At 54.3% G+C, this 103,895-nt stretch overlaps 1 protein-coding gene across 11 annotated transcripts; it reads right to left on the reverse strand.

Moving 5' to 3' along the window:
- Positions 1-952: 952 nt before the first annotated feature.
- On the reverse strand, positions 953-91,079 carry CCDC33 (coiled-coil domain containing 33). 11 transcript variants are annotated; one of them, XM_042988402.1, is made up of 21 exons: positions 90,654-91,079; positions 85,271-85,434; positions 71,454-71,587; positions 67,183-67,292; positions 65,500-65,616; positions 62,215-62,306; positions 61,247-61,367; positions 55,115-55,244; positions 54,352-54,485; positions 53,329-53,400; positions 41,683-41,871; positions 5,539-5,704; positions 5,194-5,282; positions 4,896-5,027; positions 4,710-4,800; positions 3,590-3,882; positions 3,133-3,231; positions 2,475-2,561; positions 2,006-2,119; positions 1,787-1,851; positions 1,075-1,159 (listed from the first exon to the last, which is right to left on the reverse strand). In XM_042988402.1, exons 1-20 carry the CDS (start codon positions 90,672-90,674, stop codon positions 1,816-1,818), a joined length of 2,391 nt encoding a protein of 796 aa, XP_042844336.1. In that variant the 5' UTR covers positions 90,675-91,079; the 3' UTR covers positions 1,075-1,159; positions 1,787-1,815. The 11 variants fall into 11 exon arrangements, with proteins under 11 accessions (XP_042844338.1, XP_015394154.2, XP_042844335.1 ...); XM_042988404.1 differs by lacking the exon at positions 1,787-1,851 and having other exon boundaries at positions 953-1,159; positions 90,728-91,079; XM_015538668.2 differs by lacking the exon at positions 1,787-1,851 and having other exon boundaries at positions 953-1,159; positions 3,590-3,756.
- Positions 91,080-103,895: the final 12,816 nt, after the last annotated feature.

Genomic DNA, 103,895 nt, shown 5'->3' on the forward strand with positions numbered 1-103,895 from the left:
GACTTCCTGACACTGGTCCCGGTTTTGGCCTCCTTACCCTCTCTGAGTTCTATAACTCCTGACCAGGTGCCTGGTCCCTCCTGGCCCTCTGCTAGCCAAGTCTAAGTTCTGCAGGCAGACAGGGGAGCTAGTCCCACCCAGGACAGTGGCCTTGCTGCCCTGGTCTCTTCTACCAGCATCTGCGGGTTCTGAGTCCACTTTTGGAGCCTTTCTACTTTTCCCTACCGTAGAATCATCTTTCTTGTTGGCTTTCTCTCTCTTTCTTGCTTCCTTTCACTTCTCGGGGCCCCAGTTGTCTTTGACTCAGAAACGGTAGGGCTGGAAAGGGCACTACCATCAAAGAAGTCAAGCTCTGCATGGGACAGATGGGGAAATGGAAGCCCAGAGAGGTTGCTTGAGTCACTCAAGGTCACACAGCATGTTTATAACTAGAATCCGGGCCTTCCGACTCTCAGCAGAGGGTTCCTTCCCCTAGCCCCATCTGCTTTCCTGTCCCTGGCTATATATGGACACAACATTGCCCACTCAGCCTGGCCCTGGTTAATGGACTATTTCACACTAACATGTAACTGATTGCCACAGTCAGGCTTTAAGTCTTTCCCTTCCCAAGAAACTGATCAATCGAACTTGAAAGAAGGGATTTCAGATATGAGATGTTTAGGGGCAAGTGGAAAGTCCCAGCCTCCCTCACATCTTCCAACAGAGCTGGCCTCAGGTGGCCTCATTTCTTCTGGAGTTCTGGAAGGGGCTTGTCTCCCTGGCTCCTGCTTTGGAAGGCCTCTTCTCCCCCTCCCTCTTGGGTCCACTATGGCCTTTGGCTCTCCCAAAATGGTAGCTTCTGGGACAGGCAGGAGGCTATAAGGCTGCAGCAGAGGGACCGGGCCCAGAGTGGGGTCTGGAAGGAGGAAGCTGGGCCCCCTAGGCTGCCCTACCCCAGAAAAGAGACGAATGCTCACGGACTTACAGCATTTAATGGAGTCATTTGGGGGGAGTGGAATGAGACTCCCCAGCACACAGGGAGGCCTGCTCTGGCACTCAGGTCTGCTAAGACTCAGGTCTTCTGGGAGTTTGAGGGTTTGTTGAGCTTGGTCTCTGAGCTGGGCGTCAAGGGGTCCAGCTTTGAGGGCCGCCTGCTGTCCTTGGAGAGGGCCGAGTAGTGCTGTGGTGTGCAGAGCAAAGTGAGGTGAGCACGCCCCTGCCGCTGGGGGCGGGGGATGGCCCATTAGAGTGCATCTTGGCAAGCCATGCCTCAGAGGATCCAAAACATAGTGCGCCAAGACTTCGCAAAGGTTCCCACAGCTGTTTAACCACAGCAAGTCAAACCCGATTTCTCCAAGAGCCCCCAGGTCTCAGCAGGTGACTTTGCCAAGGTAGCCCTGTGTTCTCTGTCAGTGTCCCGCCCCCACGCCCCAACCTCCCATCCTCTTCCGGCCTTTCTGGGAGCCTGGAGATGTTCAGAACACTGATGGCTCAAGGGCAGGAGCCTTCAGGGGTGTTGCTCTGGGGGACCTGGGAGCCTGGGGCTGAGCCTGAAGGGCAGTTGTGAACAGGCCCATGTGCGCTCAGGACGCCGCCAGTGTTTCTCTCTGGCAACGTTGCTCCCCTCCCCGGCAGGGGTGCGGCACTGCAGTTGCCCGAGAAGGTGAGCTCCTGGGAGGACCTCCGGTGCTAAGGGGCTGGGTGGGGGCCGCAGCTACTCTGCCCATGCTAAAGGACAGCCAGTGCCAGAGCAGTCCAGAAACGCCTGGACACCCCCTACCCACGGCCATCACCCCTTGATTCTCACCACCACCCGTGGGGCATCTCAGCGATGCCTTAGGCAGGTGGGACATCGAGACCAGGCGAGGGCTTCTGGTGGTAACAGAGCAGAAACTGAGACTTCCAGTGGGTAGCTGGTCCCCCTGCGTAGTTCTTCTCAAGGCCGGGTGACTCGGGATTGGGGCGGGGAGTGGCTGCCAGCCCCACTGCCTGACCCCCAAGGAGCTTGTCCGGAGGACTCACTCACAGGCAGGTCAGTGATGATGGAGTTTGAGGGTTGCCCCAAGCCGTACTCTTGCTCCTGCAGCCTTGTGGCCAAGTCCTGCTTCTCTCGTCCCCAGCGTCGAGCCGAGTCCTCTAACTGTGGACACGGAGAGGGACAGATGGGGAACTGCTGGGCAGCAGGGCCCATCCCTGCGATCCAGGACATCCAGAGCCTGAGCCTCCTCTCTGGGCAGTGAGCAAAACCCTGGGCAACGTGGACCTGCTACCTTCCGGAAACAGCAGGCGTGGCAGGGTGGCGGGGGAGGGGTCTAAGACACAGAAGGACCTTCTCTGAGTTCCAACAACATACTGAGCCCTGACCCTCAGTCCACACTGATCCTTGACTCTGGTCATAGACTGAGCCACAACCTTGGTCACTCTTTGACCCTGACCCTGGTCATAGGCTGAGAGGTGAACCCGCCTAGCCTGACTGACGCCTGCACCTCACCCACCTGGCTTTCCAGGGATAGGATCCGGCTCTGAGCTCGTTCCAGCTTGGCCAGAAGGTTGAACTTGTCTGAAGCATTGCCAAGGAGATCCTGTGGGCAAAGCAGAAACGCACACATGGCTCCAGCTGGGGATGGCGGCCGTGTGGGCTCAGGAGGCCATGAGATACTGAGGGAGAAACCAGCCAGGTCTGAGTTCCAAACTCATCTGCCTGATTCAGAGCCTGAGACCCAGGGCCAAACCCTCGTCTCAAAGTTGACCCGATACGGTGTGTGCTTTTTTTCACGGCTGTTCTCCCCAAAGATTTTGGTTACATGGAGTTTCCGGACATCCATCTCTAAACGTAAAATGCACTAGGTGGCGCCTGTCGGTGCCCAGAAAGGAATCTTGAACGGGGAATCTTGTAAAGTGAAGCATCTGTGAAGCAAGGGTTCCCTTATCCCCCCCGCACTTCACCTGGATGTCCGTGCATCGGGTGCGCTTTCAAACAGAACTCACCTCCCGCAAGTCCTGGGATGAAGAGAAAAACTCTCCTGTGTCCCCTGGCCACCCCTTGCTGGAATTCCAAATGTCTCGTCTTTGGGTTTGCATGAGGCAGGGGCACCTGCCGCAGCCTTGGAGACGGAATGGGGCTGGGGCATTTCTGGGGCCGGGGGCACCCACCTGTGCGGGCAGGGTCTCTGTGCCCTTGGAGTGGCCTGGGCCATCTGTCTCCTGCAGTCTCTCTGCCAGGTCTCCTGCTCCCAACTCCCCGGGGTCCACCTGGGATGGGGGAAAAGGGCTCTCCAAGGCTGTACCAATTCCAGGAAACGCTCCGGGACGGAGCTCAGAGAGGCTTGTGTGGAGTCCGAGGGCAGGCCAGCAAAAGGGGTCAGGAATCAAAGGTCAAGGGCCATTTGGGGCTGCTAAATGAGGGCAAAAGTGGCGCCTTCAGACCCATGTGTGTCCCTGGGAGCAAAGGGGCAGGCCTGAGAGCTGGCGCTCCAGGAGACCCCAGGCACGTTGGAGTCCCTGGGAAGCCCAGCTCCTGGTCTCCGTCTTCAACTTGGATTGCGCTGTGAGTGATCGCCGAGCATCTGTTGGGGCAGGCCCAGGCCAAGCCTGTGCCGGCAGCTCTTACCGGCAGGGCCTGCTGCTGCAGGATGATGGGGGCCGACTGGTGGCGGTTCTTATCCAGCTCTGCACGCAGCCTGGAGTTTTCTGCCAGCAGCGCGGAGTACAGGTCGACGGGCAGGTTCTCTCTTGCGGGCCCCGGGGGAAGGCCAGGGGCTGAGAGCACAGGGAAGGCTGCAGACGTGGCCACAGATGTTCGTGAGCTGGGCTCTCCTGCCCTCGTGTCCCCTGCCTGATCCGCCCCGGCATTTTGCTCCATTCTGTCCTTCCTCTGTTCCCAAGCACTCACCGGCTCCCTGCCCGGTAGAATCAGATCCACACGCCTCAGGCCCTCCTTGTGGGCTCTTTATAACCTGACCGCAGTGTTCTCCATAACCACTCCCCCGCTATTTGTCCTGGGTCTATTTTAGCTTTTCACCACTCTCTTTCCTCCCTTCTCTGCTCCTGGCATTGTCACTCCCTGGCCCTCTGCCCTCCCTGGGTTGTCTTCCCTCTTCTCCCACTCTGGGATGACCTCAGGGTTCCTGAAAGGCAGTCTCATCTTTCTTTCTTTTCCAAAGGCCTTCTGGAATGCACCGCCCGACATCCCCATGCAGTGAAGGCTGAGCACAGGGCTGGGCACGCAGGGGTCCCCGGTGAGGCTGTACAGATGGCTCAGGGAACTCCTCTGCCTGGGCCGGGCTGATATAGGGTGAGCTGGCTGTCCCCTGCCCGCCAGAGCCCTGTCAGATTGGCAGTCCTGGGTGGCTTTGGTTAACATCAACGGAGAGAACAAACAAGTATTGTTCGTTTTGTAGGAGCAGACTCTTTGAAGACATGGGGAGAGGAGGAAGTAATCTGGAGGGTTCTGGCAGCCCCTCTTCTTGGGCAGCCCCTGTCTGCTCACCCCAGTCTGCAGTGCCTCCCCTCTGTGGGTCCGAGCACGTCCATCTCTAACCTGGCTCACACACTGCCCTGATGTGTCCTGAGGGGCTCCCTGGCAGGAGAAGGGAGCCCAGTGGACCTTTGGGAGCCCTCTCCTCACTGCCTGCGTCAGTAGGGGGGTAGCATCCTTTGTCCCAGTTCTGCTCCGGAAGCGGATGCTCCAGGAAGGCAGGGCCTCCGGGGGGACGGGGCAAAAGACTCACCCACGCTGGGCTTTCCCTGCAGCCTGGTGAGCAGGGGCTCCTTCCGGTCCCGCAGCTTGTCCTCCAGCACCCGCTCCATCTTCTCGATCACCTGGAGGGCCGGGCACAAAGGCTGGGCTGGCCGGGGGGCTCCGCACCTTCTGCTCTGTGGCTGGCGCCTGATGGGCCGGCCCCTCTGACACCTGCCTTCTGCTGGTGCCGCACAGTCTCCTCCAGCAGTTTGGTCTTCCGCAGCTTGTCCTGGTACCGCTTCAGCAGCGCGGCCTGTGGCTGCTGAGCCTGGTGCAGGAGGAGTAGCTCCTTCTCTCGATCGTTCTTCTGGTGGTGGGGGAGGGCAGGGGGTGCCTGGGGTTACTGCTGGCCCCTCTGCTGAGTCTCCAGCTGCACCGCCCCCTTCCTTCCACACCCCTCTCCCTTCTGCTCGCGGGTACTTCTCTGGACACCCCCCAGCTCCCTTCCCCTCTGTCCCCCAGCCTCAGCTCACTCGAATCAGCTCATTCTGCAAATGCTGCACTTTGTCCCACAGCTTCTTCACGTCCAGCTCACTCAGCAGCAGTTTCTGCTTCATGGACACTGTGGGGGGGTGTTGGGGGAGCTGGCTCAGGGAGGGCGCATCTCCTGGCTCAGCACAGCTGGGGACGGGGCGGGGGTGGGGTCTCTCAGTCCTGGGGCTCGAGACAGGGCCGGAGTCCCCCATCCCGGAGAGAGGACCCGGCCAGTGTCCAGGAGCAGGTGCACCTGGGAAAGGCTCCCCGCCACCCTGACCCACAATTTAGAGCCTGGGCTCAGGCGGGCAGCTGGATGCTCTCGGTGGCCCGGACACCCTCACCCAGATTCTGGCTCTTGTTGGTGTCGTTCTGCTCCTCTTTCACCTCCCCCTGGGTTAGCTGGCTCCTCAGCGTGTGGTTCTCTGCCTCCAGGATGCTGATCTGCTTCCGCAGCGACAGGATGTCCTCTGCCATCTTCTGCATGGCCCGCCGGTAGTTGTTCACCTCCTGTGGATTCCAGGGCTCAGAAGTGGGTCCCAGCTCACACGTGCGCCCACACTTGGAAGTCAGCAGGTCCCCGTCAAGGCCGACAAACAGAGTGAACCCCAAGTGGTGCCCTTGAGCCTGAGCAACTCCTTCTAGGGGTGGTTATGATTTGGTCTCCACCCTTCCTGGCCATGGGAGAGCGGTCACTCCAACCGTCTCTCCCAGTGACGCCACCGAGGAGGGACCCCGGGCTCGCACACCAGGTGAGGAAGCCCAGTGAGGCAGAGACTCGAAAGCACCCGGGGCTGGGTTTCTAGGGCCTGGCTAAATCCAAGCCACTTCTCTGCCTTCTCCCTTTCCCTTTTCCCCCTTTCTAACCCCTGTCCTTACTCATGTCACTGAGGAAGGACCCAGGGAAGAACCTTCAGAAATCCCATTGAATGCTACTCGGCAGCTGAGCCCAGGCCCCAGCACCCCCACCAGCCCGGGGGCGGGGGCAGGAAGAGACCTACGGTAGGCCCAGGAGACCCGGATAAAGACTCAGGGTCAGGGTTGGGATCCAGCTACAAAGTCTTAGGTAATGAGGTGGGGCCAGGATGCTGGGCTCCGTTTTTAGGTGAGGAGTAATGATAATCCTAATATCAGATGCTCGCCGAGAATCGACAGTGTTCCAGGTTAGGCCCCCTCCCCCCCAATTTAGTTCTCACACGGAGCCTCACGTCGGGCCTGTTAGCATCCTCATTTTACTGATGAGGAGACCAAGGCCCAGAGAGGTGCAGAACTCGCTCTGTCACAAAAGTAATGAGTGGCAGAGAAAGGCTCTGAAACCCAGGCCAGCTGCCACTTGAGTCCGTGTTCCCAAGAGCTGTTGCAATCCTGCCAGATGCCCCCAGGCATGGACACCACACAGGACATTGAGAAGCAATCAAAGCATCTTCTTAATAAGGATGATGAGTATAATCTCAGTTTGGGAAAAGAATTAATGTCTGCCCTTATGTATGCATAGGAGGTTAATGGGCTTTATTCATGGCATTTGTTTTATACTAAAAAATTCCCTCTTGTTGTTTGTAAAAAGTTTGTAAAAGGGGATTTCTTAAATATAAATATAAAAGGGGGACCCGAAAGGTGAGGCCAGGAAAGTGCATTGAGGGAGAGGAGGTAGGCGGAGGGAGGTGAAGCCGGTGGGGGTTTCTAAGCCCTGGTGGCCTGTGACCTTCCTGAGGCTGTGGAGGCCTCGATGTGAGAGTTGGGTCTCCTAGGCCCATCCAGGCTCCCAAGTTTCCAGGAAGCAGAGCCTTGCCCTGAACTCGCACCTGGGCCCCGTGCCGACGGGGGATGTGGCCTCGCTCCAAGCCGCTGCCTCCAACCTGCTGCATGTGGGCCACTGGCTCCTTGGAGAAGGGTTCCCAGACAGCAGGGACTCACGAGACACCATTTGTCACCTGCCACCGTCCAGCCTTCTGGCCGGGCTCCCTCTGACTGGTGCCAGCCCTGAGTCCGTCTCCCCAGCACCCGCCCCAGTTGAGTTCCAGGCCTTGGCTCCTCTAGGTCTGCCCATCTGGTGTCCTTGGGCAGCGTTGTGAACTAAGAGACTCGGCCTGGAGACCGCACACACGCAGGGCTTTGCGGCCAGGCCTCGGTCAGAAGCCCAGCGTGGCCCCTGACTCACTAGGCGAGCCCAGACAGACCCCTGCACCTCTCTCAGCCGCAGATTCCTCGCACAGTCTAAGCACGGGGTTGCTGCAAAGCTCAGGGCAGCATGTGCAGCAGGCAGCATATGGCCCTGCCCAGGACAGGTGTCTCACCCCATTTCTGTTCAGTGGTTGCTTTGATGGACAGGTCAGACCCCTTCCTCTAACTCTTTGCTGCTCTCCCCCTGGGCTCCCTTGCCCGCCCTTCTGCTGTGCCCTACATCTTCCATTTATGGCAGACCCATGACTGACAGGGGTTTGGGAGGCCCAGGAGACTCTCAGGAGGAAGCACATGTTATTGTAGAAAAGGAAATTCGTCTCTCTTCTCCTTCCCCTGCCTGGTTCAGGCTCTCGTTATGTCTGCTCTGAATAATTACAGCGGTATCCAAATGGGTGTCTTTGCTTATCGGGTTAAATCTCTTAGAGGAACACACACACACAGAAAGAAAACACGTTCTAGGATGCTCACTGAGTTCAGTCTATAGTCTTGTACTAGGACACAGTCTCTGGCTACAGGCGGTACTTATAAAGAATGACCTAGGTTCAATTGTTTTGACACAGAGAGATGTCTACAGAATATTGTTAAGTTAAAAAAGCATGTGGCAAATTAATACGATCCCATCCAAAATTGGTACGTATGCGTGCGTGCATAGAGGTACAGAAGCACAGTGCTTATATAAGAAACTGCTACGGGGGCGCCTGGGTGGCTCAGTCGGTTAAGCGTCCGACTTCAGCTCAGGTCACGATCTCGCGGTCCGTGAGTTCGAGCCCCGCGTCAGGCTCTGTGCTAACCGCTCAGAGCCTGGAGCCTGCTTCCGATTCTGTGTTTCCCTCTCTCTCTGACCCACCCCCGTTCATGCTCTGTCTCTCTCTGTTTCAAAAATAAATAAACTTAAAAAAAAAATTAAAAAGATAAAAATAAAAAAATAAAAAAGAAACTGCTGCATTTGGGAAAGGAAAGAAATACTTGTTTCATCTCTAATTTTATATTTCTTTTTCTGTTTCATTTGAGAGAGAGCGTGTGTGAGTGGGGGAGAGGGGCAGAGGGAGAGAGAGAGAGAGAAAGAGAGAGAGAGAGAGAGAGAGAATCTTAAGCAGGCTCCACCCTCAGTGCAGAGGCAGATGCAGGGCTCTGTCTCATGACCCTGGAATCATGACCTGAGCCGAAATCAAGAGTCGGACGTTAAACCAACTGAGCCACCCAGGCGCCCCTCTAATTTTCTTTCTTTTAAAAAAATGTTTGTTTAGTTTTGAAGGAGAAAGAGAGCACGGAAGAGGGGCACAGAGAGAGGGGAAGAGAGTTTCTGAAGTGGGCTCTGTACCATCAGCAGAGAGTCCGATGTGGGGCTTGAACTCACGAACCGTGAGATCATGATCTGAGCTGAAGTTAGATGCTTAACCAGCTGAGCCCCTTAGGTGCCTTAATTTTATATTTCTAATAAAAATGTATCCATATATTATCCATCTAATCAAAAATAATTTAAACATAAACACATCGAGGGTCATACCATGTTCATGGATTGAAAGATGCAGTATTTAAAGAATTAGTTCTTCCCTAAATTGGTTTATAGATTCGGCGCACTCCCAATCAAAATCATAACTGTGTGTGTGTGTGTGTGTGTGTGCAGAAATAGACAAGCTGATTCTATAATATGCGAGAAATAAAAAGGACAAGTATAGCTAAAATACTTTCATATTTTTGAAGAGGAACAGTAAGGAAGATTTGCTTTATCAGCTATCAAGACTTATGATAAAGCTATAGTAATTAAGACAAGGTAACATTGGTGCAAAGATTGATAAGTAGGCCATAGAGGCAGAATAGAGAGCCCTGAAACAGAACCACATGTATATGGAGTTCTAATTCATAACTGAGATGGCATCAGAGGGCTGCAGGGAAAGGACCGTCATTGTAATAAATGGTCCTGGGTCAATCTGATATCTACACAGAAAAGTAGAAACCTGGCTTCCATCACAAATCATAATTAAAAATAAATTCCAGATAGGGGCACCTGGGTGCCTGGGTGGCTCAGTCGGCTGACCAACTTTGGCTCCGGTCATGATCTCACCGTTCGTGAGTTCGAGCCCCATATTGGGCTCACTGTTGTCAGCACACAGCCCACTTCAGATCCTCTGTCTTCATCTCTATCTCCCCCTCCCCCACTCATGCTCGCTCTCTCTCCCAAAAAATAAACATTAAAAAAATTCCAGATAGACTGAGATCTAAGTATAAAGATAAAACAGTAAGACTAAAAGACAAAGCTAAGAATCTTTATGAACTTGGGGGAGGGTAAGGTTTTGAAAAACAGGACACAAGCACAAACCAGAACGGAAAGGATTGATAAAATTGGTACATTTAAATTAAGAGCGTCTATTCAAGAAAAGACATCACAAAGGGAGGGAGTGGGCAGGACAAGTAGAAGATATATACAACATGCACGACAGACTATGGGCTCATATTCAGATATAAAAATAACTCTTACAAATTAATAAGAAAAAAGACCACCTAAGAGAATAGACAAGAGATTTGAACTGGCACTTGAGAGGATAAGTCAATAAGCACGCGAATTGATACCTACCCTCATTAGTCATTTAAAACCCCACAACGAGGGCGCCTGGGTGGCTCAGTCTTGAGCGTCCAACTCTTAATCTTGGCTCAAGTCATGATCTCATGGTTTGTGGGATCAAGCCCAGAGTCAGGCTCTGTGCTGACAGTGCGGACCCTGCTTAGGATTCTCTCTCTCTCTCTCTCTCTCTCTCTCTTTCAAAATAAATGGATGAACTTAAAAATTAAAAAAAAAAACACGAGATATTACTATACACCCACTAGAATAACCAAAACCAAAACAAAACAATCCCGACTACGTCAAACGTCGATAAGGGTGTGGAAGAAGCGGAACGCTTATTCGGTGCTGGGGGGGATCTGAAGTGTCACCGTCACTTTGGAGAGCTGCCTGCACACTGGACACTATTCAGATTGAACGTAGGCATAGCCCATGCAGTTACCCTCCTGGGTACATACCCAACACAAACGCGAGTGTGGATGCATCAACCAGCGGTCGTGAGAACATTCGTAGCAGCATTATTTGTATGAACCCCGAATGGAAGTCGCACAAATGCCCATCACAGTAGAATGGGGACATAGTCATACAGTGGAATATAGACGGCGATAAAAATCAGTGGGTGCCACCACATGAAGCCACAGGGAGGAACCTCTCACACATAATCTCAAGCAAAAGGAGCCGGACACAAAGTACCTACCCTGTGATTCCATAGAGGTTTGGTTCAAAACCAGGCAAACTTAAGCCCTGGGATTAAAAGTCAGGGTCTGAGATCTGTACAGGGAGATGGGGGAGTATGGGGGAGTTTTTGGGGGTGCTGGCAGTACTATACCTCTTGACCTGTGGGACACGTGGGGCTTACACACGCAAGTCCACTTGGTGACAAACCACTGCAGTCGAACACATTTCTGTCTTGTGCCTTTGTCTGAATGTGTGTGTCTCACACACAGAAGTTAAAAACATTTAATGAATTAAAAAATAAATGAATCTCGGCTCAAGTTTAAGCACACAAAGCCTCCGCGTCACCGTTCTCCTCTGGGGACCCTCCCAGCCGTCAGCAGTAATGGGTTCTTCTGGGCCCCGAGTTTTGGATGCTCCCGGGGGGCCCTGCGCCCAAGGCCTCATGGCGACCTCTTCCTGCTGCGAGGCCCTCTCCAGCCCTACCCTGGGGGGCTGACGGATTCTGCTCTGCCTCTGCAGGGCCCCCTGAGGACGGGCAGGCACAAGCGCTGGTCCTCGCTGAGGGCTTACACGATGCCGCGGAAGCTCCTGTGAGGCTGGGGTTGCTTCAGGGCCGTATCCAACATCATCCGGCTTGCGGATATGGATCTATAGCACTGGAGCCCAGGCATCACTCAAAGAACTGTGCTCTTTGCACCCCCTTGACTGAGGAAGGCTGGGAGCTTCACCCGGAGGGAAGAAGAAAGAAGAGTCCCGGCTTGATGCGGAGCTGAGTCTGTCTATAGAAACTGAGTGGCACTGGTGGGGGAGGAGCCAGTGTCCATATGACGTCCCAAGGCCCCATTCTGCCCTTTGTTCCTAAGGCTAAGGCTGCCTCGGGTGGCGGGGAGGGGGGGGGGAGGGCGAGAAGAGGGGGTTCCCCCATCTGCTCCTCAGGGAGCCAGACACACGCTCAGGCCTCCCTGTGTCAGGAGAGGTGGGCTTGTGCCTCATGTCACAGTCCCCACCTACAGCTGGCCAGGTCTGTGAGAAAACAGCAGATTTGAATGAGCCTGCCTGATTCCATCGCTGGCTTTCCAGCTTCTCCTTCTGATGGGCCCTGCCCAAGGTAGGGGTTGGGGGACAGGGGCTCGGGGCAGGGAAGAGCTCTGCAGGATGCTGGAACCCTGGGCGGGCCAGTCTGTGTGTGTGTGGATGGAGGGCCGAGATCGTCATGGCCGGCGGTGGTCCTGAGTAAGCTCCTGAGGTTTGGACCAGCTTCCTCCCAGCTCGTGTCAACTCAGATGGCAAGTCTGAGGCCCTTTACAGGCGCGCTGAGCCACCCTCCCCTCCAGCACATGCTCTATGTCTCTCTCACACCTGCATTCATGCTGAACCTCCATTCCCACACTTGACCTTTTTACAGTCCACTGGGCGGTTTTTAATTGCATGCATGTGAGTGTGTGGGTGTGTCCATGTACGCACGTGTGGTGGGGGGAGTCCCAGGGGGAGGGGGAGGGTCGCCCATGGGTACAGTCGCCCCTGTTCTCATTCAGGGCCTCACTCATTCTAAGACCCCACTGTTCTCCAATTCAACAGTCCTGGGGATGAGCGAAGCTCTCTTTCTAACACTCCTTCCTCTTGACAGAGGAAGAAAGCTGAGGCTCAGAACAAGGGGAAAAGAGGCAGAGGGACAGCATGGCTCCTGATGAAAGGTGTCCTTGCCTCAGTCAGATGGCCCCTTCTGGAGGGAGGGCCACGAGTCCTTTGGGACTTGTTCCCTTGGAGAATAGTCCTATGGACCTTCCACAGGCCCCATGCCTCGCCTCCCAGCCTGGCTGCTCTCTGAGAACGAGGCCTCCCCAGGGGAATGGAGAGGAACCCTGGTTTACCCCCCTCAGCCTCTGCCCTGGCCAGTGCCCTCCATCCATGGGACCCGGAGGGGTAGCTCCCTGGAGGCCTGCCCTCCCTCCTCAGCTTCAGCCACCTCCACAGCTGAGCAGTGACCTTGGGCAGTAAAGCTGGGCTGGGAAGCCGCAGCCTGCAGGCGGGCAGCTCTGACCTCTCCCCACAGCCTGGGCTAGGCTGTCCGCTCAGGGTCATGCTCTGCGTCACAGCCCGGCCTTGAGAACACTTGGGACACCGTGCCCCAGATTCCTGTTGTGGTTCTGCCTCTCTGTCTGCTCCCTCCTTCCTCCCCAGTTCCCAGCCTGCTCTGGGGGTGGTGGACAGGATGACAGCCTCTTCCCTGTCCCCTTTCTGGGCTAGCACATCTTCTGGGGACACTGAGCCTATCTGTGCCTGACCCTGAGTGCACCCTGTCCACCCGCTGGTCCCCCACAGGACCCTGGCTCTCAGAGTCTGTTGAGGAGCAAGGCATTAGGTAGCCCCAGATTCAAATAATCCCTCTGCCGCTCAGTAAGGAGGCCAGCCGTGCTCTGAGCCTCAGTGTCCTCATCTGTGGAATGGGAAAATAGTCCTAACTCAAGGGATGGCTGTGTGGTGAGTGGGTGCAAGGAGGGCCGGCTCGGACCCTGGCACACAGGATGATGCTAACTCCTGTCTCAGTACCACCTTCTAATTTTTTTAATGTTTATTTTTGAGAGCAAGAGAGCGAGAGAGTGAGATTGAGCAGGGAAGGGGCAGAGAGAGAGAGAGGGAGACACAGAATCCGAAGTAGGCGCCAGGCTCTGAGCTGTCAGCACAGAGCCTGAACTGAGAGATCATGACCTGAGCCGCGGTCGGTGCTTAACCAACTGAGCCACCCAGGCGCCCCTCACCTTCCGAGTGCTTTTAAAAAACTATTCTTGGGCTGCAAGAGTGGCTCAGTCGGTTAAGCGTCTGACTCTTGATTTCGGCTCAGGTCATGATCTCACGGTTTTGTGAGTTCGAGCCCTGCATCAGGCTCTGTGCTGGTGGTGCAGAGCTGGCTTGGGATTCTCTCTGTCCCCTCTCCCTCTCTGCCCCTACCCTGCTTGCTCTCTCTCTCTCAAAATAAATAAATAAATTTAATTTAAAAAAATAAAAAATTATTCTTATAATAGCCCTGGGTATCTGGCACGGAAGGTATGATTATCTGACTACTCCCATTTTATAGAAACTGAGGCCCAGCCCCTTCTGCACGCTCCTTATTGTTAATTAAAAAGAAAGGGTGGTGGTTATATCTCACAAAAGCCTGAAGAGGGCAATGTTTACCACTCAGCCCCCCTTAAGAAGTTCTTATGGTGGAATCTGAGGTATCTCATCCACGCGGGAGTGTTCAAATATACCAACTATGTTGACCAGAAATGCCCTTCGACCTTCACTGTACAGATGGGGAAATGCCCAAGGTCACAGAGACTCAGTTATAAAGTCTAGGCTGGAAGCAGCTCAATAAACTAGCAGTCGGCCAACACTTGCTGAGCACCACTGTGTGCCAGGTCTGTCCCATGCTGGGGCCGGGGAGCACAGAGGACCCCTGAGTGTCCCTCCCTGCCTGCAGTGGTCTCCTGTCTACACAGAGAGGAGAGGGCAGGAAGTGCCTGTGACAGAGGGGAGCTCAGAGGAGGCTCTGAACCCTGGCTGGGGAGCTGGGGAGGCTTCCTGGAGGAGCTGATAATCTGAGTTGACTCTTGAGGATGAGGAGGTGTTACCTGGGGGTGGGGAGGGCTCTCTGGGCAGAGGAGACACTGTGGCAAAGGCAGGGAGGTGAGTGTGCGATGAGGAACAAAGCAGGGGGATTTCTGGAAGGCAGAGTGCAGGGAGATGAGTGTAGGGGTATGGCTGGAGAGGCAGCAGGGCAGACAGAAGAGGATCTTGAAGGATCGGCTCAGGGGCTTGGACTTGTCTTATAGGGCCACTGAAGGGCCTAAGCTGCAGGACAGGGGTGTGTGTGCGTGTGTGTGGTGTGTGTGCACGCGTGTGCACGTGTGCGTATGTGTGTGAGACAAGACTTCTGGGGCTGCCCAGCCCAGAGGGAATGCAGGCCAGGTGCAGTGAGCCAGGCAACAAGGGATGGGACCCATGCCAGCGGAGGCAGTAGGCGTGGATGAGGGCTGGAGCTGCAGGAGAGAGGAGGAGGAGGAAGCGAGGAAGGAGGAGGAGGAGGAGGAGGAGGTGGAGTCTGGGGTCTTGGGGGACAGGGCAGAGGTGTATGCACCCAGTGGGGAGAAGGAGGTGCTGGCCTGGAGAGGGGTGAGGCATGTTGGGTGTGAGGTGGTCGCAGGCAGTTGGTGGTGGTCAAGCTTGGGGAGCATCTTGGCTGCAGACGGTGTGGGGAGGGCGGCCCACGGAGGTCTAAGTGAAGCCTTGGAAGGAAGGGGATTTTCCAGGGGTAAGGAAAGTATAGAATGAGGAGGAGGGCTCTGGGACAATTGCCTCTGGGAGGAGGCAGCGGCGAGTGCCAGGGCGAGTGCCAATTCAGGGCGAGTGCCAGAAAGGTGGGAGAAAAACTGGCCGAGCCAAAGCCACAGAGCTTCAGAAAAGTGGGTCTTCTTTGGGTAATGATGCATTGGGTAAGACAGACTCTCCCCCTGCCCCCCTGCAGAGAACCTAAACACCTGGATACTAAGAAAAAACTACCTTCTTCAAAGCATGAAAGGGTGGGCAAGACACTGAGGACTTATGGGACAGAGATAAGGGACCCAGGAAGACTGCACAGTGAAAAAGAGGGGCCATAGTGACAAGCAACCTCACTCATGAATCTTGCACACAAAGTTGGGCAAAAACCGGACAAAAACTGACGTGCACAGTGTGATGCCCTTTAGAGAAAGTTAAAAACATGGACTATTAGGACATAGGGACTGGGGAGGCACACTTGGGTGGTGACAGGATAAAGCAGCAAAGCCAGACAGCAAGTTGGCACAGTGGTCATGTCTAGGGAAGGAGGGGCACCAGGGGCTTCTGGGCGCTGGCAGTGTTCTATTTCTTGACCTGGGTGGTGGTTTCAGGGGCATTTGCTTTAAAAGAATTTGGTTGTGTTTTCTTTCTATTAAAAAAATGCTTATTTATCTGTCTTGGTCGGGGGGTGGGGGGAGAGGGGCAGAGAGGAGGGAGAGAGAGGATCCCAAGCAGGCTCTGCCACTGTCAGCGCAAAGCCGGATGTGGGGCTCGAACCCACAAACTGTGAGATCATGACCTGAACCTAACTCAGATGCTCAACCGACTGAGCCACCCAGGCGCCCCTGGTTGTATTTTATTTTTATGTTCAATGCGACCCAAGTGGGTTACATTTAATAATTTAAAAGGTTTTGGAAAAAAACGTGAGAAGGCCCAATAGTTTCCAAATCTGCAGAGGGAACCCCTGGGTGTGTGGCCCCTGGTGACCTTGGCCAGTGCTCTGAATGCCAGAGTGCAGGGGGTGGGGGGAGCGGGATAGTGAGGTTGAGAAGGGAGGGGGGTGGGGGACACTGGGTGGAGGGGCACGGGGTGGGGTGGGAGAGAGAGATGAGATAGGCAGGGAGGGGTGGATGGGGAGCAGGGGCTGGAGCAGGGGGTCGGAGCAGGGAGGGGCTTCACTCTCCAAGGGGAAGGAAGAAGCCTGAGGCCACCGCAGGCAGGTGTGGACAGGTGTCTGGATCAGAGGCAGTGTGGGTGGGAGGGCTCTGCAGCGGGTGGCGTGGGTGCAGAGGGTGGGTGGTGAGCCTGAACCAGTGCGATGGGTTTGCTGGGCCCAGCACACCCCCTTCCCTCCTTCGCTCTTCCCTGGGGGGCCATCTAACCTCTGGGTGGCCAGGCCCTGAGAACACACCGCTGGCAGGCCCAGGCTACATGCCATGTGGTTTGCCTTTACCGCCGGTAGAGGGCAGCCGCCTCCCACAGATGCTCCGCCTTCGGGCTGCGGTGGGAATGAGGCTGGCCTGAGCAGGCCCCATAGCTCATGGGGGAAGGAGGGAGATGCATACCGGGCCGTCTTGTCCAGCCCCACACATGTCCCTCCTCTAAGAGGTCCTGCCCAGGAACTCCTATCTCGGAAGTTCTGATGAATGTCCTCTGCCAAAAATCACCCATAGAGGCCAGAGAGGGGCAGTGACTTGCCCAAGGTAACACAGCAAATCCCAAACCTCACCTGGGGCCCCTGTCTTGAGCCAGCCCCCGGGCAAATAATGGGGCTAAGTGGGGAGTGGAGCAGCTTGGGACAAGAGCCACCTCCAAGCAGAAGGGACCACATCGAAGTGACCCCATCTGAATAACCCCCATCCAAAGTAACACCTGCACCGTGTTGGACACTTGAAGCTGAGCCTTGTGCAGAAGGAACAGTTGTGAGGGACCCGGATGCGGTTTAGAAAGTGTACCAAACACGCGCACACACGCACACACCAACTAAACCTTCACAGACGAGACAGGATTCTTCTCCCCACCTAGGAAGCCACACTATGGACACCAGGCCCGGACAGGACCTACAGGGGTCACGGGGCCTGATAACTGAAGATCCCCCCTTGAATGCCTACCACTGGCCAGTCGTCTAATTTGAACAAGGAGCCTCCAGGGGAGGTATTTGCATTCCCAGGTCCCTGAGGAGGAAGCTGGGGCCCAGGGTGGCGGGGTGGGAGGGCTGTGGGACTTGTTCAAAGTTGCCCCACTGATAGGAGCAGAGCCGCAGTCGACCTGGGTCCCCTGCGCGTTGCTGAAGGACTGTTCCGCAGGCCCAGGGAGCCTGGGATGGTAAATCGGGGCTATGGTCTCCACTCTGCCCTTGACCTTCTCCCCTCCCCAGGGACTGGGGCTATTTGTCCTAGGCCAGGTGTCTTCTGGGGGAAGGGAGGTGTGCACATCACCCAGGCCTGTCTGATTCCCTTCAAGCTTGTGAGGTGCTCTGAGGGCCCACCCGGGCTGCTTTTCTGAGTCAGAGATAGAAAGATTCCCACCCTCTCGCCCTGCCTCCTCGCCCCCCTCCTCCCTGCCCCAGGCCACCAGGCCTATTTCCTGCTGTCCCTGTACCCCGCTACACAAGGCTGAGGGGGGCCAGTTGTATTCCTTCAGGACAGCCCTCTGCCAATAATGAAATCAGCCAATAATGTAGTGTTTCTATCCCCCAACCCTGGGATTTCCTCTGCTCAGAGGGGCATCTCCTGGTGGCACCCCCCTCCTACTGTCCTGGCACACTGGTCTGATCTCCGTAGCCTCCTCCTGCAGGCAGGCCTCCTACTTCTCCACTTCTTTGGGCCTCAAAACGCAACCTTCCTCTCTGGTAGATGAAAGACGGCTGAACTACTGCTCTCGGTGAGAGGTGGCGGCTAACCACCCTCCCCTGGAAACTGGACCAGTCTTAGAGAATTGCAGAGGCACACCGTGAGCTTCTGGAACTTCCTCGCAGCTGCTGCCTCCCTCCTGGAATGTTTGCTGTGCCTGAGAAGCCCTGTCACCCTGAGACTGCCATGCTGTGAGGAAGCTCCAGATAATGGTGTGGGAGGGCCCCCCCCCCGAGGCTCCAGTCCCCTGCCTTAGAGGCCACCGCAGCTGAGGACCCACACGCCAGGGACGGAGACCAGCCCTCCATGCTATGCCTTGGCCTAGCTCCTGATGCCAAGAACAGAGATAGAAAAGTAAGAGAAAAGTGATCACTTCAAGTCACAATATTTGGGGGTGGTTTGTTATGCAGCAATAGATAAATGGAACATCCTCCCTGGCCTCTGGAACCCTTCCATGGCTCCCACATGCCCTCATGATAAACTTCCAGCTTTGAATTTCAAGGCCATCTGAACCAGCAAAACTAGACTCCCTTTCAGAAACTGGTCACTGTCACTCTGATCATGGGCCAGCCTTCCTGGGCCCCTCTCTATCTCTGATGCCTTGTTGCCTCCGTCAAGAAGCCATCCCTGATCCCCTACCCTCCAGACTGGCACTCCCCACCGGGAACCACCTATACACTCTCCCTCTAGCTCCTGGGACACCCTGGCAGCATAGAAGGGTCTTCTCTCCATAAACTCTGGTGGCCATTCTGAGATGGGGAAGGAGGGCCAGGCAGGCCCTCCAGGACTGGTGGCCAGGGACACTGCTTCTGCCAGATTTGCCATCATGTGATGGAGCTCCTGCAGGTAACCTCAGGATGTCTGACAGGCCACCCTTGGCCACTCTAAATCATCCAATACCTTTAATGGGAATTAGCCTCATTTCTTTAAAATCAAATGGATACATTCAGCCTGTGCAAATCAGTGCCAGCCTTCCCTAGTTCCAAGATCAGAGCTCTGAGCAAGGGCCCAGTTCTAGGGGACTGTCTCAAGGAAGCAGGAGTGAGGTGGGGGTGGGGGGTAGATTATGCTAAATATCTCCTGAAAGGGGATGGAACTCCAGGGCTCATGCTGGCCAAGTAGCCCCTCACGCACAGGTACCCTCAGGGTCATGCCTCTAAATCCATGACCCCTCTGCCCTTGGCCATTGCCCAGCCAGGGAAGCTCCCTTCTGTCCCCTTTCCTTCATTCTCTCTTGAACCTCTTCACCACCAGAGGGAGGGCCAGGGAGGCCTGAGAGTCCCACTGGCTGGAGAGGACAGGAGGCCTGGGAAGACCCACCAGACGCCAGGCAGCAAGGGTGTGGCCAAGTGGGAGGGGCTGCTCTTGGCGAGGGGGTGGTGTCGAAGGGTGCCCTGGAGGGGGTGTGACTCTGGAGGATCACTTCACCGGCCACCATTCTTGAGGCAGCCAGGGACTCTGCTTCTGAATTGGGCACAGTCAAGAGCTATAGAAGGTCCTGGAGCCAGGGCCCTGCTCACACACCAGACCCCTGCTCCCGTTACCCCTTGAATGTCAGCTGAGCTACAAGGAAATTTGTGCAAATTGCTGTTTTAAGACAGGTTCCCCGAGGGGGAGGCAGTTGCTTCTTTGTTCAGCCCAAGGTTACAGCAAAGAAACAAAAGGAGTGAATTTTCCCTTCCTTCTGTTCTTTAGTTTCCTTTCTGCTGCATCCGCGATGGCACCTTTTGTGCTTAGCACAGTGAAGCTCAGAGGGGTGGTGAGGCCTTGGCCAGTGCTGACCTGAGCCCCAGCCTAACTGGCCCTGCAGGATCCAGGGGGGCTAATTGGGCTGGGTAGAGACAAAGGGGCTGTGGGTGGGGCTGGCTTGGGGGAGGGGCTTCCTGGAGGATGCTCTTTCTTTCCATTCCCCTTTCCCCTCCCAAGCCTCCCAGAATCCTGCCCCACCTTCAAGGCGGTACCCTGGGCCTTTACCTCTTCTCCTCCAGGAATACCCACTGGACCACCCCAAGCCCAGCTATCAGCCACTCCTCCTCAGGTCTGTGGCTCAGAGTCCTTCCTCTCTGGACTCTGATTGGGGCTGGCCCTTGCCCGCAGCCCATGGAAGTACAGGGCCAGGCACTCAGGGGGCTGGTGAAGGGAGAGACCCCAGCTCTGGCCTCCCAGGCCCTGCTTATTCTTCCATAAAGAACCCCTACTCCGCTGGTCGCCTCCCACCACAAATCTGTCTGGTCAGAGCTTTGCTGCCTCTGAATGCCCCATGTGGGGTGTGGGGAGAGCCCTGGCTGGAGTCTAGAACCCTGGGTTCTAATCCAGCCTCTGCTCACATCTGTTGTGTATCCTTAAGCAAGGTCCTTGCCCACTCTGTGCCTCATCATCTGCAAGCTGGGGCGATGATCCCGGTTGGGAATATGCTACACGGTTCTTGCCACAGTAGAAGAGGAAATGCTTTCATAACTGGGGTCCAAATGAGGTGTTGTGACTAACCCAGGCAACTCAGAGCCCCTGGCCGGGGGCTGACCACTTCCTCTGAAATGCCCCCAATCTTTGTCACCCCTTTCCTCTCACAGCCCTTGTGAGCTGTGTCCTACCTGCAAGCCTTCTCTGCCTACCTGCCCCAGGCTAGCCCAGGCCCAGCCACTTTCTAGGATGTAGGGCTGGCCCTCCAAGAGTCCAGAACCAGGGCCTGGATTAGCAGGAGACAACGGTCACTTTAAGGCATTTTCCCAGAAGCCCTTCTCTCTTCTCTTTCTGGGTTCCTGTGTGTGGGCTCCAGATGGGGACCCTGCAGAAGGTTCCTGTGAACACAGGCCTATGGGGGCCAATGCGTGCAGGCCTGATCTTCCAGTCCTCCCTGCACCTTGCTCTGGGAACACTGCTACTCGTTGCCAGGCAACACACCCCAACACACCTGCCTGCTGGTTGAACCAATCCCTCCTCCCAGAAGCAGTGGGTATGGAGGTAGACTTACACAGCTATCCGGGAGGCCTGGGGCAGCTTTGGGGGCTGGAGCGGATGGGGACTCTGGCTCCCCCATCTTTCTGGCTGGCCGTCTTGTTCCCCAGGATGGGTCCCCAGGGACCGTTGCTACAACAAGTGCCTGCCTGGTGACTGAGCCCAGCCCTGAACTGGAGCAGGCAGACTCGAGGGGCCACTTCCCCTTTGTTCCAGGGTGGGGAGCATCTGGGTGGGGAGACTTCGTCAAGCTAGGCTCATTCCTTGGCCAGGGAACAGCAAGGAGGTGGCAGGGCCTGAGAGAGCTGTGGAGCCAGGAGTCCAGGAAAGGGCAAGGGCCCGAGGGCTCTGGCTTCTTCCTCCCCCAGCAACCCTCTGCCCCTGCCTGCCTTCTAGCTATACCTCAGTCTCCTTCTTTTTCTCCCCCCTCAGTCTCCCCTCTCTCTCTCCTTTACCCCCATGCCCCACCCCCACCCTCCCAGCAATCTCCCCACCGCAGCTGGGTGGGCTGGGCTCTTCATGCAGCTGGACGGCATGGCTTAGGGCCCCACGCCTGCCCCCCGGGCCTTCCCATCTCTGCTTTCCTGATGGTCTGGACAAATTCCTTTCCCTTTAGTTCAGTGGAGGCATGGGTGGATGTTTTTAAAAGGAGCTCACTGGGAAGCAAAGGGAAAACAAACCCAAACAAAGCAGCCCGCCATCTAGAAACGGCCTTGGTCACTAAGGCAGCCATCTGTTTTAACCACCCTTGGCCTGGGCTGTAGAGACCCCCTCCCAGGGCATGGAGGGGTCTGTCTATCTTTTTCCCAACTGTGTTGGGTCCAGACTGTCTGTCTCAGGCCAGCTTGGCCTCAAAGCTTCTCCTGATAGGCACCCCCTCTACACCCAGCTAAGTGCCTGCACAGAGCTGGGACCCCATAAATACTTGTTCAGCTATTTAATGAACAGATGAGTGAATGTCAGAGGTCTCTGGGGCCTCAATGGTGGCACAATAATAATATCTGACCGGACGGTCTAAGACAGACAACCCACCTGTCTCAAAGTCTCCCTCCCTGTCTAAGGAGGCCCCTACCCCTGGCTGCTGGGTGCTGGCCCAGGATTCTGCATGCGTGGGGGCCTCTGGCCTCAGTTAGTGTTGCAGGCGGGCCCTAACTCTGCTCATGTGCAAGCCTCATTTTTCACTTAATTCACTCTGAGATCCTGGAGAGATCCTTTTCCTAACTGGGGTTTTTTCCTCTATACATGAGGGACAGGGCAGGAGAGCTGGACAGGACAACCCCCCAAGCTGCTCTGTGGCTCAGATCTGAGTTGGCCCAGAGCAGTAGAGAGACAGGGGGCTGCAAGTTTGCTCAGTGCTGGGTTCCAATGCCCGTTCTGCTTCTAATTATCTGTGTGTTGTTGTTCAGCGCGGTCCTGAACCTCTGTGAGCCAGTTTCCTCCTCTCTAAGATGGAGAGCATGACCTCCCCCATCTCCTTGAGCTGTGGGAGATTTAATGAGCTTGTGGGTGTAAAGCCCAGAGCAGGGGACCTGGCAAATGGACGGCTCTGGGAATGTTACTCGCACCTCTGTGTGACTCATGGGGGCTCCGGAGGGTCAAATACTCCTCCACAATGAAAAAATGAGGCTCCTGATGGAGATGGCCATCCTCTCTGGACAGCACCAGCCGCCCAGATGGCATCCCAGATGTCAGCCTAGACCTTCCTGATCCCGCCCCCGGGGAAATGGGCTGCTGTATTCTGCTGTGTGCCCCTCCCATCCCATGACCTGGGGCCAGAAGCCTGGAATAAAGGCGAAGCCAGACTGGTGCCCATTCCCAGCCCAGCCTTCAGCCACCCCCTCACTGAGTGGGGCCGGGTGCTCCTGCACCCGCTGTGCTACCAATCGATTGAATCTGCTCCCATCCTCGGGCATGCCATGAATTTTTCATCAAAGGTCTGTAGACTTTGGGAAACGCACAATTAGAAGCCCCATCAATAATGTACCACGTGGAAGCATCGGCCACGCTCAGCCAGACCCCAGACGTGGTTGTCTTCCAGCCCTGCTCTGGAGGGAGGCAGAGGGGCACCAAGACCCCTCAGGGGGTCAATCCCTGGACACAGAGCAAGTGTGGGATGCTGAGAGGGAGGGGAAGTCATTCCCGAAGAGTTGAGCCTGTCCCCTTGAAATCCCATCGGGACCTGCGTGATCTCAGACACTTCATCTATAAAATAGGTGCTAAGGAGCCCCCCCCCACGCCCACCCCTGAAAGCGTGGTGAGACACAGCAGACAGTTGCTATGTCAAGATTAGGGTTCTTTGCGGGGAGGGGGACAATCTTCTGTGGGGTTCGGGAAGCAGGAAGGCATCAGGCTGGGTGGGGAGGAGGGAGAAGGGAGCACAGAGACGCTGGGTGGTACTGGGGGCACTTTATTCACCCGGCTTGGTGGTCAAGGTCCACCGTGATCCTGCCCCCTCTCCTCCAGCCTCACAGCTCACGGGAAGAGCGGAGGGTCTGTTCTGCCCTCTCTGTGCCTTTGTAGTTCCTCTACCGACAGAACGGAGGCGCCTCCACCCTGTCTCTGCCCATCCATTCTTCAGAGTGGCCTCCAGACAAAAGCTTTCCTCATTCTCCTTGGCTAGAAGGGATGGTGGCTTCCTTTTCTGACTTTCTAGAGCCTGAACCAGTCAGGTAATAACAAGGGCTCATCGTGGGCAGGCGCCGTTCTAAATACTTTATACAGCTCACTCTAATTATGCCTCCAATTAACCCAACAAGGCAGCTGCCACTATACCCATTCTACAGAGGAGGGGAGTGAGGCAGGAAGGGGTCAGGGAAGTGGTCTCGGTGGGAGAGATTTTCCTGAGTCTACACTCTTTTTTTTATTTAAAAAAATTTTTTTTAATGTTTATTTTTGAGAGAGAGAGAGAAACAGAGGGTGAGTGGGGGAGGGGCAGAGAGAGACAGAGAGTCACAGAATCCGAAGCAGGAAGCAGACTCTAGGCTCTGAGCTGGCAGCACAGAGCCAGACTCGGGGCTCGAACCCACAAACTGTGAGATCGTGACCTGAGCCAAAGTCAGATGCTTACTGACTGAGCCACCCGGGAGCCCCTTAAGTCCACACTCTTAGCCACCTGCTCAGACCCTGGGGCTGGCCCTCCTGTCCCCAACAGGCCTTCCAGTCTGTGAGGGCAGGGTTCATGCTCCCTGCTTCCTCACTGAGGCTGGACCTATAGCTCAGTGGAACTCAGGGCAGGGAGCATAGGCCATCAGTCCCCACTGGCTGCTGTGCTCCCCAACCCCACAGGTTCCAGGCCTGGCTCCTACATTTTGAGGCTCTCCTGACCACAGTTCCTTTCTGCAATAGAGCCGCTGAATTGACACAGGGGAGGGGAGAAGAGACTAGAACTGAGATGGTGCACAGCGTGGCTTCCGGCATGCTGTCAGATTTCTCCGGGCCCCGCCTAGCCGTGGGCCTCCACTCTAGCCTGGGACGGGGCTTGTGGGCACCCAGGGTTGTGTGTCCCTGCATGCGAGCTGTGTGGGGCCTGAGACACCGGTACCTGCATGTGCCAAGCAAACACGAATCCCTATTCCTAAGACCCTCCCCTGGCAGAAATGCCATCAGTGGGCCTGAAACACTTTGGGAGGTCTGAACACCACCCCCCCCCCAACCCCACCCCCTCCACCACCACTACCACCAACATCCAGCTAAATCCCAGACCCAGGTGCTTGGGCAGGATACGTAGAGCTGTCTGTGGCAGAGGACTCATGGGTTCCTGGGAGACAACTGGGGGGTGGGGGTGGGCAGGGAGTGTGGTAAAGCCCTCTCTCTTTGTGTGCCTCCCCAGTAGTGTGCTGCATTTGGCCCTAAAGAGTCTACTGCCCACCTGAGACTTCCATGACTCTATTAGTGGGCAGTCAGAGCAAGAGGGGTGTGTCACCTTCCATCTATGGGGGACCATAAGTACTGCCCTTCCCCCAACCCAGGCTAAGGAAGCTGGGGGTCCTCCGGTTCAACACACCCTCTCCAGTAGCCCCATTGGCTTGGCCCTGTACCGGGCACCTGGTATCCAGATGTGACCAAGGTTTGGGGCTTATATTGTCTTCGAGGAACCTGTATGGAAGTGGATATGGCAGCAGGCACAGTGTGATATGATACATCAGTATGGTAAGGACAGTATTTGGGGAGCCCCTCAACCAGGCCCCTTCTCACCCTGGGATGCAGGCAAAGGTATAAAGAAGGCCATCACACAATGAGTTTTGGAATGGGTTTTGAAGGATGAGTAGGAGTTTGCCAGGTGATAAAGGAGCGAGGAAGGGGTGCACTCCTGGCAAAGGGACCAGCAGGGACAAAGGTGTTTGTGGGGGAAGTATAGACAGATGGGACATGTGGTGAGGAGGGGTGGTGAGAAAGGAGGCTGGTGTGGCTGCAGGGCCTAGTCATGGGGCATTGAATGCCAGGCCAAGGCCCAACTGTGGAGCCTGTTATAGTCAGGTGAGGTGGGCTGGGCTGGAGCTACATACTGACGATGAATTTCCAAAGATAACTTCCAGGATAAGGCTTGGTTTCCTTGTTTTTTTTTTTTTTTTTTTTGTTTTGTTTTGTTTTTTAAGTTTTTATTTATTTATTTTGAGAGACAGAGAGAGATCGAGTGGGGGAGAGTCAGAGAGAGGGACAGACAGAATCCTAAGCAGGCTCTGTGCTGTCAGCACAGTGCCCAATGTGGGGCTCGAACTCACAAACTGTGAGATCATGACCTGAGTCAAGATCAAGAGTCGGACACTTAACTGACTGAGCAGCCCAGGCGCCCGGGCCTGGTTTCCTTGTAAACATGCCCAGCATGCCTCACAGGTCACCACAGAGAGGGCAAGAGGATTCCCAGCACTGGCCTGGCAGGGTCAGCTCAGCACTGTAATCCCCCAGGGTCAGGAAAGCCGGGCCATCTCGAGATCTGTGCCGAGGGCTGGAAGCACAGTCTAGCAGAGCTGGTAGGAGCTGAGACCCTTCTGGAAGAAAGAGCAGCCCTGAGAGGAGTCGGGTTGGGATGCCGGCTGCCAAGAGCCTTGGGATGAGGAGATGGCCAAGGGCAGGCATTGTTAGGATGCTGCCATTTCTCAGTCGTCTGGGTGGGCCATCTGCCTGGCATCCTGGGGCCACCAGGCCATGCCCACTCTGCTCTGGGGGCTGCCCAAGTCTAGGCCCCTGCACCACCCTTGACCCATGCTACTCAAGAGAAAGAGAGACTTGGCAGGGGTTTCTCAGCCCCCTCCAGCCCTGTGACTCACTGATGTCACTGTTCTTGGAGCAGGCACCTTCCAAACCTCAGGCTGTGGGAGCCAAAGCTGGGACCAGAACCAGAACCCTGCCTTTCAGCCCCCAGGGGCAGCCAGCCTTTCAGGGGATGGCTTGATTGGCATCTGGGGGCTTCCTCTAGAGGGCAAGGCCTGGCCAAGTCAGGCTCAGAGGGATTCTGCAAGGGCCTCAGACCAAGCATAGCTCCCCAGGGCGGGGGGCTAGGTGCGGGGATCCAGATGGTGGAAGAGGAAGTCTTGTCCGTACCTTCAGGGGTCCTAGACCGAGGGAGGAGACAGCGCCCCACCCTGAGGAGCCCCAGTCTGATGGGGGTGTCATGTGCCCGCTCTGGAGCACATCTGAGGTGGAGGCAGGACCCATACACGCCTGATAAGGACACATGAAAAGAACAGATGGTGCCAACAAGTGCAAATTAATTGAGCGAAGCCTGTGTACATAGGCGCTGTGAACAGGCGGCGTGACAGGCCCGGGAGAGGTGGGGGGGGGGGTGGGGGGGGGGGCAGGGCAGGGAGTGGGCAGAAGCTGTAACGAGCACTTATCGATGTCTCTCTGGATCTGCAGCCAGAGCACGGTTATTGACAAAGCCTGTCTATAAATCTCCCGGCCATGTCTCCAGGAACCTTAATTATGGGGCCTCATTACCCCTCACACCTCTAGGCACGGGGGACCGGCATGGAGGCTGCTGACACTGCGGCTGGCCCGTGACGGCCCGGCTGAACCCCTGCAGCAAGAGATGCCCAGCTGGGGTGCTTGGGGGGGGGGGTCACAATTTAGAGTCCTGTGTCCTGTGGAGCTGATGGAGCTCAGCTCCAGGCCAAGGGCACAGGGGTGAAGACTTTGGAGCCAGAGAGCTCAGGGTTTCCAGGCCGGTTTTCCTATTTAGTGTTGACTCTCTGAGCACTTTGCCCCGCCCCACCCCCCTCACCCTAGCCTCAGTTTCATCATCTGTACAGTGGGGAGAGGGCCGTGATGAAGATTAAGTGGACAAAGTCTGTTCAGGGTCGAGCACGGAGCCTGGCACCGGTGCGTGGATAACACGTGCCCCTCCCCCCGCCCCGTCACCCTGCCTAAAGCTACTGAGAGAGAGCAAAGCAGCCCCAGGGGCCAGGAGGTGGCCCAGCCGCACGGCTACACCTGGGTGTTCTGTGGGCCTACTTCACAGCATCACATGAAGCCACTTTCTGACCGTGATGGAGCAAGACAAAAACAAAGCCACTCGGAAATCTTGTCTGAACACAGCTAAAACACGAATATTGTTCAAACCACAAAAATGAGGGGCGCCTGGGTGACTCAGTCAGTTAAGCGTCCGGCTTCGGCTCAGGTCACGATCTTGCGCTTTGTGAGTTCGAGCCCTGCGTCTGGCCTGTGCTGATAGCTCGGAGTCTGGAGCCTGCTTCTGATTCTGTATCTCCCTATCTCTCTGCTCCTCCCCTGTTCACGCTCTCTCTCTCTCTCTCTCAAAAATAAATAAACATTAAAAAAATTAAAAAAAAAAAACCCACAAAAATGACCAGACAGTCGACTTCTCTGGCCAAATTGAGTGCCTGCTCCTTTATCAAGGACAGCTTTGTTCCTCCTGCCTTCTGGATAAGAATTCAGAATTATTCCGCCTCCTGAGAGCATGCAACCAGAGCAAAGGCCTGTGTCCTCAAACACTGTCTCAAATCACCTAACTAGAGCTGAATCCTTTCCGTCCTTTCCAACACATCCTTCCAGATGCCCCCACCCCTTGGCTGCAATGAATCAATAAACTCAGTTCTATTACAGGTGTGCACTTGGCTGTCTTTGGCTGGAGGGGATTGGGAGTACAGAGTACAGAGCACTGTCTCTTTAGATTCTTGTGTTCTCCAGGGTGGAATTCTAGGCTATTTTCACCAACCCACGCCCCTTTCATCATTTCTGTGAAGATGTGCGTGCCCCCTGCTTTCAATTCATTGTCTCCTCCTCAAGCCACAAGAGGAACGCCTCAGAGCCGGGCTGCAAGGAAGGGGGAGAGGTCCTGAGGGCCACCTGCCAGGTCTCTGGTGTGGGGAGGAGGGGCCGCAGGCAGGACATCCAGGCATCTGGGGGGATCCAAGGAGGCTGAGATAATCTTGAGCCAAGGGGACAGTGGATGGAGAGACTGGAGCTCCCTGTTTCCCAGCGGTCACCTTAGCCCCTGGAAAGCCAGCACTAGGACAGTCAATGAGCTTCTAGTGAGCTAGAAGGAGCAGATTCCCAAGGGCTTTCTGGAGGGGAGGTTGGCATGACTGGGCAATCTCTTAAGGTACTTGAGGTTGGGACATCTGTAGGGCCCCATCCCTGGGAGCTCAGCTACTTTGCCTCTGCCTCTCCAACCTCATCTAGATTCTTTCTTAGGGGCCGTTATGTCCTCTACTCGCCCCCATCCTCATTGGCTGGACCCTTTCTGGCTGGTTTGCCTCTCCTGCCTCCAGCTCATGCCAGCACATCCTTCGCAGCCTTGAGTTGCTAGAAATGGTACTCCCTCTCTGCCAGGCTCTGGGCTCACCCCACAGCTTCACAAAGTGGCTCTGCTTTCAGACTCCTGTGCAATGCTTCTGGTAATCCATGTGTCACACACTTCGCCTCTGGGAACTCGAGCCTCGTGGCAGTTGGCACCTTCAGAAACCCTTCTCATCTGGCTTGTCACCTGGCCTCTTCTGGCTACTTCCCCCCTCATGACTCACCTTCCCCCATGAATCCTCCTGGGCCCAGACCTTCACGATGCAGGCAGCAGTGAGGGGAGGGGCTTCCTGAGGGGCACTCCCACCTGGGGGCACCCTCCCCTACTCAGTCTCCTGGGATGCCTGTGCCCCTGCCCTCCTCGGGCCCAGGGTTCCGTCTCAGAATCCAAATCTGGATTAGCTAGACTTCTGCTTCAAGTCCATCTCCAGTCGTGCCTCAGGACTACCCTCCCAGAGTTTTTAAGCTCCCTGCCCATTTTTGAGGTCCAGATCTCAGGCCCTGCCTGCTGAGATGGAAGTAAAATCCTCCGTAGGGCAGAGGACTTGGAGAGGTCTGGGATAGGCAGGGCTGATAGTTGGCAATGGATTCCCTTAGGGAGGGGCTGATGGTTGTCTGTTGTCTGATAGGAAGGTTCTGGAGGGGCTGAGAGAGATAGGCTCTGGTCTCTAACTACCCCTTCCCCCCACTTCCCTACACTGTCCCCTATATCTTTCTGTGAATGATAAGGTGCCAGAGGCCCCTCACGGCTCACAGAGCCCTCTGCAGGCGCCATGGGATTTTTGCAGCCAGCCTACAGGGTAAGGGTTATCATTATCCCATTTCACAGCTGGAAAGACTCAGCTTCTTGTAGGTGCTGGCTGGGAGCTGAGCGGAAAGCAAACTTCCAGTGTCTGATCCAGACCTATCATCTCCCCGGGCTATGTGGCTGCCTAGGAAGCGGCCTTTTTATGCATTAATGGCCACATTTACTGAGTACCTACTGTGTACCAGGCACCTGGGGTGGGGTTGGGGAAGGGGACATAAGACAGAATGTAAAAGAGCCAAGGCTCGGAGCTGTGAGTGAATACCATTATGGTTAGGTGTGGGTAGAATATTCTGGGTTGGAGCACAGGTTTCAGAGGTCACGGGGGCCACCAAGGCTGAGGGACTCATGCTGCAGGTGAGGGAGCCATGGGCAGGTTTACAGTAAGGGCAACACGCCTGGATTTGCACTTAGGATAGGTCACCTGGTAGCTATGTCCTAGAACGGAGGGGGCCAAGTGAGCAGGAGGGCCCCATTAGTGGACTGTCAGCTCCTGGTCTCTGAGTTAGCCTGCTGAGGGAGCCCCCCACCCACATAGAGGAGAAGAAGCCGTCTTCCTCTTGGCCTCCATGAGGCTCTCCCCCACTGTGAAGCAGGGTTCCCCACGCAGCCAGAGGAGGAAGGATGAGATGCCTCCAGTCTCCCCAACCAGTCCTCTGAGGGGGTCTGGCCGCCAGGCCCTTGCCCTTGCTGGCCCTTCTAAATCCCCAGACCACTGTTCAGCTGTCCCCAGGGTCCACCACGAGGAGGTGGATTTGCATATCTGAGAGTAAAAAAAAATTCTGTCGGCAGAAGCTTAGCGCCATCAGGGCTGCTGAGCCCCCCTTTTGTCTGTTTGAGTAAGAGCTGGCTAAAGGCTGAAGGATAATTAGTCCCCCGTGGGCAATGCTGTCCCCCCTCCTTGAAGATTTAAAGGCACAGCCCACCTACTCAACCCGTTTCTCCTCCCCACAGTTCCCCGTGGGCTCCAGCCCTTCTCCTGCAGCCTCTCCCGCCCCCTCTTCTCAGTCCTGGAGGCTGAGGAGGGGATGGCTGCCGCTGGCAGGAGCCGATGAATGGGCATTTTATCTGATTAAACTGGGAGTGAACTGGCTCTTCTCTATTATCTTTGGACCTGATTGGATATTTAACACCAAATGTATTGTGTGTGTGTGTGTGTGTGTGTGTGTGTGCGCGCACAGGGACCGGGCTTTTCTAGTCCATGTCAGGGGGAAATTGGATTGTACTGAAAAGCATTTAATCGGAGCTCAGGAGTACAGCCTAATAGAGTCACAGAGATGGGGGAGGGGCTGTTTGGCCTTGGACAAGCAGGGCCCCTGCCTTGGGCCCTGTGTGTTAGAGGGTCCTGCTCTGGGCCTCCTAGGGCCACAACCTTCCCCATGGGCTGAGGAGTTGTAGGGCCAAGGAGACATGTCCACCCAGAGCCTAAGCACCTTCCAGACCACAGCCCGGTACCTGGGACCCCGGAATTCCCTCGGACTTCCAGGGCCCATCCTCCTGAAGGCAATGTGTCATTGGGCCATTAAGGTGTGGGACTGAAACTGAGCCAGGTTAGAAGGAAAGGGGCCATCTTCTAGGATCTGGGGGACTGGGGGCTGGGGGCTGGGCGCTGCTCTCCCCATGTAGCCAGGGTCCAACGTAGATAGAATCTGGGAATTCTCTGAGGTGGTTAATAAGGTGTATTTGTTGAGGCAGATACAGCTTAATTCATAGCTTTCAGTTATTTGGGGTTCAGACAGAGGGTGTGTAGGTCTCCACCTCTGCTCTCAAAGGTTTGGGGTGGGCCTGGGGAGGGGACCTGCAGCCACAGAGCTCTGTTTTGCTCTTGACTAGGAAACTGAGGCAGCCCTCCCACCCAGACAGATGGGCTGGGAACACGATGAGTCAAGCTCACCAGGCTCTTGACTTCTGAGTCACGAGGCTTGGCCAAGGCAGCTGCAGGCGCAGGCTCTGGGCTGGAGACCCCACGCCTGTGCTGGACCAGTGACTGCTCTCCCTCTGTCTTGCCCCATGGTCCCGGGAGGGCTAGCTGAGCTTCCGGTAGTTTGCTCACCTCTAAAGTGGGGATGATAACTGTGCGTCCTTCATCAGGTTGGTGCAAGGATGCAATGAGATTATGGCTAAAGTTCGGGGAGCAGAGTATGAGCTCCATAAAGATTGATGGATGTAATTAGTATTGTTAAAAGGAGGGCTAAGCTGGCAGTTTGTGGAAGGAATGGGTCCCAGTTCCCAGGTGTCACCCCTGGTTCTGTAGTCCCTCCCACCCTCACCAATCAATGATTCAAGCCTTCAGCAATTTATGGCCTCATCATCTTGGCTTTATTTACCGGGAGAGCTGCACTTCTGCCCCACCCACCCACTGTTCAATCAGGGGCGGAGATGGGCAATGACACAGGGATGCATCAGCGGTCTTGCTAAGGAGCAGAGCCAGAGGCCGTCCCATCTCCATCTGCCTTGTTTGCTAGGACAAAAAGGGCAAATCACCAAGACCAGGTCTCTGACTCCACAGAGGGGAAGCTGGGGCCCAGAGAGGGGAGGCATGCAGCCAGGGTGACCGCTCTGGTCGGCGGACCCAGGTCTCTTGGTGCCCCTCCTACCCCACGCTCCATCAGCTGTTAATTTTCTCTCTGCACTGGGCAGGGGGGCAGGGTGGTGGGGGAGGCTCTGCCCCAGTGGGCCTCTCATCCACATCTCCTCTCAGCCCAATGTTTGGGTGCTGGGGGCAGGCCCTGGTTTGGCCAACTCACTGTCCCATCTGTTCCCTCCATTCTAACCTCCATGCCCTAAGACTTCCTCATCTCTCACTGCATGGATGGGTTCTCCCCATTTTACAGATAAAGAAACAGAGGTCCAGAGAGGGAAGGGACTAGCATGAAGGCCCCACAGTGCCTCTTGGTGAGACCCCAGGCTAGGACCCCACCTGGGAGAGAGACACAGAGACAGACAGACAGACAGACAGACATAGGTAATCTTGACTCAACACGTTCCTCTGGCAGGAACAAGTTCACCAACCTATACTCCTATAGCAAATCAAAGATCTATCATGCTTTCATACTAACAACTACTGATGACTGACATCTGGGGCGGGATGGAGTGGGGGTGGGGGTTAGGTACACTCCCCTCTGTGTTCTCACAGTCTCCTGAGCCGACGGCACCCCAGTCCTGGCCACCCTCCCACACTGATTCCCCATGTGTCTTTTGTAGGACAAGGACTTTTGTAGGGAGTTATCTTTTTTTTTTCAAGTGGGTTTAAAAAAATTTTTTTTAACATTTATTCATTTTCGAGAGACACAGTGTAAGTGGGAGTGGGGCAGAGAGAGAGGGGGAGACACAGAATCCGATGCAGGCCCCAGGCTCTGAGCTGTCAGCATACGGCCTGATGCGGGGCTCAAACTCCCAAGCTGTGAGATCATGACCTGAGCCCAAGTCGGAAGTTCAACCAACTGAGCCACCCAGGAGCCCCTGTAGGGAGTTATCTTTATGTTACTATCACTGAGCTTGGGGATGTGCTTCCAGAGAAGGGTCAGAGGGGAGGCCTGGGTGAGTCATGTTGCTACCCCCTCCCCCCTTCCCCCAGCTCGAAGGGTCCACGAACACAGTGGCCTTTAATAACCCTCCTGCAAAGTGGACAGCCCTTCAGTTTCCTGTGCGCTGCCATCCGCTCTCTTGTCAATGTCTCCATTCTCTCCAAAGCCTCGACAGTCAGGTACAGGGAGAGTATTCCCTCCACTTAACAGATGCCACAGGCCCAGAGGGGTGGAATGATTTATCCAAGGTCACACAGCTCTTGAGTGGTAGAGACCGGACTCAAACGTCCGACAGCTGCACAGATTAGAGGGCTCTGCAGGGCAGGGTAACAGGGCACATGTGAAAAAAGCTGGCCAAATGAATGAATGAATACATGTGTCAGACTACAAAGTCAACAGGGGAGGAGAGAGGAAGCTCAGGGTCCATGGGGGTGCAGGCATACTTGACATTGGTTCGCTGTGTCCCCTTCTTGGCTCCTCAAGCACTCTTATCCTTGGGGCACCCCTGGGGCTGGTGCCCCTTTCTTAGCAGCCTCCCCATGCTGTCTCACTCTCTGTGGTCCCTGCAGACTCCTTCCCAGCTGGGCTGGGAGGCTTTCTCATTGGACGTGTACCTCCCACTGTCCAGATCCAGTCCCTAATGTCTGTGGGTCCTGAGACAGGCTCTCAGCATGTGCCACCCTCCCTCCCCAAGGGGCCATCCCCTGGGCCTAGTGGTGCTTCTCCCTGAAAGTACTGGGCTCTGGGGAGGGTGGGCTTTGGGAAGAGGCCTGCATGGCTCTCAAGGGCAGGCTCAGGTCCATCTGAGCAGGGAATTCTCAGGCCTTGGCTACCTAGAAAGTGATCTAGAATTGTGGGCCTTGGGCTCTGGGGTGCATTTAACCTAGCATGGGTTAACCCCTTGGACCCCTGCCCCCTGGGGAGAGATGGGTATGGAGAAAGCCCAGGAAGGACCCTCTGAATCATCTAAGGAGGGTACCCCATCTTGTCCAATAACCCTGTTCCATGGGCCCGGATGCCCTTTCCCGGGGCCAAGGTCACTTGCTCCTCTGGTCAAGTTGATCAGGAAGACAAGCCCACTCCAGAGGCCAGTGGCTTTCCCGTGCTGGGCTGCACCAGGCTCCCCACTTGCTCTAGGGACCAGGCAGGGGGTGGTGCACCCTAAGTGCTGTGAGTATGTGGAGTGGGGGAGGGCAGCTGGCCTGCGGGGGGGGGGGGGCCTTGCTCAGCGCTCACACACACCGAGAGACAATAAATCGACAAACACTTAATCTCTCTGCAAATTGAAACGGAGCCGTAAATATCTGCTGCATCCCGGCAGCTGAGTTATGAGTCTTGTTTATTAATCTCTTTAGTCCCAGGTGATGGATGGGGGAGGAGAATGGCCCACCAGAGACTCAGAGGGCGGGGGCAAGGAGGGGAGAGGAGTGGGCCAGGGGTCTGGGAACGTCCCTTCTGGAGAAAGGGTCAGAGGGCGGAGGCTTGCAGGATTTGCAGGATTTGCAGGCCTCCCCACCCCCCCCCCGCCCCCACCCCCCCCCCTGCAAGGACTCACGAACACAGTGACTCATCATAAGCCTCCTGCACAGTGGACAGCCCTTCACTTTCCAACACACTGCCATCCGCTATTTTCAGTCCTCCTCACAGCCTCAAGAGCGGGACAGGGGAGAGCATTCCCTCCACTTAACCATGAGGAGACAGGCCCAGAGAGATGGACTGATTTATCCAAGGTCACACAGATCTTGAGTGGTGGGGACAGACCAAAGCCTTCCAGAGCTGCATGGAGAGGAGGGGAGGAGGGGCCGCAGGGGGAGACAACAGGGTACATGTAGGATGGGCTCCTTATTTCTTCCTTTCCACTTTTCTCGCCTCCCTCCCTTCCTCAAATGCTTGTGAACTTGCCCTCTCTCTGTCTCTCTTTCTGTGTCTCTCTGCTTCCCTGTATGTGTAGGAACTGGTAGAGGCAGAGAAGAAGAGTCAGGAGAGGTAGAGTCAGGAGCTGATGAGGGCTTCAGCTGAGCCCGGGAGCTGTGACTGTGGCACACTCACAAGATCTGTTTTCAGGAATCCACCCCCAGTGTCAGCACTCAGGGCTCACAACTTAGGGGTCGCAGGAGTGCAGGGGCAGAACCGTGGAGGGCTGGATCCCTGAGAGGACTTCCTGCCTGCGGGAGCTGGGCCTGGAGGGGTGGGGTCGGGTGGGCGTGATGTGGTACTTGTGCGTGATGAACACATGTCCTTACCTGGGCCTCTGGCCATGGGGACAGATGGGACAGGGGTACTTGTGGAGGTGACGGGACAGAAGACTGACCTGGCAAACTGGGGCCATGAGCACTGGGCAGTGGAGTTGGGGAGCTAGAGGGATAAGGTGGTGTTTGGGGGATGTGTCTGGTGGTTTGTGTGGCGTGGCCTGGGAATTGGGGCATCTGATTGGAGGCTGCTGGCTGTACTTTCTTTGTCTGTCTCTGATTCCAAAGTATTGGGGTCCCCTGGTGGGCTTAGACACAGGACCTGAGTGATCTGCCTCCCAGTGTCACTCCAGCTCATGGGGGCCAGTGCCAGGCTCCTGGGCTTTGTGATACCATCATCCCAGGCAGACATTCCTGCAAGTGACCAACGTGGGCAGTGTCATCATGTTAACCACTGCCTGTGGCTGCAGGAGACTCCTGCTCAGGACCCATCACCTGCCACCAGGTGGTGCCTGAGGAGCAGGGCCTGGTCTGAGCCTCTCAGCCTCACCAGCCTGCAGACCTCATCCTGGAGGGGGGCCAAAGGCAAGACCATGGCCCCAGTCACAGCGCAGGGGCCCCAAGGGACCCTGGAACATCTGCTCCAACCTCCTCTGCCAATGGAGGAAAGGAACTGGGGCCCAAGGAGGGGAAGAGAGCTCAAGGTCACTTCAAGGAGGTGCAGAGAGCTCTGTGAGAGCAGGGGACCATGTGGAGCAGAGCTGGGTGGGCAGAGGGTGTGTGCCCTGTCGCTATGGGGCTCAGAGGGCAAGGGCGTGGCAACCGTGAGTGGAGCAGGCCCAGGTCAGGGGAGCGCCCACGCCATGCAGGGTGAGACTGTCTCTGGTTTAGCACCGCAAGTCCTACGGCTTGGGGATGCCTCAGATCTGGGCAGGGGTGGTTGGGCACCCTGGGGCCATGCCAGGCAGGCATGCAGGACCATGCTCCCAGGTATCTCTGCTGGCAGGTATCTCTGCCAGCCCCCCTTTATGAAGGCCCCTCACCTGCCCCATCTGGCCCTAAGGGGCACTTAGAGCAGGGTAAGCAGCTCTCCTGTGCTGTCAAAGCTCAGGGATGCAAAGTGCTCACAGCCACCATGGGAAGGTGTGGCAGGGCCGGCACCTTTCCACCTGGCTGGGGGGGTCTCCTGGGCTTGGGAGGCCTGCCTACCTGCGGTCCGGACCCCACCCCTGCTGCTGTGTGGCCTGGGAGAGGTCACCAATCCTCAGGCCTTCCTCCCCGTCCTTGCCCATGAAATGGGGCCCCCTCTCTTGGGGCAATGGTGTCCAGAGGAGCAGAAGTCAACTTACCACCCTTAGCAGAGGTTAAATGGGGTGGCACAGCCAGTAAGTGAAGTTAAAGAAATGAGGACCAAGGGATCATTCTGGGGTCCAGCAGATTTAAGAAAGGGGGAGAGACAGAAGCTGTGCGAAAGCAGGGGTGGGCATGTAGGGGCCAGGAAGGGGAGAGATGGAGGGAGGGGGAAAGGCTTTCAAAGACAGAATGAAAGAGATGAGTTATTCCAGTGTGGTGAGGTTGAGAAAACTCCACTGAATCTTTAAACAACTCTTGTCAATTATTCATCTGCTGGTATGAGGGCCCTCTGGTCTGCCACAAATCTCCTCTGAGCACAGGAGGAAAGGGGGGGGGTAGGGGGAGTCAGAGAGAGAGAGAGAAAGCCAGAGAATCAGAAAGAAATAGAAACAACTGAAAAAAGGCAGAAGCAGGGAGAGGCAGAAATAAGGGCGGGGGGAGAGGGACAAAGGAAGGGGTGTGTTGGGGGAGAATGGAGGGAGAGGGCCAGAGAGAGGAGGGTAATGTCCCTGTGCTGGAATTTCTACACTAGAAACAGCACTGATCACACATTTCTTGAATAGCAACTGAGTACTTCTGCCTTCATTCCTCTCTCCGTACTGAGGGCTTACTAGGTGTGCCCAGCAATGCTGCGTAAGTGTGGCACTTAAGAAGATAAACTGTCTCAGCCATGCCCCTTTGCCATTTATCCCTCGCCAAATATTTCCTGTGTGCCTACCCTGGGTTACTCTGTTGTTTCCTGAAGTGTGGCTTGCTCCTACCTGCTGGGAACTTCCAGACTCAGGGCCTTGGCCTCTTCCTCCACCACCCTGCCCCCCACACAGCTGGACATAGCAACTAGGAACCTGGAAGGGGTAGGGAGTGCTGGTTTTCTGGAAGGTTGGAGGAAGTGCTTGATGACAGAGCTGCCGGGGGAATGGGGAATCCTGGCACATGACAGGTGCTTTATAAGCCCTTTGTGAATGGAACCAGGCCTGTCTGGAGACTGCACGGAGCCCCTCATCTTACCTGCTCTTGACATTGCCTGGCTCAGCATGAGGTGGGCTCAGGAGGGATGGGGGTGAAGGGGACCGCTTGCAAGTTGTTTAATATTTGGGAATTGCCATGTTCAAGACAAGTCTTAACATCACACTCTCCACACTCAGAAGCTTAGCTCTTCCAAAAAAGACTTCCTGGGTTGCTCAGAAGGGAGGTGAAGACTTCCTTTAGCTCTGCCTGGGCCCTTACACCTGACCTGAGATCACACCTGCAGAACCCTGGCTCTGGTGGGTCCACTCAGGACAGGAGCTTTGCCCCACATGGACAAAGTGGCACCTGAAAGGCCTGTGTTAAAACCAGCCCCAGATTAGAAAACATAAATAGACACTTCTCTAAAGAAGACATCCGGATGGCCAACAGGCACATGAAAAGATGCTCAACGTCGCTCCTCATCAGGGAACTACAAATCAAAACCACACTCAGATATCACCTCACGCCAGTCAGAGTGGCCAAAATGAACAAATCAGGAGACTATAGATGCTGGAGAGGATGTGGAGAAACGGGAACCCTCTTGCACTGTTGGTGGGAATGCAAACTGGTGCAGCCACTCTGGAAAACAGTGTGGAGGTTCCTCAAAAAATTAAAAATAGACCTACCCTATGACCCAGCAATAGCACTGCTAGGAATTTACCCAAGGGATACAGGAGTGCTGGTGCATAGGGGCACATGTACCCCAATGTTTATAGCAGCACTTTCAACAATAGCCGAATTATGGAAAGAGCCTAAATGTTCATCAACTGATGAATGGATAAAGAAATTGTGGTTTATATACACAATGGAGTACTACGTGGCAATGAGAAAGAATGAAATATGGCCCTTTGTAGCAACGTGGATGGAACTGGAGAGTGTTATGCTAAGTGAAATAAACCATACAGAGAAAGACAGATACCATATGGTTTCACTCTTATGTGGATCCTGAGAAACTTAACAGAAACCCATGGGGGAGGGGAAGGAAAAAAAAAGAGGTTAGAGTGGAAGAGAGCCAAAGCATAAGAGACTCTTAAAAAGTGAGAACAAACTGAGGGTTGATGGGGGGTGGGAGGGAGGGGAGGGTGGGTGATGGGTATTGAGGAGGGCACCTTTTGGGATGAGCACTGGGTGTTGTATGGAAACCAATTTGACAATAAACTTCATATATTGGAAAAAAAATAAAAAAAAAATAAAAAAATAAAAAAAAAAAACCAAAACCAGCCCCAGATGGAAGAGTTGGCAGCTGAGAATGAAGAATGAAGGCGGACCCATGGGTGCACTTGGGAATGGGTGCCAAGTGGGCTTGTTGGGGCCATAGAGGTGAGACTGGCAGGCCCTGGGGCAGCGGGAAGCATCTGTGGCTCCCGGCAGAGAGGGCAACAGACCATGTGTCCCCTCCACTTCCTTCTCCCTTCCCAAGGTGCTCCTTTTTCCAGAAAATGTTCCATTTCTTATTAAGCCAGAGTAGCCTCTGGAGGGACTCAGAAGCAAAATTGTTTCTTGGGCTCTGGAAATGTGCTACAAGACTAAACTCAGACAAACCACGCTCCAGGAATCTGGTGCCACTGAGAGGCTCACAGCCTGAACACAGAGTCAGAGAGCCGAGGGAGGTAGGTTGTCACCTGCCATGTCACTGGGGCCCACTGCCACCCCCCAGTCTCTGCTGCTGACCTCACGTCCAGGCATCATACACTGTGATGGCACCATCGCCACCCAGATGTGTTCCAATGTTAGTCGAGTGTCTCCTCCTGCTCTGTGACTCTGTCCGAAGCTTACACGCTGTGTTCTGTGCTCGTTACTATGTTCTACGACTGCATCTCCTATAATACAGTGCTGTTTAATATCACTGTATGGCTTGGGTCTACCACTATGCAACTATACTCCATTGTTCCCTCACTGTGTTATATTGCTTGTCGCTTTGTCTCTTGGTTGCGTGAATGAGCTTGTCTATTGCTATGTAATTTTGCTTGGTTGCTATGAAACAGTGACCCATTGCTACATGGCTACCTGTGATTTCACGGAGCTACAGATTGTTGTTACCCACCCACGTTCAATTGCTTGTGACGGGGTTCTGCTGGGCATGTGAATGTCTGGGTCCTGCCCTGGTCCTGGCAGGCTCTGGTGAGTGGGTAGGAGCTGGAGCTGGGGGCTGGGTCTCCAGGACCCAACTAGGGCAGAGAGTCAGAGATGGGAATAGCCAGATGGTAAATCCGAGCCGAGAGAGGGAGAGAGAGAGAGAGAGAGAGAGAGGAAGGAAGGAAGGGACGAATAATGGGTTGGAGGACAAAGGCAAGGGAGGGAGGGAACATGGAATGGAACCAAGAGTCAGGATCAAGGAGGGAACAGGCTGGGCCTGAGGAAGGCTGTGATGGGCAAGGGGAAAGAGCAGGCCCACTGTACTGAATACTATATGTGTCTGAGGGACCCAGTGGTGTGAGGTTGGCCAAACGGTATAGGGCTGGGGGTGTAGGCTTCTGCCACTCTCTGGTATTCACCTGGTTATAAGCAAGACAGCATGGGATAGTGGGGTCAGGAAGCCTTGGGCAGGGTCATCCCACCTCAGAGCCTCCTCATGGCCATCCTTCATAAAATTAGGAGATTGGACTAGATGCTCTCTAAGGTTCTTTCGGATGCCCTTGCTATCTAGCCAGGGGTTCTATCACAAGGCCCAGTAAGTATTTACCAACATCTTGCCAGGTGCCCAGCAAGGGGGAGGGTGGAGGGACCAGCCCACCAACAGGAGTGCTGGGAGATTTCCAGAATCACAAATAGTCTCTGATAGTCTGTGGGTATAGGGGAGCCCTAAGCCCCCTTGCATGCACTCAGAGCCTTCTAGAATCTTGTCTTAGTGCTCTTGAGTCACTTATTTCTCCCCCTCCCCTCTGTTGCTCAGTTTCTTGCTCAGTTACTTGGTCTCTTGCTCAAAAGTTACTCAGCTTGATTTCTCAGGCTGCAGTCTAGTGCCATCTCTTAGGGTTTCATCCTTAAGGGAAGATGAAGACGGACTGCAGGCCAGTCACACTGCCAGAGTCTCCAAATGCAAGGTCTGAATGTTTATTCAGCCAAGTTGAGGGCTGAGCTGGCAGGTCAGGCCTGAGAGCTGCTTTCCCAAGGTGCAGAGGTGAGAGAAAGGGGTACAGAAGGTGGCCCACGAGTGCTCTGGCACCTGCCAGTGGGGGCCTGCTCTGGGGTGGGCAGGGACACTCATGTGGGAGCATCCTGGGCACAACCAGCAGATAGCAACCCTTCCTATTCATCTGATGGGACATGTTCCAGAAAGGTGCAGAAGTGCCAGGGGAAGATGTGGAGGCTGTCAGTGGAGAGGGGCAGGTCCTGAGAAGAGGAGGCCGAGGGCTTCCCTATGGACTGGTGGCCTTGCTTTTGGGCCTTTTCTCAGGATCTTTCTGAGAAGCGTTCCCCATGGGATCCGCTGTGGAAGAGGGAAGGAAGCCACATGTGAATTCACCCATGGTCATTGAGGTGGAACCCCAAGTGGGGACTTCAACTGGACTGTCTTTTGGTAGCCTGTTCTTAAGCTCTCTGCATCAAGGGGCCAAGATTCAGCACCGACCCCTCACCAAATTAAGATAGTGCCTTGGCCATCTTCACCAACCCTTTCTCAGCATCTGGTCAACTGGCAATAGGAAGCCACTGCAGCTCCCATGACCAAGGACACAGACTTTGTAATCAAAGATGGTGTCCTCTTTTCTTTAAGTCCCAATTTCTTCTTTTAGAAATTAAAACTAGTGGGGTACCTGGGTGGCTCAATCAGTTGAGCATCCGTCTGACTCTTGATTTTGGCTCAGGTCATGATCTTGTGGTTCACAGGTTTGAGCCCTGTGTCGGGCTCTGCAGTAACAGCATGTAGCCTGCTTGGGATTCTCTCCCTCTCCCCCCTCTCTGCTCTCCCTTGCTCATTCTCTCTCTCTCTCTCTCTCTCTCTCTCTCTCTCTCTCTTTCTCTCAAAATAAATAAACTTAAAAAGCAAGCCAATGACTCAAAGGGGCTTCCCATTACCCAGTGGACCCGCTCCTGAGAAAGTTCTGGGTTGATCACTATGTGAGTCAATGGATCCCTGCCTTACAAGTGTTGCAAGGGTGTGCTTTGAAGGAAATTGTGTGAGAGTTCCATTCAAAAGGTGAAGAAACTGTAAGATAAAGAATCCATACCTTCTACCAGTTTAGCTTTGGGGTGAGTCACTCACAGAGTATATCTGAAGGGAAGTCTTACTTGCCACCTATGGAATGAATCAGGTGGCAGTCAAACCTCTTCTCTGTGGCCCTTATCACCGCTCTGGTCCTCCTAGTGCTAGGTGGAGACACTCACCATTTCGTGGGATATCTTGGGCACCAGAGGTTCTTCCTCTGCTTCCTGAGAGGCAGATGTGCTACAGTCCATTGTAGAGCTCACCAGGGTGTTGGACGCATTGATGGTACCCAGCTTCTCATCTAAGATCTTGGGGTCTAGGATGGGCAGAACCTTGCTGTTGTTTGGTGTCAAGAAGTTTTCTGGCTTCTGGGAAGAGAAGGTGCAAAGAAATTTCTGTCTTCCTACCACAAGTGTGCTTACGAGACCCCCAAGCCTCTCCTCCTCCTGGCTCAGGAGGCCCTGCATGCTTGGCCCCTGTCTACCTCTTAGCACCTGCCCCCTTGCTCCGTGGGGTCTTCCCACACTGTCCTTGGCATTCCCCCAACATGCCAAGCTCTTTCCTGCCTCAGGGCCTTTCCATCTGTTTTTCTCTCCGCCCACAAGTCTCATGAGTCTTTACATGGCTGTCCCCTTCTTATCATTCAGGTCTCAGCCCAGATGTGATCTTTCTAGAGAGGCCCTGGCCTTCAAGATAGAGGCTTATCCTCTCTAAAGTCAGCCCTGCTCCAATATACTCTCTATTCACATTATCCCATTTTACTGTCCAGAGTACTTAACTCTACCAGAAAATTAACTTTCAAAAAATGCTGTCTGTCTCCCTCCTCTAGTACCCACACTAGGAATGGAAGTGACATGTGAGCAGATACTTTGTTTATCCCTAGTGTCTGCCTCATTGTAAGTGCTCAGTAAATATTTGTCACAAGAATAAATAAACCATGCCATCTAGGACTCTCATACTTGGTGCAGTAACAATAGCCTCTAAAATCTCCAAGCTCCTTTGACACCCTTTGCTGGGTAGATTTCTTTTCCATTCCATCTCTGCTGTTACCTTCCCCATATTATAACCCATTAGTCTCCTCTCTCTGTACTCCACTGGGCCTCCTCTTTGGCCTTCCCTGTTCTTTTTCCTCTTCTCTTCTTCCCTTGGCATGACTATTTCTCTCATCTCTGCTTGTCTACAACTCAGCCTCTCCATGAAATCTTGATGGTCTCCACCCATACTTGCACAAAGCTTTCCTGGGATCTTCCAGCCCAGCAGCTGGCTCGCTCTGCTCTTACACTGTCCTCTAATTCCAGGCTTATTTGCCATTTTTATTTTTTTGTTCAAATTTTAAGTTCCCTGGGCTTAGGGACATGTGTTAGGCTCCCTTTGGGGAGAGGTTACTTTAAAGCTCTTTTGGAAATCCATGGTTAGCCCTAACACATGCCCATTGTTCAAAGGCTGTAGGGACCTCAAAGGTCTTTCCTATATCAATTGTTGGAATTCTGTCATGGCCACATAGCAGATAAATATGCCATCATCTGCACCAGAAGCTGAGAGAACAATGGGCACAGTGCCAACCAGGACAGATGTTCTCAGCATTACAGGTGCCTGAATGCCTGACCCTGAACAAACAGAGAGAATGAGTACAGGTGGGCCTCTCTTTAAGTGTAAACTCTATATGAAAACCCACACATATGAGACAGATGAATCAGGACAAGGATGCTTAACGTTACCACCCAGATCCTTTAAATAATGATTCCTTTATGCCCTTATAAAATACAATTTAGGGGGGCACCTGGGTGACCCAGTTGGTTGGGTATCCAACTCCTGATTTCGGCTCAGGTCATGATCCCAGGGTCGTGGGATCGAGCCCCGAGTCGGGCTCTGCCCGGAGCGTGGAGCCTACTTGGGATTCTCTCTCTCCCTCTATCTCTTCCCCTCCTCCCCTCTCAAAATAAATAAACTTAAAAAAAGTAAAATTTGGTATGCAGGAATTCATTAACATGAAGTCTTTTCAGGCTTATGTCAGTAGAGTAAGGGATGGATAGTGGTACAAGGACAGAGGCATCCAGTCCAGTATGGGTCTCATCTCTCACTCCTGTCAGATGGGTACAAGGACAGATAATTCCAAAGAGAAAGCAGCTATATGAGGACTCTTGGAATGAGAAGTGTGGAGCATTGGGTGACCTTGAGGCTGATTTTGGTACCTATTGTGGTTTAAAAAATTTTTTTTTAATGTTTATTTATTATTGAGAGAGACACACAGAGTGTGAGCAGGGCAGGGGTAGAGAGAGGGGGAGACACAGAATCTGAAGTAGGCTCCAGGCTCTGAGCTGTCAGCACAGAGCCCAACGCAGGGCTTGAACTCAGGAACTGCGAGATCATGACCTAAGCTGAAGCTCAACTGCTCAACCAACTGAGCCACCCAGGTGCCCCACCGGAGGGCGAGATTCCTTTAGAGGCTCCCCACTGAGCACACCCAGTGCCTCTGTGTAGCATCTGAGTCAGGTGATTTGAGGTTGCCTTATCTCTGTGTTTTAGATAGGAAAAGGCACCACATGTGTCTCCTGTTCTGAACAGCTAAGCACCAAATTGGCTATAGCAGGAGAACTACGGAATACACAACAAATGCATGCATAGGTAGATGGATGCAGGAGAGAATGAAGGGAAGAACAACTAGCCAGGGCAAAGACTAAGTCCCCATTGACCAGGTGGCCGCTGGGGCTGAGGCAAGATGCTGATTCAGGACCTATAATGACATTTCTCCTCATTTCCAGGCAGAAAGCCAATCTCAATGCCCTGGATTTCATAGACTGCCATCTAATCCAGTTAGGGGAGGAAGTGGAAGTAATGAAATCAAGGGAGAGGTCTCCAGAGGAGCCCCATCAGTTCTAAAGCAGGGACACATTGCAGAGGGTGTCCCCTCCCCCAAACCTGTCTCCCTGACATCCACCCTGTGTGGGTTCAGCACCAGTTGGGTAAACTCAGTGGCCCAGACCTGACATTTACTGGGCCCCTGATCAGAGCTGGGTACTTATTAGGTACTTAAAATTTTTTTTTTTCAAAAGAAAGGCAGATTGCCACTTACAGTGCCCCATTTAGATGTGTCTGGGGTCTTGGAAGCTTGACTGCCCTACATTCTCCTACAAATAGACCTTGAGAACTTGTTTGGAAGTTCTAGCAGGGGGTGCAGCTACTCATATGCTCATATGCCCTTGACCAAGAATGTTCTTCCGCTATCTACCAAGCTGAGTCAGCTTCTGGAGAGATGTACATGTAGTGGTGAGGGAGGAAGGGGACACCTGCCCACAATTCTAGTCCCTTGCTCTAATCAACTTCGCCAGGATCCATTCTGGCCTGGGGGCAAGTCAGTGGGTGACCTTTACAGAAAAATCTTTAGATTTCCATACAGTACAAGCCCCAAAGGAGGTAGTCTGGTCATATAAGGGGTGCCAGGAGGACCACAATGTCCCACACAGTGCCTGAATTCTCCCTAATCATTCCTTTCCCCAATATTGCCTATTTAGACTCCTCAGTCTCAATCTGCCCACGTTTTGGGGAGGTGATTTTGCCCTCCTTTCCTTGCTTCTCATGAGAAGGGAGCTTGTCTGGGGCTAAAGGAAGGGGCCAGGCTGCTGGAAATGGTGCGTGGCCAAGGTGGAGGATGGGGGAAGAGGATAATGCTTAAATGGGGATGAGGAGGGGGTAGAGACTTGGGGACTAAATCCTCCCTATGTAAGCCCAGCCTTTCCTAGCTCTCCTCCTTTCTTACAGGTGGGGATGGAGTCTGCTAGCCCTATAAGCCTGCTTGTTTGCTTTTCTATTTGGCAGACCTTGCCCTGCTGGCTGAGGCAGGGTTGGGCTGACAAGTGGCCTCTCACTCTGTGGTTCCGTGGCTGCAGCATGTCCTGCTTCATTAGAGCTGTAATTGGAGACCTACTCTGAAAGCTCAAAGCAATGCACAGCCATGCACTGGCTCAGACTTGATGCGCATCCCACGGCTCCTTGTGCTCCGCAGCTGCCCCACACCACGTGAGTGTCGTGGTGGAGAGAAGACACCCTTTCCTTATGCCTCTCAGCCCTCACTGTTGCCTGCCTGCAGAGGAGGGTCTTTTGAGACAGACCAGGCCAATAGCATCACAGGCTCCAGGCTTCTTGGGTCACCTGTTTCGTCCTCCTCCCCTAACATCTTCTGCCTCCCTCCTACCGACTCCATCCCCTAAATCCCTGATCATGCAAAATGCAACAGTTCCAGCCGGCCCTGGCAATTACAGACTAGCCAGGATGCAGCTGCTGTCCTTGGTGCTGAAAGCGCCCGCCTTCCGGCCTGCCCGCCTCTTGCCCCGCCCTGAGCCTTCTCGCTGGAGCGCTCTTGCTCTTAATTCAATTAGCTGGCCCTGAACCCTCCCCAGGGAGCCTGGAGCGGAAACTGACAAATTCTGTTTAACAAAGACATTTGTCCCCCGCCCCGCCGGCCTTGGGCTCTGCCCGCCTGTATCCCGCTCATTAGGTATCTAACAAAGTGCGTCCCAAGAAATCTGCTTCCAATCGCTAGTAATTCAGAAGGCCTGATGCAATTTACTCCCTGATAAGGGTGTCTCGCCCGCTGGCAAGCACCATAATGAGCCCTGTGCAGCAGCTCCCCGATCAGTCACTGCTTTGTCATTTCCTGTGGCCCCAGTTGTAGGTTCTTATCTCTTCAGCTGAAGGCGAGGCTCAGAAAACGGGCTCCTCCAAGAGGGCTTGCTGCCTCCCATGCATATCACAAGCCTCATTATGGCATCCCGCATGGTCTTGCAGCTGCGGTGGGGTTTGAAGCTCTGAGTCTGTCTGCCAGCAAAGAAGGGCCTGAGTGTTAATCCTCATTGGGGCCATAATTTATTCTCCAGAAAATGGTATCAGAGGGTTAATCTAAAAGCAAGTTGGGGGTCAGGGGAGGGGAGCCAATGATAAGGATATTTAAAAATTCTGGCAAGGATTTTAGTATTAAATAGAGCCCTAGCTATAGCTGACTGGAGAGACTGTGGGCTCACTCTTGTTAGCTTGAAACCTGGTCTTTTTGCATTTAATCTTTTCCCTTGGCCTCTCATTTACATCTAGAGAGACTTTGTGCAACATATAGGTCAGATCACATCCTACTACTGGCCAAAGACCTTCCTTAGCTTTGAACCACTTTATGGCGAAGTCTAAACTCTATATCCTGGCATCTAGGCCCTCCACAATGTAAGCCCCGTCTAACTCTCCAGTCTTGCTTCCCACAACAGCCTCCATATGTCCCATGTGCTTCAGATACTGTCATGCCTCCATGGCTTTGCACTTGTGATTCTCTGCCTGAAACACCCTTGCTTTGCCAATTTCCAAGCCAATCTTTGAGTCAGAGTTCAAACCTTTCTTCTCTGTGACTCTTCCTCTGACCTTTGTATGCAATGCACTTCAACCAGAATCCTTAGCAACATGGGTGATAATGATCTGTCAGGGTCCTTTACTCCTTGGCACAGATTAGGGATCTAAAAAATAGCTAAGGGAGGAGCCTGGGTGGCTCAGTCAGTTAAGTGTCTCACTTTGACTCAGGTCATGATCTCACGGTTCATGAGATCAAGGCCTGTGTTAGGCTCTCTGAAGTCAGGGCTCTCTGGACCCAGTGTTTTAGGTCCTCTGTCTCCTTCTCTCTCTGCCACTATCCCCTCTCTCAAAAATAAACACTAAGAGGCAAAAATAAAAATACAAATAAAAAATGGTTAATGAATTCATGCCTGAATGGCCTTGGGTAGACTGGGTGCATCTGGTTTGGCCGAAGAGAGGTCTAGGCTATGGTAGTCTGGCTTTGAGATGGGGAGAAATCCAAGAGCAGCCCCCACTCTCTGAGTGGTTTGGTCCGGAAGTTTTGCTCTCTCTCTCTCTCTATTCTCCCCTCCCCCCTTTTCAATACACCAATTGTGCACTGGGCTCATGGGAGAGCAGAGCAGGCCAGAGGAGGGCCCAAATGTCCATCTTCCTTAGCCATCCCTATATCCAGACTCAATACATTCCATCTCTGGCTGGGGGTCAAAGGCTCACAATCTCAAAGCTACAGAGTCCTGTGGTTGGTGAGGCATTTGGTATGAGCCTGCAGTATGGCTCTTGGTCCAGCCCTGCCCACTCACAGGCCAGGAAGCAGGTCCTCACTTTCTCCACCTCCTCCACAGCCCCAGCTCAAGGCAGGATGTAGTGGGGACTTCAGCAAATCTGGCCTCTAGAGAGATGATTGTCTGTCTCTTCTCCATTTCTTCATTCCCTGAAAAATTGCTGTGAAACCAAATGTAGGGCTGGTGATGTTTATCTTCAGCACTTGACAAGGCCTCCTGATGTCCTTATGTATGTGAATCTGGTGGAGCAGCTGTCATGAAGGGCGGGCGCGGAGTGATGAATTAGCAAGGCTCCATTGTTCCCCTCCCCCAGGAGCCCTGTCCTCATCTCTGATGAGTTCAGCATGTTTGTCAGCAACTACACTGGGCTGGGCACTTACTTACACAGGCTCCTTCATTCAATTGTCACTATATTCCTGGCTGGTAGGGATCATGACTCCCTTCTATGGATGAAGAAGGTGGAACTCAGGGTGAAAGGTCAAGTGAAAGATCCAGGATTCAAACCCAGATCTAAGGATGCACACTCTTTGGGTAGGGGAACTGGGATAGAAGGAAAGACAGGCAGGGGTGTTGGGAGGTTGTGGGAGGGGAAAGGGTCTTTTTCTCTGGATCCATCATCATCCATGTGGTAGCATTTTCAGAGCTGAGGACTTAGGGGTGGGGACAGAACCAACCCTCTAGAGGATGGAACCAGCCGAGGAGGCTCCTGCATCATCCTAAACACTGGGCCTTCCAGGCAGCTGCGTTTGGTGAGGAAATGGAGGCAGGTTTGTATTGGGGCTTCTCAGAGGACCAGATCAGGGTTTTCATATGTGGCCTTCAAAGAAATTTATAAAAATTCATCAAAAGCCAGTGTGATTTTGCCTGTCCTCTGGGCTCCCCTCCGCATTTGTCAAACGGCCCTTTGTCCCCACGTTGGTCTGGTCTCCAGAGAGCTTTGTAACTGATTCGAATGAACACACCAGGGCAGTCCATGCATGGCATTGAAGACCTGCCCGCCTCTCCCTGTGAGAACAGCAAAGGGGGAGGGTCAGACAGGACTGTGGGAGCCGCCTCTTCCCTCAGTGGGTGGCAGCAGGCGCCACCTCCTTCTCTCCACAAAGGCACTCACCCTGTGCTAACATCCAAGGAAACCTGTGGGTTTCAAGTCCTCCCAGCATCTCTCAGGGCTGTGGGCTAAGAAGGAGGCAGCCACCCATGTGAGGGGCCCCATTTTTGCCTGGTGCCCTGGTGCTCTGCCTGGGTAAGACTCTGGATTCCATACTCCAGCTCAAGAGGGCACACGGTTGCCAAACACTCAAACCTTGCAGGAGGCACATTTCCATGCAAGGAGGCAGGGACTGACACAATGAGCACCTATAGTGTGCATGCTGGACTCCAATCCGCATGGGTCAACCTAGGAGACCTGGTCAGGTGTGGGCCTCACTTCAAAGAGGTTGCCTGCAAGCTGGAGGGCACCAAAACTGCTGTGGGATCTTGAAACCAGTTCATTAAAAGAGGCAGACTGTTTAGCCTGGAGAAGCACAGATTCCTGAGGGACCAGATCACACTCTTCAAAGAGAAGAGGCCAACATCAGAGGGGGAATGGAGGAGAGCAAAGGGTTATTCATATATGTGTATGTGGAGTAGCCACGGGCTCCTGGATTCTTAGAGCCGAATGGACCTCCAAAGCCAACCCCCACCGAATGTGCAATAAAGGGAAGTCTGCTGTGTATATGCAGGTGTACATTCTTTTTTAGTTTTTGTGAACCTATGTGTAGTTATTCATGTACTATACACACAACTCCAGCTTAAAGCAGATCACTGTAAGCAGCAGGTGCCTGTAGAGAAGTTCCATCAGAGGGAAAAAGCTTAACCCATCACCAACAGAACCACTTCAAACACAATATCCCAAACCAGGAGACCACTCCATCTTGCCATTTACAGAAACTGCAGGGTTTTTGTCAGCTGGTCTGCCAGCCGGCATGCTGAATGGCTGACCATGTGCCAGTGTCCCCAGAACCAGTACAGGAGGCTGGCCAGGGCTTCACTGCAGCTCCAAGTGGTGGAGCCAGGAGCCTGGGCAAAGAGAGAGGGTAGGCTCAATGTGGGGTGATCAGTTCTATCTTTTGTGGCCACTGAGCCATGGGGCAGGGTGCTTCTGGTGGTAGTGAGCTTCCTGTCATGGCAGAGCAAGAGTAAGACCACCTGTGGTGGATGTTGTCCAGGAGAATCCTGTCCAGGGGGTGCGACTGAGAGACACCTCTGTGGTCTCTGCCTATTTGGAAATTCCACAATGTTCTTGTTCCCCAGAATGCTGAGAAGGGGTGATGTGGAAGCAGTGGGTGTGGGGAGATGGTGTTCACCAAAACCTCAATTAACCAGGATGACCGGTCTCATGAGAAAGAGGCTTGTGAGAAAGAGGATGTATCCTCAGGAGGGAGGTACCCAAATAAGGCATGCATATTCACTTCTCCTGAAGCATCGCTTTTCAGTAGCACATCTGATCATGTGCCCCTCAGATGGAATTGTTAGCCACGAGGTTGAGGGGCCTCAAGAGGCCCATTATCCCAAGCCCCCCTGCACCTGAGTGTCCACAGGACTCTAAGATCCCAGGCTTCAGGCAGTGGCTTGTGGAGCTTTGAGCTGTGTTTGATTTCAATGGGGGAAGAAGCAATGTTTCTGGTCCCACAGGCTAGAATGCAAATGTGAAGGCCAGGTTACCTCCCACCATGGATTTGCAGACACCATCTCAGGTGGAACAATAAGACGGAAGGAATTCAGAACCTGTCAAGTGTTTGCTATTACATCACCTCGCTGGGTTTCATCAGGCCCCTTACGAGGAGGTGATGTCTGTTCATGAACTGACTGGCTCATTGTCTGGTCCACACTCCCTGTCCTCTAAAAATGCAAGCTTTATGAGGACAGGGCCTTTTTCTCATTGTCCTCTGTGTAAGATCGCTAAAACCAGGACAGTATCTGCTACATAGCAGGTGTCCAATAAACATTTGCAGTTGCCCGGAGGACAATGGGGCAAGAAGAGTGAAGGTGATGGTGAGTGATGGAGTTGGGGATGGGCCCTCTGGACTCGGCTGCAATGCCATCCACCTGTTCATCCATTCTCAACATCCTCCCATTACCTCTTAGGGAGAAGGATGCCAAAAGGGCTCATGGCTCTCTAGCAGAGAGCCATGTTCAAGCCTGATGAGGGAGAATTCAAGGCAGATGGGCTCCATGGCTGCCAGCCCCTCCCTCTCCGCATTGCAATCCACAAGGGCAGCCCAAATTCTAGGCTTCTTCAAACACATGCGGAATAAACGTATGAATGGATGGTTGCAAGAACTTTATGCCGGGTCCACTACATGAGCAGTCAACCCCCAAATTTGGAGTTCAAGATTCTAGAATCAAAGTGAGTCAGTTATTGGCCAATTCACAGATAGTTTCACCAAGAAACAGTTTAGCCACAAAGAGATTTAGCTTCTTTGTATGCCAATGTGGGTGTGAAAAACGTCTGTGTGTCAAGTTGCATGTGTGTGTGAGCATGTATATATGCATTAAATGTGTGCACCCTTGCAAAGGAGTGTGTGTGTGCATGTTTGTGCATATGTGTTCTCTGCATGCGGGTATTTGAATGTGATGGTGGGAGAGAGTGTGCACGTGTGCAACTGTGTGTGTGAGCACTTGACCACAGAATCTGAATTTCCTCTCGTACTATTTTCCTGGTACACACCCAATCTCGATCCCTTTCTTTTCCTTTCTTCTCGGAAATCCATTACTGAAAGGTTTTCTACCCGCCTCCAGGGGGAGGGGGGCTGGGGGAAGGGGAAGCTAAAATCACAAGGCCCAGATCAAAACACTCAGCAGCTAAATGAATTCGGCAGCGTTTTCCCGCATGACTTGGAGGGATAATTTAGTGAGGCCGCCAGCTGGAAGGAAAGGGATTAATTCTGCACTTAGCACAGCTCCAGTGAATAATTCATTACTGAGACCTTTGTGCCTAGCCCCTGGGCAACTGGGGAAGTGTCCCGTCCACCTGCCTGTTGCCTGCCTGGGTCCCCCAGTGGCCTGACCAGGGGCACTTGATGCTCCTTTCGGTCCTCTGGACACAGGTGCCCAGTAAAGGGACAGGAGGCAGGGCGAGGTGAGGAGGGGACAGGCAGTGGCCACTGACAGACTCTAGACCCCGAGAAGAGGCCGTGGAGTGTTGAGCTCCAATCTGGGAAATCTGTGACATTTTCTTTAAGGACACTTCTTCTTTCCTGGGGTCTTTCACTGCTTCTGTGTCTTCCCCTCTCAGTACCTTCCTGGTCCTGCATGTGGTTTGGTGTTGGTGTTGGTGAGGGCTGTCTGGCTGTATCTAACAAACTCTCTTTCACCAGGAATTAGAGGAATTAGAAGACAATGCAGAACATTCCAGAAGGGGAAGTGCTAATGGGAGGTCCCAGGTACTCACCAGAGGTCTTGCAGGGACACAATTGCAGGTGGCTGCATTCCCAGACTATACCTCTTACCCCTCACCATGGAATTCCTGTGTTCTCCATGCATAAGGCACAGGGCCAAGTATTACCCCAGTGCTTCTGGCTATTTTTCCTGGTACGGGACACAGGAAGGAGTGGGCTGACCCAGACATCAGCCCCTGCCAGTATTTCCTGGGTTCATGGTCCTGAACTGCCCATATCCCGGCTTCGTGCCTGTCCCAGCACTACCGACTAAAAAGTGGAAGAACTCCAGGAGGTGCCTGGCCGGTGCACTGGGGCCAGATGACCAGGGTCCAACCTGGACTCTGAGTCCAGGGAGAGCTGACTAGAGGAAGAGATCCCATCCATCAGGCAGGGCTCAGCCAGTGGTATCTTTCCACTTGGATCAACCCAGCTGTGGCAGGCAGGATTCCAAAAACGGGCCCTCAAGATTCCACACCCTAATCCCCAGGACCCATGTCTATGATGAGCTATGACCCCTGTGATTATGTTACATGGCACAGTTGACCTTAAGATGGGGACATTATCAGAGTGGGCCTGCCCTAATCACATGAGCCCCTTTAAAAGCAGAGGGTTTTCTCTGGCTGCTGACAAAGGAGAAAGCCAGAGAGTTGAGAAGTGTAAGGGGTATTTGACATGCCTGCTGGCTTAAAGATGGAGGGGCCCATTGTGAGAAGGAATGCAGGTGGCCTTCAGCAGCCGAGAGGCCCCTTGGGAAGGAAACAGGGACTTTGGTCCTACAACGGCAGGGAACTGGATTCTGATGACCACCGAAATGAGCTCGGAAGCACATTCTTCCCCAGAGCTTCCAGAACGGAATGTGACCTCGCCAACGTCTTGATTTCAGCCATGCTGTATCAGATTGCCTACCCACAGAAATGTGAGCTCATAAATGGGTGCTGTTTTAAGGTGCTAGTTTGTTCCGCAGCAACAGCAGCCGAAATCCTACTTCACCCTGGTAGAACCTTGATCCCAATGAGCACAGCTTGGCTTGGGCTGGGTTAGAGACTGACTCCCAGATCTGGGTGGCCCTCTGCTTTCAATTCTTCCTAATCTCAGCTTTCTATCTTGTTTTCCAGAGCCTCAAATCCCCCTCAGATATTTCTACCCAAAGCAGCTGTCTCTTCCTCCCAGAAGCCCCTGGCCCCAGCCCCTGAACAAGGCCAGCAATTGTGAAGGAGGTTGGAACCCACTGTGGGGCTCCAGGCGCTGGCATACGGCTGCCAGGCCCTGACCTTCCCATGCCCTGCAGCCTTACCTCAGAGGAAAGCAGCTGGAAGGAGATATCCACTGTGGGGGCCTCACCATTTATGGTTTTCAGCTTGGTGTCCTAGGGGAGGAGAGGGGAGCAGTCAGCCCATGCTGGCCAAGACAGCTTCTGCCTCTGCTCTGCCCAGTGCTCTGGACTGTCCAAGAAGGTGCCTGCTAGGGGCTCTGCCCGGGGCCTGAGAGGGAGGTGGGAGCTGGTCCCTGCCTCTGCTCACCCTCACTGCCTCAAACCTCCCTTCCCAACTCCACTGTAGACCCGACTGGCACTTCCAGACCTGTTTCCTGGCAGAGTAGGGAAACTCCCATTTATTGAGGTCTATTATGTCAGAATGGCCAGAAGTATTTTAGGGGAAAAGGTGGCATAGAAATAAACAATGATGTAATCGTGTATTAATTCTTAATGAGAATTTATTCTGTTCTAAATACTCTACTTTCTAAATACTTTTGCTTCAAAAAAATCTCACAGCCACCCTAGGAGAAAAATTCTATTACTATGAACCCATTTTACAGATAAGGAAACTGAGGCACCGGAACTTTAATTTTCCCATGGTGATGTAATCTGTTAAGGGGTGGAATTGGAATTTGGATCCAGACAGTCAGGCTCTAGAGCCTGGACCCTTGGCTCTTTGGTCATACAGAGAGATCCTATATGGGCATGTTGTTCCCATTTTAGAGATGGGCACTTTGAGGTTCAGAAAGGCTAAGAAACTTGCCCCAGGTTGCACAGTGAGAACTAGGGCCAGTCAGTATTTAAACCCAGGTCTGGCTGGTTAAAGGATTGAGCTCTTGCCACCATCCCATGGGGGCTCCCTGTACTTCTGCTCGCGTTGCTGGGGCAGGAACTCAGGGGAGCTCCTTACACATGACAGTGGTTGGCTTCCCTCGTAGGGGCCCTGGTGGAAGCTGCTGGAGAAGCCAGATTCACTTGTGCTAGTGTGGCAAGGTGGAGCAGGGTGCAGAGGGGCGGGAGCAGGCCACCCATCACGAGCTCCATTCAGGGTTGGGGACTCACAGTGATGGGGAGCCTCTCCACGTGCAGCCCATTCAGACCTTTCCCTGTCAGCATCTTGCGGTACAAACGGTTCTTTAGCGGCAACACGGAGATGCCCAGGGGCTTGCTGAGGGTCCACGGCTCACTGCCTTTCACTGTAGAGGGAGGACCAGCTGGGACTCCCACCAGAGCCCCCACCCCAGGCTCCTGGGATCCCAGCATCTGAGGCCCCACCAGGCGCCCGATCTGTTGGTACCCGACATCTAGTTCTCCCATCCCTCACTGCCAGCCTCTTTCCTGTCTCCTGGCCTTGCCCTGCACAAGGATCCTCCTCCTCTGCTCTTTAGGGCTTCCTGAGTTCCAGGCCAAACTCCAAACGTATTCTGGGTTTCGGGGTGTGTACATGGATCTCCCTTGTCTCTGCCCTTGGGGGCTTTACTCTCTGAAGGTGGAACTCAGGCTTGGATCATCTGGTCTCTGAATTGTTTCTCCTGTAGTCTGTGAGCCCTGGGGGATCCCTCCCTCCTCGCTGACAGGTACATGGGGAGGGGACAGGGGTTCAATAAAAATGCATGGATCTAATACAGGAATAGGACCCATGTATCCTGGCCCATGCCATGGAACAAGGACAAGGAAGGCTGCCAGGTGCTCCTCTACCTGTCTGCATGCACTAGGAACTGGGTCCCCTTAACCCATCCCTGCAGGGGGCAGAGGCAGGTGGTCTGAGCACCCCTTCATCATATGTCCTGATGCACGGCTGCCCTGGCCTGGCAAGCGCACTCACTGGAAGTCGAGGGGTAGAACTCCAGCACCAGGGCTGTGTCTTCCGAGAAGTTGGTGGCTCCGTCTCGGCTTTGGAAGAGGAAGGACTGATTCCATGAGGGCAGCTCCGGGGGTCCCCCAGGCTTGGACAGCTGAAAGGAGGCAGTGGGAGTGGGTGGTGAGCCCACAGCTTCTCCCAAATGAAGGATGTCCAGATATATCCATCTATGTGTGTCTATATATGTCACAAACGTTTGTCCCAATTACCAAAGCAGCATACGTGTAAGGCATGAATTTTGGAAAATACAGAAGAATAAAAAGATTAAAAAGAAAAACGCTAAATTCCTACACACTAAAGACAACTATCCTAAGCCTGTGCATTTCTTTCTAGTTTTTTTTTCTGAAGCCTATTTTGTATATAATTGTCATCCTAACATCTTATGTTTTTCATTCACCATGAAAACCTGAGCATATCCAGAGTCACAGGTAACCCTGTTATCCACGATTTTCCTAGCTGCAGGACATTTTCTCGTGTCCAAGTGCCCTGGCTTCTCCCTTCCCATGTTTTCCTAGACTATCACTGCATTGAATATTCTTTGACATGTATCTCTGTATCTCAAATTATCTCCTGAGTACCCAAAATAGAGACCCTGAGTTAAAGGATGTGCCGTTTAAGGCCTTTGACTGATCGCTGGTAAACTATTTTCCTGAAAAGTCGCACTAGTATTCACACCCAAGGCTGTGGTGGTATCAGAGATGCCAAATTAGACATGGCCTCTACCCTTGTCACCAGCCCCTCTCCGCCCCACACAGGTTCCCCAGGCCTTTGCAGACGCTACGGCAGGTCTGCACACCTGAGCCTTGGTGTGTCTGCAGGGCATGCCAACGGGCATCTGGGGGACTTGATAGCATACTAAGTCCGCAGCTGGAGCACACACGAGTACTATTTAAACAATGAGACAAGACAGCATTGACTATGGCCGCAGAATAAGGGGCTAGATGAGACATTCCTGAAGGTGGTCAGCAGAGTTGTCTTGCAGGACGAAGGACCAGAGGAAGGCTCTGAAGTAAAATATCGCAGGGTGAAGGGAAGGAGGAGGGGCTTCCAGCTGGGAAAACAGCCCAAGAAAAAGGTCCGTGTGGCAGCAAGCGTGGCAAGGGTGGAGGACACCTGGAATGAGGAGGGACTCCAGGTAGAGGAGTCCTGGCATCTGCAAAGGCTGGAAAATGGGGAGTGGGGAATGGAACACAGGGGCATCAGCCTGGAACACCCAGCAGGCAGCCCTGCATGGTCCCAACACAGGGAGGGGCTGGGGTCATTGGTGCGGACCCCCAGCAGGTTGCCTTGCCTCTGTCCCCAGCCAGGGGCTGTCAGCAACAGTGGCGGCCGCTCCCACCTCCTGCTCCCCTGCGGGAATCAGTCAGTGCTCAGAAAGGTCAGCACAAATGCACCGCTGGCTCCGGGAGTTATTGATGCAGGATCTCGAAATATCAGTGTGGGTCCACTCCCCCCGTGGTGGCAGGGCCCTGATGCCTGTCACACTAATGTGCCTGCTCTGGTTCTTTGAGGCCCAGCCTGAGGCTCAGCTGTGTCTGCCTTGGCCCCTGCCCCTGGAGACATGAGCTGCAGTCACTTTGGGGCTAGGGGTCCTGAACACAGGGGCAGTGACTGGGGCGATGGGAGTGTTCCTGAGAACAGGCTCTGGATGGAGCTTGGGGACAGCCACTTGGCCATGGGGCCAGGCTAGAGAAGCTGCTTTCAGGCTCTGTGGGGCTTGGGAGTGGTCTTTCAGGATTGATCCCCAAACCATGCCCATCCCAGAGCCACCTTGTTCTCTTGACTGCCAGAGGGCCTTCCCCATAGCCTGGATCATCTGCCAGGCCCTGGGACACTCAAGAAGGACCTGTGACTCAGTCCCCTGCTGCCTCCATCCCTTGCTTCCCACCCGGGGCGGGGGGGGAAGAGGGGTATTTAATGGATGCTAGCTGTCCTCTCTGGGGCCTACTAATGTGTCTAAATGGAGCCTACTAAGCAAGAAATAGTGTCTGACTGCTCAGTAAGGACAGTTCTTTCCCTGAATGGTTTCCCAGGATGAGTCCTCCAGGAAAGATCCCTTCAGACCCACAACTGGGGAGACAGGGTCCAGCCTCTCCCGTGTATGAACAGAGTGAGGGGGAGGGGCAAGGAATCAAGGATTAATCACATTCACAGTCTGATGCCAAGGCCCTGGTGAAGGTGTCAGTGGCATGCGTGTGTGTGTGCGTGCACATGCACGTATGGAGTGGGCAGGGCATGGGGTGGGGAAGCCATTGACCACAGATGCTAATGGGAAAGGCCATGGCAGGCTGTGGAATTAAGGGATGTGATTAACCCTCGGCTGTAATCTTCAGCAAAGCCATTAACCCCTTGCCACTGAGGCAGACCTGCCTTCCCTAGGGACAGAGCCTTCATTACATGGGCCCATGGGCCCTCCTTCCATTCCCCCTGGGCCCACCACATCCACACCCACACCTGCTACTGTCTGCTCTGTCCATTCCAGAAAGAGTAGCTCACAGTGGCTGATGCTGGAGGGCCTCAAGGGAGCCAGGACGCCTTAGCTCTGGGCCCAGGTCTGCCTCAACCTTGCCGCAAGACCTCCGGGAAGTCCCTTCCCCTCACTGGAACCGAGCTGTCACTGCCCACTGGGAACTGTCTTATGCTCGATGCCTTGGAAGACTGTTGTGAAGGCTGAAGGAGATAATGGATACTTTGATATAGAGGTGAAAGTTCAGTTGAACTCAGCAAATGCTGACTGGGGGCTCCTGCATGCTCTATACCTCAGGGGTGCTCAGGGCCTACAGGCGACCTAGAGTCAGACCCTGTCCACTCTGGAGCTCATAGTCTTCCTAGGTGATAGGACACACACACACACACACACACACACACACACACACACTGCTATGATCTATGCAGAGGCCTAAGTAAGTTGTGAGTTCTGGAAGCTGGGATGTCAGAGGAGAAAGTGATGACTTCTGAACGGGGTAAAGGAGGATCTGAGGGAGGAAGGCCATTCTAGGCTGAGTGCAGCAGAGTTGGGAGGCCAGAGAGGACAGCACGAACATGGAGAAGAGCTGGGCATCCAGAGTGACTACAGAAAGGCTGTGCGGGTTGGAACAGTGAAACAGGAGGCTGTAGGGGACGAGGCCTTGTGTACCTGGTGGCCAGCGAGGGCTTTGTCCTGTCAGTGAAGGAGTCAGGGATCCAGGAGAAGAGCCTCGATCTGGGGGAGGCATTGCCCTGGCTGCTTCTCACACGCTGAATGAGATGGGCCCAAGTGGAGGCTGCTGCCGTGGGTCACGCCAAGAGAAGACGCGGCCAGCACTAGGGCAAGGTCTGCGGGTTGGAAAGGGGCCCCATGAGAGCTTGGGTACCGACTGGCCATGGGAGCTGAGACAGGAGGAGATGACAGGAGCAGCCTGCTGGCCAATGGCCCTCCCCCAAAGGTGCGGGGTGCAGGGGAGGAGAAATTCCAAAGTCCCACCCTATTTCGTGTCCCTCCGGTAGAGTCAGGTCAGCCCTATGGGCCCACCTATCTCTTCACTCACCAGTTTTGCCGTCATCACCAGACTCTGAGAGAGGTGAAGCAGACTCTAAGAGCCGCCTACCCCTCAACCATTCCCCTTCCTCCCTCCTAGCCAACAGAAACTGCTTTGGTCCAGGCGGCCACCCTGCACCTCACCTGTGCACTTCGGCTACAGCAAGGCGATGATGCCACACCCCTCCTCAGTGATTGGCTGTGAGAGAAGTGCATGTGACCCAATTCTGGCCAATGAGACGAGAAAGGAGGTCTGCGGAGGGGCTGCGGGTGGGAGGTTTCCAACGCTACTTAAAAGCCACAGGTGAGAAGGAGAGGAGGCTCCTTCTTTCTCCGGTCTTGGTCATGTCTGGGGTACCCCGAATATTTTGCCTCCATGAGCTGTCAGCCACCTGAAGATGGCAATCCAGGGATGGTGGAAAGCTCCTGAGTCCTGAGGACATTGCTAAGATGGTGCATCAACCAATTCTGGCAGCATCCTACATGGGGACCCCTTGACAATTGTAACAATAAATATCCTTAGAGCTTAAGTCCATGAGGTTTCTGTTACTTGTAGCCAAATGTAACAGGGCAATGGCCAGGCTGGCCTCAGGAGGCACTGGACACTAGGAGGGGCAGCTCTGAAAGGGATGGGGTCCACTGAGCTTCCTTCCACCCTGGGCTTGGGCGCCCTGCACAGGTTACTCCTTTAATCTCTCCAAACAGCCCAGTAAAGGTAGGAATCTGGAATTGGAGAAACTGAGCTCATGGAGCTGGTAAGTCACAGAGTGGGGTGGGGGTGGGGGTCGAACTCAGGTGTGCCAGGCTCTCAAATCTCTGCCCACGGTGCTTTGGCTTGGTGGGCAGCTGGTGGGAAGTCACAGCAACTGAAGATGTCAGAGAGGCAGGTCCTAGAAATTACCTGGTCCAACCACCACCTCTCAACTCAGAAAGGGGCTGCGGCAGGGGTGTGTGTAAGCTGCTGACTGGTGCCCCTTTGAGGTAGGGCTCTGCCCACCCCCACCTTGTACCACAGAGGCCTGTCCCTGTCCTCTCACCGCTGGTACGTGGGCACCTCTGTGAGTTCTCAACCTGACCCAACTACCATGTTGCCTAGTGAACAAGTGTCCTGCCATTACTGGAACCCTGGCCTTGAGTCCCACACATGCATGGGGCACAGGAGGCAAGTCTTTGGAGCTAGGGGCACCTCCCCCCCCCACAAAGATTCATTAGCAAAGGCAGCCAGAGAGGGTCCAGGGATGGGAGGGGGCTCCCTCATTAAAGCAGCCAGTGCTTCCTGCCCCTTGGGACCGCCTGCTGATTGGTTCATAATTTTCTGGGCAAATGCAGGGCCATGTGTGAGATGACTCTGGGGAAATCAGGCCGAGGATTGGTTTGGGTTTGAAGCCTCTGTCCCCAGGGTCCCCCTTCATCCCACCCCTCCCTGACACCATCACTCTTGCCTGTGTCTGAGCCTTCAAATGTCCTTGCCTTTAAATGAAGGCTGGGGCTCCAAAGGGGTGCCTCATTCTGTATTTGCCCTGCCAGACATGAACTGTGGTGGGCAGACAACAGGAAGGACTTCCAGGTCTACGGCCATACCACCCTGAACGCGCCCGATCTCGTCTGATCTCGGAAGCTAAGCAGGGTCGGGCCTGGTTAGTACTTGGATGGGAGGAAGGACTTCCCAGGCACCCCGGTCTTCTTCAAGGCCCAGGAATATGGGGATCACCATGTGAGGCAAGCTCCCGCTGAAGTAGAGACTATGGGAAGAGACTGAACTGGCCATTGCCTGGAGCCCAGCCACAGTCTGCACATCCCTCCCCAACATATTCAAATACACTACCCTCCTCTCCAGACATGATGTGCTTCATGCCTTGTGTGTCCCATCCCTATTCTTGTACTCTTATTCTCTATTGCCCTGCACCAACCCTCCCCTATTGAAAACTCAAGAGCCTTGTGTCTGGATACCCACTCTAATCACCCAGGCTTCATATCCCTATGGCCTCCAATTAAAAAAAAAAATTTTTATTGTGGTAAAATATACACAAATAAACCATCCCATTTGGACCATTTTTAGGTGTACAGTCCAGTGGCATTAAGTAAATTCACAGTGTTGCATAACCATCACTACTATCTATTTCCAGAACTTTCTCATCATCCCAAATAGAAACTCTGTACCTATTGAACAATAATACTCTATTGTTCCCCCTGGCAACCACCATTCTACTTTCTGTTTCTATGAATTTGCCTACTCTAGGAACCTCATATAAGTGGCATCAGATAATATTTGTCCGTTTGTGTCTTCTCTGATTTTTATAGCTCTGACAGTCCCTCCTGGTTTGTTATTAGATTACATATTACCTTGTGTTGATGTTTGACCTTTTCCTATGTGTGATGCCTATCTTCTGCAGACCAAGAGTGCCCCGAGGGCAGCTCCTCCCCAGCACAGACAGGCATGGCTCTGGGTACATGGCTGGGTTCAATAAACTCCTTAATAGTCAAGGGAATCGCTGACTGAAGGAATGAATGAATGGACACGTGGGTGAGACACTAGAGGTCTGAGCCAGTGACAGGGTGTGTGGGGGAAGGAGCCATACCTGAGGACACCCGTTCTGGCTGACCCGAGGAACATCCAAGTGCAGAAGAGACGGGTTTGGGAAGGGGAGTGGGGTGATGGGCAGCCCCACGAAGGCTGGGTCCTGCTTCATTTGATTGACCCTGGGGAGGCAAGGAGACAGGGGTCAGCCCATGAGTGCTACAGATGCCCAGTACTCTTGACTATCTGCCCAAGCCTGGAAGCCATGGGGTCCCGCTTGGACGGACCCTGGATTGATGTGAGAGAGGAGAGGGTGCAGTGGCTTGGACACCAGGACAGGGGATGGATGGTCCTCCTGATTGCTGGCCCAAGCCTTGGGAAAGCTCATCTTGGTCAGGAGATAGGCTGCAACTCCCAGGTTCCTTTCCCCATGGCTCACTGTGGCCTTGGCCACATCTCAATGCCTCAGCTGGCCCATCTTTAAAATGCCTCACCTTTGGAAGTCCTTGCCAGAGTGACCCACCCCCATGGTTTAGGCTTAAGGTGGGGAGCACGGAGGCTGTAAGGGCAGGATTCAGGGTGTGTGCATGTGCTGAGCTCTTTAGGAGGGCTGGGAATGAGTGAATCAGTCATCTTCATTTCTCCAACAAGCAAGGGGTGTTCACAGGTCATCAGAACTCAACAGATGGTGTGGCTGAGTCTTGTTGGGCCACCAGAGGCAGTGACAGAGGCAGACAGCTCTGCCTCCCCATCCCATACCCACCGCATCAGGTTGGGAGGGGATGAGGACCTCCTCTCCTCCTCCACATGTTGGCCTGCCCTGCAGCCTGCTCTCCAGAGAGTTCTGAGCCACCCCTCTCCAGGGGCTGAGAGCACCTTCCTGGGACCTCAGACCCAGTGGGAAGGTTTAAAGGGCCTTGGGGAGGGTAGGTTTCTAAGCCTCCTGGAATCATGTGGCAATGACAGCCTTTCCCCTCCTCTGTCCTCTGCCCTCCCCACCCTCCTTAAGTGAGTGTGGGCCCCACTCACTTAAAATCACTGTAGTTGGGAACCACCCTGGCAATGACCACCATGGGGTCAGGGTTGTTGACCAGGGGCTCGTTGATTCCCCGGAGAAAGACCTGGGGAAGAGAGGAGGCAAGTGAGCCTTGGGTGGCCTTGGGCCCTCTCAGAAACAAGGCCAACCCATTTACCATCTTTCTCCCCAGTAATGAGATCATCTTTGCCTCCATCTGCCTCATTTGGTTCTCTGCTCAAGGCTACTCTCCTTCAGACGCTGGGCTAGGCATTGGGAAGGCAGGGGGAGAAGACACAGATTCTGTCCCCCCCATACCTCTATTGCCAACCCAAGCAATTCCTGATCTGGCCACTGGCCCTCACCCCTTACCCACCAAATGGGTTCCCACTAGCCCCTCAGTCCTCACCCCAACTCCCCCCAGCTGTGATTCCTGTGGCTTCTTCTACTTCTCTGACCCCCATCAGTGGCCTCTGCTTCTATTCTGGCCCCCAATCCATCCCCTTTCTCAGGCAATTTGCCACATGATGGCAAAAACCACTTTTGTAAAGATAAATGGGATCATGTTATTTCTCCTGCTTGAGACCCAGAGATGACCCTCTTCCCACTGCCCTTAGAATGAATTCTATAATTCTAACCATCATGGTCAAGGCCTGCATGTGTGGCCTGTCTGCCCTCAGCCCACATTTCCACCAATCCCTCAGTCCTTGGCTCTAGCCTCTTTTGTCTCACACCTCCAGCATACTCACTTGTTTCTGCCTCGGAGTCTTTGCATACACTGATCCCTCTGCCTAGATTCCCCACCCCCACCCCCAGTGACTCAGTGGCTGGCTCCTTCTCTTCCTTTAGAGCTTAAATGTCACCACCTTCTGGAGGCCTTCTGTGACCTTACTAAAGTAGCCCACCCCATTCTCTTAGCCCCTGGATCGTCTCTTCTCTAGCACTCATCATAACCTGTGTTTGTTCTAATTCTTTCTTGCTCACATTGTGTCCATTTGACTAGAACCTAGTCTCCACAGAGGCAGGGATCATGTCTACCTCATTCACTGCTGTATAGCCAGCTGTTAGCAAATGCATGTGATACAGAGTAGGAGCCCAGTATGTGTTTGGGGAATAAATGAGCACCATTTAGGAAGGAGAAAAGTAGAGGATGGGGAGGGAGAGGCTGATTGTGTTTCTGAGCATGAGAGAAACAGAATCACTGATACCTGGGAGGGCAGGGCAGGAGCCAGGAAGTGACCTCAGCAGGGTGGGAGGGCTGGGCTTGAGCTGGTCTTGGAGGGTGGATGGGGGCCCTAATTACATGGGAAGAAGAGCAGGAAAAAGAAGGGGCTGTGAACACAGCTGAGGGCCCACTCACAACAGCTGGGTCACTATGTCACCATGGCGAGTCCCTGCTCCATGCCGGACCTTAGTATCCCAGCTCATACCCTGAGGGGTTGGACCGGACTGTCCCTGGTCCTCCCAGTTCTGACCTTCAATGGGAGGAGAGTGCCTGGGAGTAAGGGCTTGTTCTGGATACTCTTTCCTCCTCCCTGGGCATTCTCTCCTAGGACCCTGTGCCAGGACCCATCTTAGCAGGTGGCTAGCAACTCCACACAGCTGTGAGCTGATACGGCCTTAAGATAGTGCTCAGGGCCAATCAATGCTCACTGGGGCCCCTGGAGACTGAATCCCTTCCCCACATTCAAAGGACTGAATCTGATGCGGGCATTTCAAGCTTCAGGTGGGGGTGGGAGTCTGGGCTGAGCGAGTCCACTGCAGAGGTGTCAGGCCCTGGTGCACACAGGGACTCTAACAGGTGGAGAGGCCGAGAGCAGGCCTCTGAGAGGTAGGGGGTGCTGGCTAATTTACACCTGTTCAGTGCTATATGCTCAGGTGTGAATGAGAGAGCTGCCCAGGTGCACCTGCTCATGACAGCCGGTGAGTAAAAGAAGCAATTTCTCTTCCCACTGTGCTCTCCAGTCTGCTATCAGGACTGGAAGGGGGGCATCTATCTGTGCTGGGGCCGCGGAGTAGGTGGGGTGCTTGAGACTCTCCCAGGTAAGTCTGGAGGCTGGGGTGGGAGTAGGGCAGATCCTCAGTGGGGACCCCCCACTCCCACAGGCAAGGGTTCTGCCAGGTCTTTAAAGGTACAGTCTTCTCCCTGTGGGGTGGGGCCTGAGAACAGCAAGGCCAAGCTGTTACCACTCTTCCTTATTCTGTGTGTGTGTGTGTGTGTGTGTGTGTGTGTGTGGACTGCTGGCAGATCTCAGGAAAGAACATGATGGAAAAGGGAGGGAGATTAGAACAGGGGGAGATTATAACAGACCTACAGGTCTGATATACACTGGCATGCAAGGTGGCTGTGGGGAAGCAGAGATGTGGGTCAATAGCTCTGGACTTCCATACCAGACTCTCCAAGTCTCGGTGTCCCCAGCTGTGAAATGGGACTAAAGAACACTTTTGTCCTGCCAGACTTATAGTGTCATGGGGTGGGTCAGATCAGCCACGTTGGGGCAGGGGAAGCCCAGAGCTTGGGCCTTCTCAGGTCCCCCTCTCATACTCAGGCCAACACTACTTAAGTCTGTCATCTCTGGGAAGTTTGAAGGCTTTAGGGGAAAGGGAGGGGGGATAGGTCCCTGGACATCTTTCTAGAGCATTGCCCATCTTTCTGAAGCTGCTGAAAAGCTGAGAAATAGAAGGTTGGGGAATCATGTGTGCCAGCTAGGTCTAAGCTGAGCCAAGCCTGGAGGAGGCTCTGTAAGTAGTTATTGAATGAATGAATGAATGAATGCCTAATTGGAAGGCCAGCCAAACCTCTTCAGAAATAGGACTCAAAGAAGAGGGGGAGGCCCTAAAATTTTGGGGGTTGTAGGTCAGGGGTCCCTACTCCAAGTGGGACAGAAAAGGAGAGAAACAGGAAGGGAATGTGGGCCAAGGTGGGGGGCCTTTTCCTCCCCACCCCCCATGAGATTCAAACAGACATAAGGCTTTGGGAGCCTCCCTTTCTCCATCCTCCCTGCTTGGTATGTGTGGAGCAGAGCAGGACTGTATGCCTGGGAAGTGCTGGAAAAGGTTAGGCGTCATTTTCATCTCCATCCCTAACCCATCATCCCCGTCATCCCAGGGTGGGTTCTTCACAAAGTACTTTGGCTATTCTTGGAAGGCCTTGTTGCATTCTTCCTTCTTAATTTCTTCCCCAGACACCCCTCCCCGCCCCACAAAGTCAGGCTAACCAGAGGTGGCCAAGGGGAGGGCCTGGGGTCTGCTCCAAGCTTGCCCCTTCACCCCCCCACCCCCTGCTCCAGTCCTGGCACCTCCAAAGCTGTGTGGTTGCTGCCGATGTCACGGTGGAAGAAACTGCCTTTCCGAATGATGGTCACATACAGTTGGGTCTTGGCAGTGGCTTCCTCAGCTTTCCCAGACTGGGTGGGCTGGGGACAGGGCAAGGGAAGAAGACACACAAGAAGGAGAGTGACTAAGGGGCAGACCCTGGCCATAAATCCAGCCCTCTGCACACAATCACTTGGCATTGCTCCACCGGGGCTCCGAGCTGATAATTAAAGCTCATGGTCCCTGCGAGCCCTTCCAAGATCAATATAATAAATCTTCCCTTTTCTATTTGAATATTTCATCGCCCTCACAAGGACCACTGCCTGCCTGCTCTCTCTGTAAAGATGTGATAACAAGGCCTGGGTTGTAAGTGGACAGAGAGCCAGGAGGCCTGGGTGATGATCACAGAATCACAGCTAAAGCACTGTCTTCCAGGTGAGTCATGAATCTCTCTGGGCCTTCCTGGCCCTGCCTGCCCCAGGTATCTCATCCAGGCTTAGGGAAGGGGCATAAGGAAGGTAAAGACCCTAGGCCATGGTTGAGGTGGTGCTTGGAAAGAGGATCAACGCAGGACCTGGTGGGAAGCAGGGAGGGAGGAAAGGAGGGGAACTGACCTGAACTGAGCACCCACAATGTGCCAGGTACCTCACTAGAGGCTGTATGCTCATTGTTGCATTCAATTGTCCAAATGGCCATGCTCAGTGTCTCTATTTTGCCAATGAGAAGTAGAGGCCTAGGGGGTTAAGCGGCTGCTATGGATATATTGTTAGCAAGAGGCAGACCTGGGATAGAAACCCACACAATCTTGCATCACATTGTTCTTTCCGCCAAACCATAATAGGGTCTGGAGTGCACACTGAGGGGAAAGTATGCTTCTGTTCATCTCTGGCTCAGTGCCTAGCATGCAATCAAAGAGTGAGTTCTTCCTTCCACCAATCGGCATGGGGGAGAGGGAGCGGGCAGGGGAGCTAGTCTGGGAAGTTCAGACCATGGACTGAGGTCCCTGAGGCTCCCCTCTCCAGGCTCATGTCAAGTTCCCTACAAGAGGGGTGCACTCCAGGGAGCACTTTCTTTCCCACACACCCCAATTCTCCTGGGCCTTCTTCCTGCTAAAGCAGTGTGTGGAGGCCGCACAGAAAGAACAGACTTGGGAGACAGCGTGACCTGGGCTCACCCTCCACTCTGCTACTCACTTGCTCTCTCACCCGGGTTGAGAGGATTCCTCTCTCTGGGTCCCAGTCCTATGTGTGCAAAACAGAATTCACCTTGATGATTAAAGATGGTGTCTAGCCCAGGACCGGAAACACAGTAGGTACTATGAAAATACTGTATTTCTTTGATTTTTAGATATATTCCCACTTTTAACATACATGAAATCAGAATATATCTTTAATTGGTGTATTCATTTCATGTAGTAGATGTTCCATGCTATTGGGCTGTTTTACAGAGATGAGTTTGGAGAATTCCAAATTTCTCATGGAAATCGTTCATGTCTACCTGTCAGGAGCTGTGCTTCCTGAGTCTCATACGACCCAAGACTTATCTTACTGTACGGTGAGCATGGGAGGCTCTGAGAGAATAGCTGGGCACGTGAGGGTGGTTACCATCTGTTCTTCCTCTACCTGTTCCAGGCCCACATCGGCCCAGCACCCAGGGCCCTGACTTACCTTCACCAGCTCAAAGTGGTAGGGGTGGAAGAGACTCAGGTATTTGATGGGAATTTGGTAGGACAATAGCTCCTCTTTATTTTTATTGTCCATCACCTTGAGGACCATATCTGAAGAGAGAAAAAGTGAGCTCAAGGTCAAAACAGGGCTTAGTGGACCAGTGTCACCCCTGGTGAGGTGAGCCAGTGGGAGGTGAGACATTGCTGAGAGCAGGGAGCAGGGGCCATGCTGAGGAACCAACACATGTGTGGGACACACACATGTACACAACTTTAAAAGCACTGTTTGAGCTCCTGTGCAGGGCAAGTGTCCATGCTAGGTGCCGTTGGGATCCAAAGATGCAATTCTGTCCAGTGGTCCAGAAACTCCCAGCCCAGAGATGGACACACACAGTATGGAGCTCCCATCACAACAGACACACATGAGCTGGCACAGAGATATGCACGCAAGCAGGAATAGTACCTCTTCCTAGGAATAAGGCCGCTTCCCTTAGTCAAAGACATTCTCACCAGCAGCTCAGGCAGGAAGGGGAGGGCTTATCTCCCATATGTTGTGAATGGGGAAACTGAGTCTCAGTAAGGAAAAGTGATTTGCTCAAGAAATCTTCCAATATCAATAAAATATCTTCAAGGAAATGAAAATTAGTCTAACACTAAGAATAATGCACCACTTAGAAAACTCCCTCCAAAGAGACTACATTTTGTCAAAAAATGCATGAACTTCAGGATGAACTCTAAGAACATCAATGACTTAGAAATAATCATGGAAATGCTCCTTAGTGAGCACCTGCTGTGTGCAAGACATGGGGATGGGTGCTCCTGAGTCATTATTCCAACAAATCGCCACCACAACCCCTCAAGTAGGAATCACCATCTGTTTTTAAACTGTGGACGGTGGAGCTAAGAGAGGTTTATATTACTTGATCGCCATCACATAGCTAGTAAATGGCTGATGGGAGAGGCTAGGCTTGTAACCCTGGAGGCATCTTTTCATTCTGGAAGTCTATGGTGTGAGAGAGAAGAGGAAATGAGGAGGGAGGAAAAAAAGAGGAGGGAGGAGAGGGAGGAGAATAAGAGAGATGGAGGAGGGAAGGATCTAAAAGATCTAGAGAAGAATGGAAAAGGGAGGATGGGAAGGACGAGAGTACCTGATGGAGACTGGGGTAGCCCCTTGCTCTTTGCCTCTTTCTTGAGACAAGGACACATCAGCACCATGGACAGCTGCTGGAGGGGCGGGTTCAGCAGTCTGGGAGCCCTGTGTGGCTGGGTCACTTGGAGCTGGGTGGGTCATTTGGATGAGCATATGGAGGGTCACCTGGGTGCGTCAGTCGGTTAAGTGTCCAGCTTTGGCTCAGGTCATGACCTCACAGTTTGTGAGTTCAAGCCCCGCGTCAGGCTCTGTGTTGACAGCTCAGATCCTGGAGCTTGCTTCGAATTCTGTGTCTCCCTCTCTCTCTGCACCTCCCCTGCTTGCTCTCTCTCTCTCTCTCTCTCTCTCTCTCTCTCAAAAATAAACAAACATTAAAAGAATTTTAAAAAGGACTGTTGGAGGAGCATATGGAGGAGGAGGAGGAGGAAGAGGAGGAGGAGGAGGCAGAGGAGGAGAAGAGTTTTGCTAATTACTCTTCCTTTCTTCTTTTTTCTCACTGCTACCCTGGAAACAGAGAGGGAAAGACATTTGCCAGAGTCCCTCAAGAGCTGGCCAAGTGGGATCTGTGCTCGAAAGAAAGAAGGGGAAATGCGGAAATGGGCATCCAAAAGACCTGAAGTTGCCTTGAAGGAAGTAGAATAAGACAAGAGGTTTAGAGTGAGAAGACCTGGCTTCTAATACAAACACGCCAACTTGCTCTGTGACCTTTGTCAGTCACTTAACCTCTCTGAGCTTCATTTTCCTGCTCTGCAAAATGTTAATATTTTAGAAAGGAAAATCATTGTCTCTCTCCTAATATTGTTGCGGGGAGGGAAATATGTTTTTCAAGCTATGAAAGTCTAAGCAAATGCTCCTTGTAGCTGTCACTATTTTCCTCTTCATTAACCATCTGTAGTGCTCTGTATACTCACCGAGCCCTGGGCAGAACTGAAAAAAATTCAGCTAGGGGATTCCAGTGCTCCCAGCCAAAACTTCATCAGTAGCTATGACGGCTGCAGCCCCTCATGGCCACTACGCATGGGCCCTGAGTCCCCAAATCTGGTTGGAATTTGCTGAAGCTGAAGAAGGGGTGAGTGCCCTGCATTTCCTCCTCCTACCCCAGTCTTTGGAGCCCTGTGTGGGCAACCAGCAGATGAGCTGTGATTGGGGGGAATGGACAGCCATCCCTCCCTGTTCCTGTCTCCATGCTACAAACACGCTTCATCAGCTTCTTCTCTGGGCATTGTGCCTCTCCAGCCTCCCACCGTTCCCTTTGTGTGGCCAACAAGCCATTTCTGCCACCTGCCTGCTTTGGCCCTGACATGGGTCTGCAACTCCCCTTTGCTTTCATTAACACCTCCTTGAGCTCCCTCCCCCTTCCCTCCACCTCTTGGCTTGGCCCCCACCTCCCCACCCCCACCACAGACATCACCACAGCAACCAGTTCCAACCAGGTTCCAATGAGCATCCAGCTACTTCAATCTGCAAAGAGGCACCTGCCAATATTCCCTGCCTGCCCATGAGGCCTCGCTACCCTCTTGTTCCTGCAGTGAGTCCTGTCCCCTCTCTGCTGCACAGATGGGCCCCAAGGCCACTGACTCATCATGTCCTTTCCTATAGTTACATGACATGTGCAGAGCTCAAGTTGGGGTCCCAGACCACGTCTACTCACCACAAACCCTAACTTCCTGTCAGCCACATAGATACATGCACACACACACACACACACACACACACACACACTGCCAGACATACACCGCCTCCCGGATAAATCTAGGCACATACATAACATAGTGTTGCAGTCAGACACACACATGCATACACACATACATGACACACAGACATGCATGCCTCTGGGTACAGACACAAGCATGTACTCACACACACCACATTCACGCATACATACAAGCCAGCAGGCAGGCATTCACAGAGACATGCACACTCAGGCGCACACAGGCACATGCGTGAAATCCTAGGTCAATTTTTTGTCCTCTTCCACATTTTCTCAATTCACCCCAACAGCCCCACCTATCCCTTTAGAGGCAGAAAAATATCATTTGGTGTGACCCAGAATTGGCTCTGTCCCCCTTTATTGATGGGCCGCCTCACCCTCTGTCTCTCATCTTCCTGCATGTTTAGCAGCTGGCTTTCTGCTCTTTATGAGGCAGACGGGAGTTCTAAGTCCCTGGTGAGATTTCAAGGAGGGGAAGTAAAGCCGGTCCTCTGAGGGAAGGGCCACCTGCAAGATAGGAACTTGAGGCTCTTCTGACTCGATAAGAGCACAGACGCTGTGCACACCTGTGGGTCTGTGCTGACTATGCCTGATGCCAGTGCCCATAGCTGTCCTGGCATCTGCCAGTCAATACTCCTGGGTGCCCAGCCCCAGGTCTCACCCAAGAGTGGAAACCTCAAAGTGCACACACATACTCATGTACACCTGTACCTGGAGATTTCGGTGTAAGCCCTGCCTTGAAAAACTTAAATCACCTCCAGTGTTAGAATTTGCTGAAAGACAGGAGCTGGAAAGGCTTCCGGGGGTGGAGGCGGAGGAACTAGTAGGCGGTTTCTATGACAGTGGCCCGTGGCCCTCAGGAAGCACAGGGACACCGCTGTCTCACAATGGGCAGTGCCCAGGAGACAAAGCAGGATAAGGAACCATTCTAGGGAAAAAGCTAAAACACTGGAGCCTCAGCAAGAGTGTGTGTGGCTGATCCTAGGTCCTCCACTTACTGATTACCTGAGCTTGGGCCAGTTCCCTGAAACTCAGTGTTCCCATCTAAGCAATGGGAACAGCACTGCTCCTCCCAGGAGGAGCTCCCAGTGAGCGATGTGTGGGGATGTGCCAGGAAGCTGTAATGTGCCGTTTCAGTGGGAGATGGTAGTAATAACAACCATGAAAATAATAACAGCAGCCGTAAAAAGATAAGCTTTCATTGTCTGGGAAATTCATTTATGTGGAACAACTCATTTTTCGAGCAGACTGAGGAGATGAGGCGTGACAGTATTATGATTTTTTTTCTTTAAAGTGCTTTTAACTGAGCCCAAAGAGGTGTTCAGGTGGCTTCCAGCTGACTCAAGAGGGAGCCTGCCTCTGCCTCACACCCCTCCCGTGCATGCCAAGCCACGTTTCGCCCCCACCTCACCTTCTTGTCCCGCATCCTCAGTTTGGAGCTCCACTTTGACCGTGTCCCCCCAGATGGGGGCTATGGTGGGCTCTGTGGTCACAGATGTGGCTGCCTTGGCGTTCTGGTCCTTCACATCCTCAGATGTGGTTTCTCTGGGGAGGGGAGGAGCAGGCTGAGTCAGAGGAAGGGTGTCCTGCCTGCTGCTCACCCCTTCTAGACACATTGTCCATAAATCTGAGCAAAGGGTGGACAGAGAATGGAGAGCTCCCTCCCAGGCAGACACACTCTTGTCATCCCAGGCCCAGGGGACGCCAGGTCTCTCTCCTTGGCTGCCCTGACCGCCTGGGGGACCACCCTGTCTCTCCGGCCACTGCTGAGGCCTTCACGTGGACTCAGGCACCCGAGGCCAAGGGTGAGAATGGGAATGGGGGTAGACTCCTTGCCTGTCTGACTTTCTGCCCTCTGCCTTGGCAGGGTTCCCCAGCAGGCGCCTGTGTGCATAGACTCCCCATCCTGACTCTCTTCTCTAGGTTCTGTTCAGTGGAAGGAAGTCTCTGGGCAGGGCGGCTGTGTGGTGCCCGCCCGGCTGGCTTCTCCTTTGACCTTCATTTCCCTAAGCTGCTGGCCCAACTCCCAAGGCTCGGCCCAGCTTCCTGGGCTCTGAACCTTTTCAACGGAGCACATGTACACTACTGCCTTTTGCAGCACCCACTTCGTGCAGGGCCCTGGGCTGGACACTTAGAGCTGGGCACGGGGCAAGGCAGGGGGGCGGTGAGGGGTTGTGCAGGGCCAGCCTGTCCAAGGAGAGGTGGGATCTTGGGCCCTCTGCTTCCCAGTGCATCCCACAGGTATCTGACACTTATGTCCCTGAGCTCCCGAGCCATCAAACAGTTCAGCAAGAGAGTTAATACTTCTTCTGTTGAGGAGGTTATTATGTTCGGGCTGTAAATAGCGCTGCTACATTAACTGCAGCAATCATGGGTGAGGAACCATCCCAGAGAGCCTGGAGCAGGGGGAGCCATGCCTTGTATTCAGGAGGGGGAGGTGCTGTGCACCAATGGTTCCCCAGGCGGAAGCACAGATGGTGTCCTCACCAGCCTTGGCCCTATCCTGGAGGCCCCCAAAGGGAGTGTGGCGCAGGCGAGCTGGCCCAGAAACTCAGAGCCAAAGTGCCCCATATGGTAGCTAAATCAGCCTGTGGCCTTCCCAGCCCACCCTGTTCTTCCCCTCCAGGAAGCCTTCAGAGCCCCCTGGTCCTCATTGCTCCCTCTGGCCTCTGGACTTGAGTGACACAGCAGCCTGGATCTTTGCTCCCCAATTGTCTACAGGACTCCTGTGGACAGCCATTCTTGTAAGAGTCCTGTCTCCAAGCTCCAGGGCCCAGCTGGAGATTCCTCTCTGCTTTAGCTGAGAGACAGTGTGGCCTGGTGATGACAACAGGGTCCCTGGAGTTCCTAATCGCAGCTCTGCCCCTTATTAGCTGTGTGACTTTGTCAAGGTACATGCTCTTGTGATACGTTACTTCCTTCACCTGTGAAATGGGGTTGATAATGCAGGGCGGTTGTGGGCATGAGATGAATTCATGTGTGTAAAGTAGTTGGCATGTTGTTAAGTATCATGATGGTGCTAATCATCATAATCGTTTTAATTGCCCTTTAAATCATCATAATTGTTTTAATTGGCCTGGTGTCCCCCCATCTTGACCCCAACTCTGGGTCTACCTCTGAGGATCTCGGGCTGCCGTGGCCAAGGTATGGAGTCCTGGGGAGAGGACAGGCTTCAGAGCCACACACAACTGGGTCTGAGGCCGCAGTTACCTCTTGACCAGGCCACCTGTCCTCTCTGAGCCTCAGTTTCCTCCTCTGTAGGTGGGACCTCCCTCCCAGGGTGGTTATAAGGACTGGGAAGAAAGCATGTTAAGCTCTTGGCACACAGAAGGCCCCAGTTCATGTTATTCCCTCATGTATGACACAAGCTGGGTGTTTCTCAAAAGTCGCTGACCCAAGGCAGCCTGGCAGGGGCAGGGGAGCACCGAGAGAGGGCTGGGATGATGAGGGGCATGCCTCCCAGACTCAGCCCTGGTCCAGACACTTCGTCTCCGCACACCTGCGAAGAAGGCCCCTCTGGCCCGGGGCTGTGAAGGAGGCTGCCAGGCTGGAGAGGAGAAGGCATCAAGGCTGGCAGGGGTTGGAGCTCCCTGCCTCCTGACTTGCTAACCTCCGCTAACTCAGGGGTGCCGTCTGAGCCCCTCCTCCTGCCCCTCTGTGCCTTACACTCTATATAAGGATGAGGTCAGTCCTCTACACCCCAAACATCTAACCTGCTCCTGCACGGACACCCAGTATTTTGTGTCCCTGGGGGCTACCCAGTGCTCAGAGCAGACAGACTGACGGTGAGCAAGGGACCTGAACCACAAGCAGTGCAGTGACAGAATGCAGGTCGGAACCCATGACCTGTACTTGCCAGCCTGTCTCCCTCTTGCCAGCAGGAGGGATTCCAGGTGGAAAGAGATGGGGAAGGACAATGGACAAGGCCAAGGGAGCTGCTCAGGCATAGAAGGGGTTAAGCAAGCATCCCTTTCCTCCCTTCTCTCACCAGGAGAGGTCTGTCAGAGCTAGGTGAGTGGAGATGAAATAACTCAGGAGGGGTGAGGCCCCAGGGGAAGGAGGGAGGCTTTTAGCAGGTGGAGGGAGGCTGTCAGGGTAATGGCTTTTCCTGGCACAGCTGACTCCTTCAGGCCTTGATGCTATTCTAGAAACTAGAGATCTAGAGGGGCAAAGGGGGCCAGTTCACTCCTTGCTCCTAGTTCCCATTCTGCACCTCTCAGCTGGGCACATGGAAGGCTAGGTTGTAGGACCCCTGGCCCCTGATGGGTCTCCCAGGGAAGCTTCCGAGCCCAGGGGACCTCTCCAGGACCTGCCTCCATATAGCTTACTATAAGAGCTTACTATAAGAGCAGGATCCTCCCTCCGATCCTTAGAGCCCTGGCCTGGCTCTCGCAGGCAAGCCCTGGGGGAGCTGCTGGGTGCTCCAGGCTGGGAGCCTGCTGTCAGGGGCTTAGACTTAATCCAGCCATGGGAGGGGCAGTCATACCAGGATGGAACTGGGGTTGGGTTCAGGGGTACAGTTTAGCAATCCTGGGTCCCAAACTGCCAAGAAACAGAAACCCCTCCCTACCAGGCCCACCCCCCAGCGCACTGGAGGGGTATGTGTGTGTTTGACAAAGCTGCCAGGAGGCCCTGGGGCTCCCACCCAAGCAGGGGTGGGGGCCAGGCCCAAGCACATCTGTGAGTGGGAGGGAAGAAGCCAGATTTTTTGCTTTCCTTCTACACTGTCACTAAGGGAGACTGTTGTCTGGCCCCAGAGGCTGTCGGTGAGGTGGGCAGTGGGAAAGTACAGGGCACTGATGGGGTGGTGAGTACAGGCTCTTGAGCCATTCCCCCACCCTCCACACATCCTCTGAAATGCCCTCTAAAGCATGTATACCTCTAGGGGTGGGGGTGTGTGCCATTGTCCCTGCCTCCAGGAAGGCTCCCCTGACCAGCCCCTCCACCAGCCCGTGCACGTGTATGTGTGCACGGATACACAGGCTTCCCCAGGGAGGTCTGTGTGCCACACATCTGTGTGCCATCTCCATACCCTCCTCCACGTACCAGCCCTCAAGCTGCCTCTCAGTTCTCTAAGCCCACCCCCTGCACTTGCCCTGCCTGTCTGCTTGGTCTCCCACACTCCTCAAGGTGTCAGAGCATGAACAAATGTCAAAGTCTGGCCTTGACAGGGTCCAGGGCTTTGGAAGCTCAGGATGCAGACCACCTGCCTGTCCTGAGTGTCGATCCCAGGGCAGCCCCTAGGGTATCAGGGGGAAAGGGAGGACCCTAATTTGGATCTGTTCTGGCTGCAGGGGTCCTGGCTAGGCAGGACCCGGAATCCTGGAAGACCAGAAGGATGTTCCCAGAAGCCCCAAGGAAGGAGATGCTTGGGCAGAATGAAGATGGACGAAGGGCAGAACCTTTACATAGATGGATGGCAGAACAAGAGGCCTTGTAATCTTTTGACCGGGTCCTCTACAACCCTATCACTTGCTCACCTGGGAAACTTAGAGGCAGGTGAGGAAACAGGTTCAGACTAAGATTCCTTAAGGCCAGATGCCCAGTGTGTCATGACTGGACCCCATTCTGTCCTGAGAAGGCAGCGCAGTTCCCCTCTACTTGCACTCTCCATGTCAGCCTCTGGGTCAGGAAGGCCAGCCTCCCCATCCCCCAGAAGTCTGAGGCAGCCAGACTCCCAGGCATGGACCTCCTTCCATCCCTGGAGGGCACAAAAAAAAACAATGACCTGTCCCCTGCCCAGGTCTCCAGCCTTATGCAACAGGGGTAGAATGGGAGAGTTGGCCCCTGCAGAGGTGGTCACCTGAATGGGGTGGTCAAAGGTGGGGTTCTGGGGTTTGTGACCCTGCCTGGGCCGGACTGGGGAGGCAAGGTTTCCTGGAGGATGCAGGGCTTGAACAGACAGAGATGAGAACTTTTCCAATCGGAGGATAGAGCCTGAGGCTTTGAGGAGCCGTGAACAGGTCTGGGGAGGGCATGGCTGGCTGACCCAGGGTCAGTGTGTTGGGACGTGGGTTGGGGTAGCAGAGACAACAGGGAGGCTTGTGGTCCTCCCTGACCTCGTGCCTTTTCCAGCCCTCTTCTCTCCACACCCATGTGCATTGTCCTCTGAGGCCAGACAGGAAGGAGGAGAAAGCCCTGCCTTCTTACCTCTGGCCTTGGCCAGGCTCCCCTGGGATTGCTGGGCAAGAAGGCTTCCTCAAAAGAGGAGCTAAGACCCCAGGCAGGAATGTCTGGTCTGAAGCTCCTTTCTCTCCCCCTCCCACTGTACCAGACAATAGCCCATCACCATCAACATCCCCCCTCCATGTGTGCCCCCCACCCAGCCCCCAGTACAGCTGGTTCTTGTGGATTGTGAGCTCTTGGGAGGCTGCCACTTGAGGCATAAGAAGGGCTGTTATTCTCAGCAAAGCAATGGCTCTCATCCTGGGTTTCATTTATTAATTGGACTCTAATGAACCATCACTAATTGCTGATGGTGCTACACCACTACAGGTGGGCCTCGATTTAAGGAACAACTGACTCTGGAGCACTGGAGGCCAGCCAACTCCCCGTCCACATGGGCATGGCTGCTCCCCCCCTCCCCCCACTGTACCTTCCCACAGGGGGCGGGTGCTGCCCGGGAAATCAGAAACGAGCACTCAGGTAGAGGGAAAATTCTTTCTACAAAACAAGAATTCTGCTCCTCACTTTCCTACCCATACTTCATCTGAAATTATCCCATTGTTCTCAGGGGAGCCCCTCAGGGTCAACCACGCACCCCTCTCCATGCTCAGGGAGGCAGCAGGGCAGGGGGATTCGGTCCATACGACCCAGGGCAAAACCTCACCCCACAGAATTTTGTGATGGGTGCAAAGCCAGACTCAAGCTCCAGTCTGTTGGGCATGGTCATACCCTGCATCCTCTCCCAGGGAGGATTTCCTGGTTTTCTAGGGAAAACTTTTCTCTCCATGGAAGCAGGAGGTGGTGCATGGGCAAGTGTTATCTGCCAGCCTCTGGAGTGTCCAGCTGCGGTCTACCCTGTGGCCTTGCTTGGCGAGGGGCCCGGAGAAACATCTTAGGAAGAGGGGAGAGGGTACAGCTGGCTAGGAAATACCATGGCCCTACGGGATGAAATGATAGTCCCTTGGCAAGGTATAGGCCTGGGTGAAACAGCCCTGGGAGGTCTCTCCATGACTTGAGATCCTTCTTGATCACTCTGAACACCCCCTCTCTGAGTATCAACTTCTCATGGATGTAGCCTTAGCGCAGGAGGAATGTGGACAGACCTATAGGTGAACTTCCCAACCTCAGGAGAATGACCTGAATCACTCTCATTCTTGTCTCTGGCCTAACTTGCATGGTGTATGGTCCACATTCTGAGTCTGGAATCTCAGACATAGAGCCCTGCCTCCTGCCCCCTTCCCAAGAGACCAGCCTTCCCGAGGGGCCCAAATACCCAAGTGCTGGCTGGGGTCTGGAGCCTGCTCAGTCGCCCTCTGCCTTGGGAGACTGTGGGCAAAGGACAAGTGGGTATTATCTGTTTAGTACCCCCCCACACACACACACACATATGCTAGGTGAGCCCCTCAAGGGCTTGTCTTGTCACTGCTGAAGCTGTTTCCAGTTCCCACCTAGGCACAGTGGGACCCAGCAAGTGTTTACTGAATGGGGGAAGATGTGGAAGAACCTTCCTTTCCTCTCCAGCTCTGCTAGGCCAGGCCCCTGGCCCAGACTGCTGGGAACCTGCTCTAATCTGGGGCAGCTTCTCAGTACTGCCTCAGAAGCAGCTGTTGGCCTGGGACGAGGGTTCAGATCTCAAGTTCTAAGCCCAAAGTACATCCTCAAAGGGAGGGAAGCAGAGCCCAGCTGCGCGGACTGGGCTCCCCAAAGGCCCTGGGGCCCCAGGGCCAGATCCTGGGTCTGGTTTTCCTGCCACACTGACATCCTAAGGGCCCCCAGTCACAGTCACAGGCTGGCCCCAAGCCCTGCTTCTCCAACACCCCCAGGGCACCCTAGCATGTACACGGCACTTTCCACAGGCCCCAGAGCTGCCCGAAAGTCAGGCAACGGGTGACAGGGAGGGAGACACAGGACAATCAACCTCTCTCCCTACTCAGGGCCAGCAAATCTGCCCCTACCTTTGTTTGGGGGCAGCCACCGCCTGCCCTCCCCAGGGATAAAACCCCACAGCCTCCTGAGCATTTCTGGGCCAGTCATGCTGAAGGCCGGAGAGAGTGGCTTAGTGTTCAGGCTCACAGGCTGTGGGTTTGAGTCTCAGCCTTACCGACTGCGTGGGCTCATCCTTTAAACATCTCTGAGCTCATGACAGTGTTCCATATCTCACAGGCCTCTGGATGGATGGTGAGCCCCAGGGGGGCAGCGGGGGAAGGGGACGAGAAGGCCAGTTTGGGAAGGCCGAGTCTGAAGTGGAGTATACATCGGCTGGTGGGTCCATGGGGCTGCAGGGCAGGAGAGAGGACTGGGCTGGAGCTAGACATTCCTGGACCTTCAGGACGGGGCTTGGGGGTAGCCTGGGATGAGGGGGATCTTAAGGGAGTGGGGGGGGAATGAGAGACCCAGGGAGATGCCAAGGACTAAACAGGGAGCACCAACATTGACCAGGTATAGGGTGAAAGATCCCACAGAGGAGTGGCCAGAGAGAAGAGGGAATCAAAGGAGGCTCGTCCTGGAAGTGAAGCAAGAGGGGGCTTCAGGAAGGGGGGTGTGCCTCTGAGACACATATAGAGAGTGGGTCCCCACGGGGAGGCCCCTGGGAGAAGAGGACAGCTGGCCAAGTTGGAGGCTGAGTCTGAATGGGTGGAGGGATCAGGGAGGAGAAGATGCGAGGCCCAGAGATTCAGCTGCGTAGAGGTGTTTGGTCTGTGTGTAGAAACTGGCTAATTTTACACAACAATGTGGATTTCTGACTTCTCATGAAAAACAGAGACAGCCCACAACCCAAGCCTACAGTCCTCCACGGCAGGAACCTGAGGGGCTGACTGGGGGCTGCTTCCCCGAAGGAGCCCTGCGCTCTTGACTTGGTCTCACACACCCGGCCGCTTTCAGCATCTGTGGAGCCGGCTCCTCAGGCCTGAAGGCACGGACTTTGCTGCCCCCGGTGCCCCTCCCTCTGATGGAAGCTCACTGCGTGTAGGGAGACAGCACAAGGGCAGGAGGAGCTGAACTGGACCCCAAGCCCCAGTTCCCTGTCCAGTAGCCTGCCTCCCTCTTTGATGGATGCCAGACCATGCAGCATCTGACCTGGAAGCCTGAGGTGGGAAGCAAGGGACACAGAAGCCAGTCAAAGCCCCGAGGGGGGACCCCACTTCCTGGCCATCTGTGATGCCCCGGAGGCAGGGGTGGGGGAAGGAGGGGCCCTGTCAGCAGCTTTGCCCGTGCTTAGAAATAAGCAGCCGAGACAGCCTGTGTGTTATACAATGAGGACACCAGGAAAGCTCCCCACCGGCCTGCCTCGTTGCCTGAAATCTCCCCATTAAAACTTGCTTCTCTTGGTAAGCATTGGCCTCTTGGGCTGCCCTCCAGGATTCCAGTGCCTCTGCAGAAGAGCTCATGCTTTTTGGGTCTGAATAAGTGTTTCGGGCATGAGAAGGACCTCAGGGGCCCTGCATGGCGGTGATAGGGGAACATCTGGAAAGATCCTTATGGCTTCAGTCTGGCTTGCGGGGGTGGGGGATGGTCTCAGGCAACCCTCCCCTTTTAACCACTGACACCAGCTGTGTTTACAGCTCTGGGATACAAGGCCGTTCTCACTGAACAAAAATTCTGAGGCTCTGAGCCTCAAGGGACTGACATCATTTGGAGAAGGTGTGGAGAGGTCTGGCCATACCATAGGCTGGGGACTCTGCAGGGGAGATAAGACCCGAGATTCTCAGGCCTCTCCAGGGCCTTCTCCCCCATGCTGTGCCTTTTCCCACAAGCATCCTGCTGGAAGGGAAGGAACCTTGGCCTCTACCAGAGGGAGTCACTAGTGGCCAAACAGGGACACTTATCTTTTCTGCTCCATTCTTACTGGCCAACCAGACAAGTCCCTTCACTTCCCTGGGTCTTGACCTCTTTGGCCATCACATGCGGCTAATGCAACCTGCCTGCCAGGGCTGCTGTATTAGAGCCAGGGTGCAGAAGAACCGAGCTCTGCGTGAGCTCAGCGTGGGCCACCATCAGCAAATGGGGGCTGCTTTTTTCCTGGCGCTGTCCCATGCTCACTGTCACTGTGTGTATTTTTGTTATTTTTGCTGAGCCCATCCCTCTGGCTGCTGAGACAAGCTCACGGGTCACCTATGAGTCATGCCAGGCCTCCACCCACTCTGCCCAAATCCCTGCCCTCTGGAGCCTTTGGCCAAGGCTCACAGCCAGGCGGGGGGAAAGTGTGGGCAATCCACATCCCAGGAAGGGTCTTCAGACTGCTCACTGGATCTTCTCTGGAAGTCTGGGTTAGGACCCTGAGGCCAACACCCCTTCTGGGAGGGGCAGCCACTGCGTGAGGATCAAGTCAGGGAGTGAGGTTGAAAAAGCTTTTAGATTTTGGAATCCTGGATCCTGGCTTGGGTATGCACTATAGTTCTGTGACTCTGGCCACCTCACAGCAATATGCTGAGCCCTTAGTGACCTCATCTGCAAAATGGGGATAATATTTTACCTAGCTCAAAGGACTAAGTGATGATTAAATCATGGGAAACACATATATACCACACACACACGTACACACACATGGACAAACACACGTATTCCTAGCATATTTGCCAAGTACATGGTAGGCACTTGGTAAATATGACCTTTAACCTTCTCCTACCAGGACCTTACACAATTGTCCTACTTTCAGTACTTTCTCCAATTAGTCACTAGGGTCAGAGCTCCGTCTGTGGCCAGGGTAGGGGCCCAGTGTGTGATTAGGGCTCAGTCTATGACCGGAGTCAGGGCTCAGCGTATGACCAAGGTCAGTCTCAGTCTGGGACCAGGGTCAGGGCTCTCAGGCTCACCCAAGAAAACCAAAGATCCTCCAAATATGACTCACTGGCTCTGACCTGTGCTCTGCCCCGCCCACTGTGGCTCCGGCCAAGCCTTCCCCCACGTGCACAGAGGAAGCAGCCCTTCCCCTCCCGGTCCTGGCTCCAGCCCTGTTCCTTAGCTCTGGGCAGCAGGCGGTCAGAGCAGCCACTGCCAACTGGCAACCCAGCCACCAATCCTTTGGCCGAGGGTTAGAACCCCACAGGATGTCTCCTGGCTGGCCCCTTCCCCAGACCCTGCCTGTGAGGGCACCCCCCCCACCTGTCAGGGCCACTGTCTTCCTGGTCCCTGTTGGGCTCTGACTGGCAGGTCTCTCTGTGCCAGGCCAGGAGGCAGGTGTTGGGCACTGCTCAGGCTCAGATCGGTCAGGGGAGACCTGGGGCCCGGGCACTGGCCCAGCAGACCTGGACTTGGAATCTGTCTTGCATGTACAGCTGGGGCTCTTGTTGTCTCTTAAGAACGGACACTATTTCCCAGGCCAGAGCACGAATCAGCTTGGCAAGCCTTGAAACAGCACAGAGACCAGAATGGACATCCTGGCCACGGGAAGACTAAGACTCAGAGAGGGACAGGGACTACCCTGTCAGGGGCAGTGAGCCAGATTCTGGGGTTTCCTGATCCCATTCTCGCTTTTCTCCACTGCCCCACCGCTTTCTTCTGACAGATCTTCCATGCCCACCGTGGGCACTGGGGGTAACCTTTACTCTGTGTCATACTTTACATCTGTCAGCATCTCCTACTGGCTCCCCATCCCTACAGCCCTCTGAGGCAGCTTCCTAGGAGAGGCATTTGAGCAATGAGAGGACAAGGAACCTTCCCAAAGTCACAGAGCAAGCTAGAAATGGGGCCGGATTCATTCAACAGTTATTGACAGCCTCCTATGCTCCGGGTGCTGCGTTAAATAGTAGGGATAGAATGGGGAGCAATACAGACCTGGTGGTCACTTGTTGAACTAGAGGGCCACTATGGGGGTAGGTTCGAGGAAGAGTAAGCCAGGAATCCCATGAAAGCACATCAAACTTGTGACACCAGCTGTGACACTGCAGAAGTAAAAAGTCCCAGGGAGGCGTGGAATGTAGGAAACTTTGGCCTGGTCTGGGAGGTCAGGGGGGACCTCCTGGAGGAGGTGATTTAGCTGGGATCCAAAGAGGGGAGGGGAAGGGAGAATGTTCTGGGGGAGGGATCCTGAAAGGCCTAGGGAGGGAGGAAACAGGGTCTGCTCGGAGAACTGAGAGATAGACACGTGGTACAGCTGGAGCGAAGAAAGGGAGATGGGAGTCATGCTGCTGGGGATCTGGAGGGGGCCGCAAGGACCCAACCTTGCTGGGTCTAGAATCCTCTTTACCCTGGGAGCAGTGAGAACCCTTGGGGTTTGAAGATGGGTAAGATCAGATGTGCTAAGAAGAGAAAAGTGCAGAAGCTTAAGGTGGGGCGAGCCGGCAGAGAGAAGCAGCCAGATTTCAGATACAGGAGACACATTTACAGACTCAGGGATGGAGTGGGGGTGGGGGGGACGTTGGGGTGGGGGGAGGAACATGACTACTGGCAGCAGGATGAGGATGTTATGCAGACAGTACAGAGGAAGAGGAGCGACCAAGGGTTGAAACCTGGGACAGGCCAGCATCTGGAAAGATGAGATGCCCAGCGGACGTAATGGGGTCAAGCACAGCCGTCATTTTAGAGAAAGCTATTTTGGAGGAGTATAGGGGTCAGACTGGAAGCAGGTCAATGGCTCAGATGGAAAGAGTTGGAACCACAAGATGAGCCATGTGGACTTCTTGATCTGGGTCAATCATGGCGAGAGGTGTGCTCTATTATATTAGATTGGCTTGAGGCTGGAGCCTGCACAGGAGTGAAGTGACCAAGCCCCCAGCTAGGGAGTCCCCATCATTAGAACTGAGTTCTCTTCAGCTCCCCACTCATGGGCTGAATGAGTAAATGACTCCGGGGTACTCTTAGGCCTGTGCTTTAACTCCTACTCCACCATTGTCCCCGCAGGTCGGCCTGCTGGGGATGCAACAGACCCAGAGAGAGGGCGGAACTAGGCAGGGACAGGAAGCCCCAGAGGTGAGACCCCTAGGGATGGCAGAGAGCAGGAGGCTCAGCCAGGAGACCAAGCCGAGGGCACCAGAAACACAGGCATGAGAATGATGAGAAAAAGTGTTTTGAAAGACTATGGAAGATCAATATCATTAATATATATTAAATATAAACCCTATCTATTTTAAGCATTGCAATATTCATCGTGAGAGGAAGGAAAGCTTCGGGGGACTGGCTTCTCATGCCTGTGGTCTGCTTTGTTAATGGCGTACGTGGAATCAGACATCCAGGGCACATCAGATTCTTCCCAGGGCTTCTGGCTTCTGAGGGTCTGGGTCGTCCCTTTGGGGTTCCTGCCTGGGGCTGGGGGCTCGCTGTGAAAGCCTCTTTCAGGTTCCTGACAGCTGGGCCTTCCTTCTCAGAAGCCCTCCCTTCTGCTGTCATTTGCATCTCATTAGCACCCCCGGGGCTGGTGGCGGCTCAGCCGCCAGGAGCCCTGGAACGCCCCGGCCCCGGGACTCGGGGCCGCAGGCTCCGCCGGGCTCTGCTCCCTGCCCTCTCCCTGGGTGGAGATGGGTGCAGCCATGCGCTCTCCCCGCCGCCCCCACACCCCTCACCCAGGCTCCGGCCGGCTGGGCTCCCGCCGCGCGTTCCCATGGCAACCGGGTGAAGGCGAGGGTCGCGGTGCCCTCCGCAGAGCAACGCGGCGCCCCGCTCCCCGCCCCGCCGCCCAGGCTGGCTTGGTGATAGGCAGGGCCTCAATCTCCCGAGATGATCGGCGATAATTGGTTTATGGAAATAGCTGAGGGGAGAAGGCGAGCTCCCTGCCAAGCCCACTCTCTGCCACCTGTCCCTCCTCACGGCGGAAATGGAGTTGGGGGAGGGGAGGGCCGAGGAGCTGGGTGGGTGGGTGGAAATGGGCCTTTTGAGACAAGCCAAGTGTCCCACCTGTTGGTCTCCAGCACACCATCTACCCTCCTTTCAACTGTGTGGAGGTGCGGGGGTTGTTGTCATAGCTACTGGCTGGCTGTCTCCGTGGCTCCTTGATCCCTAAGTCAGGCGCTCAGGCCCAGGCTGGGCGCATTGTGGGGGAAATGGAAGACCTGGGATGTGTCCTCTGGAGCCCCAGTTTGGGGAACAGAAGAACAGCCCATAACTGTATTTATGTGAAGTGTGTCAGATCAGAGTTGCCATTGCTGTGCAGCTCCAGAGAGGAGAGCTCAACTCTGGTGGCTGCCTGGAGGAGGAGGCAGTCAAGAATAAGGCTTTGAAGGTGGGATTTCAGCAGGTGTTGGGTGAGGGCTGGGGCAGGCACTCCCCCAAAGGACATGTGGGCAAAAGCCTGAGGCAGGCACTGAACTGGAATTAGTAGAGGAGGGGAGGTGTAGAGTAGCTTGTGGGGAGGCCCTCGTGGCTCCCACTCTTTACAGAGGGGCTCAGGGATGACAAGCTTGGCGGAGGGGTTACTGTGCAGTGCTTCACAACCAAGATTGAACGGATGTCCGACCTCCGTACGGAAGGTTGGCCGGATGGACACCCTGTCACCCCCTGATGCCCTCCTGGGAGAAGTGAGGCCCACAGCGTGGGCAGCAGATGGCGTGGCAGGCCTCACTCGGCCACCGGGCTGGGAGAAGCGTGCAGCCTGATTGCAGCTGGCTGACGGGGGACGTGGGGTGCATTAAAGGACCAGAACTAGGGAAGTCCCTAAGATAGAAATGACCTGAGAAGTGGGGGGGGGGGGCAAGGAGGAAGATGGCTGTGAGGACCTACCCCAGAATAGGGCATGGGGGAATGGGGCACCCAGAGTCCCGGAGAGGCAGGCTCAGGCCTTCTTCCTTTGACCACCACCCCACTCCGAGCCCAGCCCAGGCTTCTGTATCCAGGGGCCCTGCCTCCCTGAGGTCAAACTGTGGCCAAGCCCTGCCCAGCTGGCTGTGGGATCAAGGAGTGGCTCTTCCTTCCTTCCCCAGTCCTGGTGAACAGCTTCCCACGCAGCAGGGAAGATGTCAGGCCTCACACGCACAGAGCCTCCAGCCCCTGTGTGATTCACACTTGGCTTTCCCCTCTGGGTATCACGGTCCCCTCCCCCAACCTTTGGTTGCTCACATTCCAAATATCCGTCCACTGATTTCTGCTCACAGCCCGGCACCAGCCCCTGCCCCTACTCCCGGCACCACTTACACTACCACGTATGGCCACGGCTCAGAGCCATCCTTGCAGGTGGGTAGGTTGGTGGCCCCATGGATAGTGACCATGATGGTCTCCTTATTAGGGGGAGACAGGTGGCTGGTGACAGATTCCACACTCTGTGAGGTGTTCAGGGGCTCCTCTGGGCTCTCAGTGACCTGTGGAGAGAGCCAGGGCTGAGTGGCTTCTTGCCGGTGGTCCCCTGCCCTTACTGCCTCCTTAGAACTCCAGTCCCTCACCGATCCCCTCCCCACCAAGTTCCTTTCCCTTTGTCATCCCCCACCCCCACCCAGTTTGGAACTATAGGGCACTTGCCTTTGACCCCATCTTCTCCCTACCTCTGTCCCACACCCCACGTCTGCCCCAGTCCGTGATCGCTTCCTGCGGAGGGAGACAGGCCTTCATCTCTCAAGTCCAGTCTCACTGCTAAAACCTTTGCTTTTGTGGGTGCCCTTGCCTCTAATTCCTAAATCCCACCTGCAGCTGGCCTTCTCCCTCGGTCTCTCCTGTAACCTCAGCCCAGTCCATCTGTCACCTTAGGTCCTTCCTGTGCACAGCCCCTTACAGTTTACAAAGTTCATCCACATCCATGGAGTCACCCAAGGCATTAATGAAAAGGAACAAACGTGTCTGTCCCAGATGCCCCTCTCTCTTCTCCCCAGAGAACCCTGCACCAGGAAGGAGTGGCACCTGCCTGCACATGGCGCCCCCTAGGCTGGCTGCCCCAAGCGGACACACATGTGGGAGCTCACCAGCTCACCAGCTTGTGACTCAGGGCCTGAAGGACCATGGTATTCAGTGAGAGCTGCTGAGAGGAGACAGAAGCAGCGGCCGGGCAATCAGGAAAGGCTGCTGGGAAGAGGAGGACCTGAAGGGTTGGGACCTTTTATCTAGAAAGTTTGCATGAGGCACCTGGGTGGCTCAGTCGGTTGGGTGTCCGACTTTGGCTCAGGTGATGATCTCACAGTGGTGAGTTCGAGCCCTGTGTCAGGCTCTGTGCTGACAGCTCAGAGCCTGGAGCCTGCTTCAGATTCTGTGTCGCTTCCTCTCTGCCCCTCCTCTGCTTGTGTTCCCTCTCTCTCTCAAAAATAAGCATTAAAAAAAAAAAAATAGCAAGTTCAGTCTGTCAGACCCTGACAGGGGGCAGGCCCTGGTAGGGGGATCTCCTGGCTCAGTCCTGATGAGCACCGAGCATCAGCAGAGCTGGGTTTAAACCAGCTCTGCTCCTCAACACCATGGACCCGAAGCCCCGTCATGCTGAGAGTCAGTTTCCCCAATGGGACAATGTGGGCTTGGACCAGCCTGTTTGGAAGCTGCCCTGCTTCCTGTGTGAGGGCCCCAGTTCCCCACAGATTGTCTGCTCCCACCTTGAGCCTGGGGGTTCTGGGCGCAGTGGCTCCTGGCTCTCAGAAGCCTCTGGGCAGAGGGAAAGGGAAGGGCCTGAGGACTTTGACGCCTCTTAACGTCATTCCGTTCTGATGACAGTGGCGGGGTGAACATTACATGAGCCCTGACAGCATGGCCTGCCAGCCCTGCCTTCAAACCATGTCTAGGGGGCCCCTGGGTGGCTCAGTCCGTTAAGTGTCCAACTTTGGCTCAGGTCATGATCTCAGGGTTCATGAGTTCGAGCCCCACATCTGGCTCTGCGCTGACAGCTCGGAGCCTGCTTAGGATCCTCGCCTCCCTCTCTCTCTGCCCCTCCTCCACTCGCGTGCACTCTCTCTCTCAAAAATAAACATTAAAAAAAAAAAAAAAAACAAACTCATGAAACCATGTCCAGAATCTGACCCCTTCTGCATGCCTGACTGTTTCCTTTCTGGCACTCCCTCTACCCTGCCCATCTCACAGAGCAGCCAGAGTGATCCTTTACAGATTTCAATCAGACCAGAACTGTCACTGCTCGAAACAGCGGCTCCCTGTTTCCTTCAGAGCTTCGCTGGTCTGTTAGGACCTACACACTCTGGCCCAGGAAACTGACCTCGCCTCATGCCCCTGGGCGTCTTGCCCACTGGCTCCAGCCCCGCTGGCCTCTGGGTGGTTTCTTGCACATCCCAAGCTGGCTCCCACCTTCAAGCCTTTGTCTGGGTAGGTCCCTCTTCCCCTGTATGTCCATCCCTGTGGCTTGTTCCCTCACTTCCTACAGATCTGATGTTATCACAAAGGCCTTCTTGGTACAATCTGTGGTCCTTGACTAACAAGATGACTAATTAGGAGGTGAGAAACCCCCAGCCCCAGAAGTGCCAGCTCTACAGAGAGACCCCTCCTTCTGCCTGAGGAAGGCCCCCTCCGCAGGACCCAGGGGGGGCCTATCACCATCTGCAGAGGTGTTGAGAGTTATCCTTCCCCCTCTCCCCCTCTCCCCTGCCAGGCCATGATGGGAGGTGCCCCCCGTAACCCACTCCACTCTCCATCAGGCTTAGTCTTCTGGTTTAGTGCCAGGGGAGCAAGACCAGCGACCTGGAGTGTCCAGAAATGTAGGTTTCAGTCCAGGTCTGCCCTAACTCCCAGTGGGGTCTTACTTTTCCCACCTGGTCAGTGGGGATATCTGGAATGGTTTTGTAATCTTCCCTGTGGAAGGCCTAAGGTTCTGCAGTGAGGTCAGGAGAGGTGACTAACGTGTCTCTCCATCACCCTGATGCCCAGGAGAAGCCCAAGATGGTGGCCCCCTCCCCCTTGTTTCTGTGGGGGTACCGGGCCTGTCCCCAGCCTCCTATGGCCCCCAGAAGTGAGGACCCAGCATCACAGCCCAACCAGTGATTCTGCAGACCAGGCCCATGAGTTGTGTCCTCTCTCTGTCCCCTACTGCCTCTATGCCTCCCCTTGTGGGACAGCCTTCTGGGAAATACAGCTTCCAGGAGGCTGGACAAAAACTGCTCGTGCTTCACTTCTGGGCATGAGGCCAGCTGCCAGGCTGGCGCCTCCTGGTGAGGGCCGCAGGCATGTGCCGCTGGGCAGGCTGGGCCCAGGGCCAGGGAGGCCTGGAGCAGGGACTGTGGGCCAACCTCTCAGCCTTCCCCTTCCTTCCTTCCTACCTCTGGAAGGACAATCTGCAGGCTTCCCTCGGAGCTGTGTCTGCATCAGGACCAAAGTCCCCCCTCACCCGGACTCAGGTTCCCCAGCTGTATCTTAAGGGCTTTGAGTTAAAAAATGGCCCTTCATGTTCCTTCTAGTTTCAGCATCTAAACTTGCTTGGGAGTTACAATGGCCACTGGAGGGCCCTCTCCTAGGTGGGGAATCAGGCTCAGGGAGACCAAAGCTCTTGTGTCTGGGCCCTCGGCTTTGCTAGCGGGCAGAAGTGGGATGGGGTCTGTGTCTCCACCTTGTGAGGTCTCTGCTCTGCCCTGTTAGTGTTTTCTGGACATGCCGAGCTTTCTCTGGGCCACAGCGTATACGGCCTCGGGCTCATGACCCAAGTAGCCAGTACTTGTTAGTAAGTACTAGCCATGGGAGTTGTGGCGTTTGGACAAGGAAAGACTCTTTCGAAGATGCCGCAAACATCAGAAATCATGAAGAAAAGATTGATCGCTCGGATTACATTAACAATCCATACCAACTTCTACAATAGCCTCCAATTCACCACAGTCCAGAGAAAAAACCAATAGGAGAAAATATCTGCAATATATATAAAGGGATGAATACCCCCAATACACAGAGATCTGGAAGCATCACCACGATAAAAAAGACATGAATAGAAGCTTCACAAAAGAGGAAATAGGAATATGTAATACTATATGCACACAATATGAACATTCTTATAGGAGATTCTACCCAGTCGTTAAAAATGTTCCACAAGGGGCGCCTGGGTGGCTCAGTCGGTTAAGCATCCGACTTCAGCTCAGGTCACGATCTCACGGTCCGTGAGTTCGAGCCCCGCGTCGGGCTCTGGGCTGATGGCTCAGAGCCTGGAGCCTGCTTCCCATTCTGTGTCTCCCTCTCTCTCTGCCCCTTCCCCATTCATGCTCTGTCTCTGTCTGTCTCAAAAATAAATAAACGTTAAAAAAAAATGTTCCACAAAATTATGAATTAAACAAAACAAATCCGGGGCACCTGGGTGGCTCAGTTGGTTAAGCGTCTCGCTTTGGTTTCAGTTCAGGTCATGATCTCATGGTTCGTGAGTTCAAATCCCAAGTCGGGCTCTGCGCTGACAGTGCGGAGCCTGCTCGGGATTCTCTCTCCCTCTCTCACTGCCCCTCCCCCGCTTGCACACACTCTCTCTCTCACACACTCTCTTTTTAAATAAGCATTTAAAAAAATAAATCAAACAAATCCATTTCCTTCTCAGGGCTCCTACGAATGCTCCTTGGATCCCCAAACCCAGCTTGGGTGGGCGGGTGGGAATGAGCTTCAGGACCAGCTGGCAGCTTAAGGCCTCTAGGTCAGGCCAGCCTGGTGCCTGGTCCTGAGTGTGTGACATTCAAGAAAGTAGCTTAAAGGGTAGAGTCAAGGGGAGGAGCCAGCTGTGGGTAGAGAACACCAGGAACCCCAGACACCAAAGTCAAGGGTAATAAAGTAGAAGCCACAGTGGGCCACCTGTAGCTATTTGGTTTGAGTCTAACAGCAAGAGAGGGTGTTCCCAAGTTAGCAAGTACCTGGTGCCTTTGGTCTTAGCTCATTCTGCCACCCCAGTCGGTACTTGGCACAGTCGAGGACATAGGCTCAGCCTTGCCAGTCAGCAGGAGACAAGGGAGGCCTCATATTGAACTGTCTGCATTTCACCACTCAGAGATTTTAGTCCCCTCCTGGCAAGGTCTTGCTGTTCTGTCACAGATATTTATTAAGCACCTACTATGTGTCAGGCACTGTTCTGAATTCTGGGGATACAGCAGTGATCAAAACCAACAAGAAGCCCTTCTTTCTAGGAGTTGGAGCATCTGCGGCCTGGGGCAGGGGTCTGGGCCAGGGCTGGAAGGGTGGAGGATGGTGGAGGTAGAGCATTGGCAGTCCCAGGACATCAGTGTGGGAATCTCCTAGAAGATCCTGGAGGGGGATGGTTGAGCCATCTCAGTAGGGTCTCTGCGCCTTTGTGACAACACAGCAAAAACTCCTTTCCAGGCTATGCGGGGGCAGGGGTACTATACCCATTCAAGCCACATTTTTCTCTGGGTCATGGGGATACAAGACAGAAGCAACCAGGTAAGGGTACCAGGAGCTGATAACACCTGCAAGCACACCGAATTCAGATCCCACGTGGCCCCAGAGTACAGCATGCCTAACTTGGAAGAACACCGAGAGACCACCTCGCTCTCCATTTCACGGCTGTGAAAACTGGGACCCAGATAAGGGAAGCTTTTGTCATGATTTAGGAGCAAATAAAGCAAGAGACTTTGAAGGAGAGATGAGCTCGTACAGATGAATGACCCCTGCCCCTAGCCCTCACCTTTTTCTTTTTCCGTCCCATCCTCTTGGGGGCAGGAGTGTTTGGCCTTGTTTAACAATCTTGGGGACCAGTACCTGATATTGGTGGCTGACCAGGCACTGGCCCTGCCCAGCTGGCCTGGGCACCGTGGAGTCTTGGGGCTTGGCAAACAGTATAGAGCGTCAGTGTTGTCTCGGGTTGGGGGGGCATACGCTGGCTCTGGGAGCTAGATGGGGGGAAACAGTGGGGGGTTGGAGATGGCGAGGTGGGGGGCAGCCTGGAACTTTCTCAGAAGTGAGACATTCTTGGAGTGGAGGTGTCCTCAGGGCTCTGGGCTGTGACCAGCTGGGTAGGGGTCAGCAACGGAAACAATCAGCTCTTTGTACCCCCAGGAAGGTAAAGACAGGGGTGGGTGGCCCTTTCTCTGCCAAGACCTGGAAAAGCTGTGAGCTTGTCCACCCAGCTGGGTCACCTGGGCAACACTGTGTGACGTCATAGGGCAGAGCAGAAGCCACATGGGTATAATCCAGGTATAGTGGGGCGGGGGAGCAGAAGCCCTTCTCCCTATTTTTGGAGGTGGGTCCTACCTGCTCTCTGGCATCCAGTTCTCACCCTCCCTGCTTTTGAGACCCCAAACAGTCTATCAACCCGATTCACCAATGGCTCTGTATGCCCAGCCCCACTGTGGAGACCCAGATGCTACCCGCAGGAAGTTGCAACTTGGTTGGTAAAAACAGCTATTTCTGTTAATGAATCTACAGCCATCCTGCCTCTTTGGGTGCCTGTAGTCTTTCGTTTGTTTAATAATAATAAACATGGGGCGCCTGGGTGGCTCAGTCGGTTGAGCGGCCGACTTTGGCTCAGGTCATGATCTCGAGTTTCATGAGTTCAAGCCCTGCATCGGGCTCTGTGCTGACAGCTCGGAGCCTGGAGCCTGTTTCAGATTCTGTGTCTCCCTCTCTCTCTGCCCCTCCCCTGCTTGTGCTCTCTCTCTCTGTCTCTCAAAAAATGAATAAATGTTAAAAAAAATTTTTTTTCAATAAAAAAATAAAAAATAATAATAAACACAAAGTTCAAGAAAATGGTTCCTTCTTGGCAGCTGGGCCGGAAGGTGACAGAGAGAATGGGGAATAAGTAGATATGTTATTGTAACGTCTCTTAGATTGGGCGGTCAGCTAATGGGTGTTCATTATATTGTTGAAAATAAACTATAAATAGCTAACGACGGCCGACAAATCCAATTCTGAGCTCCACAAGAAATTATTACAAAGGTAACAATTCTTTTTATTGAGCACTTACCCTGTGCCAGACGCAGTTCGAAGTCCTTTTCTGGGCAGTGAGATGGCAGAATGAGGAGTGACTGGCCCTTGGCCTGGGGTGAGGTCTGCTCCCCAGGGAGGCTAGATGGGAACCGGGCCCCGAAACATGGTCAGAACCCTGGTCCGGCAAAGGTGAGATCTGGGGTACTGGGTGGGGTTGAGAGGTGTCTGGAAAACTCCTGCGGCCTGCCTCTTTCTTCTGCCAGCTGTTTTAAAGCCCATATTGAGGGTTCTTCCCATTTTCCTGGGTCTGGGGACCAAAGCAGGCCCATCCTGGCAACAAGAGGCAGGAGCTTATGGCTTTCTGGAGGCCTCCTCCTTACCCCTCCTCCCCTAGTCTAGAGAGAGGCAGGAAGGATGCAGCTGTCCCCAATTTAGAGACAAAAACTGAGGCCTCAAAAACTGAGGCCTCACCTACAATCAGAATTGGAAAGACCAGCCAAGGTCACCCAGATGGCCAGGGATGGAAGCTGGGAGTCCCACAGCCAGTTTTCTCCCTCCCAGGTCTGCTGAAGGTGGGGCCCCTGCCTCCTGGGCCCATCTCATCCCCACCAGGCAGGCGCACAGGTGGAGAGGGTCTCAGGGATGGTTCCCCAGCCACCTTACTGTGCCTCCTCCTTCCTGTTAGTCTCCGAGGCTGCAGCAGCAGATAGGGGAGTGGGGACCAGTGCTGCCTCAGTGCCTACGTGAGCCATTCACGGCCCAGTTCAGCCTTCTGCAGCAGGGCTTGAGAGAGGCCAGCAGGACACTTTGGGAGCAAAGTTTAAGGAAACCAGTGAGCACTGGTTCTCAGGGCTTGAGAGTGTTCCTGCTATCACATCTCCTCAAATTTTTACCCCAGTCCCTTCCCTGCTTCACTGTGGCCCCTCACCCCCCTGCATGTGGGCTCTGGGCTCTCACCCAGCTGCCCTACCAGCCATCTGAGCTTTGTACCCCTGGAGCCCTAGCCTTTGGCCTTCCTGCCTGGGAAGAAGATAAATGCACTGGTTCCAGGCGGTCTGGCTCCGGAGTGCTAGCGAGCCCTGCACACTCAGCAGCCACCAGAAGGGCCTTCCTACCACCTCATTTGTGGGCTGGCCAGCTCCCTGGGCCAAGGACCCCTGTGACACTCTTGTGCCACACTAGCCCTACCCCCAGAACTGCTTCCTCCTGGCCAATGAGAATGCCATCAGCCTGGGACTGCATGTGGCTTTCCTACTTAACAACACCATGAACCTCACCTTTCCCTCTGCCTCCCCAGTTCCTCCTCTTGCCTCATTGCCCATCCCTGGTAAGGGGTACTCTGCCTCCCCCAGCCAAGGGAAATGAGCCTGCTCCCCAAATGCCTAGAGGCCAGCCCCAAGCTTTGATGACTCAGATTCCAGTGTGAGCAGAAGCAGGTAATGAGTGATCTCACAGCTAATAGGTAACCCTCCCCTGCTCCCTCCAGGAGAGAGTACTTGGACCTGCCCCGAAGCTGGGCCAGGGGTTAAACACAGCCATTTAGGCAGCCTCCAGCTATGGAGGGCAAGCCACTGGACTGGATCTGAGGCTGGCTCTTGGGGAAGGAAAGGTCCTGCTTCCTCCTATGGCTTTGCACTGGGCTTACTGTGCAGCAGGAAGAGTCTGTGCAGACATGTGACTCACAGCTGTCCATACTCCCTCATGCTGTGTCCCAGGGCCCAGCTCCAATTGTCCCTTTAGGCCTAGATATCCCTGCAGCCAGTCCAGGGAAGGGTGTCTCCCAGGGCCCGCAAACTTGGCCTTCCTTTCCCCTTAGTCCTGTCCCACACCCCTTGACATCCTCCATATTCCTCCCACCCTCCACTCTCCACCCCCATCACTTTCTCTGCACTGGGCTTCTGGGAAAGGCAAAGGATGGAGGGTGTGGGAAACTTAGCGAAGCTTATAGCTGTGTGATCTTGGTTCAGAATAGTGACCCTCTCTGAGCTTTGGTGTCCCTCCTTTTTTAATTTTTTTTTTTTTACATTTATTCATTTTTGAGAGACAGAGAGAGACAGAGCACAAACAGGGGAGGGGCAGAGAGAGAGGGAGACACAGAATCTGAAGTAGGCTCCCGGCTCCGAGCTTTCAGCACAGAGCCCGACGCGGGGCTCGAACTCACAAAACCGCAAGATCATGACCTGAGCCAAAGTCGGACGCTTAACTGACTGAGCCATCCAGATGCCCCTGGTGTCCCTTTTTATACAGAGGGGAAATCAGGGCTGCTCTGAGGATTGAATGAGGCAATGGAGGTACTGCTCTTAGCACTGATACTCAGTTGAGTGCTCCAAAAATGCTTGTTCTTTTCCTTGCTGAACAAACTGGGACCTGGCAGGTTCTCCCCAGCAGAAATGGGCCAGAGAAGCAAAAAATGTCTGTAGGGTGAAATACGGACACCTCCACCCAGTGCTCAAACCTTCACATGCCCTCCCCCGCCACCAGATATTCTAGCCCCGGTCTCCCTTTTCCCCAGACCCACTCTGTGCCCAGCTTCCGGACCCCTCCGCACAGCCACACCTTCCTGGCAGACCCCTTGCCAGAAAAGTCTCCTGCTTTCCTACCTAAGTTCAATTTGTCCTTACGGTCTGGCTCAAGACAGTTCATCCAGGAAGCATTCCTGACTCCCTTCATCCCCTGCTCTGAACAGTCCTCTTTGTCCGTGGTGACACCTGCCTGTGTCTGTGCTGCTGAGTTCACCCCCAATAGGTGATAAACCAGAGGCAGGGGTGTGGCACCTGGCCAAGTCCCTGCCCCTCCCCCAGAATTTGACAGGCGTCAACTGAGGCAGTTCTCTTACAGAGTCTCTGTTCTCCAAACACCACATCACGTCCCCACAGCCGGAGTGGTATACACAGCAGGTGTTCATCTGTTGGCTGTTGAGTGGCAGACTTCAGGAGGGTCACCTCCTATAATTATGGTGGTGAATCCGCAGGCTGCCTGGCCTTAACCTTGGCTCGGGCAGGCCCCGCAGCAAGCATCTGGGCAAGTCCCCTGGCCTGTCAGGGCGGCAATTTCTCCTCTGTAAAGCAGCGAGGATAGCCTACCTGGCAGGGGCCTGGTGAGGAGCAGGTGAGAGAACAGAGGCCCGGCACATGGCGGGCGGCACTGAACCGCACTTCCTCCACGTGTACACCAGCGTGTGCCCACCTGAACCCCTGTGGCCCCCACTTTGCAACAGGGGACTTGGGGTGATTGTAACAGGCGCGCTGTTCTTGTTGGCTCAGCAGGCACATTTATTGACCGCCTTGTTGAAGGAGCCTTCTCAGCATTCGGTAACCAGAGTTCTCACTGGGGGCGGCCCAGGGCCTATCTTCACGTCGTGAATCACTTTGCTAAAGATGCAACGTGGCTTTGGGGCATTTTTCTTTTGAAAAATCAATAACTCATTAACAAAGAACTAAATAAAGGGGTAAGCAATGGAAGCCACCTGCCATTCCCTTTCCTCAGGTGGGGGTGCAGGAGCCAGACCCACCGAAGTGGAGGAAGGGGTCCACTCGGGGTCCACTCGGGCTGGGGGTGCCATAGGGTGAACCCTCGCCCTGACTCTTCCAACCCCACAAATGTGACTAAGTCCCTCCTCTGTTTCAGTAAACACTTCAGGAGGGCCCCACTGCTCTCAGGAGAGATTGGAGTTCTCTCAGGAGACCCCGGAAGGCCTCCCAGTCTACTCACCCCAGTCTCTCCAGCCTCGTGAAAACCGATCCCTGCCTCACACCCACGCTCCAGCCACACTACACGCCTGTGGCCCCCTGAAATGGGCTCTGATCTCTCCAGCTTCCCGACCTTCACATTCACTCACTGCTCCATCTGCCTGGACTGTTGTCGTCCCTCTGCCAGCCTGAATAATTCATGATGCGTCCTCAAGACACAAATGGAACAACCTCTAGCAAATCTTCCCTGAAACCTTCTCCCACTGCCCCCATCCCCACCCAGGGGTATCAGATCCACAGCCCCTAGGCCTCTCTGCGCCCAGGTACATGACCCACTATTACTTTCTGGGAGAGGGACTGTCTCCTCTGAGGACAGGGACTGTGCCTGGTGGTCCCATCCTCAGGGGCCAGGCTATTGCCTGGCACAAAGTTGGTGCCAGGTGGGTGCTCACTGAATGAGTGAGGGATGACATTATCATCAGATGTCTTCCTCCTCCCTGTAGTTCCCCAGAAGCCCCCACTTCAGCCTAGGATAATGGTGACTGCCCCCCAGATAATCCTCCTTCCTCCAGGGTCCAAGACCTCAGTGGCCTTCTCTCCCCTCCTAGGGCACAAATAGCTGGTGTGTGAACCTCATAGTAAAATCAAACACTCAACAAGCACTTGCTATGTGGCAGGCCCTATCTATACGTTTTACAGACAGGAACTCAGTTGTCACAAATAGGCATGAGATAGGTACTATTCTAGTCCCCATTTCACAGATGAGAAAACAGAGGCAGAGCCTGCAGACCCAGGCCACATGGCTGCAGAGACTATACTTGGAATCACAGCCCTTGCCTTTACTGAGGGGCTTGTGGGGAGTCTGGGGTGGGGGAGACAGCCCAGAGTACCCCAGCCGCCACCCACCACCTGCCACGCCACCAGACAGGGCCTCAGGGCCTGCTCTGCAGCTGGGATGAGCCAGCAGGTCAGGGGAGCTCCAGTTACAGGAAACTGCTTATTCAGGGCCAGCGGGCTTGGGATCCCTGATTCCCTCCCTCTCAGATTCCCTACTCAGCGCGAGTCCCTCACCCACACCGCCCACCATCTCCACCAGAGAGCACAGCCTCTGGCCCTAATCTCATTTGAGGCCATGAAATCGCATTTGTGGAGTATTAATGCAGCACGGAGCTGGCCCAGCCCTGCCTGGCTCCTGGCGGACAGGAGCCTGCAAAGCAATCTCTCGGGGAGGCGGCTCCCGGAACACCCGCCGACAAAAAGCAATTATGCTTTAAGAGGGAGATTAAAATAATATTTCCCCACCCTCCCTCCCCCATGCCCACCCGAGGGCCTCAGCTCCACGTGGCCCCCACCGCCTTCCAGCCCAGCAGTGACTCAAGGGCAGGCTTCCTGCTGGGTGAGAGGTGGGGGCAGACTCCGCCCTCTCTCTCCTGGGTGTGTCCCCATGGCCGGCCCCTCACCTGACCCCACGCTCCCCACCTTTTATTCCCCCAAGTTCCCAAAGGAAACTGTGCTCTCTCAAGCTTCTGGGCCTTTGCCTAAACGTTCCCTCCCCCTGGAGTGTAGCCCTCCAACCTGTCTATCCGGCAAGCTGTCATTCACCCAGCACAAGGATCATAATAGCTAATGTTCTGTAAGTATTTAATATCTTCTTTAAATTCATTGCATATTCAAGTCAACAATCTTGTGTGTGTTGGGGGGCACTGTCATCCCCCATTTTACAAAGGAAGAAAGGAGGCACAGAGGGATTAAGTCCCAGCGCAGGAAGATGGCAGAGCAGGGATTAAAGGTAGAAGTCTTCCCCCTTTCCCCAGAGTAGACCCAGTGGCTTCCCCTCTGACATCCAAGGACCACAGTGGCCTCGCTGTGGTCTCTTATCTCCCCAAGAGCTCTGAGAGGCCAGGCCTGGAACAGAAGCAGGATTTAACACACATTACTTGTGCGGAAGAATCAGGCACCTCCCCGCAGCAGCAGAAGGCCTGCGGATGTGTGTCCCGCCCCTGCCTCCAAGCCTGGATCCCTGGTGCCTTCCAGTCTGTCTCTGTTCTGGAAGTCTTTGGAATCTCCTCTCCTCCAGGAAGGGCTCCCGAATTGTAGTCAGGCTAGCATATGATTTAATCCTCACAATCATACTGCAAAGTAACCATCACTCCCCCCCCCGCTTCCCCCCCCCCCCCCCGCCCCCAGCCATTTCACAGAAGAGAAAACAAAGAGTCAGAGAAGTGACCTGATCAGGAACACCCGGTATGGGGCAGAGCAGGGATCTGAGTCCAAGGTCCATGTTTATCCACTGCACCTTCTTGGCTGTAACTTTCTCTCACCCCTCAGGTTGGGAAAGGGCTGGATTCTGTCCTGAGATTATTTATGCAACACTGTTTTCTGTGTCATCCACCAACTCCAGTGGGCTAGGGGGGTTGCCTGGAGCCTCTGAGCAATTGACAGCCCCAGCCCCATGCCTAGTCTCTCTCCCCAATCACCCAGCACAGTGAGCACTCGTTGTTGGGGTCACCTTAAGCCTCAGTGATCTGGCTTGCCAGGAAGAAAACTGTTCCCCCAAACTGCTGCCCCTTGACCCCGCCACACCATGTAGAAAGCTCACCAAAATACGGGTCTCCCTGCGACAGAGTGCCATAAGTCACTCCCACCTCTGTGCTGGTTGCTATACCTGAAACGACAAAAGACTTGGTGGGCCCCTGGGTTCCAGCCTGGCTTTGCTACTGACTCCATGGGAAGACTCAGGCAAGCCATCCACCTCCACTAGGGGCTCAGTTTCCTGCTCCAGAAAATGGACATTATGAACGCTACCTTCCCACCTCCCAAGACCCATTTGATGCTTCAGTGGGCTTCGCAGCTTCCAGCTTTGCAAGCCTGGCTCAGAGAGGCCTGGGAAAACAGGTGATAGCAGAGGGTTTGGGGCGCATGGAGCCAGTACCTGCCCTCCATTCCCTTGGCACCCCTGCAACTCCCCATCCCATGAACATGCTCTCCCCACTTCATCCCTTCTCCCCTCTTGCTGTTCCCACGCACACACCTCCACACTCCTGCTTCCACACCTTTGCTCACACTGTCCTCTCCACTTGAAAACCACGATCCTCAATCTCTCCCGGAATCCCACCCCTTCTTTGAGGCAGGGATCAGATGTTCCCCTGACGTCCGTGAGGTGGGTTTTAATGAGCCAAGCAATTTCCCACCCCCCTCCTCACCTGACCTCACAACCTTGCCATCAGTAGGCACTGCTCTGCCCATTGTACAGATGAGGAACTTGAGGCCCAGTTAAGTCAAGTGTTTTGCTCCAAGCTACACACACACAGCTCTCATGCAACTGAGAAATAGGGTCTTCTGCCTCCCGCCAGAACTGGTTTTCCTATGGCAGACCGAATCCTTGATGACCACCCGGTCATGCCCATCACTTCCTCCCCAGGTCCCAGCAGCCCTCGCAGACAGCTTGGAGAGTCACTGTCCTCCAACTCCTCCTACTGCCTCTCCCCACCCAGCCTGACAGCTCCCCAAAGGTTGGGGGATACAGCGACCTTGTTTACTGCTGGGGGAATGGATGGCCAGACAGATGGATGGATGGACCGATGAACACCCTGGGCTCAGGGAGGTTGGGCCATTGGCCTCCAGGGCAGGCTATCAGATCCAGATGGAGGAGGGATATCCTCACTCATTCTCCATCTCTTGGGGGAGGGGGGTGGGGCCCTGTTAGCCTCAGCTGCTCCTGAGCCCAGGACCTCTGCAGAACCAGCCCAAGCCCAGGCTGGGATGTCTCAGTTGACTCCCGACAGGCCCAGGTCAGGGCTGGACGCCCATCAGTGTTCCTTCCCTGCCGCCCTCCCCCATCCACTGTTTTATTAAAGATCAGTTCTTACAGATTGGCTTCGCATGGGGTTTTAATTTCACCTCATACATCACACATGCCATGTCCCCAAGTCTCTTTCCCCTCTGGTAGAGGCTGCACTGGGGCAGGGGTGGGGGTGTTCTGTACAGAGAGATAAAGCCAGGAGGGTCCCAAGGAGGTACAGATCTGCATGTGGGAGGGTGTGTGACCCACGTGTGTCTATCAGTGAGTTGGTGTGAATCTCTCTTTGTGATGGGGAGGGTCCCTGCCTGTCCAGAATGAGATGTGGTGGCTCTGTGTGTACCCGCGCACCCAGGAGGGTGGCTGTGCTCAGGAGTGTGTGCTGGGGGCACATCCACCTTCCAGGGGTATAAGTGAAGGAGAAGAAAGGAAGACAACCATAAAACGCCACATGATTGGATCCTCCTGCCCCTCCCCCCTCCTTCTTTCACTGTGAAGGTAACTTCTGGAGATGAGAAGGCCACCATGGTTCCCTCCCCTGGGCTGGCTGGAAGGACATCAGAAGCAGGCACCCCCCTTCCGCTCCATATCCCCTTCACCAGACACATCTCTCCCTCCCTCCCTCTCTCTCTCTCACACACACACACACACACACACACACACACACACACACACACTCACACTCACTCACACAGACTCCAGAAGGTGTGAGTCAGCAGTAGCCCCTGGCTGGAGTGGGGGAAGGTGGAGATGGGGGGGAAGGGCAGCAGGGCCATCTGGCACGCTCAGTTACAACAATCTGCTAATGGAGCTTCTTCCTCGACTAGCACCCAGGCTGGGCCAGCCTTCTCCACTCCAAAACCTGGGGGTCCCAGAGGGTGGGGCTCACAAGTTCCCATCACCCCTCCCCTGGGAGGCCGGCTAGGCAAAAGGAAGCAACCCTATTTTCTAGATGCAGAAACTGAGGCCCAGACCTATCAGTTTTGCCCAATACAGACATCTTAACTCATTACTAGAACAGCAAGCATTTATTCAACGCCTCCTGCAGGGCAGAGGCAACCATAAGCTAGTTCATGTGTCTTTCCAGCAGTCGGGGACACAAGGATTGCTCTCCTCCATTTCACAGATGTGGAAATGGAGGCTGAGGGAAGTTATGTAATCTGCACAAGGCCACATCGCTACTAAATAAATGCTAGATACTGATCTGAACCCAGGTCCATCTGACCCCAGTATACCTGCCTCTCATTGTAAGCTGCCTGAATCCCAAACCTATTGTATACCCCATCCTGCCGAGCTCCAGACATTGATCCTGATAGCACCTCGAAGGCATATAGAGGTGACCTGGAAATCAGGCAGGGCAGGACTGAGGGACAGGCTTGGCAAGGACATAAATATGAGACCCCCCAACTTATGCATGTTCAGGTTCTTATCTGCTATGTCCAGGGACCTCTCTTTCAGAGGTCCCTGAGAGAGAAAATCTTTCAGTGCTACTGAAGAGGAAGAGGGGACATCAGGTGGCCTGCAGGGCAATTTGGTACATTTAGTTGACGGCCTTTCTCTTCCTGAGGGGGCTGGTCATGTCCTTGTCTCTGGGCCAGCACGGGCCAGCCCTGACTCTCCTGCCAACCTCAGCCCTCCATCACCGTGATGGGTCTGCATCCCTCCCTGCGTGGGTGACAGCGCTCTCCTGGAACGCCTTGACAGTGCCTTTGTTCCTCTGAAATAAAAGAAAATCGAGCTACAAAGGGAAACCTCAGGTAGCTTTTAACGGGGGCTCAGCTGCCTGAGGCAGAGTGTGTTTAAGCTGGAGGCTGTTGTCACAGGAGCAGAAGGGGGAGCTGCCTGCAGTCTCCCTCCCACCCCCACCCCCACTATCCCCATGATCAAGTTTACTTGAGGAAAAGGCTCTTCCAAATAGCGGCCAAGGAGGAAATCAATGAAAATTGATAGAGAAATGTAAAGCAGCTGTCTGCTGTGCGTGCGTGTGTGTGTGTGTGTGTGTGTGTGTGCGCGCGCGCGCACAGGCAACAAAAGTGTGCTGCCTGGACCCAGGCTGACCTGCTTCGGGCCAAGAAGGCCAGGGGCTGGGAGTCACTCCAGCCGCGCTGCCAGAGGGGTGCTGGTGGCTGGGGGAGGGGCAGCCGCCAAGTCTCACTCGAGTTAAGAGAGAGATTAATATATTCAATCTGCTCAGGGTAATTGAGGGAACAATCGGAGTGTTTTTCTAAAGCCCATAAAACTGCCTCATTTGCAAGGAGGCGCTGACCTGCTCCAATCATCTGTATTTGCTGGAGCTCAGGAAGGGAGGAGGAGGGGCGACAGTATAGTCCCTATTCTGAAGGACTAGGGGACAGTAGCCTGGGAGGGGGCCAGCAGGCAGGGTCTAACCTGTTCTCACCTTTCCCACCTCCCACCTCTTAGTAGCATCCCAAGCACTGCCTTCTGGAGCCTCTGTTTCCCCACCTGTGAAATGGGCCATGGGCATCCTCCTCCAACAGGAGAGTGGGAGGGAGTGGCAGAAGGGGAGGCTTCTCTAGATGAGGCAAGCTGGCAGGGACACCAAAGGTGTGGCACCGTGGTGAAGGCGTGTGAGCACAGAGGTGCCCAGCTCCCCCAGCTGGGCCAGCTCCCCACCCCCACCCTGAGATGAAACAGGCAGTAAAGTTAATGAAATCCACATTGTGTGCCTTTCTCCGCTTGAACCATTCCAGTCTCCAGGGCAATAGAAACAGCGTATGCAATAGCGAGCAATAAAAGGCACAATGAATTTAAAAGAGTGAAAGGGGAGGAGAGGGAAGACGTGGAGTGCACCGGCCGGAGGCAGTAAGCGGAAGGCGGAAGGCCCGGAGCACAGGGCCAGAGCTCCGGCTGGCTGGCATGGGACCGGAGGGGATGGGGGTGGGGGACAAGGGAAAGGTATGGGGGAGAGGGACCGGGAGGCAGGGAACAAAGGGAGAGAGACGGAGCCAGAAGTTTAGGGACAGAGGGCAGAGGGGATGCCCCGGACCAGCCACCGCCAGCTCCGTTCCTCTCCACTTCTTGTTAATGAAAGCCCCCAGCCTGTCGGTGCCAAAGCCACAATCAGAAGCCACAGGCTTAGAGCCAGGTGCTCAGCATTTGGTGATTGCTTTATTAGCTTTTTCTTCTTTTTTTTCTCCCTCCGGGGCAAAAAGAAAAAAAAAAAAAAGGTGTTTTAAATGGAAAGAATAAGAAAAAAAGACCCTTGAAAGCGTCATTTAAAAGGCTCCTGGGGAACGGAATCGTTTCCATGAAACAAAACTGCGATTGTTTGGAAGAGGTAAATGCCAGGCTGGAGTGGGGGAGGGAGCCCCGACACCCTCCCCTCCCCCAGCTCCCGCTCCAGTGGGAGGATGCTCGCTTAATCGCTCGCTCAGAGAGTGAGGGAGCCCCCATGATGGCTCCCACAGCTACAAGCAAGGAATTTTCAAGTTCATGTTTCCAGAAATTTTATCCCTGGGAATTTCCAGCCCAAGGTTTTGCTCTTAAACAGCTCTGCCTGTGGGAATTCGTCCTGAAACCTTCAGGATCTCTCAGAGAGGTCCAGTGAGGTGCCGGAAGGAATGTGGCCCCTGAGAACTCTGTGGCTCCAGGCTCCAGGCTGTGTTGTCCTCCCCTTGCCCTCCATCCCCCCCCCCAGGGAAGAATGGAGCCAGAGTCACCCCAGCCAGCCCAGCAGCCAGACTGTGGCCTGCACCTTGCTGCTCCCCTCACCCCAGGGATGTTTTCTGCCCAGCACTGGACAGGCCACCCTCATTCTAGTCAGATAAACTCCCTCTTACTCTGGGGGAAGGAGAGCTGGGGGGTGTTGGGGTAGCACAGCCATGTGGCCTTAAACCTGCCAAGAAGATAAGGAGGTAACGTCAGGGGACAGGATGGGTCTGGTGGAGCTCTGCCCAGAAAGGAAGCCACTAAACACCCATGCAGCTGGCAGGAAACCTGGAGCTGGCTCCCTCCCATGCACGGGAAACTTCCCTCTGTAGCCTCTGCCTGTGCACCCCAGTCCCCCATCCGTGGGTCAGGGGCCGACGGAGTGATCTCCATCCTGGAGTCTGACTGTACCTGCTGGAAACATCCATGGGGGATCTGCCCTTCATCACCATCAACCTCCACCCCCCAGCACACACACACAGGAGGAAACCTGAGACTTGGAGAAGGGAAGGTGTTCGTTGTCGGCGTAATGTTACTGTGGAGGGATTGATTGTTCCCGTGGAGTCTCTGGGATTCGGGACATGCTGTGACCAGCACTGGTGTGTCATTTTAGGGCTATGTATCCTGTGGGCCATGGCTGTGGAACACAATGGGTCAGAGTCAAAGTCAGTCACTGAAGCTCACTCAGAGGCCTGTCTCCTGCTGCCTAGTCATTATCATTGCATTCCTAACCCCCTTGCCCTCTGCCCACGACGCCACACTTGAGTCCCACGAACATGATCAGTTCTGGTCTAAAAACTGACACACAGGACGCCTGGGTGGCTCAGTTGGTTAAGCATCGACT

The sequence above is a fragment of the Panthera tigris genome, chromosome B3, assembly GCF_018350195.1.
Source record: "Panthera tigris isolate Pti1 chromosome B3, P.tigris_Pti1_mat1.1, whole genome shotgun sequence".
Classification (NCBI taxonomy): domain Eukaryota; kingdom Metazoa; phylum Chordata; class Mammalia; order Carnivora; family Felidae; genus Panthera; species Panthera tigris.

What these genes read in the sequence shown, in the direction of transcription:
- CCDC33 (XM_042988401.1), bottom strand. Translation starts at nt 90,674, where the DNA reads ATGGGACGGAAAAAGAAAAAG. An exon ending in TGGGACGGAAAAAGAAAAAG is followed by an intron (nt 85,435 to 90,653) that starts GTGAGGGCTAGG and finishes CTCTCTCCACAG; the next exon opens with GTCACTGAGAGCCCAGAGGA. An exon ending in CCGTGGCCATACGTGGTAGT is followed by an intron (nt 71,588 to 85,270) that starts GTAAGTGGTGCC and finishes TCCCCTCCCCAG; the next exon opens with AGAAACCACATCTGAGGATG.